The sequence below is a fragment of the Hevea brasiliensis genome, chromosome 16 (genome assembly GCF_030052815.1).
Source record: "Hevea brasiliensis isolate MT/VB/25A 57/8 chromosome 16, ASM3005281v1, whole genome shotgun sequence".
Lineage (NCBI taxonomy): Eukaryota > Viridiplantae > Streptophyta > Magnoliopsida > Malpighiales > Euphorbiaceae > Hevea > Hevea brasiliensis.
This window is the reverse complement of record NC_079508.1, coordinates 58226868-58371046: the sequence shown is the minus strand read 5'-3', so window position 1 is coordinate 58371046 and position 144179 is coordinate 58226868. Positions and strand designations below refer to the sequence as shown.

The 144179-nt window shown below is 34.4% G+C and overlaps 12 protein-coding genes, 2 non-coding genes and 1 pseudogene across 22 annotated transcripts; 5 read left to right on the top strand and 10 right to left on the bottom strand.

The window, feature by feature from the left end:
• Window positions 1-17600: 17600 nt before the first annotated feature.
• On the top strand, window positions 17601-17707 carry LOC131175099 (small nucleolar RNA R71). The gene has a single exon (XR_009145260.1). It is a non-coding gene; the product is annotated as a small nucleolar RNA R71 (small nucleolar RNA).
• Window positions 17708-27994: 10287 nt separating this feature from the next.
• On the top strand, window positions 27995-30058 carry LOC110632180 (thaumatin-like protein 1). Its single transcript, XM_058138318.1, has 3 exons — window positions 27995-28517; window positions 28621-29281; window positions 29605-30058. The coding sequence occupies exons 1-3, from the start codon at window positions 28442-28444 to the stop codon at window positions 29816-29818; spliced, it is 951 nt and encodes a 316-aa protein (XP_057994301.1). The 5' UTR covers window positions 27995-28441; the 3' UTR covers window positions 29819-30058.
• An 8103-nt stretch (window positions 30059-38161) lies between these two features.
• On the bottom strand, window positions 38162-43151 carry LOC110632132 (calmodulin-lysine N-methyltransferase). 7 transcript variants are annotated; one of them, XM_058138202.1, is made up of 6 exons: window positions 42945-43151; window positions 42450-42529; window positions 41021-41963; window positions 40659-40774; window positions 39029-39161; window positions 38162-38479 (listed from the first exon to the last, which is right to left on the bottom strand). In XM_058138202.1, exons 3-6 carry the CDS (start codon window positions 41026-41028, stop codon window positions 38266-38268), a joined length of 471 nt encoding a protein of 156 aa, XP_057994185.1. In that variant the 5' UTR covers window positions 41029-41963; window positions 42450-42529; window positions 42945-43151; the 3' UTR covers window positions 38162-38265. The 7 variants fall into 7 exon arrangements, with proteins under 7 accessions (XP_057994185.1, XP_057994184.1, XP_057994183.1 ...); XM_058138201.1 differs by lacking the exon at window positions 42945-43151 and adding an exon at window positions 42658-42726; XM_058138200.1 differs by having other exon boundaries at window positions 42450-43151.
• Window positions 43152-43651: 500 nt separating this feature from the next.
• Window positions 43652-47416, bottom strand: LOC110632166 (protein ALTERED PHOSPHATE STARVATION RESPONSE 1). Its single transcript, XM_021780287.2, has 4 exons — window positions 46298-47416; window positions 45964-46148; window positions 45627-45850; window positions 43652-44861 (listed from the first exon to the last, which is right to left on the bottom strand). Exons 1-4 carry the CDS (start codon window positions 47013-47015, stop codon window positions 44078-44080), a joined length of 1911 nt encoding a protein of 636 aa, XP_021635979.2. The 5' UTR covers window positions 47016-47416; the 3' UTR covers window positions 43652-44077.
• Window positions 47417-70544: 23128 nt separating this feature from the next.
• LOC110632133 (protein POLLENLESS 3-LIKE 2) lies at window positions 70545-72739 on the bottom strand. Its single transcript, XM_021780254.2, is given in 4 exon segments — window positions 70545-71562; window positions 71654-71833; window positions 71924-72136; window positions 72246-72739. Coding segments are annotated over 4 exon segments (1419 nt in total). The 5' UTR covers window positions 72414-72739; the 3' UTR covers window positions 70545-70704.
• Window positions 72740-74486: 1747 nt separating this feature from the next.
• Window positions 74487-76742, top strand: LOC110632181 (myb-related protein 308). The gene is made up of 2 exons (XM_021780302.2): window positions 74487-75112; window positions 76210-76742. Exons 1-2 carry the CDS (start codon window positions 74873-74875, stop codon window positions 76285-76287), a joined length of 318 nt encoding a protein of 105 aa, XP_021635994.2. The 5' UTR covers window positions 74487-74872; the 3' UTR covers window positions 76288-76742.
• A 2620-nt stretch (window positions 76743-79362) lies between these two features.
• On the bottom strand, window positions 79363-81311 carry LOC110632182 (uncharacterized). Its single transcript, XM_021780303.2, has 3 exons — window positions 81159-81311; window positions 80342-80455; window positions 79363-79726 (listed from the first exon to the last, which is right to left on the bottom strand). The coding sequence occupies exons 1-3, from the start codon at window positions 81174-81176 to the stop codon at window positions 79595-79597; spliced, it is 264 nt and encodes an 87-aa protein (XP_021635995.1). The 5' UTR covers window positions 81177-81311; the 3' UTR covers window positions 79363-79594.
• Window positions 81312-81319: 8 nt separating this feature from the next.
• TRNAI-AAU (transfer RNA isoleucine (anticodon AAU)) lies at window positions 81320-81393 on the top strand. The gene has a single exon. It is a non-coding gene; the product is annotated as a tRNA-Ile (tRNA).
• Window positions 81394-85432: 4039 nt separating this feature from the next.
• Window positions 85433-93399, bottom strand: LOC110632170 (histidine kinase 1). 2 transcript variants are annotated; one of them, XM_021780293.2, is made up of 14 exons: window positions 92976-93399; window positions 92485-92738; window positions 91890-92132; window positions 90991-91788; window positions 90576-90823; window positions 89854-90013; window positions 89258-89384; window positions 89077-89166; window positions 88379-88567; window positions 88211-88280; window positions 87957-87999; window positions 87598-87738; window positions 86050-87225; window positions 85433-85807 (listed from the first exon to the last, which is right to left on the bottom strand). In XM_021780293.2, the coding sequence occupies exons 2-14, from the start codon at window positions 92734-92736 to the stop codon at window positions 85592-85594; spliced, it is 3753 nt and encodes a 1250-aa protein (XP_021635985.2). In that variant the 5' UTR covers window positions 92737-92738; window positions 92976-93399; the 3' UTR covers window positions 85433-85591. The 2 variants fall into 2 exon arrangements, with proteins under 2 accessions (XP_021635985.2, XP_021635983.2); XM_021780291.2 differs by lacking the exon at window positions 92976-93399 and having other exon boundaries at window positions 92485-92930.
• A 3502-nt stretch (window positions 93400-96901) lies between these two features.
• On the bottom strand, window positions 96902-112067 carry LOC110632157 (protein EARLY-RESPONSIVE TO DEHYDRATION 7, chloroplastic). The gene is made up of 4 exons (XM_021780275.2): window positions 110975-112067; window positions 110543-110709; window positions 99558-99642; window positions 96902-97290 (listed from the first exon to the last, which is right to left on the bottom strand). Exons 1-4 carry the CDS (start codon window positions 111931-111933, stop codon window positions 97101-97103), a joined length of 1401 nt encoding a protein of 466 aa, XP_021635967.2. The 5' UTR covers window positions 111934-112067; the 3' UTR covers window positions 96902-97100.
• A 1231-nt stretch (window positions 112068-113298) lies between these two features.
• Window positions 113299-117290, bottom strand: LOC110632131 (uncharacterized). 2 transcript variants are annotated; one of them, XM_021780250.2, is made up of 7 exons: window positions 117030-117290; window positions 115769-115885; window positions 115111-115230; window positions 114945-115017; window positions 114583-114669; window positions 113903-113965; window positions 113299-113543 (listed from the first exon to the last, which is right to left on the bottom strand). In XM_021780250.2, the coding sequence occupies exons 2-7, from the start codon at window positions 115822-115824 to the stop codon at window positions 113466-113468; spliced, it is 477 nt and encodes a 158-aa protein (XP_021635942.1). In that variant the 5' UTR covers window positions 115825-115885; window positions 117030-117290; the 3' UTR covers window positions 113299-113465. The 2 variants fall into 2 exon arrangements, with proteins under 2 accessions (XP_021635942.1, XP_021635941.1); XM_021780249.2 differs by having other exon boundaries at window positions 114939-115017; window positions 117030-117289.
• Window positions 117291-117529: 239 nt separating this feature from the next.
• On the top strand, window positions 117530-120593 carry LOC110632163 (putative MO25-like protein At5g47540). The gene is made up of 11 exons (XM_058138179.1): window positions 117530-117901; window positions 118027-118188; window positions 118312-118430; window positions 118508-118582; window positions 118754-118847; window positions 119117-119176; window positions 119543-119611; window positions 119702-119800; window positions 119900-119944; window positions 120026-120128; window positions 120333-120593. The coding sequence occupies exons 1-11, from the start codon at window positions 117782-117784 to the stop codon at window positions 120440-120442; spliced, it is 1056 nt and encodes a 351-aa protein (XP_057994162.1). The 5' UTR covers window positions 117530-117781; the 3' UTR covers window positions 120443-120593.
• Window positions 120594-121192: 599 nt separating this feature from the next.
• On the bottom strand, window positions 121193-131904 carry LOC110632143 (MLO-like protein 4; annotated as a pseudogene).
• Window positions 131905-136519: 4615 nt separating this feature from the next.
• Window positions 136520-138242, bottom strand: LOC110632183 (uncharacterized). The gene is made up of 3 exons (XM_058138701.1): window positions 137399-138242; window positions 137197-137315; window positions 136520-137109 (listed from the first exon to the last, which is right to left on the bottom strand). The coding sequence occupies exons 1-3, from the start codon at window positions 138240-138242 to the stop codon at window positions 136642-136644; spliced, it is 1431 nt and encodes a 476-aa protein (XP_057994684.1). The 3' UTR covers window positions 136520-136641.
• A 67-nt stretch (window positions 138243-138309) lies between these two features.
• LOC110632144 (uncharacterized) lies at window positions 138310-139266 on the bottom strand. Its single transcript, XM_058138440.1, has one exon. It carries the CDS (start codon window positions 139264-139266, stop codon window positions 138310-138312), a length of 957 nt encoding a protein of 318 aa, XP_057994423.1.
• Between the last annotated feature and the right edge of the window lie 4913 nt (window positions 139267-144179).

Genomic DNA, 144179 nt, shown 5'->3' with positions numbered 1-144179 from the left:
TTTTGCCACGTGGTCTTTAAATTAATTTTTAAAAATCATCAAAGTTTTATATTTTCAGAAAATCGAACCCGATTTTTAAAATCCGAAAAATTTTAAATAATTTCTTAAAATTTAAATAAAATAAAATATTAATATATATCCATAAAATAATAAATTTAAAAATTAGGGGTGTTACACGATTCTTCATAATTTTCAAGACAAAAAATGCTCTTTTAATACTTGTAGTTGCAAATAGGTAATATTAATATCAATTTTACGAGTAAGTCAACTAATTAATATATATATATACGATTTTTGTTGTGATTTTTCCTTTACTTAAAACACATCATTAATATTTAAAACAATTATATTACATTTTCCTCAAAAATAAAAAAGAAAAAAAAAAGACAAAACCATTGGATATAAAATTTAAAAAAAAAAAGAATAGAGATGAGAGAGGAAAAAAAGTTGTAACTCCAGTAGAGAAAAAAAGACTAAAAGTAGCATTAAAGTAATATTAAAAAAAAAATATATATATATATATATATATATATATATTATTCTTTCAAATAATGTAATATAATAATTAATAATTATATTACATGTTGTAGGAAACTTAACTTAAAAATTAATGTAAACACACACAGAGATTGTTCAATGAACGTTGATATATCAAAGCAGGAGTACTGATCATATCATCAAGTAATAGTATTTAAATTGTAGAAAAATGACAATGAAGACAATTTTGGTACTTTAATCCAAATAAAAGAAGATAATTTAAAGGCACTTTAATTTCAGAAAATCCATATCTTGATGAGGCTAAACATAATAAAGGCTATATACTGATCTGTACACCACTTTTGTCGTCCCTTCCATTCAAATATATTTATATATATATATATAAACCACATTACCATTAATTTCTATCCCTTTGACCTCCTTTATTTTCATAATAATAATAGTTCTTATTATGTGAAAAATTAGTGAATACATTAAAAAATAAATATTACTTCTTAAACATAAATATTAACTACTTTTTTTTTTTATTTATAAAAGTGAGACCATAGTTTTTCACTGAGAGCATGTAATTCAGAAGCACTCAATAATGCCGTTTAGAATATTTCACAGCCTTGTCCATATTTTAATATCTTCTGATGTCCTTCATCCTCCTTCGCTGTCTAATATTGTCTGCTTAATAATGGCATCATTATATTCACATAATCCAATCATTTTTCCTGCTTTGAGAAACAAGTGAAACAAAGGATTCCGAAACCTTTCCAGAAAGAATGATTTTACTATGTAAATGGGCTGTAGTGGGATGGCGCAAAACTTTAATAAAGAAGGTTGGATTGCAGAGAGAAAAATGAGTAAAAGGATCATGAGATGATGCTAATAGAGCAAAGTAAAGAGAAAAAGGTTAAAAAAATCTTATCCAGATTTCCTTTACACGCATATGGAGAAGCCATGGGGGACGTTGCTCAGATGGATGTTGATGGAACTGTTATATATATTCAAATTCAAAAGGAAGAAAGCTCCAGTAGTCTTCTTAATTATTGATAAGACGCCATTAATTAATGCAATGCCAATTTGTGATAATTTCATCAAGTTATCATATGCATTAGGCATACATATATATGCTACTTTGCGCAAAGGAAAAAACATTCCCACCACTTGCTGATTTAATTTTGATTACATTCATATTTCATAAGAGTAATACCATCGATCAATGTGTCTTTATATGACTAAGTTATACACTCTACATCTCTATTATTAATTTTTTTTTTTTTTTTTTTATGAATTTGAAAGAAGATTGTCAAAATTTTGAATCTTAATTGGTCAGCTTTTACATATTACTAGACGGACACTTGATTATTAAAGAGGTTTTGAGAGCAAAACCATAATTAATTAAGTACAACAAACTCAATTGGTACCTTTATATCTTTTCTTATGTGAGTTGGACCTCATATAGAGATGTGATTAATTTAGATGGTTGCTCTTTAAATTAGCCATAAGAAATCACCATGGGCTACTCCTGCCACAGTCATTTTTTCTCTCACGTTGTTGCTTTCAACCATCATCAACTTTGGCATTTAGCCCAAACCAACCTAACTTCACATGGTCAATTGATGACTTTTAGGCTCAGTTTAGCTAGGATTTTGATTGAGTTTGCGATTGAGCAGAGTGAATTACTTAGTTAAGAAATGACCCAAGAGAAGATAAAAAATTAACTAAAGTAGATTGATTAAGCAATGGGTGAATATCCATTAAAAGGGTTTTACAAATCAAACTTTTCTGACATGTATATTAATTACTGCTTTTGAAGTAAAGTGATGTTAATTAATTATAGCAATTAAAGGCATTCTCGTCACTCGCCCGAGCTAAGACAAAGGTGACCCATTGAAAAGAGAACATAAAGAAGGATTTGAAACGACCAACGAACTTCAATAGAAGTTGCAAATGAAGTGTGAGGTACTGAACTTTAGTCTTTCTATAAAGTTTTTCTGCAAGTGAAATTGAGACATTTGCATTTTGTATATGTTTTATTATTTGGAGCTTTCACCGCAGAAATTGCCACCTTAATTTCTTCAATGTTCTTGTTTCTTGATCCTCGCAAAGTGTTCTTCAAGAAGATGAAAGGAGACAAAAGAATAAAAGAGAATAGGAAAATTAGGTTCCCATTGCTTTGGAAAAGAATTCTATTAAATCAAAATTTTAATTTACATGATTTTGCTTAAACTTCGCGATCCATAATGATTTAATTAAGTAGAAGCAAACACTGTTTTTTTTTCCATTATATTTATATATATAATTAATAACTATAATAAAATTGGTATACATACAATAATTATATTTTATAATTTCTCATCTCGATTTAATTTATCATATTACACGACATCAATGTTTTCACAATAAATTTCTGTAAATGTGACTCCATAATTTATTTAAAAACTTAAATTATTTAAAAAATAAAAACAAAAAAGGAAAATAACTTGTTGATTAACCAAAAAGAGTCTATTTTGATATATGTACCTTCAATTTGACAATTTTTCCTTAATTAAAATTGTATTTAAGCTGATGTATAAAAACAATATGGCTCAAACTTAAAATCCTTATCTAAACGACTAAACCCTTGCGTAGCTATTTTAATTTTAGTCATTACTATATATATATATATATATATATATATTATTCTTTTGGAAAAATTTACTGTTAATTTTCAAACTAGTAGAACTTACATATATAAGGAAAATTTTTCTGTGTCAGGTCTGTACAGTCAAAATCCTTCACTCATTCTTATCTTATTAGATGTGTTTAGGAAGTTTAAAAATAAAATAATTAAATTCAATTATTCTTCAATTCTTATGTTTGAAAGTTTAAAATTAGTAGAATTTAATTATTATAATTAAAAAAAATAAATTTGAAATAAATGGATTCATGTAAAAAATGATACGATTGTTTTGCAGGAATTCAATTCATTTAATGAAATAAATACTGAAACATCCTACTTAAGTTATATTTATTTATTTGTAAATAAAGACAACATATGAAAATAAATACATTCATCACACTTCCCAATTATTCTAAACAATAAAATTCACAAAAATTTTTATCATTTTAAAAAAGAATTCCAAACTCATTTGAATTAAATTCTTTTAATAGATTTAAATTAAATTTTACGATAAGAATCATTTAAAACAGAGCAATTAGACGGCTCAGAGAATGAGCTCTCTCCCTATATGCATGCGTTTATGAAGAACAATGAGTTAGAACTCTCAGTCTTTGATTGACTAACTAATTAAAACTTACAACGGAAGTAGCTATGCAATTTTTTTTTTTCATTTGAAAATATACAAGCAAGCATCCTCTCTCCGATCCGCATTAAATTAAACATCATTAATTAGGAGAGTTTTAATTAACCTCGCTAATTATTTGATGAGCGATTATTTAGAAACGACTTATTTTCACTTTCATATATGCATGTGATATGATACCCCACTTACATAATGCAAACATAGCACCAAGAAAATCAAATTAAATTCGGAAATTAGTTAAAAGAAAAAAAGAATAAGAAGGAGAAGAAGAGGAGCTTTTTTTATCACAATCACAAAGCACAAAATCTAAACATAAAATGTGAGTTGCCTCCTCTTTCCCTGCAATGTATGCATATGTTGATGCTTACATTTCAGTAGATACAATATATTTATGTCACGACTCAATCTATGAGCCGGACCGACACTAGGACTTGAGCTAGCTTAAAGCCCCCGAGGCCAGTAGTAAGCCTAACTATTCCTTAACCCAACTCTAAAGCCCATTTGGGCCCAATTTCAAGAATTCAACCGGACAGAGTTTGGCCATAAAGTGGACCTTTCAACGGGGAGTTTTTGACTCACCCGACTTGTAAACACAATATATAATCAATTGGGGAGCTCAACTCACCCTCCACATACTCAATGTAATAAAAATAAATGAGAGTTCAGCTCCCTCATTCAGTCCATCAAACATGCATATAATAATACGTTTACAGGTCCAACATGATAATTATATTACAGACCCAAATCAAATAAATACTTCTAACACATGCGAAAATTCTAAGAGTTAACAGGTTTATACAAATATTAATAAATGACCTGCGAGGGAGAAAAGCAGGTTAACCTCAAAAATATCCTCCTGTGGCCTGAAAAAATATTGAACAGGAGTGAGTGTTCGACTCAGATAGTAAAAATCAATTTTAACCATAATCTCTATAACTATCTAAAGCTAATGCACCCTGTAGAGTAAAATGTAACATCAGCAATATTTTCACATCATAATAGCAAAAATGTAATTTGGAGCACTCACACACCCAGTAATGTCAAATCATAAATATATGGGAGCTGATCCTCTATACAGCTCTCTTAAATCCAACTTGTGCCAGCGAAGAACTCAAGTCGAAATTTCGCTTAATAAACCAAATCGGGGTCCCAGCGAAGAACTCAAGCTGTGTCTACCTCGAAGGACTAGGTCCCAGCGAAGATCTCAAGCCGTGTCTACCCGTCCTGTCCATAGCCAACACTATACCACACGCATGCCAACGCATGCACACTGCTCCAAATTACCACAACAACATCCATGGCACTTTAACAGTTGTGAATGCAACATAAAACGTGCCTAGAGTTTAACGACATAGATATTTACATATAAGTGATGCATGGGCATGCTTGAACATATAATAATATCGAAATTACAATTAAAATTAATATTTTACTCACAGACTTGACAGCAGTCACTGTGGTGGCTAAGCGGAGGAAGAAGGCTGTCCTGGCTCACCTGACAATTTTATTATAATTGTTTAATACAATTGACTCAATACAACCAAAGAAAAGACCAAATACGTCCTAAGTCGTGCCGAAAATCCGGTAGAGTCTCCCCTATATCTAGGACCTACCCAACCTGCAAATGGGTTTAAAACACACTTCTATATCCACCAATGATGTGGCCCAACCGCAAGTGCACGGGTCGTACAAGTAATACAGTAAAGATATCGTTCCCACGAGGAGTTGAGTTAATGATTGAATTTTTGATATAAAAGTTGACTAAATCGAAGTATTTTTTGAAATTAAAGTAATGAATTGATGGGTATTGAGAATGTGATCTATATGAGCAAAATTAATAATCTATCCAACAATGTATTAATTAAACTAAAATTGCATCAAATTGAAAGAAGCAAGTTGAAATATGGCAAGATTTTAAAATGGCAAGCAATTAAATTCAATTGAAAATTAGCAATGATAAAAAGGTGATTCCGGAGTTCGGAATTTCATATTCGAGTTATTTTGGGATTTTAAATTGGTTATCCAATCTTATGAAACTTATGGGTTTTAAGGAGATTAATTCTTAAATCCTTTGAATTCCCTTTCGAGTGAGACAAAGAGTGCCTTAATCAATCTAATCCTACTTTCGTGGACTTAGAGTTAATTAAGACCCATTAAGTTCTTTAATTAATCTGTGAATCCTCTTAATCCTTAACCTATTTCTAGGTCTAAGTTAATTAAGTCCAATTTCTTGATTATCTATCACAGGGTCTTCTCCTTTCGGTGCTTCAACCATGGATTAAGAACATCACTTAATGGGATCCTACACTAAGCATGTCATTAAGCACACAAGAAATGAATAAAACTCATTAAGACCACAAAATATGGATTACCCAATCAAAATCCTCAAAATATCTCAAATATTACAACCCTACTCCAGAATCAAAAGTAAACTACTCACTATCCATAATGCTTTCAAGATATATTGAGTTTAAATGGAAATAAAGCTTTAATCTAAGCTAAGGAATAAGAAATTAAACACTAGAAATGTAGAAAAATATAAGGGAAGAAAGAAATCTGCAAATCTTGGTTGAAAATGGTGTGGAAGGTGAAAGTGACTCCTCAAATTCTGCCTCTCTTCTCCTTTTCCTTTTCTGCTCCTTGTCTCCCCCTTTTTAAAATGGGAAATGAGACTATTTATAGCATTTTCTGACATGGAGCCCTAAAATGGTGTGTTCTAGGAGGAATTTTCTGAGGGAATCTTCTGCCAGCTCATTAATAAAACCTTTATGGGACTGCATAAGTAGACTGCATAAGTTATGCAGTCCCTTATGCAGTTTTCGGCTGGTTCTGGTTCACTTATGCGAAACTGCATGACTTGGTGCATAGGTTATGCACAATTCCATGAGAGTGCATAAGGGAGGCGTGAATGTGCATAAGCTATGCAGTCTCCTTATGCACATTTCGGTTGGTTCTGGAACAGTGATTTTTCTCCTTATGCAGATATGCATAGCTTATGCGGCAAGTTATGCACAATTTGGTCAATGCATATTTCAGCTTGAAAACTTATTTTTGACATCTTTGGCTGTAGAAGTCACTCCTCAATGGCAAAATTTCTCTTCAGTCCTTCAAAAAACACCATTTTTCCTACAAAACAAAGTAAAAATTACAAATTAATCCAAAATTGACAATTATGAAAAACTAACTAAATAATTAATGAAATTAGCTAAAAGTGACTAATAATCAAATAAAATGGCTATGAAATTAAACTTAAATGACTATGCAAAATGTATGCATCAAATACCCCCAAACTCAAGCTTTTGCTTGTCCTCAAGCAAACTTTAAAATGTGGTGCAAAAATTTTAGGGGTGCCTTATCCAAAGAGCTATGAAAATCACCTATTAAAGTAACTTAACACCCCTTTAGCCATACCAGCAATCCATATACCCATCCTTCAAAATGCAAAGAATTTAATGCTTATCCAAGCTTTCACCGCTTAGCCATCAAGTCAATTATCATTCAAAATCCCCAAACCAACCAATCAAAAGAGAGAGTCATGCTCAAAAGGAATTCTAGGACCGTCAATAACCAAAGTGTCTCTATATGGAATGATGGAATTGAATGAATGAATGAATAATTTTCCAATCCCATAGGCAAATTCCCTACTCCCATCTCCACTAATGTAGCAAGTACTATCAAGAGATCAAAGGTCTTTTTAGGGATGTAATGAGGCCATGGGGTTCAAAATGAGGCTAAGAAGAAAGAGGGGTAAAAAAGGCTTCAAAGCATGAGAATATTTTCAATTTTGAAACATAAGGTACACTTTATTATATATTTTTTTCTTTTTCTCTCTTTTTTTTTTATATAGGAGAGAGAAATACACAATGAGGATTGTCAAGTGCTAGCATATTTTACAAAACACATAAAATGGAGGGACATTTTAATACTTTAAACTTGTATTTTGTATTTTTTTTTGATGCTTGTCCCTAAAATTTGCCACCCCCAAACTCATTTCTTTTAATACTTTGGGTGGATTTCTTTCATTTTGAATGACAATGGTGAAAAGAACATATACTAGCACTTTTACAAGATGACAAGCACTTCTTCTCCCTTTTATTGTATATTTTTTCTTTTTTTTTTAATTTTTATTTTTATTATTTTTTTAGAAAGTGTACCTAATATTCAATATTATTCTCATGAAAAGGGTTGGAGTGTTTGGTTCATTGGCTAGGTAACAATAAGGATTTCAAGAAAAATTAGGAATAAAAAGGCTCAAAGGGGTTTGCAAGGGTAAATTTTAATTAGGAAAAAGGGCCAAATGTTTAAAATGAGAAGGTTTTAAATCAAAGAATGCCTAATCATCTCTCTTTTCAAGTATAAGCTGGTATTTCGCCTTGAAAGGTTTAGAAAATTTGTTCTAGGATTGGTGAGACATCATTTGACTACCTTATATCCAATAACTCCCTCTAAACACTTCCTTCTCCAAATTACTAGTTGGGTGGCTTTTTGGCTAAGAAGATATAGGCAAGGGATAGACACTTCAAAACCTTGCACCTTTTAGGAAACTTTTAATCCACAAACCCAACTAAAAGGTGGGTCAAATCACTCTCATAGGCACATTTTCAATACTCAAGGGATTTGGCAAAAGATTTTAATGCATGGTGCATGATTCCTAAAATGAGTAATGTATTAACTAAATGGAGGAAGTCTATTTGTATGCAATGTGTACAATTTCTAAGTGATGTATAATGTGTGTGTAAATGTGTTATGTATATGTATGTATGGATGTGTATGTAAATATTTACAATATATGTAAATGGAATGGGATGAGATGCTCCTATACTCAAAATGTGAAAAATAAAGCCAAAAATCAAAATGTGCACCCCCAAACTCAAAATTGGACATTGTCCTCAATGTCTCAAGTAGTAGATAACCAAAACTCAAAGCAAATAATATTGACCAGGAATTGTAAAAATTAAGAGCAAAAAGAAAGAGTTACCTGGTATGGGGCAGAGGAGAATTCAAGATATAAAGGGATGCATAAGAAGCTGCACAGGTTATGCAGAGTTAAGTGCTGTCCAGAACATGTGCATAAGTAGGGTGCATAAGCCGTGCGGTTCTGCATGAGTGGCAATATGGGTTGCATAGGCTATGCAGGACATTTACATAAGGGGAATACAGCCTGTGCAGTTATGCATAAGTAGCAGAAAGGGTTGCACAGGCTGTGCAAAATATCTGCATAAGGAAATTCATAGCCTGTGCAGTGTATACAAAAGCTGCTGCATGATGATTAGCAAGGGGAAATGTACAACCAGCAGTAGAAGCATTGAAATATATACAGAGTATGGGCAAATATGTACAGAAGGGCAATAAGTGCAATGAAAATCAAAGAAAACTAATGTAATAGCTATCCAATGAAACTTCAAGAAAAACAGAATTTAAAACAAACTAATTCAAAACAAACTATAAATGTTTGAACATATTTACAAAGGAAAAGTCCTACAAGTTGGAACAAAAGTAAAACAAAAACTAATCTAGTTCTATTGTTTTGCCCTTGTCCAAGGATGTTGCTAAGGGGCTGGTGGCTGCTGCCTGCTGTCGAAATGATGGTGCTGGAGGAGGTGATGGAGGTGGGGGTGGCATGCCCAGAAAGATCATGAGTTGCTTCACCATCTCCTTCAATTCTTTCTGCTTGTCCCTGGTTTCCATGACAAGGTCAAATAGGTGATCATGACGATCCTTGAGTGTATCAAGACCAGTGTCAAGCTTCCTATCCACAAAGTATATATCATCACTAAGCCTTTCAAGATAGGTGAATAAGGCTTTAGTGTTGAATGCAGGAGGGGCTGTGGATGAGGAAGGTTCAGCTGTAGGAGGTATGGGCTGAGCAGAGGCTGCTGGGGTGTCCTGTGCAGGCTGAGGGGGTGGGATAGGTTCAGTGGAGTGCTGTGGGGGTGATGGAAAAGGTTGGGCTTCTGGTTGTGCAATGGGCTCAGTTTCTGCTGCAGGTTGTGCAATGTCAGAATGTGGCAAACTGAACCCTGTTTTGGATAGGTGTGCAGTATCAAAATATAAAGTGTCCACAAGTGCTGGTATTGGGTGCTCTTCAGGATTAAAACCAAAATGCTTAGCTATAACTGTTATAAGCCCACCCAGGACAATGTCACCTATGGATTTAGTGGCAATATGCAACACATGCTCACAAAAGAAATAACCAGGAGAAACCTTGACCTTGTGAAATGCACACCATAACATAAATAATTCAGATTTCCCCACAAAGACTGAACTAGTCCCTCTGCCCAATATGGTGCTAGTAATCAGCCTATGAATAAACCTAAGTGCAGGGTCAAGTATTTGGGAGGTTTTTGATCTTCCAGCAGAGAAAGTTTGAGGTTGGTTTGTGATAATTCTCCAAAATTGGGCAGCATTCCAAATACCCTTGTTGGCTACCTCTACTCCAGTATGTGGCACCCGAAATAACCCATCAATTGCAAAACCAAAAATGCTATGAAATTGGTCCAATGACAGCTCTCTATTTTGCCCCAAACATCTAAATTTCATAATTGGCTTATGGTCTACATCATGCAATTTGAGGGTAGCAGAGAATGAAGAAATAAACTCCAAAACTAGAGTTGGATAAACTATCTCCTGCTTATGCACAAATTCCATCCAACCCATACCATCAAGATATGCAACTACATTGTCAAATAAACCAAGAGATTGTAGAGAATCGGCAGAAATACACCTAGTGGGTTGTACCCTCCTATCCTTGAGTCTCTTAAAAGCTACTTTTTGAATTGTATCAGGAAGAGGCCAAGGTAGCTTTGATACCTGTGAAACTACTGAAATTGTCTTTTTGCTGGAAGAGGGTGTGGAGGCTGGAGTTTTTGGCTTTTTGGGTGGTGGTTCCGACAATGGGGTGGGTGGTTCTTTGCGTTTGGATAGAGGAGGGGCAGAGGACATGGGTCGCACAGATTTCGACCGGATTTTTCGTTTGTACGTGGTTATGGAAGGTGGTGGGGGTGTTGCTTGTGGAGGGGAATCGGGATTGGGAGGTATCGTTGACAATGGCGAGACCTCGAGAGGAGAAGCTGGACGGGAATGGGGAGGCGACTCCATTGTCGATGGAGAAGATGGGAGAGATGAGGGGAAAAGAAAATATGCACGAAGAGATTAGGGTTTAGGAGGTGGAAATACGAGTGGAGAAGAAGGGAAGGGGAAGGGTTATGCGGGAATGAGGATCGTGAGAGGAGAAAGACAGTGAACAGGGATATCGGGTGAAGGTGGGAAAGAAAAAAAAAATTGCCGAAAAGAAAAATTTGATTTAAACTGATTTTGTAAAAACTGCATAAGGGGAAAGTGAATGTGCATAGCTTATGCACTAGCTTATGCAAGTTTCACCCTATTTTGAAGTTCAGAAAAATATGTCATGCAGAAGTGCATAGGTCATGCACTCTGCTTATGCAGGTCGTGGCAACTTTTGAAATTTGAGGAGTGAAGTCATGCGGGAGTGCATAAGTCATGCACTCCCCTTATGCACCTCTCGGCAGATTTGATTTTTCAGAGAATCGGGTCATGCAGAAGTGCATAGGTCATGCACTCTGCTCATGCAGACTTCGGCAATTTTTGGAATTTGGGTTGGTGGTTATGCAGGTGTGCATAAGCTATGCACTCTGCTTATGCACTCTTCGGTGGGTTTTGAGATTCAGAGTGTGAGGTCATGCAGAAGTGCATAAGCTATGCACTCTGCTTATGCATGTCTCGGCAGCTTTTGGAATTCAGAGTCTTTGGTTATGCAGAAGTGCATAAGTCATGCACTCTGCTTATGCACCCCTCGGCAGGTTTTGAGTTTTGGAGTTTCTGGTCATGCAGAAGTGCATAAGTCATGCACTCTGCTTATGCACCCCTCGGCAAGTTTGGAGATTCAGAGTTTTTGGTCATGCGAAAGTGCATAAGTTATGCACCCTCCTTATGCAGACTTCGGCAGAGAGAGAAAATGAGGAATTTGAAGTTATGCAAATGTGCATAGGTCATGCACTCTGCTTATGCAAGTTTCTAAAGATATGAAATTTGACAAAATTAGGCTATGCAGAGTTGCATAAGCTATGCACTCTTCTCATGCACTTTGCAACAGGGATGAAAATGGCAAAAATTGTGGTTATGCAGGATTGCATAAGCTATGCAGTTGCTTATGCACAATTCAACAAGATTAAGATTGCAATGGAACATGATTTGCAAGTGTGAAAAATACCCTAAAATGAAGAAATGTAATTCTATAAAGCATAAACCATGAGAAATTTTCATCAAAAACACATCAATATATACAAAGTTCATCAAAAATGCATCACACAAGCTTGTAGAAGATGGATCCTGCATAAAAAAAAAAAAAAGCATTTATGACCCATGCCATTTTGACTTCAATTTCTGCAAATCAACATTTAGCACATTAAAACTCAATAAAATCTGCATAAAGTTGCATCTATCCACAAATGATGAAATGAACTCTCCAAGTTATGCCAAGAGAATGCAATATTGTCCACCTTGAATTCCACAACCCAAATAATTTCATAACTGCAAAAATGGCTCACTTACCAACATATTAACATTAAAAGCACATTTACTTAAAAGTCACACACCCAACCTCACCAAAAACACAAGCCATTTGCTGCAGACACCCTTTTTACTGCAGATTTCATTTTTCCTCTGCATAAACCAGATAGCAGCTCCTGCACAGGTTATGCAGTAAAAATCAATCAATTTTTGGGAGAGTTTAAAAGACAAAATTTTCAAGTTAAGAATCACTTCCCCAACAGTTCACCAGCCTTTCTTCATTGAAATACATCTACAAGGGACAAAATTTAACAATGTCAAAAATTGAATTTGGGGAGATTTAAGATAAAAACAAAATCAATGAAAATGAAAGTAAATCAGCAAAAGCAAAATAAAAGGACTTGGGATGCCTCCCAAGAGGGCTAATTTATAGTCCTTAGCTGGACTCTTCATGAATTTCAGTGAAAAAGAGGTGAGGGATTGGAGAGCTTATAACAGCTTGCTCCCTTTATTGGGTCTCCAGTTATGTAATGCTTCAATCTATGCCCATTGACCTTAAAATTCCCAGATTTTTCACTCCAAACTTCAATTGCTCCATAAGGGAAAACCTTAGAAACTCTATATGGACCAGTCCACCTTGACTTAAGTTTTCCAGGGAACAATTTCAATCTAGAGTTGAACAACAAAACTAAATCACCTTCTTTGAATTCCTTTTTCCTAAGATGCTTATCATGCCAAACTTTAGTTCTTTCTTTGTAAATACGGGCATTTTCATAAGCATCCATCCTCAGTTCTTCAAGCTCATTAAGTTGTAATAACCTTTTCTCACCAGCTTGCTTAAGATCAAAATTCAAGGTCTGAATGGCCCAATATGCTCTATGTTCTAGCTCCATAGGTAAATGACAAGACTTACCATACACCAACCTAAAGGGAGTAGTTCCTATAGGGGTTTTGTAGGCAGTCCTATATGCCCATAAAGCATCATCTAGTTTGATAGACCAATCTTTCCGAGAATTGTTCACTGTTTTCTCCAAAATATGCTTGAGCTCTCTCTTAGAAATTTCAACTTGTCCTGAAGTTTGAGGGTGGTATGGGGTAGCTATCTTGTGCACTACACCATACTTCCTCATTAAGCTCTCAAATTGCTTATTACAAAAATGGGAACCCCCATCACTAATTACAGCCCTAGGAGCTCCAAATCTGCTCAAGACAAATTTCTTCAAGAATTTCACTACCACTCTAGCATCATTAGTTGGAGTTGCAATAGCTTCCACCCATTTTGACACATAGTCAACTCCAACTAGGATGTATCTATTACCAAATGAAGGAGGAAATGGCCCCATAAAATCTATTCCCCAAACATCGAATAATTCCACTTCAAGAATATCATTTAGGGGCATTTGATCTCTTTTTGACAAATTTCCACTCCTTTGGCATTTATCACATTCCAACACAAATTTCCTCACATCCTTAAAAAGATTTGGCCAAAAGAAACCAGCTTGCAAAATTTTACTAGCTGTTTTAGAGATTTCAAAATTTTTTCCATAATCAGAAGCATGGCAATGATGCATAATACTCTGTATCTCCTCTTCAGGAATACATCTCCTTATTAAACCATCACAGCATCTCCTAAAGAGTAAAGGGTCATCCCATCTATAAAACTTCACCTCATGCAAAAACTTTTTCTTTTGTTGCCATGTCATACCTAGAGGTAAAACTCCACAAGATAGATAATTCACAAAGTCTGCATACCAAGGTAGTTTAGCAACAAGAGAGAAAAGTTGTTCATCCAAGAAAAACTCATCAATAGGGATTTCATCCAATTCTTCTTCATCCAATTTCAACCTACTAAGATTATCAGCAACTACATTTTCAGCCCCCTTCTTATCTCTAATCTCTAAATCAAACTCTTGTAGCATCAGAATCTACCTAATGAGCCTAGGTTTAGCCTCCTTTTTACGGAGCAAATACCTGATGGCTGCATGATCTGAAAATATAACCACCTTTGAGTCAATAATGTAAGGTCTGAATTTTTCCAATGCAAAGATAATTGCTAAAAATTCCTTTTCAGTTGTTACATAATTTGTTTGAGCCTCATCTAGTGTTCTACTAGCATAATAAATAGCATAAGCCTTTTTGTTCTTTCTTTGACCAAGAATAGCCCCAATTGCATAGTTGCTAGCATCACACATAATTTCAAAAGGTAGGCTCCAATCAGGTGGTTGCATGATTGGTGCAGTGATAAGAGCTTGCTTCAACTTGCAAAAGGCATCCAAACACTCTTGGTCAAATACAAATGGTGTGTCATTACTTAACAAATTAGACAAAGGTTTGGCTATTTTAGAAAAATCCTTGATAAAGCGTCTGTAGAACCCGGCATGTCCTAGGAAACTTCGAATTCCTTTGACATTGGTAGGAGGAGCCATCTTCTCTATCACTTCAACTTTGGCTTTATCAACCTCTATTCCTCTGTTAGACACCAAATGTCCAAGCACTATCCCTTCCTGAACCATGAAATGACACTTTTCCCAATTTAACACAAGGTCAGTATCTGCACATCGCTGCAAAATTTTAGAAAGGTTAGCCAAGCATATGTCAAATGAAGATCCATAAACAGAAAAATCGTCCATAAAAACCTCCATTATGTCTTCAATGAAATCTGAGAAGATTGCCATCATGCACCTTTGAAAAGTGGCTGGTGCATTACACAACCCAAATGGCATCCTCCTATAAGCAAAGGTTCCATATGGACAAGTAAAAGTGGTTTTCTCTTGATCATTTGGATGGATAGGGATTTGAAAAAAACCTGAATATCCATCTAAATAGCAAAAGTAAGAATGCCTAGCCAGTTTTTCTAACATCTGATCAATGAAGGGAAGTGGAAAATGATCTTTTCTAGTGGCAACATTTAATTTTCTGTAATCTATGGACATTCGCCAACTAGTCACCGTTCTAGTGGGAATTAATTCATTATTTTCATTTTTGACCACTGTCATTCCACCTTTTTTTGGAACAACATGTACTGGGCTCACCCAAGTACTGTCTGAGATAGGGTATATGATCCCTGCATCAAGCAACTTCAAAATTTCCTTTTTAACAACTTCTTTCATATTTGGGTTCAACCTCCTTTGATGTTCAATAGATGGCTTACAATTTTCTTCCAAAATGATTCTATGCATGCAAAAGTGTGGGCTTATTCCCTTAATCTCATCTATGGTGTATCCTAAGACTTTCCTAAATTGTCTCAACACTCTTAACAACTTATCAGCCTCTAAGGTACTCAAGTTTGCATTTACAATTACTGGATAAGTGTTATTAGTGCCAAGAAATTCATACCTGAGCTGAGAAGGAAGTTGCTTAAGTTCTACCTTAGGTGCATCTTCTTCCTTGAATGATGGTTGCTTAGATTCTGCTATTTCCTTTTGTGTGAGTTGAAAAACTGGAGCAGAAATGAATGGTGGACTACCCTCTAAGTGTTGAGCATATGCAGCCACATGAGGGTTGTCATAGTCTATGCCTCCTCCATGAACCAAGCAATTTTCAAGTGGATCTTCTGGATATTTCTTTCTGAAATGTTCTTCAACCAGCTCATCAATGATATCAACTCTCAAGCAAGTATCAGCTTCAGAATGATGCTTCTTCATAGTGTTATTAATATTGAAAACCAATTGCTCTTCACCAACTCTAAGAGTCAATTTTTCTCCTTTCACGTCAATCAAAGCACCAGCTGTAGCCAGGAAAGGCCTTCCCAAGATAATTGGAATATTAAAATCTTCCTCCATGTCCAAGATGACAAAGTCAACAGGTATATAGAACTTTCCAACCTTCAGAGGCACATTCTCCAAAATTCCTTCAGGATACTTGATTGATCTGTCAGCTAACTGAAGAGAAATATGGGTTGGCTTTAGATCTCCCATATTGAGCTTCTCATAAATTGAGAGGGGCATGAGGCTAACACTAGCCCCTAAATCACATAAGGCTTTTGTAGAACATGATTCCCCAATGTGGCATGGAATTGAAAAACTCCCTGGATCCTTGAGCTTTGGGGGAAGTTTCCTTTGGAGGATAGCACTACATTCTTCAGTTAAGGCTACAGTCTCATGGTCTTCAAGTTTCCTCTTGTTTGAGAGAATTTCTTTCAAGAATTTGGCATAAGAGGGCATTTGTGAAAGAGCATCAACAAACGGCACATTTATGTAAAGCTTCTTCAAAACCTCTAAGAACTTCCCAAATTGCTTATCAAGCTTGGCTTTTTGAAATCTTTGTGGGAAGGGAAGCTGTGGCTTGTAGGGTTCAGGAGGTATATACTTCTCTTCCTTCTCTTCAATTTTCTCCTTACATTTTTCTGCACTCTCTTGTTTTTCACTCTCATCAGTTTCTTTCTCATTTTCTCTCTTCTCACTGTTTTCACTCTTCTCATCATTTACAACTTTCCCACTTCTTAAAGTAATAGCTTGACACTGCTCTCTTGGGTTTTCTGGTTGACTTGGTAGTTTTCCAAAAGACTTGGCACTTGAGGAAGATGCTTGTTGTGCAATCTGATTTTCCAGCATTCTGTTATGTGTTTGCATCTGTTCTAGCCTTGCTTTCATCTCTCTCATCTCCTCATCATGCTTATTTTGGTTAGCAAGAATCTGTTGCAATAAAGCTTCAGTGGTGGAATTTTGTTCTTGCTGTTTTGGTGGAGGATTCATATTTTTCTGCTGAAAATTAGGCAATGGTTGCCTATTTTGCTGATATGGAACTCCTTGCTGCTGTTGTGGTTGAAAATTCTGATTTGGAACTTGACTTTGCTGATTTCCCCATGAAAAGTTGGGATGATTCCTCCAATTTGGATTATAAGTTTGAGAATAAGAATTCCCCATATGTTTGTTTCCATAATTACCAACATACGCTGCTTGTTCTCCATAATCTACTCCACAGCTGGTGGTTCCCTCTGCATAAGCCACTTGTTGTGAACTTCCAGATGATGATGATGAACTAACCAACATACTCAAATCTTCGATCTTCTTAGCAAGGACATTTGTAAGTGCATCAAATTTTGCATTAATCATGTTGAATGGATCAAGATCATACATTCCAGCAGCTTGCCTTTTTCGAGTTGGAGCTGGTCCTCTTGGACAACTCCAAAGATGAGTATTCTTTGCAATTTTCTCCAATAGCTCATAAGCTTCATCTTCATGCTTCATAATAAATTCTCCTCCTGTTTGAGCATTAATAATTCCTCTGATTACAGGAGTGACATTTGTGTAAAAATTCTTATTTATCATCCATTTCGAAATGGCATGATGTGGGCATTGTCTCTCTAATTCCTTCCATCTCATCCATGATTCATAAAGAGTTTCATCCTCTCTTGGTCTGAAAGCTGTCATTTGATTCCTCAGTTCTTGAGTTTTTCCAAGTGGAAAATATTGTGCAAGAAATGCATCAGTGAGTTGCTTCCAATTTGTAATGGAGTTGTGAGGTAAAGAATCAAGCCAATCCAATGCTCTATCTTTCAAAGAGAATGGGAATAGCTTCAATCTTGCTGCATCATCGGACACTCCAGGTTGTTTTTGCATGTCACAAATCATAGCAAACTTCTTCAGATGTGTGTGTGGATTTTCAGAAGGATGTCCTCCAAATTGAGAATTTTGAATCATTTGAAGAACTCCAAAATCCATCTTGTAACTATTTGCATCAATTCTTGGTCTTGCTATGCTCTCTCTCAAGTCATCAAAACGAGGAAAAGCATGATCCATCATACTTCCCCTAGGCACGTTTGCATTAACAACTTCTTCACCATGGGTTGCATCTTCATTGTTTTGACCATTTCCAACATTACCAACACCAATTCTAATTCTTTCATCAGCCATGTCTGCTTCAATTTCGGTTTCTCTCAAGGATTCTTTCCTTTTTCTGGTTTCTTTCTTGTTGGCTTTACAAAATTTCTCAATTTCAGGATTGAACAATAAGGATGTGTCACTTGTGCTTCTAGCTCTTCTCATAAAAGATTAAAAGTACCTGAAAAAGAACAAACAAACACAAAATGAAAAGATAACAAAATAAAACTAAAAACAACTAAAATAATCAAGAATTCAATATTAAACAAACAACTCCCCGACAATGGCGCCAAAAACTTGATGTGGCCCAACCGCAAGTGCACGGGTCGTACAAGTAATACAGTAAAGATATCGTTCCCACGAGGAGTTGAGTTAATGATTGAATTTTTGATATAAAAGTTGACTAAATCGAAGTATTTTTTGAAATTAAAGTAATGAATTGATGGGTATTGAGAATGTGATCTATATGAGCAAAATTAATAATCTATCCAACAATGTATTAATTAAACTAAAATTGCATCAAATTGAAAGAAGCAAGTTGAAATATAGCAAGATTTTAAAATGGCAAGCAATTAAATTCAATTGAAAATTAGCAATGATAAAAAGGTGATTCCGGAGTTCGGGATTTCATATTCGAGCTATTTTGGGATTTTAAATTGGTTATCCAATCTTATGAAACTTATGGGTTTTAAGGAGATTAATTCTTAAATCCTTTGAATTCCCTTTCGAGTGAGACAAAGAGTGCCTTAATCAATCTAATCCTACTTTCGTGGACTTAGAGTTAATTAAGACCCATTAAGTTCTTTAATTAATCTGTGAATCCTCTTAATCCTTAGCCTATTTCTAGGTCTAAGTTAATTAAGTCTAATTTCTTGATTATCTATCACAGGGTCTTCTCCTTTCGGTGCTTCAACCATGGATTAAGAACATCACTCAATGGGATCCTACACTAAGCATGTCATTAAGCACACAAGAAATGAATAAAACTCATTAAGACCACAAAATATGGATTACCCAATCAAAATCCTCAAAATATCTCAAATATTACAACCCTTACTCCAGAATCAAAAGTAAACTACTCACTATCCATAATGCTTTCAAGATATATTAAGTTTAAATGGAAATAAAGCTTTAATCTAAGCTAAGGAATAAGAAATTAAACACTAGAAATGTAGAAAAATATAAGGGAAGAAAGAAATCTGCAAATCTTGGTTGAAAATGGTGTGGAAGGTGAAAGTGACTCCTCAAATTCTGCCTCTCTTCTCCTTTTCCTTTTCTGCTCCTTGTCTCCCCCTTTCTAAAATGGGAAATGAGACTATTTATAGCAATTTCTGACATGGAGCCCTAAAATGGTGTGTTCTAGGAGGAATTTTCTGAGGGAATCTTCTGCCAGCTCATTAATGAAACCTTTATGGGACTGCATAAGTGGACTGCATAAGTTATGCAGTCCCTTATGCAGTTTTCGGCTGGTTCTGTGTAACATCCTCCCAGTAACAACTCCGTACATTCTACTGTTTCGGTGACCGGTGTCGGTCCGGACAGCTAGAACGTTCGGAAAAATATTTAAATTAAAGCGAAGAACCAAAATTAACTCAAATATTAATAAGAAAAATTTAGTAAAAATTTTAGAAATAAAATACAACCAAGTTAAACGAGCCGGTGCCCTAGCGATGGGTAACCAGAGGGAAGTTGTGGTTCTCGCAACTAGGAGCCCTAGACCCGGGGAAAAAATTATAAAATAATTTTTGAGACTCCAGAGAAGGGTCATTGAGGTTCCTATGGCATTAGAATTCCAAGAAAATATTTAGAAAAAATTTTCAATCGGTACAGACAATTTTGACCCGTTAAGCCAAACGGAGGGCATTTTGGTCATTTCGCCTTCAGAGACAATTTTTGGCCGACTTGTCCAGTTGAGTAAATAATTATTATGACATAAAATATGAATAAATATTGCTAAAAATTAAATTGAAATTTAGTAGAAAAGAAAAGAAAAGAAAGAAAAAGGAGCTAAATTGGGAATTATGATGTCATGCTTAGGTAATTAAAAATGCTATGGCCAATCACATTAAAGCAAGACAATTAAAATTCAATAAAAAGGGATAAATGAGGCAGAATTCCAGAAATTTCAGCAGCCCTTTCTCTCTTCAAAAAACGTCACCCATGCTCCTCCATTTTTGGTTCTTAAAAGCTTCAATTTCCATGCTTTCCTCACCCGAAAACCCTAAGTCATCTTCACTAAAACTTGTCCCCACATCCTAAGCAACCTCTAGGCAGCCAAAAGAAGAAGAAAGAAGGAGTTTGGGTAGCTTGAAAAATCTGCCACCTAAAGGTTAGTGCCTATTTACACTTAAATCTCTTTTAATTCATGTTAAAGACTTAAAGTGAGTAAGGTTTTGTGAATTAAATGAATGGAATCTATGTATATGGACCCTATGAATTTCGGCTGCCCTAAGGAAGGAACAAAGGTGGAGTGTTTTTGATGGTTTTAATGGACTTAGAATGAATTAGAGATTATGTTTAAGGTGTATATACACATATATAATGAATGGAAGTGCTTAATTAGGTGTATGTGAGAATTATAAGGGAAAACTAGGGTTTTGAGAAATGAAAATTTGATTTGGCTTATGAAATGGTTAAAGAACATTCTAATGGTCAATTAGTGACCATTTGAGGTATGTTGACCATAAATTGGACTGAAAAATGGCATGGCAAAGTGAATGAGTAGGCTGCCTTGTAAGTGCAGCAGGGTGACTGAAATTTCAGTCCACTTGGACTGCCATATCTTTGGCTGTGTAGGTCCAATTGGTGTTTGGCCAATTGGACATGAAACTAGGCTTATAATGGCACATTTTTTCTGAAGAAACCATGCCCAAAAGACTAAAGCAAGAGGACCAAAAGTTGGCCCCAATCCGGATACCCTGCAACAGCCCCTGCAGAAATGACCAAATGAACAGTAACTGTTCATTTGGCCATAACTCACTGTAGATATGATCAATTGACCTGAAATTTTTAAAGCAACAAGATATGATATAGACAAACAACTTTCATGAAGAACATCACCCCAAATTATGCTATTAACCCATTCAAATTATTGAACAAAGTTGAGTTATCAAACCTGCAACTCTGCAGATTTACATTTGAACAGTAATGTTTGGATGGCTATAACTCTCTCTAGAAAACTCGGATTTAGGCTATTCTTGAACCGATGAAAACCTAAGGCATGGTAGAACATTTCATATGAAGAAAGTTAGACCAAATTATGAATTTAACTTGGTCAAATTACTGACCAAAGTTGGACCAAAATCTGCCAAAACCCAAAATTTCAGCAGAATAAAGACAGTGAACAAGAAACTTATTTTGGCCATAACTTGAGCTACAAAACTCCAAATGGAGTGATTCAAAAAAAGAAATTCAACTAGACAAAATAAGGAACAACTTTCATGTTTACCATTTCCTCAAATTCCCACTGTAACAGTGCTTAATGGAATAGTAAAGTTAAGCTTCAAAAACTGAAAATTTTGTTTCCCTTGGTTTAAGCCTAGAAATGGTAATGGTGATTACTTCCAACAAGTTTTAAATGAAAAATGTGGTATGTTTGAAGTGCCAAAGCCAATGTACCTACTTTCTATGCAAAAGTCAACTTTTTGTTTGACTAATGAAGTGAATAGTGACACCAAAACTTGAAATTCAAAAATGTGAAACTTAAAAATGCAAAATGCCCTAGTAGGCCTAATGTGATTGGTTTGGATAGTTTGGCATGCCAATAGGGTATTGTTTTAGCAGTACTGCGAAAGGCTTTATGCCCGTATTCATGACTTTTATGCCCGTATTCATGGCTTTTATGCCCGTATTCATGGCTTTTATGCCCGATTATGTGATATCATGGCTTTTTAGCCATACTGACTGCATACATGGTTGACGTTTTGCATCCCATGGTATGACGGCCCGAGGCACCGCGGTGTCCAGTGCCAACGACCCGTTATCCAGTCCAGTCGTCCAGTATAGGTTACTTGGGCATGGAAAAGTATAACTGTGATTGCACTGATTATTAAAGAAAATACGAAAATTAAGTATCAGGAATGATTACAAAAATACAAAGAAGCTCAATATCATGAAGAAAATAATTAACGAAATGCATGAAGAAGTTAATATCATAAAACATGATTAGCCATTGACTAAACAATAAGTTAGTAATTATTCATTTCTTATGAACACAATAGCAAGGAAATTATTATTTTTATTTGCATATTATATTTTCTTGTATTATTGGCACCACTAAGCTTTATGCTTAGCGCGTCGCTTTTGCAATGCGTAGGTACTGAAGATTTGGACAGAGGGCCCAGTAGACCACAGATTCGGTAAGGCAGTTCACAGTTCTGCATAGCGTCCGTGTCACCTCACAGACTACAGTGCATTGGTAGGACACTAGGTCCCATTTTGTGTTTTGACATTTTTGTAAATTTGGTAATTAAACTCTTATTTTATCATATGTATTTGAACAAATGTAATATAATTTTGTATTAATGTAAGTACTTGTAAATTGTGATTATAAATCACATGTGAGAATTTATTTATGATTTGAGTCTAATGATGATGTGAAATGAATGAATGACAAATAGAGGAATTGTTAAGAAAATTGTGTTTGTGAAAGGAAAAGTGAATACATAACTGTGACTTGTACATGATTATCACATGAAATGAATGATTGAGAAATGAATGGTGAAAAATGTTGAGATTTTGATATTGAAGTTTGAGAGTGATGAGATGATTGAATATAATCATAGGAAGTGTTTTTCACAGTTCAAGAAGCTATTTTCCTATTTTTAGCCGGTACTCTGCCGGATTTTCTATAAAATTCTCGGAACCTCAAATAAATTATAATTTCGATAAATGGCTTAAATAAATTATATTTCACAAGTTATATTCAAAACTACGATAAAAATGAATTAAGATAAAATAGAGTGCTCGGCACACTGAGTGGCATAACTTGCTCGGCTACACTGTAGTCGGGTAAGGGGTGTCACATTCTGGTTCACTTATGCGAAACTGCATGACTCGGTGCATAGGTTATGCACAATTCCGTGAGAGTGCATAAGGGAGGCGTGAATGTGCATAAGCTATGCAGTCTCCTTATGCACATTTCGGTTGGTTCTGGAATAGTGATTTTTCTCCTTATGCAGATCTGCATAGCTTATGCGGCAAGTTATGCACAATTTGGTCAATGCATATTTCAGCTTGAAAACTTGTTTTTGACATCTTTGGCTGTAGAAGTCACTCCTCAATGGCAAAATTTCTCTTCAGTCCTTCAAAAAACACCATTTTTCCTACAAAATAAAGTAAAAATTACAAATTAATCCAAAATTGACAATTATGAAAAACTAACTAAATAACTAATAAAATTAGCTAAAAGTGACTAATAATCAAATAAAATGGCTATGAAATTAAACCTAAATGACTATGCAAAATGTATGCATCAACCAACCATACACTTACAACTCAATCATATCACACAACCCCTCCTGGGCCCATCCAAACAGTCATCAATCACAATATGTAAAATTACAGTTTAGTGCTTATAATTGACCCTTTTTGCAAAAACCACCCAAATAAACTCTAAAAATTCTAAAACTTTGTCCCGCTGGCCTTAGCAATATTTCTAAGCTAATGCAAAAAGAATCATAATTTTCTGAGCTAACACGAATATTTTATGAATTTTTAATCCCATTTAAGCACTATAAAATTACGAAAAAGCAAGGTTCGGGTTTATCTATGCCGATTCCAAATCTAAGGACGCGCTCGGGACATTTGACAATGGTAGGGTAGCCAAAATCTCTATCTGATTCCAAGACTTTTTCGGTAGCCGGTCTGTCTGGCCGGAAATTTACAAACTCGGACAACTGTCGAATTTCTGCGAATTGAAGATGCCTACACGAATCCCACAACATGGGGGTTAGTACATAAATTTTACGGAATTTTCTAAGCTCATTTAATGCTCGGAAAAACACTACGAAGTTCCGTGGGACCTACCAAAAAACGGTGTCGAAAAATTTCAAAATTTATATTGCCGCAAAGCTCTCGACAAGTGGAGCACTCTGGTACTCTCGGTTTTCTCGTGGGGTTCACGGTTTGCGAGAATTCCCGAATAAAAATTGGACAAACAGTTCGATGGATTTTGGTGTTCTTGGTGTCTATGGAAAGCTCTCGAGGTGTAGATGGTGTTTGACACAAGACCCAGCCCAATCGATGGCCGGATCGGCCAGATTTCATCGGAAGATTTGCTGGGCGCTGCCGCATCGCCACAAGCTTTCCTAGCGATGGGGGGAGGCTAAGGTGGCGCGCCGGCGAGGCGGGGAGGTCTGGGTGGCGGCTGGACGGCTAGGGGAGAAGGGAGGAGAGAGAAAATGGGAGAGAGAGAAAGAGAGGTCGGGACGCGCGCAAGGAGAAAGAAAAAGGAAGAAGAAGTCGGTCCGATTCGGCCGGTCTGATTCGATCGGTCCGGTCTGGTTCGATTCAGCCGGTTCGATTCAAGATACAAAATTTTAAATTTTTACTTTGCCTTGGGACTGAAAACGAGGCCCAAAAATTCCGAAAAAAATTCTAGAAAACTCAGAAAAATTCGTAGACTCTAAATATATTTTTAGTTTTGCCACGTGGTCTTTAAATTAATTTTTAAAAATCATCAAAGTTTATATTTTTGGAAAATCAAACCTGATTTCTAAAACCCGAAAAATTTTAAATAATTTCCTAAAATTTAAATAAAGTAAAATATTAATATTTATCTATAAAATAATAAATTTAAAAATTAGGAGTGTTACAATTTATTTAATTTATAATTAATATGTTATTTAAAATTATAGTAAATATTTTTTTGTAAATGTGATAAATTTTACTTAAAATTATTAATATATATTTAGCATTTTTTCAATATATACTGAAATAATTAATCATTTCATATAAAAAGATCGTACTTAATTATGAAAAAGAAAAATTAGAGCATATGTTAGTTATTGGATGACTTTCATTTTAAAGCTTTTTTTTAATTAATAATTAAATAATTTATTTAATTTATTTTATATTTGCATTAATTTTTTTCATAGAAAATTATTTATTGCATGATCATGATCCTTTATTTTGAATTAATTATTATATAATTTTTTTATGGTTATAAAAGTGATAAATATTTACTATAATCACTACAAGAAATTAAAAAAATAACTACAAAAATTACCGACCAAATATACTGAAATTTCGTAGGTAATCAGTGATTACCGACGAATTACCGACGAAATTTTTTCGTCCACAAATACTAGCGTAGGTAATTTTTACCGACGAAAAAAATGTTGTCACTAAATTTACCGACAAATTATTTAGTAGGTAAATTTAAATTTTTTTTAGGTAATTTCGTAGGTGATTTTGCTCTTATAAATTACCGACAATTTACCGACAAAATTTTTCGTTGCTAATTACCTACGAAAACAAATTTTCGTAGCTAATTTTTATTTAATATTTTTTAATTTAATCATTAATTTTTAATTTAATTTAATTTTTATTTTTTTTAATTTAAATTAACTTTTAAATTTAATTTAATTTAAAATGTAATTTAAATTTTAATTTAATTTAATTTAATTTAAAATTTTCAAATTAATTTTTTAATTTTTAAATTAAATATTAATTATTAATTATTTTAATTTATAATTTTTTAAGATTTAATTGACTTAAAAAAAATTACTAGTGGAGCCCAACATAGACCCCATATATGTGACTATGCCACAATTGCTCTATGTTGGAGGGTAGTTCTCCTTTTATAGACAAACTCACTACCCTCAAATCTATTCTCAAACGATGTGAGAATTTCACATTTTTTGTGATTTATCGACAAATTACCGACTAAATATATTTCGTAGGTATTTTTTTAAAATTTTATTTTCAATTTCTCCTTAATATTACCTACGAAAATCGTTTCGTTGGTAATTACCGACGAAAACAATTCGTAGCTAAAATTTTTTAAGTTTTTTAGAATTTTTTCCCTATTTTCTCCTTAATATTACCTACGAAAAGTATTTCGTTGGTAATTACCGACTAAATACTTTTCGTAGGTAAAATTTTTTTAGTTTTTTAGAATTTTTTTTCTCTATTTTCTCCTAAATATTACCTACGAAAAGCTTTTCGTTGGTAATTACCGACTAAAATTTTTTCGTAGGTAAAATTTTTTTAGTTTTTTAGAATTTTTTCCCTATTTTCTCCTTAATATTACCTACGAAAAGTATTTCGTTGGTAATTACCGACTAAATACTTTTCGTAGGTAAAATTTTTTTAGTTTTTTAGAATTTTTTTTCTCTATTTTCTCCTAAATATTACCTACGAAAAGCTTTTCGTTGGTAATTACCGACTAAAATTTTTTCGTAGGTAAATTTTTTTTAGTTTTTTAGATTTTTTTTTCCTATTTTCTCCTTAATATTACCTACGAAAAGCTTTTCGTTGGTAATTACCGACGAAAAATTTTTCGTAGGTATTTTTTTTAGTTTTTAAGAAATTTTCTTCTCTATTTTGTCTTAATATTACCTACGAAAAATTTTTCGTTGGTAATTACCGATGACAAATTTTTCGTAGGTATTTTTTTAAAAAAATTTATTTTCTATTTTCTCCTTAATATTACCTACGAAAAGCGTTTACCGACGAAAAAAATTCGTAGCTAAAATTTTTTCAAGCTTTTAGATTTTTTCTTCTCTATTTTCTCCTTAATATTACCTACGAAAAACATTTCGTTGGTAATTACCGACAAAAAAAATTCGTAGGTAAAATTTTTTAGCTTTTTAGAAAATTTCTTCTCTATTTTTTTCTTAATATTACCTACGAAAAACTTTTCGTTGGTAATTACCGACGAAAAATTTTTCGTTGGTATTTTTTTAAAAATTTTATTTTCTATTTTTTTCTTACTATTACCTACGAAAAGCATTTCGTTGGTAATTACCGACGAAACATTTGGTCGTTATTTTTATTATTTGGTCGCTACTTTTGCCGCTAATGTTAGGCACCACTTTTACCTATGAAATTACATCGTCGGTAAAGTTTTAGTCGGTAATTAGTCGGTAATTTCGTCGGTAAAAATTAATTTAAATTTTATTTCTCTTTTCATCGGTAAAGCGTCGGTAAATTACCCACGAAATTTTGTAGTCGGTAATTTTTGTAATTATTTTTAACTTTTCTTGTAGTGAATATTATAAATACTCTCATACAAGCAAAAGAAAATATTTATTACAAACATACACGCATAAAAATAATTTATAATTTTTAATTACTATTATTCTAATATTATTTGGTCTATTATTTTTTTTTTTTAGAATGATTGTTCGAGCACAGTGAATAAAAGATTAATATGAAATACATAATAATGTAGTAGCTTATATTTTGGTTAGCGACTATATTTTATGTTAGTTTCATGTTTTAGTCTGAGTCTCCAAGTTTTATTGTTTTTATTTTTTTATTTTAATATCTCGTGCACATATAGCTTGCCCATTTTTCTCTTCATCCCTGATGGTTCAAATAAAGAAACGATGTCGTCTAATCTAGGAGAAAGAAGGATCAGGTGCAGCCGAAAAACATCAATTTCTTACAACTGTAGCAGATTTTTATCCTTTCATCTTCGAAACTGTACTTTTTGGTGAACAAGTGAAACAACAAATTGGTGTAACGTAGCCCATTAAAGCAGATTCTAGTTACACTTGAAACAGAGGAAAATCTTTCCCAACTCCCAAGTGGATTTTTTTGTTTCCTTCTTTGGCCTCCATGGGGCGGTCTGTTCTTGGATGCTTCCTCGGCTTATAAAGAGTTCTTTTTCCTTATAAATAGAGGACCTCTCTAGCCGCTGGTTGAGATTCTTCATCACTCACTCTCTCAAGTCTTACACTCTCCTTTAATTCCATCCACTCCCTCTTTCACCAAAAAAATAAGGTAGATTGGTAGATACAGAGAGAGCGAGAGAGAGAGGAGTGCAATCTTGTGAAATTTTTTCGCCAGTTTATGGCTTTGGGTGGTAATTCTTTTGAGCAGATTTCTCATTCCTCTTCTTTTCCTGCCATCTTTCATAGCAAAAAACCCAGTCTTAGTTACTGTTCTTCTTCTTATTCTCCTTTCTATTTCTTTCATAACCCTTGCTTTAATTACCAATCATCATCATCATCAACAAAAATGTCTCACCATTAATTAATTACCATCTATACACACCCATCATCATTCTTATTCTTGCGCTAACCCAAAAAAGAAATAGATTTCTTAAACTTCTTGAACAATAACAAGAACATGGCTTCATTATTCTCCTGTATTTCTTGTTCTTACACTGTATTCCTCAGCCTGATTATTCTCTTCATTTTCGAAGGTGAATTGCAGATTTTTTTTTTCTTTTTAGTTTAACAATGCATGGTTCATGAATTATTAAGTAAAAAATCCAATAATTAATCCTGGGATATATTAATTTTCAGGTGCTTCAGGTGCTGTATTCACACTTGTTAACAAATGCGATTACAGTGTATGGCCTGGAATTCTTGGAAGCCCTAAACTAGACACTACAGGTTTTGAGCTCCCCAAGGGCAGCTCTCGCTCTTTTCAGGCCCCGACAGGTTGGTCCGGTCGTTTCTGGGGACGAACTGGCTGCAATTTTGATGCTTCGGGCCACGGCTCCTGCGCTACTGCCGACTGCGGCTCTTCCCAAATCGAATGCAACGGCAACAGTGCTACTCCGCCTGCCACCTTAGCTGAATTCACCCTCGGCACCGGCACACAAGATTTCTACGACGTCAGCCTCGTCGACGGCTATAATTTGCCAATGGTAGTTGAGGTGAATGGCGGCTCAGGTGCTTGTGCGACGACGGGTTGCGTGACGGACCTTAACAGGAAGTGTCCGAATGAACTGAAAGTTGAGGGCGGCGCAGCATGCCGGAGCGCTTGTGATGCGTTTGGGAACCCAGAGTACTGTTGCAGTGGCGCGTATAATACACCTTCAACTTGTAAACCTTCGACGTACTCAGAAATGTTCAAGAACGCGTGTCCGAAATCATACAGCTACGCTTTTGATGATGCTTCCAGTACTTTCACGTGTACTGGTGCTGATTACACGGTCACATTTTGCCCTCACTTGCCCAGGTAAACACTACTTGATTCATGGTAACATAATTAAGCTTCCTCTCATCAGTTACTTCATTTCTTCCTTAATTATTACTTTTGGCTTTAATTGAAAAAAATAAACTTAATTATTTGTGCTATAATTAAGATCATAGTTTAGAAATTGTCGCCATTTATATGTTATTTGGATCTAATCATTGTTTAATTAGCACCCAGTAATTATTGAATTCAAATATTGGATTACTTGATTATTAACAAAGATAACATATGGTGGTATAATTGTTATATATTTATTAGTGTTGGGAAGTAACTTTTTTGGATTGGAATCAATTCTTGTTGTGCAGTCTGAAATCTGCAAGAGATCCGTCTCCAATGGCAACAGGGACAGAAGGAGGAGGGTCGATGGCGTCAGGGGCAATACAGGAGGCAGAATTAGCAAGTTCATGGCTGGCAAGTTTGGCAACAGGAGATTCAACAAGAAGCTACCCTCTTTCACTTGTGCAATTGGCACTTGTTTTGGTCACATCTTTCATTCTTTGCTACAACATTCAATTGTAGCTAGTCTCTCTCATTATCATAGATGTCCCTACTTCTTCACTTTTTCGACTGGCAATCAAAACTTTGTGAGAAAAAAAGGAAGGAGGAGAAAGAGAGAAAGGAATCAATAACTTGCATATAGGGGACCAATCAATCCTAATTTCTAAGCAAACCCACTTCCAAAATGATGCATATTTAATGTTCTACACATGATATTAATTAGTTTAGAAATAGAATTAATGTATTTCTCTTTTCTGTCAATTCATTTGTTTGCATTTTCTCCTTTTTTTTCCTTGTTCTATGGTCCTGCGGTGACCTTCAAAGCTAATGCTTAAAGAAAGAATAATTCAAGAAAGTAATAAAGTTAAGGAAACAAACAAGTCTTTGAGTGGTGACTTGAGGTTATTTTCATTTTGACGATTAAAAAAAAAAAAAAAGTGTAAACATTAGACAGAGAGATAATTAATTATATAATTGATATGTGGAAGGGAACTTTGGTGGGAATCAATCCCCCAAGCTTTGCAATTTGTTTGCTATAAGAAAATTAGTGTATGATTTCACACTTCCTTTTTTGCTTTAATGCCTCATTTTGTAAGCAAATAAAGTATATCAAATGACGGTAAAGTAAAATAAACTATCTAACGTTCACAAATTGATTCTGATTAATTGTTTTGGTTTTCTATGTTCTTGAAAGAGAATAGGGGTCTCAATTCCATAATCTTGAGATGAGATACTGTAATCTGTAGTTAATTTAGACGATATTCTGTAAAATCTCGAGATACTGAGGTAATAGCAAATGGGCATTATTAATTAAGAACGATCATTACTTTCTTGGATTGTTATTGATCAAGTCGGCGGCATTTGAAAAGTGAAAAGAATAAGGGTTTGTGACTATTTTTCAGCAACTTTTAATATAGTATTTAATGTTTTGATTAGAGTTAAAAATATTATTTTTTTTATTTAAAATATTCAATGACATAATATTTATATTAATGTTTAGAAATCAATAAAGTAATTCATAAAAAATTATCTTTATAACTTTGAAGATTATGTAAGCATTTTGATTAAACTCAATAAAATTATATCACTATTTTTATATTTAATAATCATTTTTTTAAAATATTTTTATTTTAATAGTTATATAAAAAGATAACTACTAACAATTAATATCTAGCCGTTAATTATTAGTAAAATAATTAATATTTATTAATATAACTAACAACTAATAGAATAACTAATATTATAAAACAGAGTCTCAAAGCCTTGAAGATTAGGAAGATTTTTTTTTTCAGGTTTGGAGATAACAGTGAAGAAAAGGGTGCCAATAGGAATTCAATTCGTGGCAGATAAGATATATATGCTGTTTTTTTATACTCAACATCATATCTACCATTTCATTTTGAGACAACATATAAATATATATATATATATATATATATATATATATATATATATATATATATATATGCTCCTTGGAATGCAATTGATATGATACAAGCCACCCACTATTGTAATGGTGAAATACTTAATTTAACGGTAGACATTACAGATAGCTCTGTTTCTAATTTTGTCAAATCAACAACATCTATGCAATTTAGATAAGGATGTTAGGAAACAATCAGTTATTATCTAACTATAAATTCATAAACACAAAATGGTAGGTTACACTGTGATAATATCTCCTCAATTTTTTCATTTAAAAATTAATCCATCAATTAAATCAATAAATTAAAAATAAAAATAATTTAAACAACAGCATAAAATTCTCCTTTAATATATATTACAGATAAAAGAATTTTTTAAACAGATATCAGTAATGAATATTGAGATGCTATACCTTACATTTTACAATTTTTTTTTTATTTTTTTGTTTCTTGGTCTTTCTTACAATTTTCAATTGAAATCGTCACCTTTTAATCATTAAGGCTGTCACTTTAGAGATTAGGAGATGCGTTTAGGGGAAAGCATCAATATAATTGAGACTCTCTTATAGAAAAGTACAAAACTAATGAACTAAAACATGTCTTATCTTTTGATTAAAAATCCTAATCAGCTTTCCAAATCCTAAATGGATTAACCAAATCCCAACTAGTTGCTAATACATCCTTCTATTATGAATAGAAGCAATAGGTCGGTTGAATGTCAAACATATTGATTGAAAAAAAACAAGTGGGATGCCTCAGAATTGCACCATCAATCAACAAAATTAGTGATGATGAGGGAATGTTCAGATGGGCATATGTTGGAAAATTTAGGGGCAATCACCATTGTAAGAGAAGGAAATAAAGCTAAAGAAGCCAATATAAGAATGATCCAAATTGCCGGCCATAGGGGTCCTATTTGTAGGTTCCAGTCTCTGGTGGACATGAGGTGAGAGAGAGGTTATGCTTAACCAAATTGTATGGTGGTGGAACCAACTCAAATTGTAAAGAAGGAAACAAACCTACTTTTAATTCTCAAGATAAGAGAAGATTTCTATTTCATATTAAATGGATGATGGCGTGATTGCCTTTCAACTTTAATTTTTCAAACCCCTTCAACATGTCATAAAGTTTTTGAAGCAGTGAGGTGTAAATTTCTTTTCCACCTTGTAACAGGATAGTCTTATGAATTTCAATTCATAATTTTAAAAATTCTTTTGAAATAAATTATTTGCAAGAAAAGTTCTATTTCTTTTAAAATAAATTTTTTTTTAAATTAAAAGAATTGAATTTTTTACTTTAAAATATAAAATTGACAAAAAAAAATTAATTAAATTAAAATTGTGCAAAATTATCATTTTCAAAAACATGTAAATCTTTTAAACTTCAATTTAGTGTAAATGAAAATCACTCTTATTCAATATGGTATATTTATGGATTATAAGGCAGATAAATTTTGTCATAATTTTCAATTTTTACTGTTATTATTTCTAAAATTTTAATTTATAATATAAAATTTATTGATTTATGAATTTTAAATTATCATGTTAACGTGACAAGCATAAAGAAAAAAAAAAAAAAAAAAATTCTCTCTCCTCCTTATATCTCTCTCCCAGTGTTATTCTCTTCCTTCCCCTCTGCCATCTTTCATTCGATTCCTCTATCATATTCTTTACTTTCCATCATCAAACCCTCTATTTTCTATCTGACATCATCACCACTAATAAACAAGACAAAACCCATTGTGGGAAAAAATTGGCGATAGAGAAAGAGAGCTTTCGGTTTTTTCTTTTTTTTTTTCCTTAGCACAAACCCAAAGCCTTGGCTGACACCAAACCCAATCTCCTCCTCATCCATGGCCTAGGTGCTAATACATTGTGGCAGTGGGATGACGTCATTCGCCGCTTCACCCCTTGCTTCAATGTCTAAGTCCCTGACTTAGTCTTCTTTGGCAAGTCGTTCACCACCTGACCGAAGTGGACTGAGTCATTACTAAGCGCAGGGGGAGGAAGGTGAGAGGGCAAAGACACAGTGAACGGAATTGGGCGAGAGAGTGACATCATTTATTCAAGAATTTTTATATTATAAATTAAAGTTTCTACCTCCTTTGAATGATAGTATGTCACGGTGTTAGGTTGTAAAGTGACGGTCTCTTAAATATGATTTTATCACAAATTTCAAAATTATTAAGTTGATAATTTTAGATGGTTTAAAATTTTTACATTTTAATTTTATACTTACATAATTTATAAAATTTTAATTATACTTTATTTTTTTATTTAAAAATATTCTTTATCTCTCATACGCTAATCTTTTATTGTAATATTACTAGATTAATAAAAAAAAAATATATTTTAAATGAAATTTTCATCTAAATAATTTTTTTATTGATTTTGATAATGCCATTGTTTCTATTAATAATTTTAAATAAAGTTTTCCATCTACGTTAGGAGGTAAATTAAATGATAGACAAAAGATTAAGGATTTGTAGATTCATTTTTAATAATTTAAATCCTTTACAATAGAAATTGTACGTGTTGCAATGCAAACAAAGTTTAAAATAATTCTTTATATATTTAAAATAGCAAACAAGATATTTTAATAATTTTTATATTTATTGTACTATACAATATTATTTAACGAAATAAAAAAATGTTATTAAACCATCGTGTGCTGTATTATATTTTTAAATATGTTAATAATAAAAAATCATACAATATAATGTAATACAGTATAATATGATACATTAATAAATTATACTGCATTCAATCCAAACAAGCATGTTCACAAAATCAAAATTTAAAAGTTTTTATATTATAAATTAAAATTTAAAGGCAACAGGGTTAAAGGATAATAGGTAGAATTTATCCTACTAATGAAATGCATTATGGCAACAGTAAGAAAGAAAGAAAGGAGGGAGAATATATTGCTTCATCACCCAATAATCCCCAGCCAATAACCTTAAAATAGATGAGAGAGGAATGGACACAGAAAGCACTTCCAAGCCAAATAATGTGGCTGCTGAACCTTAGAAAGCACATCATCCATGGAGTTTCCAATAAATGCGAGACTATAAGAACCTCAAAAATTCGTAAACCTCTCAGTGTTGGATAAAACAACAATTTGACTTAATCGTAGCAGCAACCATTGGTATTTAACTGACAAACTTATCGTATTGCATTAGACAGTACAATAGAGCATCGGTTAATTTTTAACAACACTAGCATACTCTTTTTCCTTATTGACTTTCTGCTCAAAGTGCAGAGCATTACAACTCAAGCCTATTATCAATCCTTTTATTTTCACGGTTCTGAGGGAGCTAAACATAAATACTAAAAAGAAATTAAATGAAATTTTAATAAAAATATGAGAAGTAAAATAAAAATATAATTTATTAAGAGATTAAAATTAAATAATAAAAAAGTATGAATGAAACTTTTAAGGAAAAATATAAAACAATATCTTATGATTTCGCGTTTCGTATATAAGGGACCGTGATTTAATTTTTTTCAATTTAATATATTGTGCTTTCCTTCATTAATAAATATGGTATAAATTATTAGTTACTGTAAAATGATGTTGGCATGTCAAATACAGTAATGGTTTTAAAAAATTAATTAAAATTTATGGATAAATTTTTAATTTTAAAAACTCTTGGCCCCCCTCCCAAGCCACAAGGTAGTTCCGCCAATGCTGCTCATGTTACCTAAATCTGCACTCAATAACCAACAAAGACAAGCACAGCAGAATATCGTTTCCCAGAAAACCTGCAAAAACAGTTTCACTCCAACAAATAGCAAATACTTCAGGCCAAAGCATGTTTCTTCTTCACAGGACACAGCACGTTCATTGCTGCAACATCTAAAAAGCAAATAGTGAAATTTCCCTCCTCCAGTAAATATTAGTTTATTTGACCCACAGAGCATCAGATAGATCTTTTTGACTTCGTTTTCAATCGTCCTTTAGTTAGAGAATCTTTGCTTACTCATGGACAGCCATATCTAAATGCTTTTAACTTAGATGCTCAAATGAAGATGAGGAATCTCCTTTCAAAAGCTTCATGGACCTATTGTATTAATAAGTTCAAAAAGAAAAAAAAGAAAAAAAAAAAAAGAAAAAAAGCATCACAAAGCTCTTCTTTTCACTTCTAAACCCACAAACCAGCAAGGGGACCTACACATTGTATAGTGAGTGGTGAGGAATGCAATTTCAATGATAATGGAACCCACCAAGCGACTAGACTTAAATAGTGATAGTAACAAACGAATTGTTGCCTACCACTGATAATGGTTCGCCATCCAAGCTTTACTATTTGGTTCAACCAAAATATGATTCGGATCATCTATAATTATTTAATTAATTTATTTATATAATAATAAAAGATAAAATATATAAAATGTATTCCATAGTTACTTGCTTTAAAATAAATAAAATTATTTTGTTATGAACAATAAAGTAATTTAATAAAATTTTACAATTTATCTCATTAAATTTTTATAGAATGATACTTTTTTCCGTAAAATTGTCAACTATAAAATTTTTTATTAATTCAATAAAAAAATAAAATTTTTTCAGTATATTAAATTATCATATTTTCACAATATCTTAAATTTTAATTAAAATAATAGATACTATATATGAAATGCTAAATAAATATATATTATTTTATTTTATTTATAATATTTTTTAATGTTATTAAAAAATATTATATATGCGGTGAAGAAATTTTATTTTTTTCATTAAATTGATAAATTTTTTATAATTAATTATTTTATGAAAAAAATTATTTTATAAAAATTTAATAATAAATTATAAAATTTCATCAAACCACTTTATTTTTTTGTAATAAAATAATATCTACTTTGTTTTAAGTAACTATAGACATTTTATTAGAAGAAACTGACTACATAACCGTAGTAGTTACGTATATGAACCATTGCATTGGCAAAAAACCTGTTTAGTTTATTCAATTTAACTGTTGAATACAATTGATAGCTGTTAGCTGATAGCTAATAACTGATAATAGCTAATTTATATTAAGTGTTTGGTAAAACTATATTTAGCTGTTGCTGTTGATATGTGAAATGACTAATAAGGATATATATCATATAATTTATTTTATCATTTAAATAAATATAAAATTATAAATTTATTATATTATATTATTATTAAATTAAATATATAATTATTAAATTAATATATTATATCATTTATTATATTATTAAAATAAATATATAATTATTAATCTATCGTATAATATCATTTATTTTATTATTAAAATTAAAAAATAATTATTTAAAAAATTAAATAACTTTAAAAATATAGATAAAATAATAAAGTAATTATTATTGTTAATAAAAAACTTTATAATTAATTTTAAGTATTTAGATATAAATAAATATTTTATATTTTATGTTATTAATAAAAATTATTTTAATAAAATTGAAATACGTTAATTAAAAAGTTAAAATTATAAATAAATAAAAAAAGATAAAAGTATTAATAATATTAATTTTTAAGTTAAATAAAAAAGATAATATAATCAAAATAAAAAAAAAATAAAACTAAATCAGCTATCAGCTGATGAAAAACAGCTCTAAAAATAGAGCTGATACAAACTGCAGCTGATGGGTACATACCATATCAGTTGCCCATCAGCTATCAGCTTTATTTTTTTAAGCTTGCCAAACACTCAAGTTCACCTGTTTGGGTGTCCATCAGCTATCAATTGCACCACCCAACAGATGAACCAAACATTTACTAAGGCTCTTTTGGATAGTGTGAGGAAAGGGTAATTAATAGAATGATAAGGGAGGGTAAGGAAGGGGAAGGGTGAAGAGAGTTACAATAAAAAAAATCTCATGCTTGGAAAGAGATGAATTAATGGTAAGGTAAGGAAATGTAATGTATATTCTTCATATTAGGAAAGAGGTGAAAGAAGGATAAATAATTATTAGAAGTATAAAAATACCCTTTTTTATTAGATAATTTATTAAATGGTAAACTCACTATGATAAATATTAAATTTGCAAATAATAATAGTCCACTATAAATAAATCATAAAATTAATAGATCAAAACAATAATGCGCAAATCTAACAAAGATTGAATAAAAAATAGATTATTTAGAAAAAAAAATGATAATTGAAGTATAATAATTAAAGCAAACTATTAAAAGAAAAATAAAAAAATAATAATTGAAGTATAATAATTGCAGCAAATTATTTAAAAACAAATTATTGAAAGTAGAGAAACTATGTATGACTACTTAAGAGAGAATACATTTATTTGTAGCGGTACACTAAGTTTATTTTTAATGGGTATAATTAGATTTTTAATAAAAAATTAAGGATACAATAGAAAAATAAAAATGAAGTAATTTTCAGCTCTCCCCTCCCCCTGCTTACACCTCAATTTGGGGTGTAAGAAAAATTGAGATTTGAGGGGTAAAGGAGGATAAGCTTTACCCTTACTTACCCTTATCTTTTACTAACTCACCTCTTCCCAAACAGGGGTATAATAGTTACTTACCCCTTCTTACCCTTATTTACCATTTCCTCGCCTCGCCCCACCCAACCAGAGCATAAAAGATAACCAAATGCAAATATATATATATTTGAAAATAGAAAGCCCACCACTAATCTCCAATTCTGCATGCTTAAGTTCCACAAAGTGAAAGAAAACTGTCTTTTTGCTACATAAAATCACAGTAACAAAAGAAAGAGAAGTGTGCTTTACGGGTTGGATTTATAGGCTTTCTAAAGACTCAATTTAAAGTACTTGTATCAATTTATGCAAATCAAAGGTACATCTAGACTGTGATTTAATAATATTATCCATGTTAATTCATGTGATTATATTAGAGACTAGTCCTTAGGTTAATGCAAGTATATGGGTTATAACCTATGTCAATTTGTTTTTCTTCACTACCCATGCAAAAAAAATATAAAAATTATGAATGGAATAGAAGGCTTCAAAAGTTTATAATGTAACTCTGACCAGCAAAGGATAGCAGTGATCTTTTTCTTAGCTGGGCCATGAGTTACCACTATTCATGAACCCTTGATGACGCATCCAAAACTTCTGTATCATAGTTCTCTGTTACACAGAAATGCATGCCATTTTCTTCAATTTCCTCTAGAAACTTATCCAGTGAATTGCCTCTTCGAGGACTGAAGAATATTGCTTCTGATATCCCAGCGTTTCTCAGCAAGAGTTTGACAGCAAAAGCAAGGCCTTTGTGGAACTCCTTAAAAAAGGCGCTGTCAAAATTTACATGTCATGTTAATATAAAGAAGATAAGTTCGGCATAAAAAGGAAAAATAGCCATCAGTGTATGCTTGCGTGCGAACAGGTTGCCCCCAATTTATATTGGGTACAAGTGCCTTTTGTCAACTATTGTTGCAACCTTGGAGAATCTTCAGTGCACTAAGGAATTGTGAATGACATAAATTTTCCTTGCCTAATCAGATTGAGAACTCTTTTGTAAAATTTTTTTGATAGGATTGAAAAAGGCATAATCCAGATAGATTAGGGAATGTGGCATGTTGTTTACAGCTAAACACACAAAGATTAGATCTGTTATGATTAGCAACATAGCATGAGAAACTTTCCAAAACCTGTCTTTATCTGATAGTAAAAATAAGAGATTATTATTGATTATATGGCACTTGGAACAAATTTAATACTTTGTCAGGTTTAAATTCAATTGATCCAGTTTATATGATTCTTTTTCGCTTTCTTGCATAAACAAAAAAGTACAATGTGATGCAAATTTATTAAAATGGAAAGTTAAAAGAGGCAAAACTCACCAATCACTAGCAACAATGACATCAAAAGTGTTAGAGATATTTGAAGCTTCTGCCTGATCCCAATTCAATGTCATACTCCTCACTTTTGTACTACCAAATGCCCCAGAGTTAGTATCCATATTATGCTGAATATCTGGATGTTAAGAACACCCAATATGAATATAAGAAATAATCGAGAAAAAGGAATAGAGCCTGTCACCACTGCACACCCAGGCATGCAAGTGCATGCAACAAAAAGAAGAAGATAGAAAGGAAAAATAAGGAAAAAGAATTTGGCATAGCAAAACCAGCAAACGTTTAGCAATACAGTGATGCTTCACTTGGCATGAGTAAATTAACTGACCAGCACAACATAGAACTAAATCAATAGTATAACTGCCTTAGTGCATCATGAAGTTACATCTACAAGAATATGCACCAAAAACAATCATAGTTACTACAACCCAAAACCATGATAATTATTGTCAAAATAAATCTTTTCTTCTAATTTTAAAACAATCTAAGATCACACCGATGGGAGAAAGTCCTCAAATGAGAAAAATAACAACAAAATAAAGGGTGTTTTGCTACAACATGCAGCATAAAACAGGTTGAAAGCAAGCATTAATAAGACCAGGTTGGAGACACCTACATCTTGCTCATTCTCAAGCCAAACAACTTGAGATTACAGCTTGAGTAATTGAAACTCTGAATGCGCAATAAATGAGTCACAGACAATTTAACATTTCTATTTGAGATTGAAAAATGGCTGCAAATTTTTCAAGGAATAAAAATAGAAGGATCAATGACAATAAAACAATCAACTCTAAGAACTAGGTATGTTTTTTGCATTAAATGCATTGATAAAGCTTGAAGTCAAGCCACATTAAGAATATTTCTAAAATCTACTCATGGCTCTTCTTCCAATGTAACAAAACAATCAGACATCAGCAAGTGACAATGCCTTGCATGGAAAGCCAGTACCCACTTTTGAGAAACAAATTTGCCATCCAAACCTCTCATGCCATGTCCCACCAACTAAGCCTACCACTTATCACCCTATTTGCATTAATAACAATGAAAAAGCTGTCTCCAGAAATAGCCAAAGAGGGCAATAATATTTCATGTCATAATAGCCATTACACAAAACCCAATGTACCGCATTTCTAAATTCAATTTCTTACTTTAATAGTTTTAAGTCTGGTTCATTTCTCTACTTTGCACATATTTGAGAAGAAAATTTGCTGCAAAATTCCCTACTCAATTAGAAAGTGAAGAATTAAGGTTTACCTTCTTTCATACCAAGGCTCCATTTGTTTTGCATTAAATACTTCCCTAGAACAATTTGCTGGTATTTTGGAGTTGGGACACTTGGAAAAATTGGTCATTAAAAATGTTTTCTTAGTTAAAAAGAAGTCATATCACATTTAGGGAATGGTTCCTTCAAGAGGAAAAAGTTCTTCTGAATTTCAACAAATTAATTAAAAGGGAAGAAACTTATAAGGCAAATTACACATGCTCACTAATCTATCAACTACCTTCAGTCATCCTTGGAGCCTGACAGATTTCAATGAAAAAAAATGGGGCATAAAATTTAGCCATAAAGTTCTCATACATATTAACCATGAGAATATGCAAATCAAAAGGATACAATCAACCACTTGAGGATTTCCATCAGAGATTACAACTTCCACTGCCTCAGTAGTTGCAGCAATAACTAATCCAGCTAAACCATAGCCTGAACCAAGCTCAATAACTCTTTTTGACCTAGAAGATTGGATAAGGAATTAGGATGAATAAGTAGACTGGATATGTAGAAGAGTTGAAAAGCAGGAATCAGAAATACAGAACTGCAGCATAAGTTTTCCCTAGTGAACAGAATCTCCTACAGCACAGTTTTTTCTTTGGTAGACAATAGAAGAAGTTTTATTGAGATGGACTACAAACAAGAGCATGAAAACAAGTCAAAATACATGGAAACGTGAAAGCGTGGAGAAATGCTATTTTACACACCTGAACATGTCTGCATGTGATAAGCAAAAATAAGCAAGGACTTCTTCTGATGGCCAATGACCTGTATAACAAGATCATTTTAGAATCCTAAGCATAAACAAGATAAAGCAACACTAATTGATTATGTAGATGAACCATTTGAATTTTCTCCAGCTAACAAGATTTGAACTGAATCTTCCAGTTCATATATCTAACACCATATTAAGAAACTTTCAATGGTGATGCACACCAACCGCCATTATGATATTGTATTTAACTAGCTTGTAAAAACACACCCATTGCAGAAGTTAATCCAATAGCAGGAGCTTAAAGTAGAACTTCCCAAATAAAATAGATAGATATCTTATAATCAAAGCAATAAAATAAAAGAAGGCCCCCATGCATGAAATATTTCAAATTTCATCAAAATTCAGGTGCCACAGACAAAAACTTTCACTCTCAGGGGTATGCATCATTAAATTCAATCCACCAATCTGGTCTGAATTTGGCAGTTGGTTTAGTTTACCACTCAATAAAAAGTACAATACGGATTGTAGGAAATAAAACTTCACTTCATAAGAAACGAAACTAAAAACAGTAACTCAAACTTGTATAAAATAATAGTAATAATAAAAATTTATTTTTTTGATTTTTAAATCTTTTTATTACATATAAGGAAGTGAATATTTAAGCTAACTTGAGCTGGTTATGCAAAACTAAAAAAAAAAGTTTCGTTTGTCTCAAAACATTTCAAAAATTGGATCAAAGAATAATATTTTGATTTAATCTGATTTGGTAATTGGTTCTGTTTAGTTTGATTTCTATGTTCAAAACAGTCCAGTTTGATTTGATCATTTTAAAAATCGTAATTATCAGTGTGGTCAGAAGTCAGAATCCCCTCCAATTGTTCCAGCCTGAAACATGCATAGGACACCGCTATCTCCTTCCCTCAATACTCTGTTCTCTGCAAATAAAGCAAACTACCGCCTTCACACTTTTGTCAAGGTAGAATGAAGAGAAGTGAACAAAAAACAATACTTAGATAATTTAATTAAGCGTGAAATCATGTATGGGTTTAATCCTTTACAACTATCCACATCCCCTTTGCCCTTCTTGTTTTATTTAATTTTGTAATCAACAAGACAAAATTCATGCTCCACGAAATGAAAATATGGCTGGGAAATTATAAAGCATTATTATTACTTGTCATTTCCTCCAAAAAAGTTACCCCATATAAAAAAATATGGTATATAACCTTAATTCTCATTAGAAGATATGCAAGACTTAACTTCTCACTAGAAGCTTTCCTACAATAAGCCAGAGACATCTCACTTTTGCTTCAGTCAATAAATGATTAGGAACCATATAATTCTAAAAGATGTTTTCTATATGCTCAGAGTTCTTATCTTGGCTTTGGGATCAAACTCAATAAATGAGAAGGAGAACTTACAGACAAGCCCAGTGTTATCAACATTGTATCTATTAGATATCTCAAAATCACTGAGATTAGGGCGCCCGTCCATCCTTTGGCTGCAAAGAAATTTCATATATAGCAACAACAAAACTCAAATACTGTATTACTCTAAAAAAAACAGTCCTATTGTATTTGAATGCAATCACATTTCAATCTAAAGTTCAGAACGTGTTCGAAGAAATACCTGAGAGAACAAGATACAAGGTCCAGTACACCAAATGAAAGAAAATGAACTCACGTAAGGAAAAGTTTAGGGGACCCATTAGTGGGTAACGTGTAGCATATATAGGCTTCTCTAGAGTTTGGATTTTTATCAACTAGTAATCGGCTAGGAATTAAGTTGAAGCCATAACAGGCCTTCCTGGAAATGCGCTTGATGGCATTTAAAGATTTCTCATCTGCGAGATACATTAACAGCAATAGGCAGCCAATTAGATTTAAGGAATTCGATTGGTGTATAGAAGAAAGAACCTGAAATATGGGCAGGAGGGCTTGAAGAAGGATTCCCCATCTCAGAGAAGCAACTTTTGCATTTGCTGTTTCATTTTCATGCATGGTTTGTCAAGTTGAGAAATGGCTATTTGCTCTTTTTCTTTCAGTTTTCTTCGAGCTCCAGGTTCGTGAGTGAGACTATCGAGCCCATCGTCAACGCTAATTGTGCTGAAAGCCCTTTTTTTTTTTTTTAAATATATAATGATAGATTAAGTTTTAAATGAAAGTGGTTACAATAAATATGTAAAAAAAAAAATATTAAATATATAAATAAAAGAAAATTAATAAACCTTTTCATATAATTTTGTATTGTAAATAAAAAAAATATAATAAAATATAACTTAAAATTTAATCACAGTGTGTGTCGCAGCTGCCACTATAAATTCAAAGGTTTATTAATTTATTAATATGCACTTATAGTGTGTTTAGAAAATTAAATGGGTCAATTATCATTTAAAAAAAAAAAGAAATCTGAAAAAAAAGGTAGAAGTCACGTTGAAAAAATTAAACTTTTTTAAGGGGTTTATTTTTTTTTTATGCTCTTCTTTGCTTTTATACAGATTATATAGATAAATAAATTCATCAAAATATTAAAATAAATCATTTTATCTTTAATAAAAAGAATAAACAAAATCATCTTTATTATATATATATTTTTTTTCTCCACTTGATCAAAACCAAAATAATTCACATCCAAAAAGCAACTCATTCTTTTAAACTTCCAAAAGAAAAAAAAAAAAAAAGAAGACAGTAATTTGGTACTGTTAAAGCAAAACAGAAAATTCAAAACCATTCACAAACTTTCCTATGACAGAACAACACCAGTATAATAAAAACCCCAAATACAAAACTTCCAGCTCCATGGCACAAGGTCTCCACCAGCACACTGCCAGAATGCTATCAATTCTTCTATGTGCCCCCCACCATCACACTGCCAAAGTGCTATCAATTCTTCTATGTGCCCCCACTATTGTTGCTCCATACCGACATAATTTCCAAACTGAACCTAGGAGGTTCCTGCAACACTTCTGCATGATTCAATCCAGCTACAGAATGAGATGCTATCTATATATATACAGAAAACCCTCTTTCAGCCAAATCTAGATCTCCTCTTAGGGTAATATTCTCTTCACATCATCTCCCTGTTGCGTATTTTTCGCTTGGTTGTATACAGACTCGAATGCATGCATACATACACTTGAAAATCCCACTATCGCCTGAAAGACATGTGGGAATCCCATTTGCAGATTATTCAGGGTCATTGCTCTCGTTATGCTCACTGATTTTTCATGCTTACTTTTCTCCTCCTCTGCTTTTGCTCTCAAAATCTCAACCTTAGCTCGCTTCTCTGCTACTGGATCCTTGCTTCTTGTGTTGCCAGTTGTTTCAAGCATTGAGTATGGGCCATACTTGCTTTCCAGTGATCTAAGTTCAGCAGCCTTCTTCTCAAACTCCTTGAATGCTGATTCTGACCTCTTCTTTTGTTTATGCTCTTCTGCTTGTTGGACAACTATGGCATGAATAACTGTTAAAAAGCTCTTAATTCCTTCAGACGCTACTTTGTCTGGAATCCGATCAATCGCATGGTGCCATTCCTCACAAATAGTGTAAATTCGAGATTCTTGATTGGTTCTGGAAAGTGGGTTTGTGCTGAACTGGAAAAGACTAAGCCGGAGCCAGCCCGTTAGGGACTGGATGTAATCCTGCTGTGCCTTCACTAGGTTGCAGAAGGACTGGTGCCATTGCTGAACTTCAAGTTCCAGCTGGAGAGTGGATTGTCTGTGAATCTCAGATGTGGGTTCGGTAGACGGGATGGTGTTCAGGTATTTGAGCTGCTGAACTATGTGCGTTTGAACCTGATGAGCCTCGTACATGCTTCTCCACATGCACATCAATCTGCGAGGTGGAAGTAGAAGCAGCAAATAAGAAGCAACGACTGCACATATCGCTCAAGTCTTGCATGGAATAATTTCTCCCAATTTAGAAATAAACATGCTTTATAATTTCCTAAGTTAAATGATAGAAATAAAATTTTCCTGATATTGCAATCACCTTATAGCCAAGATTTGACTCTGGTGACCCCACTCAAAATATGGTACGTATAGCCACAAGATTGTCTCCTTGAGGAAGACAATGGACCAACAAAAGTTCAAGTATGAAGGCAAAGAAAGATTCACTGGACTAAACTGAAGCCATAGCCCTCAAATGATCGTACATAGAACAGTTGGGTCACTGTAATCTTTGAACTAAAAGCAAACAAAGGCAGTGAAAAACAAGCCAATAAAAAACTAAAAAGCAGTCAAAAGCAATCTTCTGTACAGTAACATATACACCAGGGCAAATCCTTCAGGTCCCAAAAAAAAATCCATATTTTAACGCTCTCTCTTTCTCTCTCTTCTCTCAAGAAATTTTCCTTTGGTCTCCACTCGGTACTCACTGCTGAAACAACAACTACCAAATGCCAATTGGCAATTGCAGAAAACACTGCTGTCCCTTAGAATCTTTGCAACGGCTAAAATGCACTACAAGGCAATCCAAGAGTGTGGCTTGGAGTGGTCCATATCAATTTGTCCACTAATTAATGTGTCCCTAAAATGCAAGTACCCAGTAGGATCAATTACAGAAAGCAAGTACAAGAAATTAAGAAGACTACCGACTAACCCTTTTACAAGCTCAAGAAGTTGAGGGTAGAGCTGTGTCTCCCTCAATTTGATGATTTCAGCAGACGTAGTCTCAATGGCCTGTGTAGCAACAATCATTAGTGACTCCAATTTTTCCACCTCTTTCTTTGTCTTCTCAGTCTTTACATAGTCAGCCCTCTTTACTTCTAGCTTCCTCAGCAATGCCACCTTCTTCTCATGCTCAACTTTTATGCTCTCAGCATTCTAATTAACACCACAAACAAAAAGAATAAAATAAATGAATACTAAATAAAATCACCATCTTCAAGATAGATAGAGACAGGCTAATGCCCACTGGAATGAAATGAAGATCTAACCTTGACCTCCTGGAATAATTTCTTCTCCCAGGCATACAGCCTCTCTACAATGGAACAGTGGCTAATTCCTAAAGAGTTTCCAACCATTTCCTCCCCCATCTTCCCAAACCCATTCATTTTTGGACTTGAACCCCATGTCCATAATGATGGATTTGTCAAATTGCATCCATGGTCATAAACTTTACCTGCAAAACAAAGGAAATATTTAAATATATATAATATATCAAAACAAATGTTTTCCCTAGTTTTCTCGGCAACCAAACAGAAGTGAAACAGTAAAATAAGGGCCTAATAAAACAAATGTACAGAACGGAAATCCAAGAAAACCACTCGCCTCCTTTGTTTTGAGCAGAGAAGTTAGGGTTTGGAACTTCTAAAAGCAAAGAGAGCTGACCACCAGCATCAGCAGCCTTGAGAAAATATTCATCAACTTCCTTCGCAATCTCCACCAGATCCTTGCTATTCCTCGAAACCACCATAGCAAGCTCACTCCCGCTCCCACTACCATTTTCCTTCGAGAACCCACTAATTACCGATGGCGGGGCCGTTAGGCTGGCTGCCGTCCCTGTCGCCGTGACCGCCACTTCAGACGCCGTCGTGGTTGTCACCTCTTCCCACTCCTCCTCAGTTACTGACCGTGACGTCATAGGAGGGGGCGGGACAAAAGGATCCCAGAAGTCCCAGCTTGAAGACTGAGGCGGTGGTGGCGGAGGAGGAGGGGGAAGACCTGGAGAGGCGGTTATGGACGTCCATGTGTCGGAGCTGGGGCTCCTTGGTGGAGGTGGCGGCGGTGTGGGTGGCAAAGGAGGTGGTGAGGGTAAGACAGGTGGGATATGATGTTGGTGGTGGCGGTGTTGATGGAGGTGGAGATTGGCTTCTGTGCTGGAGAACTGAAGAATCGCTGAACCAGTAGCACGCAGTGAACGAAGGTACATGGCGTGTGAAGCAGAGACCGCTTGCCTAGCATTAACCAACTGCTTCATGTACCTTTTTCTTGCCTTGCATCTGGAAACCATTTCTTCTCTCTCTAATCTTGAATAACAGCAACCCATTTTCCTGATCTTAGCTCTCCCTCTCTGGTAGATCAAGCGTTGCTCTTCTTGATTTGGAGACGAAAGGGAAAGTAAAATGCTTTTAGAAAGCAAAAGAAACTTTCTTTTCTTTTTAGGTTTTGGAAATCTTTGCTGTAGAAGATTTTAGTTTGGTGAAAGGACTGTTGCTTTGGTTTCATCATGAGCTTTGATTACTGGAGTGTCTTCCATACTTGCCCTGTCAATGTTGGGTCTAAAGTTTCTTTTTCTCTCTTGGGCTCTGCAACTCTCTTTCAAACCAAACACAAAGCTATATTGCTAGGAACTTCTGCGTTTTTCAACCAACACACTTGTTTTTCGTGTAAGGGCTCTATCTGGAGAGATGGAAGCTTCAGACACGGTGGTGGTGGTGGTGGTGGCGGTGGTGGTGGCGGTGGAAGAGAGGAACAGTGTTGAGAGGTATAGAAAATGGACAATGAGCATTGGACAGAGAGCCAAAGTAATTTTATATTTAAATTTCTGTGACGAAGATGCCCTTAAGCTTATTTTATTTACTGCAAAATACCCTCCAACATGCAGCGCATCGCACGAAGCCAAATGTTTGCGGCCAGGTTGATACTGCCAGCCAGCCAAGATGGCAAGATTTAGATGAGTTGTACGTTGAGCCAAATCTGGGAAAAGGAAGGAGCTTAAGGGGTTTTTTTTGGTAAATTGACACTTCAACGGCACAAATGGAGGGACGCGCGAAGAGGATCATTACAATAGGCTTCAAATGTTTGGGATTTTTTTCATGAAAAAAAAAAAAACAAAAACTTAAATATTTATTTTTTTATTAAAATGTATATAATATATATTTTATTAATATGTTAAATTTTAGATTTTAATTGTTGTTTTTATATCAAATTTTAAGTATTTTTTTATTAATGATTATAAAAAAATAAAATTTTTAAACTTTTACATAATATGAACAAAGTATCTTTTAGAAAATTTGGATTTTTTTTTTCAATATGTTGAAGTCATTTTCATAAAATATAATATGATAATGCATAAAATAATTTATATTTAATAGTGTTTAGTTGTTAACATATTTTATAAAATAACTTAAATTAAGAATAATATAATAATTTAAATAAAAAAAATAAGATAGTAATTAACACATTTATGTTTTTATAATTAAAAAAAATGATAAAGGTACGGCTACAATCGTAAAGGTATATTTAATAATCTTCAATATTTTAAAAAATGTAGCCATAAAAATGATGTAATTGAAGAATGGCAGACCTATTAGTTTGAAATTAGTAACCGATTAAGATGAATTTATTCTTTTCAAAATATAAAAATAATTTTTATTGTTTTAATTATGAGGATATTGAGTCATTGTTTTCGAAACAAGACTGGCCAAATGAATAGACTATATTTGCTTTTGTAGCAATAATGATTACTTTGATCAACTTCAATTTTCATTATCAGAAGACTCAGAGTCTGAGGCTCATTACTCTTTTTATTTGGCCCAAAACATCTAGTTCAAATGATATTTTTGATATTTTTTTTTAATAGAACATATACATATATGAGTTAGTCATTGAAATGAATCACTATTAAAATTATAATAATTTTAACAGAATTTCTGTTAAATAAGTCACATAACTCACTCATAAACATTCTACAATCAATATGAGATTTGAAAAGATTAAACAGATGAGTCTGCCTTGATCTTTTGGTGATAGTTTAATGAGTCATTATATGTCATCTCTTTTACAATCTTGTTAGTTATAAATGTGGCTTTATTCCTCATATGATTTATATTAAATAATATTAGTCGAATATTATTGTAACACTCCTAATTTTTAAATTTATTATTTTGTGAATAAATATTAATATTTTATTTTATTTAAATTTTAGAAAATTTTTTGAAATTTTTTAGATTTTAGAAATTGCATTTGATTTTTTGAAAATATAAAATTTTAATGATTTTTAAAAATTAATTTAAAGACCGTGATAAATTTAAAAATATATTTGGACTCTACGAATTTTTTGAATTTTCTAAAATTATTTTCAGAATTTTTGAGTCTTATTTTTGGTCTAAAGGCAGAGTAAAAATTTAAATTTTGTATCCTAAATCGGACCGGCCGAATCGAACATGATCAAATCGGACCGACCCTCTTTCCCTTCTCTTTTTCTTCCCTGCGCGCCCTGACACCCCCACTTCTTTTTCCTTTTTCTCTCTCCTCCCTCCACCCCTCGTCGGCTAGCCATCGCCCCAGCCTCCCCCACACGCTGGCGCACCTCCAGGCCACCTCCCCGCTGCCGGCAGAAGCTCCAAACTGCCAGAAAAGTCGCGCGAAGTCCCCCCTTCGAGCGTGCATCATTTCGTCTTCCTAGGCCAATTCTAGTAGATCCGGCCACCAATCTGATCGGGTCTTGTGCCAAAACTCATCTACACCTCGAGAGCTTTCCATAGACACCAAGAACACCAAAATTCATCGAGCTGTTTGTCCAATTTTTATTCAAGAAATTTTAGCCCATTTCGATTTTTGAGCTAAATTTCTCGTAAACTGTGAACTCCACAAGAAAATCGAGATTACCGGAGTACTCCACTCGTCGAGAGCTTCGCAGTAATACCAATTTCAAAATTTTTCGATACCGTGTTTCGGTGGGTCCCGCCAAACTTCATAGTGTTTTTTCGAGCACTAAATAAGCTTAGAAAATTATGTAAAAATTATGTACTAACCCCCATGTTGTGAGTTTCGTGTAGGTACCTTCAATTTGTGAAAATTTAACGGTTGCCTAGGTTTGTAATTTCATACTAGACAGACAGGCTATCGAAAAAGTCTCAGAATTGAGTCGAGATTTTAGCTATCTCACCATTGTCAGACATCTCGAACGCGTTTCTGGGGTCAGAATCGGCATAGGTAAACCCGAACCTTACTTTTTCTTAAAAATCCATAGAATATTCGTGGTAGCTTAGAAAATTAAAATTCCTTTTGCATTATCTTAGTAATATTGCTAAGGACCGCTGGGAAAAGTTTTAGAATTTTTATAGCTCATTTGGATAGTTTTTGCAAAAGAATTAATTATAAGGACTAAACTGTAATTTTTCATATTGTGATTGTTGACTGTTTGGATGGGCCCAGGAGGGGCTATGTGAAGTAATTGAGTTGTGGGTGTGTGGTTTGTGGATATAGAAGCGCGTTTTAATCCCTTTTACAGGTTGGGTAGATTCTAGGTATATTGGAGACTCTGCCAGATTTTAGGCACGACTTAGGACATCTTTAAATTTTTTTTAGTTTGTATTGAGTCAAATGTATTAAATAATTATAATAAAATTGTCAGGTGAGCTGGGATAGCCTTCCTCCTCCGCCCAGCCGCTACAGTGACTTCGGTTAAGTATGTGAGTAAAATATTAATTTTAATTGTAATTTTGATATTATTATATGTTCAAGAATGTCCATGCATCACTTATAAATACATATCTATGTAGTTAAACACTAGACATGTTTTATATTGCATTCATAATTGTTAAAGTGCCATGAATATTATTTGTAGTAATTTGGAGCAGTGTGTGTGCGTGGCGTGCATGTAATATGGTATTGGCTATGGACGGGCAGACACAGTTTGAGAGACACTCGCTAGAACCCGGTCGTTCGGGGTAGACACGGCTTGAGAGACACTCACTGGGACCCTGCACTTGGTTTATTAAGCAAAAGTTCGGCTTGAGAGATACTCGCTGGCAGAGGTTAGATTAAGAGGGCTGTATAGGGGATCAGCTCCCATATATGTATTGCTTGACAGTGTTGGGTGCGTGAGTGCTCCAAATTACCTTTTTGCTGTTATGATATGAATTGTATGAAAATTATGAGGATGTTGCATATCACTCCGCATGGTGCATTAGCTTTAGATAGCTCTAAAGATTATGATTAAAATTGGTATTTTACTCTCTGAGTCGAATGCTCACTCCTATTTATCTATTTTTTTAGGCTACACGGGGATTATTTGTTGTGGCTAACCTACTCTTCTTATTCACAGGTCCATTAATAGTATTTAATATATTTTGTATAATTGATTTAAATTTTAGACTCCGCATGTGTTAGAAGTACTTATTTTTATTTTGGGCCTATAATATAAAAGTTATATTGGACCTGTAAAATTATTAACTGTATGCATGAGGGGATTGAATGAGGGAGCTGAGTTCCCATTTGAGTTATGACATTTTTATTATGTGGAGGTGAGCTGAGCTCCCCAAATTATTGTATATTATGTTTACAGGTTGGGCGAGTTAAAAACTCTCCGTTGTTTGGTCTATTTTATAGCCGGACTCTCCAGTTGAATTCTTGAAATTAGGCCCAAATGGGCCTTAGGATTGGGTTGAGGAATAGTTAAGCTTACTACGGGCCTCGGGGGCTTTAGGCTGGCCCAAGTCCTAGTGCCGGTCCTACCCATAGGTTGAGTCGTGACAAATATGGTATCAAAGCTTAGGCTCCAGATTCATAGGGAATATATCTCTAAAGTATTGGGAAGAGTCTAATAGGAGTCACATGCGGATAATAGGGTCCATATTCGTCATTGCATTGTCATCTTTGCTTCTAGTTTCTACTTTGTATAATTGTGTGTAAATATGAGTCTATAGATCTGTGTAATACTCCATTTTGAATTTTTGTGAGCTAATGCTGTTGAATTTCAGGAAAATGTATAGAAGCAGAAGAGCTGCCACTACACCAGAACTGGATGTGCCTGACGATGTGTCGGTACAGGATGAGGCATCTACCCCAAGGAGACGGGGTAGGAGGCCTAGAGCTGCTAAAGTAGAAGAGCAGCCACCACAGTTCAAGAACAGTCTTTTATGGACCAGGGTCTCATAGACCCAATGGCAGCTACCCTAGCCAGGTTGCAGAGAACCATCGATATGATGGCACAGTATATGGTCCACCCTCCCCAACAGCAGCAGTCCACCGCACCAAGAGGGAAACCTTATAAACAAATAATTAATTTCAAGAAGTTTGTGCCTGATACTTATGATGTGTTAGATGATGCCTATCGGTTTTTGGATTCCTGCAAACAGGCAGGGATGGAGTTGCAGTTGACTGATAGGAGGCTTATAGAGTGTGCGCAGCATGTCATAGGGCCTATGCCTAGGCGATGGATGAATGACTACATATTACCTCAAATTGAAGGTTTGTCTTGGACTCAGTTTGTGAAACTGTTTATCAACAGGTTTGTGCCAGAAAGTTTCAGAGATCAAAAGCAGTGGGCCTTTGATGAATATGCTATAGAATTTCTGGAACTGAGTAGGTATGCCCCTACAGCAGTGGCTACAGAAAGTATGAAGGTAAAGAGGTTCCTAAAGGGGCTGGACAGGAGGTATGCAAACTTAGCCATGATATCTGATCAGTCTTTTGATATGGTAGTTGATTGAGCCCGACAAATTGAGATTAGCTATACAGGAGATGACAGTGGAAGGCCAAAGTGAAGGAACGGAAGCGTGAAAAACACAAGTTTATACCATTGAATTCAAAAATTTTCACCTAGGGTCACATGCATCATGCAAGATTTATTTTTATCTATTTGATTTCAATGATAAACAACATATTAAAACTCTTTTAATATGTTTTTGGATCTGTATTTGCCATTTAAGATTTTAAAATTAATCAGATTAATTTTAGAACCCTAGATTAAATCAAGAACGATTACACTAACCTCTTGATGCAATCGCAATGTCTGCGCCTTTGAGATTTGTCTTCAGGACACCAAATGTTGTCCCTCTAGCTTGTCCACACCAAGAACACCTATGGCAGCCCTTGAAGAGCTTCTAAAGCTTTTTCTATTAATTAGAAAATCAAGTTTTTCCTTTTAAGAGATTAAAGATGTAAACAGGACACTAGAAACAATTTCTAGTGTTCTTAATTCAAGAGATTGATGGCTAATCTCTTTGAATTGATGAGAGATGAAGAAGAATAGAGGGAGGGCTGCAAAATGGCGTGACAAAGGAGAGGAGTGGCTGCTGGTTGCTTTTTCTTTTCATAACAACACTTAAATAGCTAGGTTAACACATTAAACCCTTGTAACATGTCACCCTTTGATTAGCTCTAGGTTTAAGTGACCCAATCACATTGTGCCAAGTGTCAAACCTATATTTAATCTTAATTTTAATCATCTTACATGATTAAAAAACATTTGGCAAGCTTATGTGTTATGCCATGTGTCACCATCTCATGGTGCCACGTGTCACACTGCAAAATGACCAAAATGCCCATGTGTCTTAATTTTGAGTTCTTAACCCAAAATAATTATTTTTCTTCTTCTAATTAATTTATATCAAATATAAATTAATTAATTAATCTCTATTAATTAATTTCTCATTAATTAAATTCATATTTAAATACTTTAAATATAAATTTAATTTATACTACACATCCAATAATCTAGATTTGGTTTCAAGTCATGCTAGGGACTTTGCAATCTAATTGCAAACCAAACCTATTTAATTAATTAATTAAACTCTTTAATTAATTAATTAAATCATATTTAAATAGGTGATAACTTGTGTATGTGTGTGACTTACTAGGCTCATCACTAATTGGCAATGAGACATGATATCAACTCTTAATATCATCAGAACTCTTTCTTACCATAAATGATTTCTCTAAATCATTTTATGAACCTCATAGACCATGGTTAACACCTAGCATAGCATGCCATAGCCACCCAATTAGTAATAAGGTTTACCTTAAATGAACCTATAATCATATGTTACCATGCACTAGAATCTCTCTGTTACAAAATCCCAACTCAAGCTGGAGTCATGGTTTATGTCAAACTCCATTTGCTATGAATATTATGTTCTCTTTTAATTCCAGTTCTTGATTAAAAAGATTTTATCACCAGAAACTCTTTTCTGAATAAATCTATCTGTCATGGCCAGGAACTTGAAACATCAAGAACAATTAAATGAACATAGGATTTTATCTCTATTTACTTAGAGGAACAGATTCCATCTTGATCAACACCTACCTCCATATATAACTAGTAGGAGCCAACACATGCCCATATACCCATACACAGTATAAGTATGAAAGCAGTATCAAACTCAAACTACCTATATACAAGCTAACTGTGCTATCTCAGTCCAAGATTATATGCACTGATATGATTTATGACAAAACATTGACAAGAGTAAACTCCATGTGCTTGTCATAAGTGTCACTGGTTCGGCCTACTTATCATTTATAAGTGCCTATCATGTTTGTTATATGGCATGAGACTCACCATTCCATCTTATTTATATCTCATATAAATAACTTGGGAACAAACATGAATACAATCTTTCTAGATAAGTCATGTCCATATTATGAAGTATCCTCGATTGTGAACCTATTTATGATACTTTGTGCAAGAAATATTGTCACTCATATTCTTAACAACTTAAGAATAATATTTCTAACAAAATATCAATGGACCTTTTCTATTACACATAAATATATTATGTAAACGGAAAAGTAGAAATGCATTTTTATTAATAAAAATATGTACAAGATACATACTAAATGATATGCTCTAGGGCATACTACTAACAATCTCCCACTAGCACTAGAGCCATTCATTACAATATCTTAGACCTATCTTCTCAAGATGTCGGTCTAACTGAGTCTGTGACATAAGCTTAGTGAATGGATCAGCTGGATTTTCAGCTGATGCTATTTTCTGCATGGCTACATTGCCTTGCCCAACTATATCTCTGATAATGTGGTAGTGCCTTTCTATGTGTTTGGATTTTGGGTGAGACCTTAGTTCCTTAGCCTGTATGACTACTTCATTGTTGTCACAGTGTAATGGTACTGCTGACTCAATGGAAGGAACTACTGTAAGTTCTGTTACGAACTTCTTTATCCAAACAGCTTCCTTTGCGAAGATCCGATGCAAAGAATATACTCAGCCTCTGTAGTGGAATCTGCAGTCGTGCTCTGTTTGGAACTCTTCCAACTGACTGCACCTCCATTACAAATGAACACATATCCAGAGGTAGACTTTCTATCATCGATATCTGATTGGAAATCAGAATCAGTATAACCATCCAATTGCAACTCTCCACCTCCATAAATCAAGAATAAATCCTTAGTTCTTCTTAAGTACTTAAGGATATTCTTGACAGCTATCCAGTGTTCCAAACCTAGATTGGATTTATACCTGCTAGTCAAACTAACAGCATATGCGATATCCGGCCTAGTACACAACATTGCATACATTAAACTTCCAATAGCCGAAGCATATGAAATCCTGGCCATCTTATCTCTTTCTTCAGATGTCTTTGAAGACATCTCTTTAGAAAGATGGATACCATGTCTCACTGGTAACAATCCTCTCTTGGAATCAAGCATGTTAAACCTCTTTAACACCTTTTCCAAGTATAGACTTTGGGATAAACCAATTATTCTTTTCGCTCTATCTCTATAGATGCGAATCCCAAGAATATAGGTTGCCTCCCCTAAGTCTTTCATGGAGAATGTATTTGACAACCATACCTTTATAGTCGTCAACATACCTGTGTCATTACCCATCAATAGTATGTCATCCACATATAAGACAAGGAAAGTGATAGCACTGTCACTAACCTTCTTATATACACATGGCTCATCCTCATTTTTCATAAAACCAAAGGATTTAATGGCTTCATCAAAACGAATGTTCCAACTCCTCGAAGCTTGTTTCAACCCATAAATGGATCGCTTTAGCTTGCATACCTTGGAATCATCTTGGGATTCAAATCCCTTAGGTTGTTCCATGAAAATGTTTTCTTCAATGTATCCATTGAGAAAAGCTATTATGACATACATCTGCCAAATCTCATAATCATAGTACGCAGCTATTGCTAATAAAATCCTAATTGATTTAAGCATGGCAACAGGCGAGAAAGTCTCCTCATAGTCGATTCCTTGCCTTTGGCGAAACCCTTTCGCTACTAGCCTTGCCTTATAGGTCTCTACCTTTCCATCAGAACCAATTTTCTTCTTGAAAACCCATTTGTTCCCTATAGGTATAATACCTTCAGGTGGGTCAACAAGATCCCAAACTTGATTATTATACATGGAATCAATCTCGGATTTCATAGCATCAATCCATTTTGAAGAGTCTATATCTGATATAGCTTCTTCATAGGTAAGTGGATCATCTCCATGATCTACTTCTTCATGAGTAGACAACTCTTGTTCTTCTTCATGAAGAAAACCATATCTCACTGGTGGGTGAGATACCCTGGTTGTTCTACGAGGAACAGCTGTAGATGTTTCATCAATGGGTATTGGTTGACTAGATGGATCTATATCCATCTGATTTGTTGGTTGGTCAGAATTCTCCAATTCTAACTCTATTTGCCTTCCTTTGCCTCCTTCTTGAACAAACTGTTGTTCAAGAAATATGGCATCTCTACTTATCACAACCTTTTGTGAAGTAGGCAAATAAAAATAATATCCAAAACTATCTTTTGGATATCCAACAAATCGACCTTTTTACGATCCGGTCTCCAATTTATCGGTGTTGACTTTTGATATAAGTCGGACAACCCCAAATCTTAACATGCTTAAGACTTGGTTTTCTTCCATGCCATATCTCATAAGGTGTGGAAGAAACGATTTTGATGGAATCCTATTCAGAATATACAAAGTCGATTCTAATGCAAATCCCCAAAAGGAGATTGGCATATCAAGATAGCTCATCATACTAATGCACCATATCCAATAGGGTACGATTTCTCCTTTCAGATACACCATTCGTGTGGCGTTCTGGAGGAGTCACCGAGAAACAATGCCATGCTCTCTCAAGTATTCATCAAATTCAAGACTCAAATATTCACCTCCACGATCCGATCGAAGAGCTTTAATATTCTTTCTGTTTGATTTTCTACTTGATTTAAATTCTTTGAACTTTTCAAAAGATTCATGTTTGTATTTCATCAAATACAAATACCCAAACCTTGATTTATCATCAAGAAAGGTAATAAAATAATGAAAACCCCTCTAGCCATTTCTTTAAATGGACCACATACATCACTATGTATTAGCTCCAAAATATTTTCACTCTTAGCCCTGTCCCAACAAAGGGTGATCTAGTCATTTTGCCACAAGGCAAAATTCATAAGTTGTAGTAGGCTCAGAGCCCAATGAGGATAGAATCCCCATTTTCTCTAGTTTTGCAATCCTATCTTCTGCAACATGACATAACCTTAAGTGCCAAATATATTTTGAACTTGAGTTGGTTTTCACCATGGCATTGCATTCTTTTAGATCACTTGCATTCAATTTGTGTTTGTCATTATTATCCAAATAATAAAGACCATCATTCATATAACCCGAACCAATATATTTATTTTCAAAATAAATATTGCAAACATCATCAGTGAACTGAAATTCATAGCCATTTCTAGTCAAACTAGATATAGAAATGATGTTCTTAAAAGCATCAGGTACATATAAAATATTATCCAAACACAAAACATGTCCAAACATGTAAAAAGATTTAGATCCTATGGCTAAAGCTTCAACAGTTGAGCCATTGCTAATCCGGACTCTAACATCTTGAGAACGCAAGCTGCTACTATTTGCTAGTTCCTGCATATCATTAGAAATGTGAGAACTGGCACCAGTATCTAAAACCCAAGCTGTAGATGAACTATGAGTATCATCAGAATCTAAATAACAAGATATGGACATACCTTCCGAAGGTGTATCCTTCTTGTCCTTCAAAGAAGCAAGATACTCTGGGCAGTTCCTTTTCCAGTGCCCATCCTTTTGGCAGTGGAAACACTTTCCTTTGCCACCATCAGCTTTAGTCTTCCTTTTCTGTTTAGCTATTTTCTTGGAAGGACCAGGAATCTGAGGTTTCTTTTTCTTATTGCCCTTCTTCTTGTTGGACTTTCCAGTAGAAGAAGATGCAACCAAAGCTATCTCTTTTCCTTTATTGCCTGGCATATTCTTTTGGGCAATAACCAGCATGTTGAGTAAACCAGCTAAGGTGCATTCCTATTTAGTCATATGGAAATTTGTCATAAAATTCCCAAAAGACTCAGGAAGGGACTGAATGATCAAATCCGTTTGTAGTTGGAAATCCATGTTAAAGTCAAGATGTTCCAACTACTCAATAAGCCAAATCATCTTGTGGACATGATCCCCAAAATTTTGTCTCTCAGACATCCTCATACGGAATAGCTGTCTAGATATCTCATACCTAGCATTCCTACTGTGCTCACCATACAACTCTTGTAGGTGAAGGAGGATCTCACTCGCACTCTGCATGTTCTCATGTTGCTTCTGTAACTCATTACTCATGGAAGCAAGCATGCAACACTTAGCTCTCATATCATGCTCCTTCCACTTGCCAAAAGGTTCATGTTCCTCTTGAGTGGCCTCTGGAGGTAAGGGACCAGGAACATTTGAATCTAGAACATATCCTATATGTTCAAGGTTCAAGACAAGTTTCAAATTTCTTAGCCAATCAGACAGATTAGGTCTTGTCAACCTATTGCGATCAAGTATGCTTGCAAGGATATTGGATGGTGGTGGTTGTTCTGTGCTCATTATTATCAGAAAATTAATTGCAGAAATAACCAGATTAATTAGTAAATGTATCATGTAATTAACCAAATATGATTATGGTCTTTTAATCAAATTGGTCCTCCCACTAACTTAGCGGATCCTACACTTCCAAAGTAGAAAACGGAAATCCTAGTTGGATGGATTTCTAGTGGGTGATTGAATTCTTATAATTCTATTGATCATCCTCAGGTACATCCATTATTGGAATTACAATAAACTATAAGTGAGCAACTCCTTGCCCATCACATCTCATGTGAGGTTCAATCCTTTACCTAGCCCCTAATGCTCAAAATCTCAGGTACATCCATTATTGACTTATCTTGCATTAGTTAAGTTGATCCCATTGAGCCAGTAATTATGCAAATAATTTTAATGTCCTCAGGTACATCCAATATTGGCCACTAAACCATTTACATATTTACAACATCTCATACTTTAACAATTATTCTTAAGAAAATCTCTTAAATAAATTGCATCTTATGCAACTATTTAAACTTTCTTAAAATAATTGCCCCAATGGAGGGACTATGTTATAATTACTTTAATTATAGCATTTTCAACTTAATAATTTGTTTGGAAGATTTTATGGTCATTCTAATTACTATTAAGGTCTCACTTTGCACATTATCCATTTAGCATGCATATATCATATAATTGCATACATTCCCATACATCTCATGCATTCATGGATAAGCAGTAAATATGATATGATCATGGACTTTCTAAGGGATTCAATTCTGAGCCACCAAGAATTGAATCAGGGCATTCCTAGGTGCATTTCATTCATTCATTTTACAAGAGTTGCTGAAGGAGTACATAATCAACACTTGATCTTGAATTCCTCCCACTGGTCCCACCAATGCTCTTGACCTCCTTGAACTTCTTGCAATCCAATACTACATGGTAATCCTTGGCATACCAAGGCGAATTTACAAGAACTTAAATAAATGAAATTACAACCCAAAATTATTACAAACTTAATAATACATGTCCAAAATAAATTAAAATAAATTAATTAATTTACAATCCCAAAGAAACATAAAAAGAAATAAATCCAATCACATTGGTCTTTTATAGTCCATGATCATCCATCATGCATATCACTATTTAACAATTAAATAAAACATACATACTTAAATTAAATTGAATATCTCATATTCAACTTAAAAATCCAGATTTGAATATGATTCAAATAAATTTAAAAATTCAGATTTGAATCTTATTCAAACAAATTTAAAAATTCAGATTTGAATCACATTCAAACAACTTCAAAAAATTCAGATTTGAATCATATTCAAACATTTTTAAAAAAATCATATTTGAATCACATTCAAACATTTTTTAAAAAATCAGATCTGAATTTTATTCAATCAATTTTAAAAAATCAGATTTAAATATGATTCAAACAACTTTAAAAATTCAGATTTGAATCACATTCAAATAACTTTTAAAATTCAGATTTGAATCACATTCAAACAATTTTTAAAATTCTGATTTGAATCATAATTTAATTGTGTGATAAAAACTACTAATTAAACACTTTAATTAGTCAAAGAATAGGCCTTAGATCATACAACAATTGCAGAATTAAAAGCCAAACCTTAAACCACCCATGGAAGCCAAACCATGCGCACCATTGATGGTGTTTTTTCAAGTATGTCGCCAACTTGCTTTGCAACCAGCAATAAACTTTTGATCTCATGATCAAACACACAATTAAATCATATAATCAACAATCTAAATGGAAAATATAGTGGCTCTGATACCAATTGAAGGAACGGAAGTGTGAAAAACACAAGTTTATACCATTGAATTCAAAAATTTTCACCTAGGGTTACATGCATCATGCAAGATTTATTTTTATCTATTTGATTTCAATGATAAACAACATATTAAAACTCTTTTAATATATTTTTGGATCTGTATTTGCCATTTAAGATTTTAAAATTAATCAGATTAATTTTAGAACCCTAGATTAAATCAAGAACGATTACACTAACCTCTTGATGCACTGCAGCGTGTCTGCGCCTTTGAGATTTGTCTTCAGGACACCAAATGTTGTCCCTCTAGCTTGTCCACACCAAGAACACTTATGGCAGCCCTTGAAGAGCTTCTAAAGCTTTTTCTATTAATTAGAAAATCAAGTTCTGCCTTTTAAGAGATTAAAGATGTAAACAGGACACTAGAAACAATTTCTAGTGTTCTTAATTCAAGAGATTGATGGCTAATCTCTTTGAATTGATGAGAGATGAAGAAGAATAGAGGGAGGGCTGCAAAATGGCGTGACAAAGGAGAGGAGTGGCTGCTGGTTGCTTTTTCTTTTCATAACAACACTTAAATAGCTAGGTTAACACATTAAACCCTTGCCACATGTCACCCTTTGATTAGCTCTAGGTTTAAGTGACCCAATCACATTGTGCCAAGTGTCAAACCTATATTTAATCTTGATTTTAATCATCTTACATGATTAAAAAACATTTGGCAAGCTTATGTGTTATGCCATGTGTCACCATCTCATGGTGCTACGTGTCACACTGCAAAATGACCAAAATGCCCATGTGTCTTAATTTTGAGTTCTTAACCCAAAATAATTATTTTTCTTCTTCTAATTAATTTATATCAAATATAAATTAATTAATTAATCTCTATTAATTAATTTCTCATTAATTAAATTCATATTTAAACACTTTAAATATAAATTTAATTTATACTACACATCCAATAATCTAGATTTGGTTTCAAGTCATGCTAGGGACTTTGCAATCTAATTGCAAACCAAACCTATTTAATTAATTAATTAAACTCTTTAATTAATTAATTAAATCATATTTAAATAGGTGATAACTTGTGTATGTGTGTGACTTACTAGGCTCATCACTAATTGGCAATGAGACATGATATCAACTCTTAATATCATCAGAACTCTTTCTTACCATAAATGATTTCTCTAAATCATTTTATGAACCTCATAGACCATGGTTAACACCTAGCATAGCATGCCATAGCCACCCAATTAGTAATAAGGTTTACCTTAAATGAACCTATAATCATATGTTACCATGCACTAGAATCTCTCTGTTACAAAATCCCAACTCAAGCTGGAGTCATGGTTTATGTCAAACTCCATTTGCTATGAATATTATGTTCTCTTTTAATTCCAGTTCTTGATTAAAAAGATTTTCTCATCAGAAACTCTTTTCTGAATAAATCTATCTGTCCTGGCCAGGAACTTGAAACATCAAGAATAATTAAATGAACATAGGATTTTATCTCTATTTACTTAGAGGAACAGATTTCATCTTGATCAACACCTACCTCCATATATAACTAGTAGGAGCCAACACATGCCCATATACCCATACACAGTATAAGTATGAAAGCAGTATCAAACTCAAACTACCTATATACAAGATAACTGTGCTATCTCAGGTCTAAAGATTATATGCAATGATATGATTTATGACAAAATATTGACAAGAGTAAACTCCATGTGCTTGTCATAAGTGTCACTGGTTCGGCCTACTTATCATTTATAAGTGCCTATCATGTTTGTTATATGGCATGAGACTCACCATTCCATCTTATTTATATCTCATATAAATAACTTGGGAACAAATATGAATACAATCTTTCTAGATAAGTCATGTCCATATTATAAAGTATCCTCGATTGTGAACCTATTTATGATACTTTGTGCAAGAAATATTGTCACTCATATTCTTAACAACTTAAGAATAATATTTCTAACAAAATATCAATGGACCTTTTCTATTACGCATAAATATATTATGTAAACGGAAAAGTAGAAATGCCTTTTTATTAATAAAAATATGTACAAGATACATACTAAATGATATGCTCTAGGGCATACTACTAACACAAAGAAGAATAGAGCAGAAGATTCTTTTGGTGTTCCCTATATGGGTACCATGGATAGTGGCGGCCAAAGTCACTACAGAGGAAGAGGTAGAAGCAACAAGAATGGTGGTTTAAACACAAATCTCAAGGATTTAAACCAAGGTACGGATCCAGCAGTGGTCACAATTCGGGTTACAACAGTTCTGGGTCTAGTTCAGGATCCTCCTTGGCACCTTGCACATGGTATGGAAGAGGACATTCAGGACCTTGTATGATGGATTCAGGAGTATGTTTCCAGTGTGGCCAGCAGGGTCACTTTGCTAGAGAATGTCCAATGTTTAGCGAGCCGCAGATAGGGTCACAGGGTTCTGTTGCAAATGTTCCTCGTCAGTTGTATCCTGGTGCTTCCAGCATGGCAGATAGTCAGTTCAGTGGCCAACAGGGCCAAGGACATGGAGGATATGGATTTGGAGGCAGGTCAGGAGGTAGAAGTCAATATTAGGATTCTGTAATGCAGGGTAGGGGTCAAGCTCGGGTTTTTACCTTGACCCACCAGGATGCTCAAGCGTCCAATGCAGTTGTGGCAGGTATTCTTCTAGTCTGTTTCTATGAGACTCGTGTTTTGATAAATCTGAGTGCTACGCACTCATTTGTCTCCCCTGTTTTTGCCATGAGATTGGGTAGGAACCCTACAACTTTAGAATGCCATTTGTCTGTAGCTACCTGGCTTAGTGACAATATAGATGTGGATATGGTTTTTCTGGGTAGCCCAGTAGTAGTGGATAGAAGGATCCTTCCAGCAGACTTGGTTCCTCTACCAGTGATGAATTTCGATGTAATTTTGGGAATGGATTGGTTGGCAACTCATTATGTCACTTTAGACTGTAGGAACAAAAATGTGTATTTCCACTTACTTGGTGTAGAATAGTTTAACTTTGATGATGACAGGAACGTGGCTCCATATAATTTAGTGTCAACAATTAGTGCTAGAAAAATATTAAGGCGTAGATATCAAGGGTATTTAGCATTGGTGAGATATACATCTGTAGAAGGTGTTAACATTGAAAATATTCCTGTTGTCAGAGAATTTATGGATGTCTGCCCTGAGGAGCTTCCAAGATTGCCACCAGGAAGGGAAATAGAGTTCTGCATTGATGTTGTGTCAGGTACAAACCCCATATCAATGCCGCCTTACAATATGGCACCAGCATAATTGAAAGAGCTAAAGGAGCAACTGTAGGAGCTTTTGGACAAGGGTTTTATACGTCCGAGCACTTCACCCTAGAGTGCTCCTGTTCCATTTGTGAGAAAGAAAGATGGGTCCTTGAGGTTGTGTATTGATTATAGACAGCTGAACAAGGTGACTGTGAAGAACAAGTATCCACTTCCTCGGATCGATGATCTGTTTGATTAGCTCCAAGGGGCTAGATTCTTTTCTAAAATAGACCTACAATCAGGCTACCATTAGTTAAAGATCAAGGAGGGGGATGTACCAAAGACAGCGTTCAGGACTAAATATAGTCATTATGAGTTCCTAGTGATGTCTTTTGGACTCACTAATGCACCAGCGGCCTTCATGGACTTGATGAATAGGGTGTTCAGACCGTTCCTGGACCGTTTTGTCATCGTATTCATAGATGAAATTTTGGTATACTCTCGGACCGAGGAAGAACATGTGTGGCATCTGAGAATGGTGTTGCAGACTTTGAGGGAGCACCAGCTATATTTCAAATTTTCAAAATGTGAATTTTGGCTAGGAAGCATCTCATTCTTGGAACACGTGGTTTCTAGTGAAGGCATTCAAGTGGATCCTAAGAAAATTGATGCTGTAACTAATTAGCTTAGGCCTACAACAGTCACTGAGATGCAAAGTTTTCTGGGTCTAGCCGGCTACTATAGGCGTTTTATGCAGAATTTCTCCAGGATAGTAGCTCCCCTAAATAAGTTAACTCAGAAGAATGTTCCGTTCATTTGGACAGATGATTGTGAGGAGAGCTTCCAGAAGCTTAAGGAGTGTCTAACCACCGCTCTTGTGTTGACATAACCGATGAGTGGTGAAGGATATACTGTGTACTGTGATACCTCCAGAGTTGGCTTAGGGTGTGTTTTGATGCAGAATGGAAAAGTAGCAGCTTATGCTTCAAGGTAGCTAAAGAGCCATGAGCAGAACTACCCCACCCATGATTTGGAAATAGTGGCTATAGTCTTTGCACTGAAGATTTGGAGACACTACCTGTATGGTGAAGTATGTGAGATATACACCGACCACAAGAGTTTGAAGTATATCTTACAACAGAGAGATTTTAATTTGAGACAGAGGAGATGGATGGAGCTTCTGAAGGACTATGATTGTACCATCCAGTACCACCCTGGGAAGGCCAATGTAGTAAGAGATGCTTTGAGCAGAAAATCTTCTGGCAGCTTGACGCACATATCAGCAGAGAAGAGACTGTTGGTTCAGGAAGTACATGAGTTGATGGATCAAGGTCTGATCTTAGATCTTTCAGATGAGGGGGTATTGTTGGTCCATTTTTCAGTGAGACCAGACCTGCAAGACAGAGTCAGAGTTTCCTAGCACAGAGACCAACAATTAATGAAGATCATAAAAAGAGTACAGCAGGGTGAAGGTGGTGAGTTTGGGTTTGCCAATAATGGTGCCCTTATGCAAGGTTTTAGGATATGTGTGCCCGACATGGATAATCTCATAAATGAAATCATGCGAGAGGCACATTATACACTATACAATGTCCACCCAGGCTCCACCAAGATGTACAATGATGTGAAAGATAGCTACTGGTAGAATAGCATGAAGAAAGACATAGCAGACTTTGTGTCCAAGTGCTTGACTTGTCAAAAGGTGAAGTTTGAACACCAGAGGCCGTCAGGGAAGCTGCAAGAACTCCCTATCCCAGAGTGGAAGTAGCAAATGATCACTATGGATTTTGTGACTGGATTGCCTCGTACCACATGGGGATATGATTCGATATGGGTAATTGTAGATTGTCTGACCAAATCAGCTCATTTCTTACCTGTGAAAATCACATATTCTATTGCACAGTACGCCTGACTCTATGTTCGAGAAATAGTCAGATTGCATGGAATTCTTGCTTCCATAATATCTAACAGAGGGCCCCAGTTCACTTCTAGGTTTTGGAGGAAGTTATAGGAGGCACTTGGCACACAGTTGAACTTTAGTACTGCCTTCCACCTTCAGACATACGGGCAGTTTGAAAGGACAATCCAAACACTAGAAGACATGCTTCGCATGTATGTTTTGGATTTTGGAGGTCAATGGGATGACCAGCTACCCTTGGTGGAGTTTGCCTATAACAACAGTTATCATTCCAGTATAGGGATGACACCCTATGAGGTGCTATATGGCAAAAAGTATAGGTCTCCTCTGTGTTGGACAGAAATGGGAGAAGCGAAGATGCATGATGTAGATTTAGTGCAGTACACTTCAGAGATAGTTCCTTTAATCAGGGAACGATTGAAAACAGCTTTCAGTAGGCAGAAGAGTTATGCAGATCCCAGACGGAGGGATGTAGAGTTTGCAGTAGGCGATTACGTATTCCTGAAGGTTTCTCCGATGAAGGGGGTCATGAGATTTGGGAAGAAGGGCAAGTTGGCACCTCGGTATATTAGACCTTTTGAGGTTACTGATAGAGTTGGAGCAGTTGCCTATCCGTTGGAGTTACCATCCAACCTTTCTCATGTTCATTCTGTATTTCACATCTCCATACTCAGGAAATATATACCTCATCCTTCTCATGTGTTGCAGTCAGATGTAGTAGAGTTGAAAGAAGACTTGACGCTTAAAGAGCAACCTGTAGCCATAGTGGACTACCAAGTGAGGCAGCTAAGATCAAAACAGATCCCTATGGTTAAGGTTTTATGGAGGAGCCAGTCAGTGGAAGAGTGCACCTGGGAGTCAGAGCGGGACATGCATAGTAAGTATCCTTATCTATTCAATGTGTAATTCTGTACTTTATTATGTCTTGTGTAAAATTTGAGGATGAATTTTCTGTAAGGGAGGAAGAATGTAATACCCCTAATTTTTAAATTTATTAATTTGTGGGTAAATATCAATATTTTATTTTATTTAAATTTTAGGAAGTGATTTGAAATTTTTCAGATTTTAGAAATCGGGTTCGATTTTTCGAAAATATAAAATTTTGATGATTTTTAAAAATTAATTTAAAGACCACGTGACAAAACTAAAAATATATTTGGATTCTACGAATTTTTTTAAGTTTTCTGAAAATTTTTCAAAATTTTTGGACCTCATTTTCGGTCCCAAGGCAGAGTAAAAAATTTAAAATTTTGTATTCTGAATCGGACCGACCGAATCGAACAGGACCAAGTCGGACCGGCCCTCTTTCCCTTCTCTTTTTCTTCCCCGTGCACCCCAATACCCCCACTTCTTTTCCCTTTTTCTCTCTCCTTCCTCCACCCCTTACTGGCCAGCCATTGCCCCAACCTTCCCCACACGCCAGCGCACATCTAGGCCACCTCCCTGCCGCTGGCGGACACTCTAGGAGGCCAGAAAAAGTTGTACGAAGTCCCCCCTATGTGCGTGCGTTGTTTCATTTTCCCGGGCCGATTCTGGCCAATCCGACCACCAATTGGACTGGGTCTTGTGCCAAAACCCATCTACACCTCAAGAGCTTTTCATAGACACTAAGAACACCAAAATCCATCGAGCGGTTTGCCCAATTTTTATTCGGCAAGTTTAAGCCCATTTCGACCTTTGGGCTAAATTTCTCGTAAACTGTGAACTCCACGAGAAAACCGAGAGTACCAGAGTGCTCCACTCGTCGAGAGTTTTGCGGCAATACCAATTTTAAAATTTTCTGACACCGTTTTTTAGTGGGTCTCGTGAAACTTCATAGTATTTTTTCGATCACTAAATGAGCTTAGAAAATTCCTTAAAAATTATGTACTAACTCCTGTATTGTGGGTTTTGTGTAGGTACCTTCAATTCGTCGAAATTCAACGGTTGCCCGGGTTTATAAATTTCGGACTAGGCAGATAGGCTACCAAAAAAGTCTCAAAATTTGGTCGAGATTTTAGCTATCCCACCATTGTCAGATGTCCCAAACACGTTTCCTGAGTCGGAATCGGCATAGGTAAACCCGAACCTTACTTTTTCTTAATTATCTAGCACTTGAATTGGATTAAAAATTCATAGAATATTCGTGATAGCTTAGAAAATTAAAATTCCTTTTGCATTAGCTTAGTAATATTGCTAAGGACCGCGGAGCAAAGTTTTAGAATTTTTAGAGCTCATTTGGATAGTTTTTGTAAAAGGGTTAATTATAAAGACTAAACTTTAATTTTTCATATTGTGATTGTTAATTGTTTGGATGGGTCCAGGAGGGGCTATGTGATGTGATTGAGTTGTGGGTGTGTGGTTTGTGGATATAGAAGTGCGTTTTAAGCCCTCTTGCAGGTTGGGTAGGTCCTAAGTATAGGGGAGACTCTACCAGATTTTCGGCACGACTTAGGATATCCTTGGATTTTTCTTAGTTTGTATTGAGTCAAATGTATTAAATAATTATAATAAAATTGTCAGGTGAGCCGGTACAGCCTTACTCCTTCGCCCAGCCGCCACAGTGACTTCGGTTAAGTCTGTGAGTACAATATTAATTTTAATTGTAATTTCGATATTATTATATGTTCAAGCATGCCCATGCATCACTTATAAATATGTATTTATGTAGTTAAACACTAGGCACGTTTTATATTGCATTTCATAATTGTTGAAGTGCCATGGATGTTGTTTGTGGTAATTTGGAGCAGTGGGTGTGCGTGGCGTGCTTGTGGTATGGTATTGGATATGGACAGGACGGGTAGACAAGGCTTGAGAGACACTCTCTAGGACCCGGTCCTTCAGGATAGACACGGCTTGAGAGACACTCACTGGGACCCCGCACTTGGTTTATTAAGCGAAAGTTCGGCTTGAGAGACACTCGCTGGTAGAGGTTGGATTAAGAGGGTTGTATAGGGGATCAGCTCCTATATATGTATTGCTCGACAGTGTTGGGTGTGTGAGTACTCCAAATTGCCTTTTTATTGTTATGATATGAATTGTATGAAAATTATGAGAATGTTGCATATCACTCCACAGGGTGCATTAGCTTTAGATAGCTATAGAGATTATGATTAAAATTGATATTTTACTCTCTGAGTCAAACGCTCACTCCTGTTGTTCTATTTTTCTAAGCTACAGGGAGATTATTTATTGTGGCTAACCTGCTCTTCTTCTTCGCAGGTCCATTAATAGTGTTTAATATATTTTGTACAATTGAGTTAAATTTTAGACTCCGCATGTGTTAGAAGTACTTATTTTTATTTTGGGCCTGTAATATAAAAGTTATGTTAGACTTGTAAAATTATTAACTATATGCATGATGGGATTGAATGAGGGAGCTGAGCTCCCATTTGAGTTATGACATTTTTATTATGTGGAGGGTGAGCTGAGCTCCCCAAATTATTGTATATTGTGTTTACAGGTCGGGCGAGTCAAAAACTCTCAATTATTTGGTCCATTTTATGGACGGACTCTGTATGATTGAATTCTTGAAATTGGGCCAAAATAGGTCTTAGGATTTGGTTGAGAAATAGTTAGGCTTACTACGGGCCTCGGGGGTTTTAGGCTGGCTCAGGTCCTAGTGCTGGTCCGGCCTATAGATTAAGTCGTGACAATTACAATATTCACTACTCAGAGTTATGACTTTGACCCATTATGTGAGGGTATAGGTTTGAAGTATAGGTGTACAAAGAAATCAATAAACTGATCAACTTACCAATCCAAATAAATTCAAATTGAAATTAGTAGTTTTATATATTTAAATATTAATTATGGATTGAAAATAATTATAAATTGAATTTTCGATTTGAGTTTCGAATTCACACATAATAAAAATTAAACCCAAACCGAATATATATATATATATATATATGAGAAGAAATATGTAAATTATTTTATTTTATTTTATTTTATTTTTTTATTTTTATTTTTCTTACTAAATAATACATCTTAAATTAATATTTTATTTTTCAATTAACATATGATAATTTAACAAGAGTTGAATTATAAAAACTAAAAAAATATTAAAACAAGTAAAAACGCTCAAACTGAATTCAACTTACTTATTATAAAAATCGAATATGTGTGGTTTTATACTTTAATTTATTAATTTTGGTTTAGTATTATCAAAACTGACTTTTTCAATTTAATTTGATAAGATATATTGAACATGTCCAAACCAACCATTGTACACCCCTAATCTGAAATATAAGGTGCCAGCTATGATTGATGAGGATATTGATTGTCCTAACATGAAATAATGTTAGGAAACTGCATTATTTAATAATAATCTTATAAGAGTTTAATAAGTCACTATACATTTTTTTCTCTTGCAAGTTGATTTTCAAAAAGGAGTTTTATATAAGTGATTTTTCATATCAAATGATTTATAAATTGTTAAATTATGAATTGTATTTTATTTATTATTAGTAGGAAATAAAAAATTTCTTATAGCATTCTATTTATAAGATCTTATAAGAAATTAATTAAAATAAATAAAACTCTATTTTTTTAATTATGAAATTCATTCTTTTAAAAGGCAACCATCTCAAAATCAAAGAAATCAAAAGTCAAAACAAAGTTTATTAGGATTTAAACTTGGCAAAGCCTAAGATGTTGAAAAACAAAAATTATTAAAAAAGATTTTATTAATATCGTCAAATACATCATCATTATTAATATTATTAAATATATATTTATTATTTATAGTTAACTAAAAAATTATTTATCAATTGATAATACTTGTAGTTATGAATTTTATTTTAAGTGTGAATTTTATTTTAAGCAACATTATTAATGAAAAACAATTCATTCGACTATTACAATAATTAAACTTTATATTTCACGCAAGCGCTCTCCAGCAGCAGCTGCAGCAGTTTCTTGAAACTAATATTAGTATCACCATAAATGATCTCATGAAAAGCATGCCTTTCCTCCTCCCTGCGCTCTTACTCTGCTCATTCAATACCTTCGCTTCGATTATATTCTATTCTCATTCCTCCAAAGCTTGCAAATATATTGTGAAATTAGAAATTGAATTATATTCCCAAGAATTCATGCTTATTAAGAGCTCACCAACCAAAAAAATTACAGGAACTAGGGTCAAGGAGAACAAGTAAATCTCCATTCTAGGATTTCATAAGATTAAATTAGTTAGTGAACTAGGCAGTTAGTCGGGCTAGGCTTGGAAAACCTTTAGCCTCGTCGTCGTCTGAAAGATACTGTTATTGCCAATTTCAACTGGCTTCCCAGATTCACTTGTTGGGCCCAAAACTGCTGCAACAATTGCCTCCTCGAAGTCCTTGTTGTCGGGCAGCAGCTCAGACAATCTTTCCTCTGTTTCATCGGATAGCCTTCTTGACTTGGTTTCTGGGTTGTCAGGCTCCACTGATGGCACATTGAACACCCCCATTTCATTCCCTTTGTTTGAATTAGCAGCATTTCCTGACCTTGTTCTCTTAAGGGTCTCATGGAATTGATTTCCCATTGGCTCTTCTGCCATTTTCCTGGCATAGAACGGGGCCGCATCTACATTCAGTGAATTCCCAAAAAGAGCAAACTCTTTGATACTTTTTTGCTGTGAAAGCAACGTCTGATAGGCTACTATATTCGAATCTATGTTCTCATCGGCAAAATCATCATGCAATTTGCTTGAATTTGCAATTGGCAAGCTGCTATGATCCTTGCAGGGCTGAGGCTGCCAAATCGACTAAGAACCAAGAAAGGCATCGAAGAGCCTACTCTGTTCAACCCGGTCTCCTGCCTTGTTCATCATCTCCGATTCAAGATCCTTAAGCATCTGCTGTACTCTTTCATAGGCTTTGAGATGCGAATCCACACCTCTTGGGCCATCAGCAACTGCTGGCTTCACTCGTCGCAATGTATCCTTAGCCTCTGCAATTCTCCCTTGCTTCATCAAGCATATACCAAGATTGCACATCTTATTGTTATCAGCTGCAATTGAAAGTGCCCGCCGATAGGCATCTTCTGCTTCAACGTAGTTATTTTGTTGCATCAATGCCCATCCCAAGTTCCCCTGAAACAAGGAATTAACAGAACTTCAACTAGTGCCCAAAACAGAATGTTTCAGAGTTTGAAGTGCAGGGATAACATTTCTTACCAGTAACGAGTTGCTTCTTGTTCCACAGATACCTGAAATTTCTTGCTTCTTGTTCCACAGATACCTGAAATTTCTTCCCTTGAGACCTGGCTGTCTTTGTGTGTTTCCTGTTGAAATCAAGCCCTTGTTGGATCAAGTATATTTTGTGCTTCAACAATTCTATTTGGTCATCCAATCTCCCACATCTCTACAAGATCATTTAGCACATAAAAACAACAAAACGAGACAAATGACCAGAGAATAATTAAACATTACATATTGGGATTTAGTCGGAAACCTTGTAAAGATCTAAAAGAATATTGTCAAGGGACTCTTGGGCTTGATCTGAACATCGACTCCTCGGTGACTTGATAGCTTCAATGGCTTCCTCAGCCCGATTCTATTGCTTCATGACAATGGCCATATCTTTCAAAGCACTATCCACTCTATCCCCAGCATTTATAGCTGCCCAAAACAGAGGAATTGCCTTTTCTGGATCTTTATCTACCAACTATCAATCAGAACAACAAAACAAAGAAAACTCATCAAGAGAAACGTTAACTAAAAACAAGAGAACACCTATCTGAACCCATTTCAAATTAAACCAGAAGAAGGCTTACTTGAACATTTTTGGCTCTCACATAGGGAGTGTCACCCACAGGTACTTTATAGATGGCATGAAAGGACTCAGAGCGAGTTCTGGAGACCCCAATAGGCTTGGCGGGTGAAGTGGGAGCAGATTTGGTGGATCTGAAACCAGGAGGAGCATTCCACATATGTTGCAGCATTTTGAAAGCAAAAATTAAGAATTTTGCCTGTGGATAGATAACAGTGAAGAAGGAGGTGAGAGGTGGGAGAAGAGGAGGGAAGGTTCAGACAGCTTAAAGAGAGACGCAGAGCACACAGAGAAATACAAAGGAAGATTGTGATTTAGAGAAGTTGTATAAGGAGAATGAAATTTGAAAATTTTCGACCGTTGAGGCTTTAACGTTTTACTTGAACGCAGTAGCCGTTGCGTGGACTCCCTGTTATTTTACGGAGTCGGTGGGGTTGTTAGAGAATATGTATTTGCATTTTAACCCTGAGGTTTCCGTTAAATGGTATTTTATCCTCAATCCATAAAGTTTCTTTTCATTTATATTCGTTTTCTCCTAATATTTTTAAAGAAATATTTATTAAATTTATTACTCGTAATATATCATATTACCACTAATTAAAAGTAAATTAAACACTGAAGAAGGATAAAAGAAATATTGCTAAATATGACAATCATTTTTCAAGGCTTGTTTATATAAAAAAATTGAGAGTTTAAATTCTCATATTTGCATTGTTTAAATAAATAAAAATAAAAATTCATAATCACTTGTCATAGAGAGCAAAATGAAAGTGAATACATCAAATTATTAGTACACTCACATTAACTTATCTCATGAACCGAAGCAAATTGACATTGATTCTCTACTGGACCAGATGGAGTTACAGGGCTTTGAATTTGGGTGAAGTGAACCCAGATGAGATAAAGGCTTGTTTCTTTATTTACGAGCAGGGCATGTAATTTTTTAACTATTTGCTCTCATTCGAGATTCTTAGAAAAGAAACCATTTTATTTTCTAAACCAAAATAAATCATATTCTAAATTTATAATTTGTAAAACGATTTCAACCTTTTATTTCTTCATTGAAGTTGATTATAGGAGTCTATCCCCATGCAATATTTTATAAAATTTATTTTTAACAATATGACTTATGCTTGAATTTTACTTTCTTCAAACTCATTATTTTTTATTAAATGAAAAAAAATGTTCATATCATTTAACAATGCTTTATGATCGATGTGTCCTATGAAGAGGCTGATCGAGATGAGATGGCAGCACCTAGCGAGGCAACAGGTAGGGTACCGCAAAAATCACCCTATCCAAATCTAAACCCGATTAATATTTTTAAAATTTGAATTCGTCTTAAATTCGATTAAAATTTATTTTTAATTATTTGAACCCGTCCCAAACTCGATTATTAATATCTGAAAAGTACTCGAATTCGTTTAATTTTATATATTTAATTAATAATCTATATAAAAAATTATTTTTATTAATAATTTATATTTTAAAAATTTAATAATTTCAAAAAATATTTTAATTTTATTTTATATAAAATAAAATTTATAAATATTATTAAAAAAATATATATTTTATATTTAATTAAATATTTATATAAACGGGTTCGATAAATGGATACCCAACAAATAAAACCCGAACTCGTCATGGGTATTAAATTTCAAACCTGAATCTGTTTCAAACTCGATCATATACTACCTAAACTCGTCATATTAGGATTCGATCGGATCGGGTACCCGTAAAAACTCAACTTGTTGCCATCGCTAGCAACACTTGCCAGACGGCCTTAGACCAAGAGAGGGTGACTAACACACTCAATTACCCTTTTTTTTTTTTCCCTTTCAAAAAAAAAAATCCAAATTTATTAATATTTTGTTTTTAATTTGAATTTTGATTCAATCAAAGGGAAATGGGATGAATTTCAAAATAAGAAAATAAAATTTAAATTGCATATCTCTTGTATTGCAAAATAGATGATCAACAAATGGACTATTAGCCCCAATACCAATTTCAAGTTGGTATAGAGTTTAGATGAAATAGAAAAAAACCCTCATCTCCAGTATATTAGTTAATCGACAATTCCACGCATGAATGCCATTCAAATTTAACCTGACCATGCAGAAAACAAGATCACTAACCAAATGAAGTTGCTGTAGATCATTTTCAAAGGTCCTTTTCCACAGCAACTTGCTTTTCAATTGTTCGACCCTAACCCGGCATAGAATAGCATGAACCATATTTATAGCAGCTTATCTTAAACACTCAGGACCCAACTCATTCATCTTTCCATCCACTTGTGGCTTACTGGAAAGTAACTTGTTTGTGTTTGATCAATATTCCAATTATCACAGATCCTGGCATCCATAAAATATCTTCCAGCCACTACACAGACTCAAAGATAGGAGATGGAAAGCTAATAAAGTCACCAGGGGGACCCTCTAAGCACTTTTTCTTCCACCAACCAAAACCTACAAACAGTTAGTGCTAGGAATTATTATCCATACTCAGAACAACTATAAAACTCCATCCCAAGCCTCATGGACTCAGTTTCAGTGCTGTAAACCCACCCCATCCCCAAGCACTGCTGCCAGCAGCAACACCCATAATCTAACTTCCAAGCAGCAGCAGAGAGACATGGGCAGGTCCCCATGGAGACCGCTCACACCAACAAAGGCGCATGGACCAGAGAACTGCATGCAAGCTCATGGTGAGGGTTGCTGGAGATCCCTACCTACAGCCGCTGGCCTCCTTCGTTGTGGAAAAAGTTGTCGTCTTCGATGGATTAACCATCCACGCCCAGATCTCAAGGGCGGAAATTTTACTGTTGAAGAAGATGAACTCATTGTTGAACTGCACAGCCATCCTTGGCAACAAGTAAGGCCCTAAACTTTGAGACTTTTGTACTTTTATGCTAGTTTTGGAAGAAAAACTGATGAGGCTTTCTGTGTGCATGTGTTAAGGTGGTCTCTTATAGCTGGTAGGATACCAGGAAGAACTGATAATGAGATCAAGAAGTGCTGGAATACCCATATAAGAAGAAAGCCTTTGAGCAGCATACTTATGCATTTTATAAATAAATATTTATTTATGCATATAATTATGTTAAAAGCATTCATATTGCTACATATTTAATTATTGTTAATTACTTACATTTGCCGCCCTAAGGATAATATAGAACTATGTATATATTATACATATATGGTATATGATGAATATAGATTAGACGGACAATCATTGCTTGAGCTAATCTCACTGAAACCTTTTGTAATTTTGTAATTATATACTTTGATAATAGTATCAAAAGATAATCTTTTAATAACAATTGTGTTGTAAGTCAACGGACTTGAGGCTTATTGGTGTTGACCTTCCTGCACAACGCCTGGAGATTTTTCAAAATGCTGCTTTAAAAAACCAGGCAAGGGATGGGGACTTGGAAGGATGATGAAAGTATTGCTATCATGTAGTCTTAATCATAGATTCATAAAGTATGCTATCTATCATTTTAGGGTATCAAAGCAGCTTTTTCTTTCCGTTACTATCTTCTTTGATGGACGATGTGGATTCTTCATCAAGTGATGTGCCTTTGTCCTGGAGCCTGCTAAAATTTTGACGAACTGTGAACTAAAGCTGTTTTGTCAAATAGCAATCCTTTAATTTTCTGCTGCATTAAACAGTAATGCCTGAAAAACAAAACAACGTATTGTCATATTCTGGGCTTGTTTTACTTTGTCAACAGCTTTAAAGTGTGCCCATCATAAAGTTTTTGCTCCATAAATGTCAAAGATCTAGAACTGTATAGGAAAAATATTTGGCTTCTTTTTTACCATGCAAAAAAAAATGTTCAGATGGAATATTTCTTCTGAAATTTGTTTTTATATAAAACATTTGGTTTATGCTGGGTTCTTTTCTTTTTCATCCTATTTCTTAATCTTTTGGGATTCTAATTTGTTCGTTCATTTGTTGATCTGTAGGTTGTGATCTGTACCATGGAATTTGGTTCTTTGATTCACGGGGACCATCATATACAAACAACACATGCCCTGTACTGACACAGATGCAGAACTGCCAGGGGAATGGGAGACCTGACAAGGAGTATGAGAATTCGCGTTGGAAACCCTCTCAATGTCAACTTCCACGATTTGATGCCAAGAAGTTTTTGGAATTGATGAGAGGAAAGACCCTAACTTTCATTGGCGACTCTGTTGCCCCAAACCAGATGGAATCAATGTTGTGCCTTCTCTGGCTGGCAAATATACTTGTTTCCTGTGATACTGCTCCATTGGAAATGTTTTGCCTTGAAATGTGGGTGTGGGTGTATCTTGATTTAGGGATATTTTTATTTATTTGAACTGATTTTTGGTGGTATGACTGAAAATATTTCTCTTAGTTTTCATGGTAAATGTGGTGTGTATGGTGGGAATTTCAACAATTTCGCACCATGCCATTCAGAGATGTTCCCATTTGATAATCTTTATGTCCTTTAACATTAAAATGCCCTTTTTAAAAAAAAATTTGATAAGTTTGTTTAATTGTCATTTCCATGAAATGAAGTGCTTCTTACATTTCAAGAAATTAAAAAAAAAAAAAAGAACAAAACATTTAATATGCATGATTGTTTGCTCTTACCAGTGTGGGATATGGAACTTATAAAGAGCTTTCTGAAATATATTCAGTTAGAAGTTCCCAAAAACAGTGGGAACAAAAGAATGCAACGATATCTCTTCAAGTCAACATCTACCATGATTGTACGCATATGGTCCTCTTGGCTTGTTCACAAAACGTCAGAACCTCTTGACTTTGCTCCAGGAGGCATCGTAAAACTCCACCTTGATGCTCCAGATGAGGATTTCACGGAGACAGCACAAGCACTTCCCTTGGTGCAGTTCCAAAAGAGAAGATTGCATGTGGGTGCAGGTGCAAACACCAGGAAAACCCATATGAAGGAAAGTATCAAGAATTGAATCTTGAGGTTAAAATATGCCCCCCATTTCAACACCAACCTGAACTACTGGGGGGAAGAGGTAGGGAAGTGTTCTGCTTCTACTGCAGCCTGGGATTGCAAAACAGTAAGGAATGCAGTTGCAGTGAAGGTGACAGTGATGATTTACTAGACACCAAGAACAGTGTTTTGGATTACACAAGCTAGAAGATGGATGTGAGACCAAAACTAGTGTTTTTGGTTCCTGTTTAAAAACGAGTATGTAAACGAAAAACATGGGATTATTATTTTGTTTAAATAATCTTCTTTCACAATAAAAGAACTAGTGGCGGGTGAAGTATTGATTTGCACAACTAAAAATTTGAGGATCATTTGTCGAAACATTGAAACAATTAATTGGATTGGTACCCTCTCAAATTAGAACAAACACGATCCATAATGATTGCGCTATTTCAAACACTGAATTCAAATCAATGGTGGAGATTAATTTTTAGTCCCGAATATATAACTGCACATTTTCTTTTTTGAAAAAAAAGTTAAAAGTCTCAACCACTCATTTTGAATTCAAGAGTTGATGAATTTCCCACTGTGATAGTTTTCCCTTTTTCTCCTTTTTTGTTAATTCAGAAAAGCTGTGCACACCACCATCCGATGAAAATTTTCACTCCCATTGCATGGTGATTAGTTCATGAATCATTTTCCTTGATCTTTCACTTTAGAGTTGTGGATAAGCTGTGAGATGAGGATGAAGAAGTAGATGGAGGAAGGTAATCTATCTTAGTCAAGCACAAATGGAGATATACATAAGAGAGAGAGAGAGAGAGACAGTTGATAGCTCAACACATAACATAATTTCTACAAACCAAACAAATAATTATTCCAACCAACACTGCATGTTAACAAAATTAGATTCTGTGACAAGTTTGCCCCATGCTCCCTCTCTCAACATCTCTCTCCCTTATTATTGTTATTATCATTATTATTATTATTATTATCTTTTTTCCATAAAACGATAACAATATAGCATAATTCTTTATTACTTGATTTACCTCCGTTAGTCCTTGTACATCTACCATCTTTTAAAAAAAAAAACACACATTAGCTAGTTTGACATTTATATATGCTACCCTACAAAAGGCTCAACTTTTATGAGTTAAATCAAGTGGAGTTATAGTTCATAATCATGCCTGAACTATTTCACGGTCCCAAGGAAAAATCAGACATAACTCAGATCAAGACTGCATGAGAATTAGAAAATAATAATGATAGTAAATATGCTGTTGTGCTCACCATGTTTGCAGGCAAATGTAGCCTCAGATCCTGACACAGGTGGCACTAACTACTAAGACTGTCCTGATCTAAGCAAACTATCTTCATGGGATTGAGCATACATGCACGATTTTCCTTTGCATACTTTTTTTTTTATCTAAGAAAGAAAGTGTTTACTGATCAAAGGACTATGATGATTCTAACAAATATCTAACCACCTCCTTTTTCCTTCTAAATGGTTTCTCACCTTACTGAATGAGACTTCCATGAAAAGATTGCTTACTAAACACTGATCATATGAAGACTTTTAACAGAAAGTTATTTCAAGAACAAATGTCATGCTCTGCTGACGTTGAATAGTTTAGGTCCTTTAGGATCAAGGGAAACATCAGGCAAGTAAAAAAGATGAAAAATAGTCAGCTAACATCTGAAGGCAGCTTAATTCAGTATCAAAATGGCAAGTTGAGAGAACTAAATCATGGCTGACACAAGTTACTTTTGGAAAAAGGTATAACATAGAAAAGCCATGCAATGCCAATAAATTCAGGATTCCAACCTCCAAAAAAAGCACTCATTAGTATAATAATATATTACTGTTTATTTTAGAAAATTCACCCCCCTTTCGCACACACAAACAAGTGTAAAAATTATTTGGCAAAGTTTCTCTTATTGGGATTTTCTGTCAAATAAATAATTTTCTCAGAATGATATCGTTGTTGCTTATACTAAAAAATGGATAAGAGAAGTTTGGCCTACGCCAAGCCCCTGAACTGGGGTCAGAAATATTTGACTGTGCCAAGTAAGTCCATAATCAACTAGGCTGGCCTCTCAATTCTCAATTCTAGGAAGACCAAAAAGAACAGGTGCTTGTTTAAAGCAAAAAATTTCTAAATATTACAATTAAACCATCATAATATGAAAAGGAAACAATCCATATGGAACTAAAATAAGATGCAACTGTACAGATATCCCAGTATTCTACACCTCAAAGGATAGGCAAATTTTTGGCATGTCATATTAACAATATCTTCCCATGACAGCACAAGGAAATTATAAATCAAAAGGTTAATGATAGAAATGAGGATTTACTAGTCTTAGCAGCATGCCAATGACTCTGAACGTCAAATTCTCCATAACACTAACTCAACTTACAGTGCTCGAAAACTGTCTGCTTTATCAAGTCTGGCCATGCCTGAGCTTGATGATTCACCCATTGCATCAGGTGAAGCTGCTGTCTGGGCCAATTCTCTCTTCAGAGAAGTTGGCAGTCCTGAAATCTCCTGAATAATAAAAAAAAGAACAAATCCATTAGCATGTTTAAATTTTGGGTCACGTCTTTTTGAACTTCACCTTTTAGATTCGCTCTCCACAAGGAGTAAGTATTTAGATTGTTCATGTCCTAACAATATGGATAAAATTAGGAATAAATACATCCACCAAACAATTCATGTAGCTCACAGTAGGGATAAAATGAGAGAGTTTCGATTAAGATGGTTTGGCTATGTCCAGCATAGAGAATCAAATGCTCCAGTAAGGAAATGCGATAAATTTGTAATGGAAGGAGTGAGGAGGGAAAACGAGAGACCTAAAATGACCTTTTTTTTTCGGGGGGGTGGGGTTGTGGGAGGAAAGGGAAAGTAGTATCAAAAGATTTATAATTTTTGAATATTCATGCAGAATTAGTCTCTAAGAGAGCTGAATGGAAAAAAAAGGATCCATATGGTTGATCTCAACTAGTTTGAGATTAAAGTTTAGTTATTGTTGTTGTGTTATTTCTATATGTGGGTAATGGAAAACTCATGTAGTCTCTATATCAAATTACTTAACATACATAGCTAAATGAACTAACGTTGTTATTATTGCTGATGGAAACCTAAACAAGAAACCCAGATCACCTTCATTAAATGCAATCTCAAGTCACAAGGCCGAACTTGATTACCGATACATGCCATCACAAATTTTGAATATTGAAACAATACATCTGCAGCAGCTTGTTTTTTCTCTTCAACCTGCAAACAAATCATACCCATGACAATTAGGATGAGAATAAAGAAAACCAAAAGCAGAAAAAAAAAATTCCAGAGGAAAAAGTTAGTAAGATGCAGGTACACTGAATTAATGAGTATTAGGGAATTTGCAAGAAATAGTATGCTATAAAAAAAGGGGCAACAAGCAATAAAAGAAAAATCAACAAACAAAAAGAACACGAAGCACATGCTTATCCATAAAGATGTTTATATGAATGTCCCATATGAAGATTTCTTAGATAAAAGTTATACCCGATAAAAAAAAGGGAATTTACTCCAAAAGAACATTCAAATTCAACTTGCTGGACGTTCATGATATGGTTTTCAAAAATGAGTTAGAGAATCTCCCACAATCTATTGCGTTAATCTTCATTTGAATGGTCATAAAAGCCATTATTGTTCTTAAGTAAAGAAAGGAAAACAAAATTTCAGAACAAGTTAGTCCACAAAGTTTCAGACTAAAGCATCGATTGATTTGAAGATAATCTATCAAGCAAACAAAATCAACCCAGCACAGTTCATTTCGTGTAATATGAAGCAGAAAAAGAAAATGCTAAACATCGATTGATTTCCTTGTGGCGTTTGCAATTTAGGAGACAAACTAAACCAATTGAAACCAAACAGAGAAGAATTTGAAAATAAATAAAATAGCTGAAAATTGAAATCGAAGAACATGCAGTTCTACCTCGTAGTCTTCTTTCATGGCCGGAGCTCGTCCAGGATTTCCTTTGCTGAACCTTTCTGGATCGATGCTTGTGCTGTTATGTGCTGCTACTGGATAGTGTTAGGTTCCGATTTAGAATATTTTACTGCAACAAAAATACTATGGGAAAATATTCCTCATGTGGCCTATTAGCTCAGTTGGTTAGAGCGTCGTGCTAATAACGCGAAGGTCGCAGGTTCGATACCTGCATGGGCCAATTTATGAATTTTTGTTTTCATTTTTCAAAATTCTTTTTCTTCTAAATTATTTTATTTGTGATAAAACATATCAATAATGCAAATATATAATCGAAAATTTAATAAAATTTTCTTTCACATGAAAGATGAACTTTTTTTTTTCCTTTAAAAATATTTTATTTGAGAGCAAATACATTCTTAAAACAATAAAAAAAGTATTTAAACTGGTAGGTTCCTTTGTTTTCTAGAAAATATATTTTGAAAAATATTTTTTATATTTTTTAGTGTTTAGAATATTTAGAAAAATAAGTCTATGGAAAAAAATTTTTAATTAAAGGAAAAATTAAATCATTTTAAAAAAATAATTTTCTCTTTTTAAAAGAAGAAATTATTTTTAAAATTTTAATAAATTTATTAAAATATAAAAATAATATAAATACATATATAATTAGTTTAAAATTACAATTAAATAATAAAAAATATTTTTTAAAAATTATTTTTTATGAAAAATATTTTTCACATATAAATTATTTTCTAAGAATCTAATGAAGTTTTATAATTTTGCCTCACATGAAAAATAATGAAAAGAAAAAATAAATTTATAATAAGCAAACAAATTTTCTATTTTTCATAAATAACTATTTGCACTTTAATTATTTTTTTATTTAACAAATTTTATCTTTGCTTAAGGGTCTTAATAGCCGTAGTTTGATGGAAACTCCTAAATTGACTGTTCTCAAAGAATATATAAGTCTAGTAAGCATCAGATATTCAACAACTGATGTGAGACTTTACATACTTCTTTCATCCTATATCACAGAAAGCCTTTCAGTCCAACCCAAAAACTAACTCTGAGTTGAAAGTGGATATATAAATTTAGTGGGTGTCAGATATTAATGCGATGTGAAAATTTTTACGGGTATTTATTATAAAAAAAAAGGGTAAATTAAACAAAAATGCATTTTCCCATAACCCTCCCAAATGAAATTAGGCTCAGTCTGATCTCAGCTCCAAACTTTTCTAACAGTTTTGGCAAAATCATTTCCATTGGCATACAGAGACCGAAATTTACTGCAAGCATTTTTAATTGTTTTTTAACATTATATGTTGCGAGAAATATAAATACCCATATAGTTTTATTTCCCGGATGTTTTTATGGAAAAGGAAAAGAAAAGAACTGCTCTTCATTGTATGGTGTATTTACCCTTTTTTTTTTCTGGTGCAATTGGCTAAAGTTCATTGGTAGTGTATTTATTTTTTTCATATAAAAAATATTTAAAAAAAAAAATCTTCCACATTCTTTTCCCCTTTTTTGTGAACTTTACCCAGACAATCTCCCCCTCAGAAAATCCTAACAGTTTTTCTCTACAGTGTCCAAGAAAAAAAAACCACTGACTTGCTCATGATAAAAAAGGAATCAATAAGAAAATTAAGTGCTTATTTGACATTAAGTTTAGAGATTTCAAACTTTTTTTTGAATAAAAGTATCATTTTAGGTGTTGTTGAAAAAAAACAATTTAAAAAAGTTGTTTTGTTATTTTAGTATTTTTATAACTATAACTTATCAAATTAAATTTTAAATTATTTTTTAATACTTTCTAACTAATATATTTAAAAAATATTTTTCTCTAATAGCTAAGAGTTTAGAGGAAGAAGAAAAAAATCTCACAAAATTATTCCTTTAATGATCAATTATAATAGGAGAGTGGACTGTCAATATACCATATTACAACTTCAAACTTCAATATGCTATGGCTTCAACAAACAGGTATCATGATTGGAATCAGAGCTTTTGGAACTGATAACATGTTTTCCTTGGATGGGGTAGCCCAATATTTCTAGATTACTATTAAATGGAAGTTGCTTTGGTCTAGACCTTTTGACCTGAATTTTCATCCTATGCTAAGCTGTGGAAACAGCTTCTGTTGCACAGAATGTTTATGTGAATCTGAATACAATTTCAAAAATTCAATCATTGTATAGATATGGAGTTTTTTACTTTTCACAAGGAAAAAATGTCCAAATTTTTGGGAACATACATCATAAGAAAGATACCTGAAAAGAAAAAAAAAAAACTCCATAACTTAAGAAAACTGTTGACCAGAAATTCAGATAAATAGCTCTAAATTGAATGTAAATTCTAATTCCATCTTTATTTTGAACTTTGAATCATACAGACCTTAAACTATGTTGGGTATTCTATTAGCAATTGTGCACTGCCTTTTGGGGCATGAATGCTGCCTTCCAAGAACTTCTGCTAAATTATAAATTATTCAGCTTCATCTTGTGCTGCCGTCATGCATCACATTTTTTTTTCCTACGTTGACTGCAATTTTCACGTCAAATGAGTTTCAAGTATCAAAGCATTTTATAATATGTTCCTCAAAAGATACAAGCAATAGAAAAACCAAGCAAGCAAATGAAATTCAAAGGAAAAATCCCTTAATCTGTGGCAGAACATGGAAAATTGGGATACTTGTAAGCACATACAACTTTTTGAGTGAAATGATCCAACTTTAAATACAAAAACCACTTGAGATAATATTTTGTTACAAGTGGCAAGAAAAGTTAGTTTGTTTTTAGTGAGTGATAGAATGGTGGACACCATCAACTTGTAGTCAACTGGCTTTGTTAGATAAGCATCCATGCCCAGCTCCAAGCACTTAGCTTCATCCGATGACATTGACGGACTGCCAATGCAACAATGGGAATGTGAAACCCTGTTCCAGCTTCTGACTTTCTAATTGCTATTGTTGCTTCATAGCCATCCATTTTCGGCATCTGGTTTTTCAATTAGACAATAAGTTAGAACCCTTAAACCACAAAAATAATATACTAAGGCACTTTTATAAATCAACACAATAAAAAGAGCATGTTCATATGAATGTCCTATATGGGGATTTATTAGATACAAGTATGACACAAAAAAAAAAAAGGAATTACTCCAAAAGAAAACTCAAAATCAACTTGCAGGACATTCATGATATGGTTTTCAAAAAGGGGTTTGGAGAATCCCCCACAATCTATTGCGTTAATCATCATTTGAATGGCCATAGAACCCTTTATTGTTCTCAAGTAAAGAAAGGAAAACCAAATTTCAGAACAAGTTAGTCCACAAAGTTACAAACTAAAAATAGCGTGAACAAAACAGCCTAGCTGAATTTATTTATTTATTTATTTATTATTTAGATAAGCCTAGCTGAAATTTACGACCCTATAAGGTGTTGCAATTATATAATTAATGTTTCCAACAATACCAACTATTGATTTTAAAATCTCCACCATCAAGAGAGAGACAACATCGATTGATTTGAAGGTGATCTATCGAGCAAACAAATTCAACCCAGCAAAGTTCAGTTCGTGTAAAATGAAACAGAAAAAGAAAATGCTAACATGGATTGAAAATAATAAAAGAGTTGGAAATTGAAAGCGAAGAACATGCAGATCTACCTCGTAAGGAATGTTTTACTCAAAATTATTACTGGAGAAAATTTTTCAAATGGCCTATTAGCTCAGTTGGTTAGAGCGTCATAATCGAGAAAATGGAATAATCGAGAATCCTGAGTAATTGGCCGAGCCGCTAAAGTAGCTAAAGTAGTGATAAATCCTGTCAGTCAAATAGGTCCTAAAGAAAATCCATCAATTCCCAATCTCTTGAAAATAATAAGAGAACACATAATTTATTAAAAGGAGTTCAAGGGCGCATATACATATAGTATACCACTTAATTACTTTATTCCCTCTACGAGGGAAAAGGAAAATTAAGGAACTCGCAGATATCAGTAAAACTACAAATATTGTTAACTAAGGAGATCTTAAACCATGTTGGGTATTTCTATCTGCAATTGTGCACTGCCTTTTGGGTTATGAATGCAGCTTTTCAATCACCTCTTGTAAACCATAAATTAATCAGCTTCATCTTGTGCTGCTATCATGCATCACATTCTTTTACCTTCGTTGGCTGCATTTTTTATGTAAAATGAGTTTCAAGTATCAAAGCAACCTCGTTATAATATGTTCCTCAAAAGATACAAACAATAGAAAAACCAAGCAAGCAAATGAACTTCCAAGGAAAAAATCCCTTATTCTGTGACAGGACACGGAAAATTGGGATTATTTCTAATCACATACATGTTATATTATATTTTGAGTGAAATGATCCAACTTTACATCCAAAAACCACTTGAGATAATATTTTGTTACAAGTGACAAGAAAAGTTAGGTTGTTCGTTTAGTGAGTGATAGAATGGTGGATACCATCAGCTTGTAGTCAATTGGCTTTGTTAGATACGCATCCATGCCCACCTCCAAGCACTTAGCTTCATCCGATGACATTGCATGGGCTGTCAATGCAACAATGGGAATGTGAAATCCTGTTCCAGCTTCTGACTTTCTAATCGCTTTTGTTGCTTCGTAGCCATCCATTTTTGGCATCTGGTTTTTCAATTAGACAATATATTAGAACTCTCAAACCACAAAAATAATATAGAAAGGCTTTAGTAGTAAATTGAATTGATATGTTCAATGAACAAATATACAAAGGCACTTTTATCAATTTATGGTAGCATTTGTAACAAATTATAAGCATATTCCAAATGCTAACTTACTATTGATTTAAGATTTACATTATATCCAAGATTAAATTGATTAAATGTGCATTGTATCTGATTTCTCACCTGACAATCCATGAGGATCAAGTCATATGGCAGGCAATCCTGAATCTCAGTTTGTGAACCTTTATTTCCATCTTGCTCGAGAGATTCTCTTCTACCCTCTTTTGCGTTAAGTAGGCAATTTAGAGCATCCACTGCTTGCAGTCCATCTCCCACAGCAGTAACTGTAGCTCCCATTTTTTCTAACATGATAGCTGCAACTCTTTGCAGAACTGGAGTATCTTCTGCTAGAAGGATCCTTAGTCCCTCCAGAGCTTTCCGTTCATTCACAGCTTTGCTGGAGCATGAATTAGCTTTCCCTTTAGGACAACTACTTTCTGAATGTTGTTCCCAGTGCTTTGAACTTTCACTTTCAGAGACTGTTGAAAAAGGTGCTTGTTTCTTGTTCATCAACATAGCTGTTTCCTCTTTGGCATCAGGCAAGTTGAGGTTGATTTGACATGTATCCTCCCTCCCCAAATTATTTTCTTCTGAATGCAGATCAGTCAATTCAACTAAACTCCCCTTAAATGTTTGATACTGTGATGGACATGTGATCCGTCCTCCATCTTTCTGTTTCTCCCCATGAAGAAATGCATTTAGAGCATTAGAATTACCCATTTCAGGCATATCAGAATCTTCAGAACTTGCATTGTCAAACTGAATGGAATCAATCTCGAGACATTCATGCATATCATCATCTTTTGCTATAGCTCTCACAGCATTCAAACTTTTCTTTTGTTGTTCCTTTATGACAGTTTCCAAAATCTGAATCATTTTTGCCTTGTATAGAGGTTTATTGACCATCAATATATGCCCCTTCCTTCGGAGCTCCATCTTTATTGCATTAGAAGTATCATGATTTAGCATCCAGGCAAATGTGGCTTTCCCAGAGAACTTATCAAGGAAGTTAAGTTGTTCCTTCCATATATTTGTACTCAAGTCAAGCAACCCTATATCCACAACTATTACAAATAAAGGGTCCCTAACATCTTGTATATTGAGAACTTCTGCTTTTAACGGTTCATTCAAAGAACACTGAACCTCAAAGGCACTATCGTGTCTTCTAGAGTAAAAGAGCTCCTGAAGAACTTGTGTCAACTCATTCCACTCAGATACTCCTAAAGAGGGCAGTCCAATTTTACGCAACCATTGGGACATGACAACTCTACCCATAGAGCCATATAATGCTAGCAGAGTCTGCATTCATAATTGCAAAATGTCAATGCTATTGGATATTTACTTTGATAAGTGGAATTGACGACAACCATTCACAAACTTTTGGCTATGTTTATTTTTATATTTAGACTAGAAATTGAAAGGGTTTGATTGTGTTTCGTGCATGTCTCAGGCATTTGTTCTCTAATTCTGCATTTTTTTTTTCGTAGGATTGGGAATGGACAAATTGAAAATAAAATCAGGGTTATCTTGAAACAAACTCAGTCAAATTTTACATTATGATTGGATGTTCTTCTCAATTCCTTTAGTGATATGAACAGTTATTGATATCTCTACCATCTGACTTGATAGCATGTTGAAGAAAGGCTTTATTTCCAAAGAGGGTAGTCTTACCACAACATTATGCCTGGCAAAATCTACTTGGCAATTCTGCTCTGCACCATCTACAGTTGTACTAAGCAGCAAGTAAAGCCGCATTAGAGTTCCTGGTCCATTCTTCTTTACAACTTTTATTTCTCCACCCATCTTGTGAACCTGCCATCACAACACAGTTGGAAAATGGAAAATATTTTCAAATCAGAGCATAAGATAAGACAACATTCTTTTAACAAATTTAGAATGAGATTTAAAATTCATTAAGATAGTCTCCCAAACCTGATAGTTTTAAAGGTCATAGAATTGCACATTAAAGAAATCAATGGTTTGTATGCTAAGGTGTGTTCAATTTTCTCTGTAATGTAGTAGAATCTTACCAAGGTTCGAACAATACAGAGTCCAAGACCAGTGCCACCATGCCTGAAATAGAGAAATGTTAAAACTATATTAGAATCTCTCAGAATTTCAATTATTGATTTCACTATTTATTTATTTTGGCAGTTCAACTATGAATTTGTATGCAATAAAGACTCCATGTGCATTGGTTAAAACCGTCATTCTATTAACTTATGCCAGGTGTTAGCAGTTTGATTCTTTCAATTGTTGAGAGATAAATTGTTTTGCTACTCACAATCTAGTTGTTGAGGGATCTGCCTGCTCAAAGCTTTCAAATACTGATTCCCATTTGCTTGGGTCAATTCCTGCAAATATGGGAAACAATCTAATATTAATTATCTGAATGGAATGTTTACTTTTCTAACTGTATATACAGATTTCTGGACATTTTCAAGGTTTATACCACAGCCTGTGTCATCAACTTCAAACCAAAGAATCACTTTATTTTCTTTCTTAGAGGTCTTCTTCATGTGGTTCCCCTGCTGCCTCAATTTTGTCTTAAGTGCACACCGTGCTTTCTTCTGATCAAGGGGAAGCTTTGTGGTCTCATTGAAAGCAATTTCACACCAACCACGGAGAACAATGTGACCCGCTGCAAGTTATTTGAAACGTTTATGCAAGAGAAACAAAGTACATAACTTTTTTGAATACAGAAGTTGCTTAAGGCCGTCCTTCAATTTTCATTTGACAAAAAATTGGAACTAAGTAATTTGTTAATCATGGATTTGTTTGGTTGTAAATACATTGATCAATTACTAACAACACTTGGTACTATAGATGCTAATCATAAGCTCTCATTCTTATGAAAGGTTCTGAAATCAGTTTCAGCCACCTACTCCATTATTCTAAATGAAACTTACTCGAAGAAATAAAACTCATTATTTTCTTCAACCTCAAGCTTTTCTAAAACCTAAAAGAGGCAAAAAATGGTTTTATAATTTAGTTGGAAAAGATATAAGGTCATTAAAATGTTATTTCTTTCTATGGTTAGGTGTTTTAACACTTTCTGTCTGCAAAATGGATAACTTTGTTCGCTTGTATCGTTATGGTAAACGTCTACTAAGAGCTAGCAAAGTTGGCAATACAAAATATTGTTCTTACATGTTGTAAACTTGATAGAATTGCTAATGAGATTTGCAAATATTTGCACAACTCTGGCTGAGTCTCCTCGAACAAATTTTGGCATATCATCTGTAAAATAAAAAGATATCAGTAGAAATGCACATGAGAAACAGAAACCAGAGGCTAATAATATATCAATTGATATCCAAAGTACTTCTACCAGAAAGATCTAAAACAGCCTCCACATTGTGGTTAATGCACTGCACAGAGAACATATCCATGAGTCCTTCAAGTTCTCGTCCCAGGTCAAACTCAGTATCTTCCAACACTAGCTTTCCAGATTCAACCTGTGAATTATTTTCAAAAGCAGAAGTGTATATATATATATATATATATATATATATATATATATATATATATATATATATATATATATATATTAGAAATGCAATATTACAGTTAAAGCTAAGTGATCTAAGGTCTGGCTGCTACTTGTGAACTCATAATAGCACTGAAATGAAACAAGCAAATATTGAAGTTGGTTTTTTTTTTTTTTTCTTTTTTCAAATGCCAGTATTAAGTTTGGGTTTTCACAATTCTGAATGAAACTGCAAATGGTTTAGTATTCTTTTTGTGGTGTGGAAAATGGCGGGAAGTGAGACTAATACTTCTACCCTCAACACTGCATAATGAACATTATTGCAGCATCAAATGTTATGGTGTGTTTATATTCAGAAACTGGTTTGATCAGTTTCATAATTGATAAACTGCTCACAAATCAAAAGACTTGGATCTTGCTGCTTGCTGATACCTCACCTTGCTCAAATCTAATATATTGTTAAGAAGCCGAAGTAGAGCTGTGGAGCATTTTCTAATCTGAGTGACGGTTGCATATTGTTCATTTGTCAAACAATCATCAGAGATAAGAATATCCAGCAACCCAATCACGGCAGCCATAGGAGTCCTCAATTCATGACTGTAAACAAAACATAAATAAATAGTTACTTTCCATTGTGTCTTTGGACAAGTAACAATAATGAAACCATGATACATGTTGATTTTACATCAAAACAGGATCAAAATCATTTGTTACCAACAAAATCCATCCGTTACCAGTATTCCAAGAAGGATCAATGCAGGCAACAGTTCTTTCTAGGAAATCACAGATGAATGCAATTTCTATGCTACATGCTACATCTCTGAAGAAGTCTGTGGAGCATAGATATGACTTGGATGCCTAAAACTATATATTATGCATTTATTGCCTTTCTACTAAAATCCAACTGTAGCCTATGGCTCGTCCTTTATGAATCAGCTACATTTATTTTTCAAGGATGGCAGCCCAGGGGGAAAAATGGATGAAAGAAATAAAAAAGTAAGACAGGTTACCATGTGCCATAGTTAATCAAGATACATCGGGGTCCAAAAATACCCAGTTTCTGAGATAATATGGGCTTTTTACTGATTTAGAACACTTGCATTGAATATTTAAGCTCCAAAAAAAAATTGCTAACTTTGTAGATTTTAAAGCCACTTACCTCATGTTTGCTAGAAATTGGCTTTTGTAATTATTGGATGCCTCCGCCCTTCTTCTTGCATCCAGATGGCTTATCAGCTCTGCTCTCAGCTTCATTTCCTTTGATACTCCATTTGTGAGAATTAATATGCAGACGCATCCAATGACTAGTATGCATACGGATGCAGAAATCAGTATAAGCAATGTTTTGAAAGCTCTCTCATCTACCTTCCCCATTATATATCTTCTAGGAATGATGATAACCCCCACCTGCACAAAGAGTACTTTTGCTAAATGCTACAAAATATGGTGAGTGTAACTCAATAACAATAAGTGAGAATCTTTCAGGTCTGCATTTTATACTCTTAAGGTTTAACAAGGAAGTAGATATATGCATGCCTCTATGACAATGCACAGAAAAATAGGTTAATGCTTACTATAGGCAGTCTCTTTAGATTTAGAAAAAATGAATCAATGTAATATTGTTGGTGGCCAAGCTTCGCATTCTCTACATGAACAATGTGCCCTGGAGGAAACTTGTTTCCATAGACTCTCTCTAACCACTGAGCTCCCATTTGTATTATTTGATCCTCAGAATCAACAGCCATCATAAGCTTGGGCCCTGTTGTTGAATTTCTTAAGAGAGGAGCATTTGTGGAAGTAGCCAGTAAATAACCCTCTTGAGAGGTCAGATAGATGTGTCCACCATGGACTTCAACAAGTTCTCTCATCAGCTGGCCTACGCTGGAGAGCGCAGTAGTAACTCCTACAACGGCCACTATGCTTTTGTTGGAAGCATCCCTTACAGGCAATGCTGCTGAAAGCAGTGGTGAATCAGTATACTTGCTTACTGCCACATGCCAGGAAGCAACCCCATCTGGTACTTGTGAAAAGCCTGCAATATTGATTAGATCATCTGGTGGAATTTGGCTTGCTTTTCCTTTCTTTTCACCTGTTAGAGGATCAAGTGGTTCACGGTACCAAATTGCTGAAAGGTTACCATGAATGGATTGTTCATTCCACTTTTGATGTGAGGACAACTTATTGACATCATAAGGCTCATTGCCACTGATTGAATAATTTACAAGATTAGAATAGATATAGAATGTACTGTTACTGCGATAATCTCTGTGGAAAGCCTGAACAAAGCCATTTCTGTAAGTTATAGTTATGGCATTGAGAGCTTTGCGACTCGCAAACAGTGCCCAAGTCACATCCCTCATTACTTCATACAGCTGAAAAAAAAAATTATAAATAGTGCTGCTAAAAAAGTTTCAAACATTAGCTTTATTCTTGCAGGTGCTACTGTAAGTACCAAAAGAACAGAATAACTAACCTCAACTTGTTCAGCTTGAGTAGCTGGCTTGCTATACCGTCTTATTACATACTCTGACAGCTTAACCTGGGCTGTAGTTATCTCAGAAGTAGAATTCAAAATGTTCCACATTCTTAATATGGGGCGTTGTAGAAGTTCATAACGAAGGCCAGAAGCTAAGGTGTCTAGTGACCTTTTTGTATAACTCCTTGTGAAATGCCATGTTAGAATGGTTAGCAGCCCAATCAAAATAGCTAGCATGACCTGCATAAAGCAATTAAGAGAAAATAATGTATTCATTAACCAAAATTGCTGTTTACCGTGTACAAAATCAAATTTTCTCACTTAGTGAATGGCAGGTTCTCACTATAAGACATAAAATAAACAGAAATTGCATATAAAGCAACTATAAGATTGAAATTTAACTTGAGGAAAAGGGTTTATCTATCAAGTTCACATTGGTCACATGACAACGATAAATATCCATGTACTCACATATCAATAGCCCAATAAGTTGTTGCCTTTGCTCATTTGAGTTGATTGAATTTTATAATTGTGTAACTGAATTTCCACTTAGTACAACAGTACATGGAGAAGAGAGAGAGACTGCACTAACCATGATAGCCAGACGAACCACGAAAACACTGTAGTATGATGAGAGACAATGAGTACTTGCATACTGGAAGTCATCTTGTTCGACATCCCTATGGAAAATTCTTCTACCAGTAGGAGGTGTGTTCCTTCTCCAAGAACTGAAAAAACCCAGAAATTTATCACACACCTTTCTTGAAGGACAACCCATTGGTGCATTTACAGTTGGTGAATCTTCAAGACTTGTGGAATAGCTGCTATCTGCTTTCTCTGCCATTTCTGAAAGCAGACGTATTATATCATTTAGAAGAACTTATGCTGCTTTTGTTTATGTATGATAGTCGATCAAAGAAAGATGCTGTGTCAGTGTGTGATTTGAGTGGGATGTGTATAAATATGCTGGTTCATGTGTCATTCCCCACTTTTTCATGGCAAGGCACAAGTTGCTGCAATTTCCAAAGTGGGGAAGAGTGGCATTTTACTCCTCAACCACAACAATACTGCCACATCTCTTACCCTTTATTCATTTGCCTTGGCTAAATTCAGCAATGTAAAAAAATTGAGGGGTGGACTGTGAAATTCAGCCGTGCCAAGGCTATTTTTATTGTACTGAAAATTCCTTGGCCAAGGGTGTTGCTGTTTGTTTTTGCGGACTCCTTGGAAATATATTGAGGTGGGTCAGATTGGACCCACACCTCTTGTGTCTTTAAGTAGTCTGAGAAGTGAGTACCTAAAAACTTTATGTTATTATTGAGGTGGGGAAATTTGCTTAAATTGGGGGGACTGTGAACAGTCAACTGCCTTAACTACAAACAGAACAAAATTTTGAATCTATTCAAAAAAACTATTTTCAATCTTGATTTTAGATATTTATCAACAAAACTTCAAATTTCTGAGTTCTGAATAAGCAATCAATGGTTTTGACAGTTGCTTTCTTGAGTTGATAAAGACACACAAATGAAAATTCATGGCTGGACTTCGCCCAAATTGTCCCAAGGTGGTGTAAATTCATTAGCCATTAATAAAATGGAAAAACAAGCTTTTGACAGAGAGAAAGAGAGAGAGCGTCCTCGTACTCCCTATCAAATATCAATTGGTGAACACTTGGAGGATTTTGGAATCAAGCATTCAGTGGAGTAGAGTGGACTGACCATCGTCAATTGAGGTGAATTGAAATAAAAAGAAGAGAAAAGAAAAGAAAGTAGCAGAGAAAGAGACAGTAGCTTTCAACTGGAAAATCCCAGTGGGTCGTTTTCATTTGTTATGATGTTCCATTGTTTAGTTGGTTGGGTGGAAATGATGTGGAATTGTGCTCGTGGCCGGACCTGGTGGAAATTCTGAACCTGAAACCCCAAAAAGAAATGTTTTTACTTTCTATAAACAAGAAAAGCAAATCAAATCCAAGACACTGTAGAAAGTAGGGAATCACACGGCAGGATTGTTGCTTTCTTTGCAAGCTACAGATGTGATATGGGGTAAAAATCATAGAAAATGATAAAAGATGGATTTAAATTACTATAATTTGCATCTACCAGTCTTCGAGAGATAAGGATAGATAATGTATTAGAGATAAAGATAGATAATGGATTTAAATTATCTTTGAGGGGACGGCTTATAATTAATAAAATCCATTGTTGATAAGACTAAACGAGAAGTGTGTAATTAAGATGATGGTTAATTAATTAAATTGCAAATTAAGCATAGGTGTGAAGTATGTGGATTGACTTTGTTTACTTCATCCTCTAGAGCAAAGCTTTTGTGACTCCACTTCACCAATCCATCATCTGTATACATGGCGCAAATGGCTTATTTCAAAAACCACCACCTTAGAAGAGGTGAGGTCATAGTTTACCACTAAATCAATATTTCTTAATGTCCAGAAGTCTCCACTCTATCCTCCTTCATCCTCTGTTGCCTTGCCAACATGAGAACACAATGACAAAGAACATATCATCAACTATATGTATGTTTTCTTTGTTTTTAGGCCGCTATATAATCAGCTAGTGGCATTTTTATTTTAACTTTTTAGAGTGGGAGAACCAACTCTTATCATCAATGTTTTAATCAAACTAAAGTTTGGAAGTTTTTTTTTTCATAATGGGTCAAAAGTTCTTTTGTTTTCTCCTTGAATTAATAAATATTTCATTAGTTTCCTAATTTTAAAATTAATTATTTGTTTTAATCATATTGAAAATTAAGTTTGATGTGATATAACTAAACTAACGTGAAGTATCACTTGTAGTAGAGCTGGCCATTTTGATAAACCTAATAACTCGACATGCAGTTAAATTGGTTTAGGTTTAGCATAAATAAATTTAGGCATGCTAAAAATAAGAGTTTAATTAGATTGACCTGTTTAACTCAGTTAAATACAAAATAATTTATTTATTTAATCATAATAATAAGTTAACAGGTTAATTTTGATACATTTAAACCTATTATAACTCGTATTATCTACATATTAAAATTACGCAATTTCATTTATATGCGCAAATATAAAAGCTAAACCTAAATCTAAACTACTTCATATTCAATAATCTAACTTTATCAACAATTTTATAGAAGACAATGATATTGTGAAGCTCATATTCATAACGTGAACATTTATTATGTCTGTATAATTTTATTTAATTTTGTTATTTGGATGATATTTAATGTTTGTATGATATTTGAATATTTAGTCGATCTTTGAATAATTGAATGTTTAGATGTTTGGATATTTAGATGATTTTTGAATACTTACGTGATGTTTAATATTTTGATTATGTTACTTAATATGTGTTTTAGCATAAACAGGTTAAATGTATCTCACGGATTAAAAGTATTGTGTCATGTGAGATTTATAATGACTTATTTATTTAAATGAATAATATGTTATATCATGTCATATAACACGTTAATGACCCATTTATTTAAACGGGTTATATGGGTTGTGTCACATAACCTGTTTCGTAAACATATCCATTTTAAGGTTGAATATTTGGACATGATTAATTAAATAGGTCATATTCGAATTAGGTTTTTTTTTTTTTTTTTTTTTCTTTTCATGTTATACATATAAGTTGTCCCACCACCCGTTTGTGTCCTGCGAACACGAATTGCCATCACATAAATAATGTTAATATGTATTCTGACAGCGAGATAAGTACACAAGTGTTAGTCAATCCTATTAATATAGATAAGAAATATGAATAAAATAACAATTCTTAAGCCCAAAGGGGACTTTCAAGCCACGATAGTTATCTTGAAAACAAAGGGATTAAAGAATGTGAACGCCCTATATAAAAATATAGAATAAAAAAAAGATTAAAAGCCATTATCAGGATCAGACAAAGAATCAAAGAGGGGATGCGATAACATATAAGATAATATGCAAGAACCAATGTGAGAATTGATAGGCTTTTCACACAAAAAGAGCATTTGATTCGTTGCTTCCACACTTGAAAAAGCAGTATGTGGTCATTGAGAGAGGTAGTGGTGAAGATTTAAAGTGAGAATATCAAACAGAAAATTACAACCATACGTTCCAAGTTGGTGCTCCAAATGCATATATTAATATGATAAATAAAGGACATACACGTAGTTGACATATTCTAAATGTGGGTTTGCGCGTGGCAACCTCCGAGGGCTATTATGGTCCACCATCCACTTCTAATTTGTTAATTGCTACAGGAAAAAAAAATGTTGCTTGCTATTTCATGGACTATTTTGATATGGACTGTGATAGACAAGGACTCCACCATAAGTGGCTGCCACCCAAAAAACAAAAAATTGTTGAGCTAGTTAGATATATGGCTGCCAAGCAAATGCCCATGAAGAAGGTGATAGTTGGAGGCCATAAGAAGCAGAAAAAGGACTCTTTAGATATTTTTTTGATGTTGATGCAAGAATCAGAATAAAGGCAGCAACAATCTTACTTACCTTCATTTTCTAAAGAAAATGAACATATATGATGCATGTGAGAGCAAATCAATGAACATGATATCGTTCCATGCATCACCAAACATATGCCTTTTTCTAGGCTATATATGAACATTTGGCAGATGTAGGGGGGAACTTCTTGGAAGAAAATGATTGTTAACTAATTCTATTGACACTCACTCGAAAAAGGAGAAGAAAACAAGAGATGATTGTGTTAATGGGTGGAACTTGTTGGTTTTTTAATGTTCAATAGTTATGGAAGTCCATGATTTGATGAAAATGACAATGGAAATTTAAAGTTGATGTTGCCAGCTGACGCAACTGATAATTTTTAAAGAAACCTAAATTAATTAGTAATGAATCACCCGAGATGGCCAAAACTTTCTCAATTATGCCGAAGGACCAATTCAAACTTTTGATTACCTTAAAAATGCCATACGGGAAACAACTCGCTAAAACTTTTCCTGGAAATATAGTAAGACATCCACTGAAGCAGAGAACACAATCTAGAAAACACCAACTTTGGAACAGGCAGCGTGGTAAATTAAGTTATAGTAATCTTGTCTCTGTAAAATATACAACAGTAATTACAAATTGATGAGGGAAAAAAATAAAATATAAAAGCTAGATTTACAAGCAACAAAGGATAAAAATGAAAGAATGAAAGCTCCAATTGCTACAACCGAAGTTCAGCAATGTTTTAAGAATATCCATCTGCAGTTATTTGGAATTCTTAGCTTTCATCTCAGCAGCAGCAGCTTTAACAGCAGATTTTGCCAGGCTGCTGGATTTTAATGCACTTTTTGGATTAAGTGCTTTTCGAATCTTAAATGCAGCCCATGCAGTCCCTATTGCATGCCCAGCTGCATCAAGACTCTCATTTGTAGCCTCAGCTGCTTGTTCACCATATCTGCAACAAAAACTTCCAATTTGATAACTTCACACTTGGATAGTTATAATATTGTTTTCCTTCATCTCCACAAACACATCATATATCCATTCCCCAACCGAAAGAGAAAGAAAGAGCATTCAAATTGAAGTGATCAGAATATATCCAGTGAAATTCATCCACTGAGGAATAGTTCAGTTGTCACAATGATGATGTTAACTATAACATCACAATCCTTCTAGATATTTTGCAAATTACACAAATAGGAAAAGGCTGAACACAAAATTGGATACGTTTAACCACTAATATAGTCCACAATAATAGTGCTGCACAAAGTTGTGGCCAAATAAATCATGGCATTCAAAATTCAAACCCAGTGAAGAGAAGAGGGAAAAATCATAACATTTGCGTGGGAGAAAAAATTGTCAATTAAGATGGGCATATTTGACTGCTGCTGAGAATATCAGAAGCCACACATCTGGAGATCAGACCGAAAATTCAAACAAAATAAACCTTCCTATGTAAATTGAACCGAAAAAAAAAAAGCAACTCTATTCCAATCCTGTATCTATTGATAATATTCGTCTCTAGTAACCCAGCATAACAAGCTCAAACAGTGTAGTCATAGTGTTTTTGGCCAATTAACATGTCCTAAGCTGGCAGTTAATCAACCAGCTTAGTTTCAGTAATGTCTCAAAAAGGGACAGAAAAGAAACTATTGCCCAAAAGCACTACTGTCTGAAGGAACATATCATGGTATTCTATGTGAAGATTACAAAATGGCATTACAACTTGATCATCTGGAAATTTAAACAAAAATCTGAACTGTGCTTCATCCACCTCAGATTCAAAATAAGCATTTTACACCATTATGCCCATGTCAAAAATCTAACAACTCAGCAGACAAGTTAAAAGATGGCAATGGTCTGCTAAATGCAGTTTTGTAAAGCTTTTGCAGTGACGCAAGCTGAATTCACACATGATAAAAGCTATATAACATTATAACTTTCTCTATTTATTATTATTTGGATGTACATCAATATGAAAAATAGATCTGCACTAAGCTTACTGGAAAAAAGTGTCTAAGGATATTTAATGCCAACTATTCCTATATCATGACCAGCTGTTAAGAAAAAGGATGTGAACCCATCAATTAGTACTAGCCAACTTTTAAAAATCAGGTAAAAAGGCCAGGGTTTAGTGGTTGTCAACGTCCTCTTAAAAGATAAAGAGCTAGGGCGACTAGGATCCCATCCCAATCTCCTGTAAGGCTCATATGCACATTGATTCATTCTCAGGTATTGGTTGGTATGATTGATTGCCACAACAAATATATTTTCACATTTTATGGATGCTACATTTTTTCCCCTTGCATTTGTTCCCTATGGCCTTGTTTAGTCATGGAAAACATTTTCTATTTGCAATTTTCTTCCCCATTTATTAGTCTTTCAACTTTTTATTTTCTAAGTGGAAAATTGAAGAACTAGAAAATATGAATATTTGTCAAAATTTTCAATTCTCCATTTTCTATTTTCCTTCTATAAGATATTTTGTTTGACCTTTTTTGGTTACGTAAGAACTATTTCATTGAAAATATTAATTAACTTTAAACATGAATAAATAAATAGTTTCACAATTGAATCACTTAAATATAATTTTTTACCAATCTAAAGATGCATGTTAAACCTAAAAACTGCAATGATTGTTGTTATCAAACAATTTAACTTAATTTTTCAAATTTAACATAGAATTTTTATATCAATAAGCAAGTTTTTTAAAAAATTGAAAGAAATAATTTAGTTAGTTCTGATCCTTACTTTTAATTTGAAATAAACTTAGCCAGTCTAACATCTTAATCTTAAAATTCATTATTGAAATAAATCAAAGGAAATTTAAAAGAACAACTTGCTATTGGGGTTCAAACCCCAGCAGCAATGTACAAAAATAAGAATGCATTGCAGCTAGTCTGGTATCTCAAGCTGAAAATAAGCAATATAAAAAATTCATGTTTCAAACCTTAATAGGAATACTAATTTGGCATGAGGTAAAACATGGAAAACAATTTAATGTAGTTTTCAAAGGTTAGCTTAAATTTGGAAAATGTCAATTTTCCAGTTTCTTGGAATACTTGAAAAACAAGCTCTGTTTTCCACAACTAAATAATGCCTTTGCTTTTTATTCCCTTTCAATTTTCCATTCTAAGAAGGAAGCACTGAAGTACATATTAACTGTTTCACTTTGTCAGTAAAAGTGCCGCTATGACTGAGTCAGTATGAAGGTCACTATACCTGTGGTTGACGAGTTCAGTTGTCACAGTGGATGATGTTGACATGACATTCCTTCCAGCTACTTCAACAGCATCACAAACCTTGCCTATTTACAAGAAAATGATAAATATAATGAAGAATATAGGAAGATTCAAAACAGTCAAATGAAGATCCAATAAAAGTCCAATCTAGGAAGCTTGAAAACAAAAACAATTGTACGTGATCTGAAAAATTAAACGCTGTAAGAACATTTGTGGCAAATTCAATATTTGAAAAGACAATGGGAAAAAGAAAAAGAAGATGAGCTCAAACAATATGCAAATGGCCACCATCGGAAACTAATAACAGCGTACACATATACAAGCCCACACAAGCATATACATTCAAGGGATTGAAATAATTCCACCATTACAAAGTAATACAAACGTGAAGCAACGTGAAGCTCAAATAGAACACTCTTATACAATGACAAAAGTATTTGAGAGAAAAATAACTCTATTGGAATTTTTATTGATCAAAATCTAACTCAATTACATGGAATTAATGGATATTTGTAGAGCTTTTTAATCTCCTAATCCTAATGGGGAAATAGATCTAATATTTAGGAATTTTGGATAGATAAAATAGGAAAAACTAAATCCTAGTTGAAATAGGGAAAACTAAATTAAAACCTAATTAGAATAGGATGATACACACAAGTTCTAAATAGAATAGGAAAATTAAAGCTAAATCAGAACAGGAAAATCAGAAACTAAATCTACCATTTTTCCCTAGTCCCAAAACAGTATGCTCCACATCATACTCCCCCACTTGAAAAAAAAAAGTCCTTGGAATAGCTGTCAGTGATCCAAAAATATCGTGCTGGCAGCTCCCATACCATTCTCCCACTTGGAATAAAACCTTCCTCGAAATTTTGAAGTGTCGAAGAATTAGGAAAGTCTCTAGAAGATTACACCATATAGTCTTCTTGGCTGATGTCAATAATGTGTAACTACACAAGATGGACCTGAGAAACTGCATTTTACCATCAGCATTCATAGAAAAACCTCTCCGTCATCTCCACGACTTGATGCTCTCCAATTTCCAATATTGTCTCCAAGTATTGTTTTTCTTCAATTTCCTTTGAAATTTTTTGGGCATGATATTCTTCATTTCCTAGGACACACTCCTTAAACTCTTCATCTTCAACCATAGCAAAAGGAAATACAATAAAAGTTTCTAGTTCAGAATTTTTGACATTATTCTCCTCAATGTCAAGTTGCTTTGCGAATCACAAAGCTCTCTTTGTCCTTCACTTTCATGTTCCACAACCAAGGCTTTGGTTGGACCTCCTGTTGACAATTGTTTCCATGAAATAAATTCTACTCATAATCTAGAGGCAGAAATTCTTATTCCAATAAATACTTCATCATGTACCACATACAAACAGGTACCTTTCCTTCTCTTGCTCTCTTGGATTGTAGCTGCTCCCACCATGTAGAGGCACCACCCTTCAATTGACAAGCCACCAATTTGACCCACCTTTCAGGTGTTTATGTTCATATAGTTGAAGAATCTGTCCACATTCACAATCCAATATAAGAATTCTTCTATGTTGAGATCTGTATAGAAATTAGGAATATTAATTTTTAATTGATAATCCTTGCTTTCCTTTTCGTTATACCCATTTGCACCTCTTCTCCTATCAACACCATACTGTTGATGCTATTGAGCCTAATTGGTTCATAGTCATTTTTCTCCCATGAATTTTCATCGTAGACAAATTGCTTACAAGCCAAAAAAGGTAAGTTAATAGGATCACTACGAGTTGCATCATCTTCTGGCTTTCTATCATCATTTTGATCCTTGTTTGTTTTAATTCCCAAAACATCAAGACGAACTGTAATTTCTCCAAAGCGTCTCTCTACACAGCAGAATTTGAGATTCATCTGCAGCTTTAGATGTCACTCCCATCATTGTAACATGTTGTCCCTAAGGTCAAAGTGCTTTAGCTTCCTAATAATTGTCTCAAAAACCACTGTAATTGCCAACTTCATCAAGGTTAGTGTTGAAACTAATGTACTAAGGAGAAATCTCTATGTTTTTCATAGATAAAATTCTTTGTACATGCTCCTATTTATATACAAGTGATTTATCCTAACAAGAAAACTAAGAAGAATAGGAAATAATAGTACAATAGGAAAGAATAATCAAATAAGATTTGAATAATCAAATAAAATTCAAATAATCTGCTACCACAACAAATTAAGGATTCCAACACTCTCCCTCAAATTGGTTCATGTATATTACACATGTACAACTTACAAACTAGAGTATGAAACAAATTACTGCTTAAGATATCAGTAAATACGTCGGCCAATTGTTCTTTGAAGACACATGAGAGACACTTAAAATTCCATCTACTATTTTCTCCTTTATGAAGTATCGATCAATCTCTATATGCTTGATCTGATCATGCTGGATTGGATTGTATACTATGTTGATGGCAGCCTTGTTATCACACAATAAGGATAAACTATTGATCTCTAATAACTTTATTTCTTCTATCAATTTCTGTAACCATAATAGCTCACAAATGCCCTGTGCCATGGCCTTGTATTCTTCTTCTGCACTGAATCTAGCTGTCACATTTTGCTTTTAACTTCTCCAAGTGACTAGGTTACCACCAACAAAGGTACAATAATCCATAGTAGACCTCCTATCATTAAGAGATCTAGCCAGATCTACATCTGTAAAAACTTTTATTTGGAGATCGCCATGACTTAAAAAAAGAAGTCATTTTCCAGATGCAGATTTAAGATATCTCAAAATACGAAAAACAACTTCTAAGTGAGGTTCTCTAGGATTACACACATACTAGCTTACCGGACTCACCGCATAAGCTATGTTAAGTCTAGTATGTAAGAGATAAATCAATCTTTCAACCAACCTCTTATATCTCCCTAAGTTAACTGATTCCCCAATTCTTGCTTGTAATCTGTGATTACTTTCAATAGGTGATTTTGCAGATTTACAGCCCAACATTCGTTTTGTAGACAAAACAAAAACATCCAAAAATTTTTGAAAGGACAGTATAAGAATTATGGCATTGTAAAACCTCTAAAAGGCTTTTAAAGTTCAGTGTTCTCAGAGACATTCTATTGATAAGATATGTTGCAGCAAGAATTGCATTCCCCCAATAAGGTGTAAGAAGATTGTTACATATCAGAGAAGAAGACTGAGGCAGAATAAGAGTTAGTTGTATGAGTTGTAAGTGGCAGAAGAATAGTTGTCAAGTAGCTGTCAATTAGCTAGTTGTATGAGCTGTAATTGGTGGGAGAATGGTTGTCAAATAGCTGTCAAGTAGTTATAAACTCTATTGCAGTTCATTATAAAGGCATTCTGATGCTTTCTTAAGAAATAACAATTCTCTCTCTTTTCTGATTCTATTTCTCTCTCTCTACTTCTTCTTCCTCCTTCCTAAATTCTTCTAATTCTTCTCTGTTAGGGTTTCAATCCTAACATTTGGCTTGCCGAGGGGAAATTGAGTGGGTAATTCATTGTTTTGGATCGCAACAATGACTTGATCTGTTGGCATAATTGGAGGAGAAGATGAGATGGTTAAGTTGGCAGAATTGAAGGAGAAGATGAGAAGTTTCTCAGATCAGATGGAGAAAATGCAGGAGGAAATTAATCAGTCAACTAGGGATAATGATGCATTGCGAGGGGATATGAGTGCCTTTATGAGCAAATTGAGCAAGGATAAAGGAATAGGAGATGTTGTTGGGAAAGTTGGTGCTAGATCTGGTATTAGAGAAGCTGAGAATAGGGGACTATTATCCATTCCTCCTAGTAATCAACAGTTGAAGGATCAAGAAAGTTATGGAAATAGCTATAACAATAAAGATATGAATCTTTTCTTGCCTAAAATTGAATTGGTTACTTTTGGGGGAAAGGAACCTAGGGTTTGGCTACAGAAATGTGTGAAATATTTTGAGGTTTACAAAGTACCTATGGATCAGAGAATTGGAATAGCTAGTTTGTTTTTGGTTGATAGGGCAGATGCTAGATTTCAAAACTAGAATAGAGGGGAAAACCATTCTTGGGAAGAGTTTGAAAAGGGAATTTGTCATAGATTTGGGGAACAAGGGCTGGAAGATATTGTGGAAGAATTTATGAAATTTAAGCAAGAAAATTACTTAGAAGAATATCAAAATATCTTTGAGGATTTGAGGATAAGGATGGAAAGGGTTATGCCAGATTTAAGAGAGGCTTATTTTCTTTCAGCCTTTATTGGAGGGCTTAAGGATGAAATTAGATTAATGGTAAGAATGATGAACCCAGCTACTTTATCTGCTACAATAGAGATTTCTAGGCTGCAAGAACAGTTATGGGATACAAAAAAGAATAGAACCTTCAATAAAACCTTCAATTTCAACCCTAGATCTATAACTTCCAATTTTACTCCATATAATTCCTACTCCAAACCTACTCAATTGTTTCCTTACCCCCCTAAACCACCAAATCCAGATTTGAACAGTAAAGACCTAAATTCTGCTCCTACTACCAGTAAACCAACTTCTACTGGAAATACTTCTTTTGTTAACCAAAATTCCAATGCTAACATTACCAAATCTACTGCCCAGAATAACCCAAATTCTAGATTCCAATCCAAACCCTATTATAAATGTGGAGACAAATACTTTCTAGGCCATCGATGTAAAACTAAGACATTAGCAGCTTTGCAAGTTGGAGAGCAGGAAGATGGGAATGGAGAGGAGGTTTGGCATGAGGTGGCAAAAGAAATGGAAGATGTGGGTGATCAAGGAGAACTTATGCTTTCTGTCCATGCAGTAGAAGGGAGTGAAGGGGCAAAAACTATTAGAATTTTAGGGATCCATAAAAATAGAGAAATTGTGATTTTAATTGATAGTGGCCGCAATAGTAGTTTTATTAACAAGAAAGTGGCTGAGGAACTTAAGTTAGAGTTGGTGGATATACCTACTACAATAATAGCAGTAGTTGATGGAAGAAAATTGAAGTGCAGTCATCAGTGTCAGCAGTTTATGTGGAAAATTCAGTCCTATTAAGTTTCAATTTGACTTTAGAATACTATCATTGGGGAGTTTTGATATGATTTTGGGAGTGGATTAGCTTAGGAGCTTTAACCCAGTACTATTTGATTTTTGAGCCTATAGCATTTCCTTTATGAAAAAAGGAAAGGAAGTGGTTTTACAAGGACTAAAATTGCAAAGGAGGGAAGGGAAGGCTGGTATGTTGTCATTCTAATGACTTATTTGGAAGAAATGGAGTGGATTTTCAATCTCCCTTACTATGTATAGTGTAGTCTCAAGTTGGATCGTCTTCAGCACCTCAAAAGGGGGCATTTGGTGAAGCTGCAGTAATAGATTTGGGACTGCGGTAATAGATTTTAAAGAACCTCAATAGCTGCCACCATTCAAAAGTCACAACCATGCTATCCCTTTGCAACCTAATACACAACCAATTAATATTGGGCCATATAGGTATCCCTATTATCAAAAGGCTGAAATCGAGAAGCTGGTTTCAGTGATGTTAGCTTCCTCAATAATCCAACTAAGTACAAGCCATTTTTCATTGCCGTTACTTTTAGTTAAAAAAAAATATAACACATGGAGGTTTTGTATAGACTATAGAAAGTTGAATGAGAAGACTGTTAAGGACAAATTTCCTATCCCCATTATAGATAACTTGTTGGATGAATTAAATGGGGCCAAGTATTTTTCAAAGATTGATTTGAGGGCTGGTTATCATCAGATCAGAATGGAGCCTCAAGATGTCCCTAAGACAACATTTAGAACTCATCTTGGTCACTTTGAATTCAATGTCATACCATTTGGACTGATAAATGCACCAGCCACATTCCAAGCCTTAATGAACCAGATCTTCCAACCTCATTTAAGGAAACTTGTGTTGGTGTTTTTTGATGATATTCTTATTTTCAGCAAGGATTGGGAATCTCATTTGCAACATTTAGAGGAGGTTTTTAAGATCTTGAAAGAGCAGCAGCTTTATGCTAAACAATCCAAGTGTTCCTTTGGGCAAACAGAAGTGGAGTATTTGGGGCACATTATAACTGCTGAGGGTGTCGCTACTGATCCTAAAAAAATTCAAGCTATGCTACAATAGCCAACTCCAATTTCTATTAAAGAATTGAGGAGTTTTTTGGGGTTGACGGGGTACTACAAGAAGTTTGTGAAAAACTATGGTATAATTAGCAAACCTCTTAATGATCTTATAAAAAAAGACTCATTTCAATGGTCTGAGAAAGCTTAAGAGGCATTTGATACTATTAAAAGAGCCATGACAGAAGCATCAGTACTTGCCTTGCCAGATTTTAATATTCCTTTCATTGTTGAAACTGATGCATGTAATTGGGGTATAGGGGCTGTTCTCCAACAAAATGGCCATCCACTAGCTTATATTTCCAAAACTTTTGGTCCTAGAAATCAGTCCCTATTTGTGTATGAAAAGGAATTATTGGCAATTACTTTTGCCATTTCTAAGTGAAGGCATTATCTTGAGCAAGGTCAGTTCTTTAATAAAACTGACCATGAGAGCATCAAATACTTGTTGGAGCAGAGGTTACATACTAATCTACAGCAGAGGGGGATTTCTAAGTTATTGGACCTTGATTATAAAATTTTATATAGAAGAGGGGTTGAAAATAAGGCAGCTAATGCCCTATCTAGGAGACCAACAAGGCAAGAGTCATTTTGTGGTGCTATAAACTCTTCTATTACCCCTCCATGGATGGATAATCTCATTCAAAGTTATGATAAAGATTGCAAAGCAACTCAATTAGTGCAATGGCTATCTTTAGACAGTAATGCTAATCCAGGATTTAAATTGAGGAATGGTGTTCTTTATTTCCAGGATAGATTGTAAGTGGGTTCTACTACAACTTTGAGGAAGCAGATTATTGAATTATACCATAATAGTGCTTTGGGGGGATACTCAGGAGTCAATGTGACCTATTTGAGGCTCAAAAAGCATTTTTTCTGGCCTGGGATGTTAAGGGATATCATGGTATGGATTCAACAATGTGACACATGTGCAAGGTGCAAAAGTGAATACTGTGCTGCCCCAGGATTATTGCAGTCATTGCCTATTCCTACTCAAGCATGGCAACACATTACAATGGACTTCATTGACTAGTTACCAAAGTCAAAAGGGAAAGACACCATACTGGTGGTAGTGTGTAGATTCACAAAGTATGGTCACTTCATACCTCTGGCTCATCCATATACTACTATTGCAGTAGCTAAATTGTTCTTGGATAATGTGTTTAAACTTCATGGAGCACCACTTACTATTGTCAGTGATAGGGACAAAGTTTTTACAAGCCTATTTTGGAAGGAGTTGTTCAAATGCACGGGCACCACTTTGTCTTATAGCTCTGCCTATCATCCTCAATCAGATGGGTAGACCAAGAGACTTAACCAGTGTCTAGAGGCTTATCTGCGATGCATGGTTCATCTCAAACCATCAACTTGGTGCAATTGGCTTTCACTTGCAGAGTGGTGGTATAATTCATCCTCCCATAGTGCCATTAAGATGTCACCTTTTGAGGCTTTGTATGAATATAAACCATCCTTCCTTCCAATCATTCCTACTGACTTGCCCTCTGTGGGAGCAGTGGGGGATTTTTTACAACAGAGGCAGTAGCTGGATTAATTGCTTAAGGAGAATTTGCAGATGGCTCAGAATAAAATGGTGCAACAAGCTAACAAGCATAGGTCTGAAAGGGAATTTATGGTGGGAGATTGGGTTTATTTGAAGTTACAGCTTTATAGGCAAACTTCTGTGGCATTAAGACACAATTTGAAGCTTTCTCCTAAGTATTATGGGCTTTTCCAAATCCTAGCTAAGATTGGGACAGTGGCCTATAAGCTTCAACTACCTCCTACTTCTTCAATGCACCCTATATTTCATGTGTCTATGTTAAAGAAAAAGTTGGGCAGCAATATTGTTCCCCTTTTTGAGTTACCTACAATACATGAAGATGCTGTGATAGTAGCTCCAGAAAAGGTTCTTCAAACTAGAACCATTACTAGGATCAGCACCATATTTTTCAAGGGTTAATCAAGTGGTTGACCCTTCCTGTAGAAGATGCAACTTGGGAAGACAATTCTTTTATTGTGAACCAGTTTCCAGGAGCTAAACTTTCTTTGGGACAAGAAAGTCCTAATGGGGGAGGTATTGTTACATATCAGAGAAGAAGATTGAGGCAAAATAAGAGTTAGTTGCATGAGTTGTAAGTGGCAGGAGAATAGTTGTCAAGTAGCTGTCAATTAGCTAGTTGTATGAGCTGTAATTGGCGAGAAAATGGTTGTCAAATAGCTGTCAAGTAGTTATAAAAACTATTGTAGTTCATTATAAAGGCATTCTAATGCTTTCTCAAGAAATAACAATTCTCTCTCTTTTCTGATTCTATTTCTCTCTCTCTACTTCTTCTTCCTCCTTCCTAAATTCTTCTAATTCTTCTTTGTTAGGGTTTCAATCCTAACAAAGACTTAGAGCAAATATAAGAGATCGAGCCGCCTCTAATAAATGTTTATTTTTTCTTTTAAACACTCCATTTTGTTCACTAGTATTGACATAACTAGTTTGATTCATTATACCAATTAAATTCGAATAAGCATGAAAGACACCATTAACATATTTTGTGCCATTATCAGTTCTTAAAATTTTAGCCTTAGCATCAAATTGTGTGCAAATCATTTTGTGAAACTGCTGAAAGTAAGTAAACACTTCACTTTTTGCTCCCACCAAATAAACCCATATCAACTTGGTGCAACAGTCAATAAAAGTGACAAACCATCTATACACAAATAAAGAAGTAGTTTAGGTAGGTCCCCATACATCAGAATGAATAATCTTAAAATGGACCAAACTTCTATTAACTGTTGAAAGATAAGATTGTCTTACATGTTTAGTAAATTCACAAGCATCACAAACTAATAAATCAGAGTTACAACTTCTAAATAAATTAGAATATAACCTTTCTAAAGCAGAAAAAGATGGATATCCTGATCTCCTATGCCACTGGATAACTCCTCATTAGCACTCATAGACTATCCTAATAAAGCCTAGTTTGCTTCGAGATTTGAGGAACTACAACCATCATCTAGAAAACACAGACTATCTCGCAATCTACCACTGCCAATTAATTTTCCTATCTTCAAATCTTGAAATATGCAATGAGTAGAAAAAAATTCAATTTTGCAATTAAAGGCTTGGGCAATAGAACTGACAGATAAAAGAATAATAGCACAGCTGAGAACATGAAGAACTAAAGTGAGATTTATATTGAGAGTGCACGTAACAGAACCTATACTAGAAATTGTGGTTAAGAAACCGTCAGCTATATGGACTTTTTTTTTTCCTTAGCATGGAGAATAGGTAGATAATTCATTTGAAGAGCCTGTTATATGTTTGTTCACTCTAGAATCTATAATCCAACAAGATTTGTTAAGATTAGCAAGGAAAGCATTACCTGATTTGGCAAAATTTGAAGAGCCAACTATAAAAGATTAAAATTCAAACCAAGACAGCAAACGCCTTAAGGATTGAACTTCTTTATTGGAAAAAAATTCCAATACCATCTGTTCTTTCAAAGTAATCCATTTTTTTGGACATATTCACTTGTGGTTAGGTCCAAGACAATGGCTGGGTAGAAGCGCAACACACAAGGAACTGTTAAAAAAGTCGGAAAAAAAGGTTCATGTGTTGTGCACAGTAATGTGAATAGTGTCAATGAACAGTAAGCGCAACAATGCACATGAACAGTACTAAAGCCCACCCTAATGAATCGAAAGCTCTAATAACATGTTAAAACTAATGTGTTTGAGAAAAATTTTCGTGTTTTCATATATAAAATTCTTTGTACGTGCTCCTATTTATATGCAAGTGATTTATCCTAACAAGAAAACTAAGATAAATAGGAAATAATAGTCCAATATGAAAGAATAATCAACTAAGATCCTAATAATCTGCTAATACAATAAATAAGAGATTCCAACAATTAGCCATCTTGATTGGGGTGGTTTCCCTACTTTGATACTATCTGACGCAACGTGAACTTAAATAGAACACACTCACACGATGCATAAAGTTATTTGAGAGAAAAATAACTCTACTGGAATTTTTATTGATCAAAATCTAACTCAATTACATGGAACTAAGGGATAATTATAGAACTTTTTAATTTCCTAATCCTAAAATAGATCTACTATTTAGAAATTTTAGATAAACTAAAATACAATAGGAAATCTAAATAAAATAAGAAAAACCAAATCCTAGTTGAAATAGGAAAGCTAAATTAAAACCTGATTATAATAGAAAAATACACAAGTCCGAAATAGAATAGGAAAATTAAAAACTAAATCTACAATTTTTCCTTATCCCAAAACAACATGCTCCGCATCAAACAGGAATAAATCTAATGCAGCAACATATCTAAATATGAACACTCTTCCTGGTTCCAACCTTATCTCAAGAACTCTGACTAGTTAGACCTCCCACTTTTGCAATCATTTAATGTGCGTTAACTCAATACCTAGCTCAACATCGTAAACATTTGAGTTCAACTTTTTTTTTAGAAAAAAGAAACGATTAGTGGCCAGGAGTACAACTATATATACAGAAATACAATTCTTTTGCATTAGGTACTAATCAATTACTTCAAAATTTACTATACAGAAGTCTCATATGCTACTAAACTTTACAAACATCCTTTGAACAAAGTTTGAGATGAGACTTTCAAATGAAACAAGGAGCCAAGGAAAAGGTCAAAGAAAGTTGGACAACCAAATATTAAGTACCAAAAGCAGTACATAGAGCCACATCCCACATAATTTTTTAACTTTTAAACTAAAAAAAAAAAAAGATGTAATGAGAATAAAGCATAGAGTGATAAATCTAATTCAATTCTATCCATTATTCAATGTGCAATATTAAATGATAGGTTTAGGATGGTAACATACTAAATCCATCCAGGGACGCAAGCACAATTTCCCCTGGCAGGAGGCCAAAGAATTTCTTGCCCACTTTTGAATTTGCAACTTTACTAGTGAAAATTCCAGATACTTTCACAACCCCAGAGAGAACTCCCTTGGCAACTTTCTCTGTCCTTTTTGTAATCTTCTTAACTCTACAAGATAATCAAATTAAAATATCACTATTCAATTGTTTCAAATAAAGCAAATATATAGGTGATGCCACAATTAAAAAGGTAGCATCTATTACTTTCCGATCTATGATGAACGCAATGAGCTTGGGCATTAAGGAAAATGGGTCCGGTGCTGAAACAGAACAGAACAAATAGACAGAGAGAAAAACTAAGCTAGTCCACAAACGACAACAAATAAAACAGAGCAAATGCAAAAGTCAACTCTAAATTACTCCTATTCTCACACCTTCTAATCCTTTTCATAGTGTCAGGACTAATCTCTGATTTCGACTTGAAACTCATCCTTCTCTTCATGACCTCATTCCCCCATTTCATCCTATCTACAGTCACATCCCCGCACCACAAAATGCCCTTAATCAGGTGCCCTGAACCCGTAGCAATCACCTTTGCAGTAGTGCTACTATAATCCTCCACATTGGGTGCCAATGTGGTCCAATACGCCGCACACCTCCCCTCCATCAATTCTTTCTTGTCCTCATTCTGCAAATCCGCCGGTGAAGTCTCCTTCACTGTCAACTCACTCAACAAAGCGTCTCCCTTAGCTTCAGCGTTCTCAGAAACTTTCTGGATTGTAAAACAGCTATAAGCCTGTAAAATGCCATCGAACTCCTTCAACAACGCCTCCTGCCCTTTGGATGCAATGGTCAAACCATAGTTCAATATATCATTCGAATCACTACTATTTTTGTTTATACTCTTCTTGTCCTCCTCATCACTGCTCGAATCCGAGTCCTGGTGCTCCTTGGGCAACCGGAGGGAGAAAAAATAATGCGAATCGTCTAGTTTTACTGCTGCCTCGTCCTTGGCTAAAGGCCATTGGATCTCGTCAGCGACTCGAGCGAGAACGGCGACGATATTATCACCCTGGCGGAGGCGGAAAATGGAGAGATCTCCACAAGCGAGCTCGACACTATAGTTCTTGTCGATTAGATTGAGAACGGCACCGGGGATTGTGATCAATACTTCCTCCATGGCCTCCGGTGGGGCAGAGGGGGTATGGTGATTGTATTCTTCGGGGTCAGGGAAGAGATTTTCGACGAGGTCGCGCATGTCGATGGTAGGGTAGAGGTTGGAAGATGGTGATTGAAGAGTAGGGTTTGAGTGGAGATGAGAAGGAGAATCGGGATTTGATAGGATCACTTCTGGATACAGGGATTTTTTTGGATTAGCGTTTTGGGAAGCCATTGTTTATGTTTGAAGGGAAAGGTGGGGAGAGAGATAGATCCTGGTTTTTTTTTTTTCGTGGGATGAGAGGAACAGTTATGGCGGTTGGGAGTTGAAACCGTATTGATGGAGATGGTAATGGGCGTGAAATAAACGCGCAAGGGGAAGTTCGGAAAATTCGGGGCGCGGGATACGAAAATTTTCTGGGGACTTCCCGCGCTCGTCCTGCATTTGAGTGTGGATTCACCCGATTATTTTTTTATGGAAAAACCTTTTCTTTAATGGAAAACGATTAATTTGTTTTTAACAAGGTAAAATTTACTACGTAGATAACTATAACTAGATGAATTAATAATAATTCATTAGTGGTAAAAACAACAAAGTACAATCAAATTGAATAAAATCTAACGTAAATATAGAAGACATCATTGATTTTTATCATGTTATTGCTTAAAACTTAAATTAATATTTATTAGATACTGTAAGTAAAATATTTATTAGGCATCCAAGCCATTTTAAAGATTTTTTTTTTAAGTATAATGATTATAACTTCTTATTTGGAATTTAAAATTTTATGATGATTTAATTCAATTAATTTTTTAATTAATTTTTATATTTAAAATGAAAAATTTTAATTTTTTAAATTTAAAAAATTATTTTAAAATTTATGTATGATTGTATAAAAAAAATTAATTTGTTTCTTGTAAATAATTTATTTTAAACAAAACCCATATTTTTTTTTAGATAAATTTTACATGTCATCTTATTATTTATAATTTCTAATTTATAATAAAAATATATCTAAATATTAATTTAATTAACAATGAAATCTTTTTAACCTATTTTCATTAATTTTGCGTTATTAGCATTACTAGGAAAAAAAGAATAAAAAATCTCATTACCTTCAATATGAAAATGACCGCAAGAAGAAAAGATGGTGACTTCTTTCCTCCCCTCCACAGGAACACTCACTCTCCCCTCCCCTTCCTCTTACCTAAGCTTAGAGTCTCCACTGCCGCCATTGCCCCCACAGCAACTGCCGTTGGCATCCCCTACTTCTTTCGCTTTCTTCTCCTCTCTCTAACCCTCGCTTTTGCTTTTCAAATCTGCTCCCCTCACTCATGCAAAGTCGATTTCATCAAGCATTTCGCAGATCAAGTTGCCAGCACCTATTGGAGAAATAGATTTGCTTTTGAATAGTCATGCATTTGTTACTTGCATTGAGTTCCAGATTTTTGAGCTGCTCAATACAATTTGGGTAAAGCTCCAATCTTTTTCCAATTGATTGTGCATGTCCATTTCTTAATAGTCTTCGTGGCTAAAATTACTACCATCACTGCTAACATTGTGCACATGCAATCTTCAGAAAATCCATGTTGTCAAGGGTAATAATAATAATAATAATAATAATAATAATAATAATTCTGGTTGAAACAAGACACAAGAAAAAAAACACAAGCAGCAGTACAAATTCTGCCATAGGCACATAAAGACATAAAGCTATGGTTCTTAGGCCATAGACACGTATACCAAATTTTTTCACCACAATGTCATTATTTTGCATCTGATGATTGTATATTGTGGCGCTTGAAAAATTCTCGAAATCCATAAGCACTGAGGTCATAGTTGAACTGCAAATATTAAAAAAATACGAACAGAATCAGACAGAATAAGAGAAAAGAAAATGAAAACATTTTGAAGAAATTTCAAATGTTACTATTTCAAGTTTCAGCTTGTCTTATTGCAAGACTAGGTTTTGGACTCTTAATTGAAATGCATATAATTCTGAAACATCAAATTTGAAGCAAAAGGACCTTTTAATTATAATTGTAATGACTGTCCAGATACCTCATTAATCAGCAGATCATCACAAACAATTAAATGATAAATTTTTCTAAACTTGCTGTCATTTTTGAAGAACAGTGCCAATGCTATGAGCACTAGTTAAACCTACAAGCGTTATAAAGGATAGAAAAGATTCAGAACTCACAGGTAGAACTTTTACAGAGTATCTTGTGATGCCTGGATCAACAACCCTTCCCTGAATGGCTGCCTGAATCAGAAACACAAGCAACACTAAGAGGAATAATATTACATTATTAATAATCTATATTTCTTTTATTTGTTCATTGGGAACAGTCGTTAATTGAACATGGGGAAAAGATGAAATATTTTTCTAAGATAATTTGATTCTTCACAAAGGACCACATAGTAAGGAAATGATTCAAGAAAACTTTTATACTATCTATTCTCACTTTGGTATCTGATTACTGAGAGCAAAACATAACAAAAAGAAGAAAATTTTCTGAATTGCATAATTGACTTCTGCTATCAATTTCACTTTTCCTACTCCACTTTCCTGCTTATCAAACATTTCTTATATACAAGGCTGCTAAGTAACCATTATCCATGGATGACCAATATCCTCCATTAGAAAAAATGATGGGCACTGCTGGGTGATAACATCAAACCAACATTAATTCTGTCAACATAATCTACCAATCATTTGCAAACCCAGGCCAAAAATAATTGGGCCAAAATTTGTAATATTAAAAGAAAAAAGGCTAACTTCCAGCAAGTTCTTGATTTATGCACTAACAAAGACATCCATCCACCATTACCAATCACATGAAGATGAGAACAGTAAATCTCTAAAGACGATCATCATACTTGTGCTGGACTGTGAAATATTTCGATGAATGGATATTCCTTCTTCTGCCGTGTTATACAAAATCCAGGATATTTTGGACATTCAACCTGGGAAAAAAAAAAACGTGATTAACAAATGATCAAGGATGCTAAATCACACTTCAAGTATTTTGAGAATTGTTCTTAAAGCATCACAAAATTAAGTCTAAGAGAAAGTTTGGTAACAGTTCTAAACCTTATAAAAATTTGGGAAAAAGATGGCCTCAACTACAAGCATGGCTTTACACAATTACGGCTCAACTACAAACATGGTAATTTCCAAAAATATAAAGAATAGCATATCATAAAGCATAATTCATTCACAAGATAAAACTTACACGCACAAATTTTACATGTGGATAAAACTCAGCAGCAGATTCCTCAAGTACCCGGTCAAGATGTTTTGTGTAATTACCCCTGCATTACCCAAAATAAAAAGTTAGACATAGAGTTAAAATGATGATGAGTGGAATGCAAAGAGGAAGGGTAAGAGCATTCAATTCATGTCACCTGATGGTAAAAGCAACAACAACAGGGCGTCCTTCATGAAGCAGCTGGACAAATTCACGCTCTGATGTAAAATGAACAACCCGTGAATGGCCCAAATCTTTAGGATACCCGGTATAATACCTTGAAATTCACATTAGCCACACCAAGAAATTAAAAAAAAAAAAAAAGGAGCTTAGCTTCAGTACAAAACCCAAGGCAATAAAAATGCATTACAAAGACCAAGAAAGTGAAGGAAATGTTCCCATGCAGTTTTATCATGAGATGGTTCTCTATTGACACCATAATATATGCATGGCAGTCCCAGGGGAGGGAGGGGAGGGAGAGAGGAGAAGGTGGGCGGCAAAGGAGGAGATGGGAGGAGATGAGAAAATCTTTACCTTATCTTGTTTGGGAAATTATAAATAAAATAAGAAAATGAGAAGGGAGGGAATTGTTTTTATTTTGTTTGTATAGGTGGAAGGAAAATGAATTTTAATCATAAAAAAGAGAACAAATACTTATCATTTCACTCAGTTTCATAAAGGAGAGAGAAAGGGGATTCCCCACCATTCTCCTTCCCTCCCCGCCATTAACATTCTTGCCATGCATAGAGTAAGTACCAACAATATAATGAGTAACATGTTGTGTGGGCAGGAAATGAAATATAGATGACACTCACTTGCATGAGGCACGTAGATGGTTGATCATTCTATCCAAAAATGATTGATCCTCCATTTTATGCAAGCATAAAGCAATGCAACAACTTTTATGTTATACTGAAAGATGTATTAATTCCCTGTGCATGATATCGAATCCAAATTAATTATTACATCAGTTCAACCATAAATTCCAAACATATTTGACAAGTAATCTATAAAACTAAAATCAAATTCAAAACCTTCGGATCAACAACATGCACTTAGCCCACAGAAAATTCAGTATTGAAAGAACAACAAAATGAGCAGAGAATCCAAAGATCAAAGGTTTCCCAACAAGAACTCTAATTGGAATTGAAATCGTTGAAAAAATGTGAGGAATGAAATTCCAAAATCAGGTAGTCCAACCTCACTGCTGCTGCCAGCCCATCTCTGGAATCTGGCAAGAAAGCTATGGAGGGTAGCCGGCAATAGCTAGAGAGATCAGATGGCAGTAGGGTACCCAATAATTTTATCCCAACCCGATAAAAGTTCACACCTTACATTATATCTACCCTAAGGCTACCCAAACACGCTCCAGAACTCATTTATTTTCTTTCGTTTTTTCAGACAATTTAATAGAGCATCCAAATCTAATATGAAAATCACTCGAATCTAGCATAATTAACATTCTAATAACCCATTAGCTCAACCCTTTGTTTGGAAACTAAAATTTTAAAAGAATTCAATGATTTGTTTTTGCTCAATAAGAGTTCATTTCTTTTGGAAACCAATTTTACGATAATTCAATTCAATTGATTTCATTTTTTTTTTCTCAATTTCTCGTGTTTGGAATGAATTTGTTTCTTCGTAACTTAAAAAGAATTTCACTTTAAAAGAGAGAAATCAAGCATGGTTGTGTTTGCAAAGCAAATGATTTATTACAAAGGAAGCCAATATAATTAGAAGCCAGAGAAAAACATCACTATAATAAGAAACTTGCCTTATATTTTGCAGAGAGGGTTCCTAAGATATATGCATCCAACAGAGCGAAGCACAAACTATAAATGGACTCTTCACTCTAATTGAGTGTTTTAAGGGTGATGATCATCATATCCAAAAAACCGAAACCATGACCACATTTCTAGTTTAAACTAATTATTAATTAATTAGAAGAGAAAGAAGTGAATTTAGCACTTGCAAAAGAAACGTTCCAAGCCGTTATGCGTTCTTGTGTTGGAGTCTGAGAATAGATGAATAACAGATGATATGAAAATACAATACAAAACTTCAAAGAAATCGGACCTATCTGAGAGAGCACGGGTAGGCTGAGTTCCACAGAGGCAGGCAGGAAGGGCGTGAGTGACTATTTGAGAGAGTACGGGTTGAGGCGTGAGTGCCTGTATCTGAGAGAGCACGCGTTGAGGCGGGAGTGACTGTATCTGAGAAAAGCACATCACCTGTTCGACAGAGTGTGGCTGTGAGAGAACGACGCTATCACTTACTGGAGAGAGTACCCAGCCTACATCTAAAACGGCATAGTCTCGGCAGAGTTTTGAAGGTTTCGAGAAAATTAAATTAAGAAATTGCAAAGGCCGCCGAATTCTCGGGGGCCCGGGAGCAACAAGACAGGCTCAAGTGTTGGAGCTGAGTTGAATTGGGCCTAAGCCATTTTAGTTTTCCTGCCTTGTATTTATATAGGCCTCAATTCTTTCTTAATTTGCCCATATGAGAATCCATTCACATTGCAAGGAGAAACTCTCCTTCGAATGTAATTGGTTAATAAAAGACAACCATAGAAAGAATGATGCATGTTTCGAAGTACAAAACAAAGGCATTGCATTGTTAACATGATTTGTCAACCTTTCTAAATTTAACCAGTAATCTCTTCGCCCAAAAAAATGCTTTCACATCGCAAATATAACATTCCTTCTTCATTTTGATCTCTTTTTTCTTCTTCTTTCCCTGCAAACGTAACCATGTTGATGTCCCCAAAATACATAGAACGAAGGTATATGAAAAATGAATAGATAAATTTTTGTATATCAACAAAGAAGATGAAGGGGTTATTCAAATCAAAACCAAGGACGCCGGTGGAGGTGGTCCATCAAACACGAGAACTTCTCATCTATGCCGATAAGAATATGGAAACTCGTGAACGCAAACGCGAGGAAAAGGTTCTTTTTTTTTCGTTATTTTTGTTTGTTTCTCTTGAATATCATGCAAACACAAAGAAAAGAAAATTTCCAACATTTATCCAATATATACAGGTTAATATTGTATGATGTACATTGTTTGGCAGATGTCAGAGCTGAGTAAATTAATCTTAGAGATGAGGACAGTTCTATTTGGAAATGGTCAAAATGAGCCAAATTCTGATGCTTGTGCACAACTAACACAGGAGTTCTTCAAAGAGAACACATTTCACCTTCTCATTATTTGTCTCCCAAAACTTGATTTAGGGGTAAGTTTCAATTTTCAATTAACGAGGATGCATTTGCATGGTACTTAAGCTCATAATCGTAATATGATTACATCGGATTGATAATTCATTTGAATGTATATCTTGTGATTATCTTCCGTATAGACGCGTCAAAACGCCACTCATGTGATAGCAAATTTGCAAAGACAACGTGTTAATGGCCGAATGACTGCTTCTGAGTTCATGGAAAATAATTTGGATTTCATGGATATTTTGTTGCCTGGGTAAGATTTTGTTTTATTTAACAAATGAAATGATTTTAGGCAAATTCAAAGGTTTAACTAACAGATAATGTTTGTAGTTATCTAGACGGTGACATTGCTCTAACCTATGGTGCAATTTCAAGGGAGTGCATACGCCATCAATCTGTGGCTAGGTAATTAAGTATTATGATCTTTGTGGGTTCATAAATTTTTTTCAACCAAGTAAAACCATTTCAAAATAATTTAGGGCTTAAATGTTTCTTGAATTTGAAATTGCTAGATCCATGTTAATTAACAAGATACATGTTAAGTGTTGTAATAATTTACATTGTTTGATTTCTCAGATATGTCTTGGAATCAGAGCACATGAAGAAATTTTTTAATTATATACAGATTCCTAATTTTGACATAGCATCTGATGCTCAAGCAACTTTTAAAGTTAAGTATATGTTTAAATGAAACAAATTTCTTCCTCCTCTTTTGCTTTGTTACTCATATCAACATTATGAACATGTGCATAAAACTATATTTATTAATTATTATGGGATTTCTCTTATTGATGGATATTTTTGTCAAAGGTTGAATCACCCACTTCTTTCTTTAGGTTTTGTACTTCATTCAAGTTCATTTTGTCACCCATGATCATGTTGTTATTATTTTCCATCCTTTGCTTGTGCATGCTTCTAATGATTGTTATTTTTGAACAGGAGCTTTTAACTAGGCACAAATCTACTGTAGCTGAATTTCTTTCTAAAAACTATGACTGGGTAAGTTTTCTTAATTAATATTTCTGCTACATGTATGTCATATCCAATTACTTCGATAAAAATAATGATTAAATTAAGGATAATCCAATATGAAAGTTTGTTTTCATCTTTGTTAGAATCAATAACACTTAGGAGCAAATAATGGAAATTATAAATCATGTGTTATTATTCGTCTCTTATATTTATTTTCTTACACTAAACAATTGTTACTTGGATATATTAGTGAAATTTAATTAGTGGGCATTATTTCAAATTTATTAATGAAATGCAATTATTATGTGAATTTCTTGATTTACTATTTAAGCTACTTAGGGTATTTAAATATGAGATGATTGAAATTACTTATCTCTAATGTTGATGCTTCAGTTTTTTCAAGAATACAATTCTCAGTTGTTGGAATCTACCAATTATATAACCAGAAGACATGCTGTCAAGGTATTGTTATTCACAAACAATTTATGGTTTTTATTATCTTAATTGGTTTTATGTTCATGGTTTATAACATTACAATCATTTCCAATTAAGTTGCTGGGAGATATGTTGCTTGAACGCTCAAATTCTGCTGTGATGATACGCTATGTGAGCTCACTGGATAACATGAGAATCTTGATGAACCTTTTCAGGGTACTCTCTCTTTCATATTAAAACAAGCATTATGCATCTTTCCAAAAGGCTTTTTGCATTTTTAACTGTCATTACAGGCTTTGGTTCATCCATTTACAGGACTCAAAGAAGACCATACAACTGGAAACCTTTCATGTTTTCAAGGTCCAATAAAAGATGCTTTTTTTGAGCTCCTTTTTGTTTGTATATTATTCAAATTTAACTTTTCTTTTTTGATATTGATAGTTATTTATTGCAAATCAAAGTAAGCCTCCTGAAATCATTAGTGTACTTGTTACAAATAAAAGCAAGCTTCTTCGATTTTTTGGTGACTTCAACATTGATAAAGGTAAGTGACAATATAATTTTTTCTTTTATATGGGTTTTCATTGCTCTTGTTAATAGTGCATATTCTCAGCTTAATTCTTGAGAAAATGATATGGGAGGCTCTTGATTTTTCTTGATGGGATCTAAAATGCTCAATCCTTTCTTGGTTTTACCTGTGTGTGTGTGAGAGAGAGAGAGGATATTATTGTGTTTGATTTTGATGCAGATGATGAACAATTTGAAGCAGACAAAGCTGAAGTCATAAGAGAAATTGCCACTCTTGAAATTAGAGATCATTCTTGCGCAGACTCAGAGGATTCTGAGATTGAACCTTAATTGCTTTGATGTTTTGTTTACTATACTCCTACACCAGTACATATTTATAACATTTAGCATTTAGTTTCTGTTTACCGATGTTGTTGTATCCACATGAAACTGTAAACTTATCTAAGTTTTACCAAAATGATGGTTTTGTATAGATAGAAAACTCTTGGTACATGATGATAAATGAAAACATTTTCCTTGAAATTCGAAAAAACTCACCGTTTTATCTTTCATCCTCCCTATGAAAATGAATACATTTTCAACAAATACACATCGCAGCGTCCTAGAATTGCAACTTATTGGCCCCTCTTCCATGTTCCCTTATATTTTATTCATGTTTGAAGGAGATTTTTGAACATTGGTTTTATCAAATGTTGGTAGTCCCAAAAAGAATTTTTATTTTTATTATTTTTTTTTTTAGAGAGAAGAAAAGAGAGCAGAGGGAAAGGAGTCTGAGCTCGTATCTTATTAAAGGTTTGATTTTAGTCTCTAATAGATATGAGATGGCAAAATCTTTAACGGAAAAGTTTGCCTTGTTGAGAACAAAAGTTTCATTGTGGTTTGTAAATAGAGTATTTTATAATTTAGTTTTTTATTTTTAATGAGAAAAAATTAATTTTTAAAATATATTTTTATTAATAAAATAGACATCCTGTTAGAACACAAGATTTGTTTAAAGCAAGTCAAAAACAATGTTTAATGACCAACATGATTATCTTCAACAATATGATCAAGAAAAAGAAATTGTACCAAAAAAAAAAAAAAAGAAGAAAAAGAAATTGGATTCCGTGTCTGACCTACAAAGTGAAGTAATTTGAATAAACATCTTCTATCAAAACCTCCCAACTGTCCAAATTAACCATCATTTCTGCATAACAAGTTCATCCCCGGAGAAACAGCCTATTGAAACGAAAGATCATTTCCTTCGTCCTAACTATACATGCTCGGCTGATCTCGTGCCAATGCGCTCCACAAAACTTTTAGCTATATCCATCTTTCTTTTTTAGAAAAAGTGGGAAAAGAATAAGAAACTTAAACCAGGAATTCAAGGCTGTCAAATGAGGCTTTTATCACCTTTTAACATCATTTCTGGGATCATTATCATTATTATTATCATCGTCACTACTAGTATAGTCATAGCGACTATAAGAACAAAGTGGAAGCTCAAGCATCTCATTCCCAGGAAAATTTTTACTACTATTAGCTTGTGGGGTAGAGGCCTCTTGACATGAGGTTGGTGTATCTGGAACTGACATGTTTCCTTGCTTGCTGCTCGAGGCAGAATCATTGTTTTTTCGATTATGCATCATAGGACTTGAGGACTTGAATAATAAACCTTTCAGGTGTGCAGAAGTGGAATTATGTGAGGGCCTAAAAAATATGCCTTTCAGGTTTGAAGAAGAGGAACTATGCTTGGTCTTCACTCTCCGTTTCCATCCATATAGAGATTGCCTTACATTTTCAGAGATTACAGTTTTCTTGAACCTAGCATCCATCTACAATGCCATAAACCCGTAATGAGAGACAGAAAGAGCAGAACAAGAACCTGAAACAGGAAGAACAAAAAAGCCCCACCTGTGTAATGATTAGTTAGAGTGGGAATGTGATGAAGCTGCACCAGAACTGCGTGACTACCCTGCATCATTATAAGAACAAAACAATATTTTTGCTCCCTTTTTGTAGTCAGAATAAGCAATATTGGATTCAGTTTGATCAGAGAATATGCAGAGAGAGACAATAGTATACCCGAATATCAAACGGATTATAGCAAACAGTTCATTACTCATGAAACAAGAAAAATCTCTGATCTCCCACTGCAAATGGAAACTATATTTAGCACCACAAAATCTGAAATGCAGGGTATATATCTATCAAATATGAAGGAAGAATGAACTTATGAAGCACAAATTAATAGCCTTCCAAGCAATTATAGTCACTTTACAAGTGCATATAATTTTAGGACATTCTGAAAATTAGGATGGTGAATTCAGCACGCAAATTGAAGGAATGACCAATTTAACACAGTGGACTGGTCAAAACCTCTCTTTCATGGACAAAGGCTTTGTAGCCTGGTGGAAGTGTATTTGAGGTTCAATTCCTCAAGGATTTTGCCTAATTCTTTGTTACATTTTACTTATTGATATTTAATATGCTGTTATGCTTTGACAAGCATCAAAACCTTACCAGGGACCACATGAATGCTGCCATCTCAAATGAATTTTGCAAAAACAAATGATCATTAAAGGATAAGATTTCAATTATATAATAAAATTTCAAGACAACAAAGAATGTTATGCGTCACTGACCTGAAATGATATTAACTGAATTAACCACAAAAGAAGTTTCGGCTTCCCAAACGAAAAAAGCTCATTCTTCAGGTTTAACTGATGATTTCCCGACCTTGGAGCTGCATCCAATATTTCAACAGCCAGCTTGACCACTACCCGGTGAAGTTTTGTACCAATTAGCAGTATTAACTTTTATATTTCCAACAAAAAGAAGCATATCAATATAGAATTATCAAGTACATGAAGAAATCAAAGGAAACATGTTTGAGGACTTACAATGGCTGGAAGAAAGGAAAGCCAAAAGTAAATTTCAGTTTCTGAACAAAATCCAGAAAATTCATTTTTTCAGAAGGAAAAATGCAATCAAATTCCATAATAGTAAGGTTAAGAAAATTAGTTTGAACGCAATCCAGAATGTCCTAAATATATTTGATGTATTTTATGAGCAATTTGCCATAAATTATAAAACCGACACCAAGAATGGTTCTAATATAGAAATGATAAAATTTCACGCCTGAGGCATTAAAATTTTGCAGCAAAATTATATAACAAAAGCCTGAAAAAGAAAAAAGAAAATTTGTTATCTCTAACACATACGTTAAACCCACTCTCTAACACATATGTTAAACCCACTTAGACATCCAATTTCAATTGGCATGGAACTTCATTAATGTGATTTTGGATTCAGCTGGAAATGAAAACTCGTGAACACAAAGGAATGCAACTAAGATCTAAGATGGTTTTTCCTTGCTTCAACAGAATTCAAACACCATAACAGACAGCAAGGCAAATCTAAGACAGCCATTCAATGTGGTTTCCTGAAAAAATGCAAATTACCATGGAAATCCAGAAAAATGCAACACATAGCATAGATCCAGAGAGGCAAGCTGCAAGAGAAACACAAATGAGAGTAATCAATTTATTTTATAGGAAAAATAATAGCAAAGATTTTGATGTCTTCCTTAAATACTAAATGATTTCTAGAAGGCAGTCTACAAACAGAAAATACAGGAGCTACCACAAACTTCAATTAGCCTGTAATTTCAAAACATTCATGACAAAGATGATCACCATCTAAATGCGAATATTTGGAGCATAATACAATCAACTAGTACCAGAAATGCAGGTATAATGTTCACATTCAACTTTGTTGGGCTGCATGGTCTTGAATGAGGCATTTGGACACTTAGAATGAGTTTAATTATGCTATTAGCATATAATTGTTATTACCATGATGCAAGTAAAGGTTACAATTAGGACTGTCAAGTGGATTAGTAGGTGAAACTTTTTAGTATATTAGCTCAATGACATGCTATTTGCAAGACTTAGGAGCCTAAGAGATATTACCTAATGCCAACGATATCACGAAATTCTTCCTCCATGTTTCGAAGCATATAATTATGGAAATCGTATGTCAAAGGAAGTTCATGTGTCTACAAATAGGAAAAGATAAATTAAAGACATATTTTAATTTAGGTACTAGAAAAGTGTGCTCAGCCATGAATATGTATATGTGCGTGTGTGTGTGTGTGTGTGTGTGTGTGTGTGTGTGTGTAGTGTGATCTTATTCTTTTGAAAGGTATGTCCATAAGATCTCAGAAGCAAAAACAAGCTTTTTCTTCTGCTACTAAGTACTATGAAATACTTCATTTGCACCCACAAGGTGTTAAGTTTGTCTTTGTCATATAAATGATTCCCAGCAATACCAGCCCTGCCATCTGCTTAGAGTTGAGTTGATGTGCAGATTGACTCTAGAACTACTATTTGTGGAAACCGGAAAGATAATATCATAAGCATAATTCCTTGATCAAAATATATAAGAAAGAAAAAGTCTAGTGGGTTTGTAAAATACATACAGTGATAAATCCATATCGCAAAGCCATGTAATCAGAATTGTTTATAGAGCTCCAGAATTGGCGGCTGAAACAGAGCTGCAAATTTACATCTTATCAGTCAAGTAATTGAATTGCTCCAAGTCAAAAGAGTTCCAGGAAACAATAAATGAAGGGGATAAAAAAGCCTGTCTAGCTACATGCATTTGTAATCTGAATATGATCTAAAGCACAGAAACCTTTCAAAAAAGTTTTCAAAGAAATATCAATACTCAGAGAAAATTCAATTAAATGAATTAAGTAATATTTCATGAATTAGAAACAAGAAGAAATCACATAAATTTTCAAGGCACCAACATATGGATTCTGAATCTCCTAAGTAGAATATTCACCAAAAGAAAGAAAAGGAGAAGGTAGAGATTGAATGATGCTATCTTTATCATCAAGGCATTTAAAAAATAAAAAGCAAAATGTTAAGGTGAATTTTAGTTACCAATCCTACTCTAGATAGTAACCATTTAATCATTAGCATTTCAACAGAGTATATGCTTATCATAGACACTCTTTCATGGTGCAGTTATTGATGTATTCATAAGCAGTCATTCTTTCTTTTAGCAAGAACCGGCTCCTATGGTTGAAATTGATTAAGTCACAGCATTGATTAAGTAAAATTTTTATATGATTTAGTCCATTTGTTATACAACCATGAGTAGATAATTAGAAATCACAACAAAGGGGCAAATACAAATGAGTTTGAGCAAGTGAAAATACCAGCCAAAGAAGAACTCTGTACTGACTCCATGGATGGGAAGTGCGGTGAGAAATGAAAGTAGTTAATCGTGTCAGTCTTATATTAAACAATGCAGCTTGAAAAGAACCTGGAATTCAAGAAATTTAGGCAATTTATTTATGAAGGCATTCAAGAAATGGTAGACCCAAAAAAGAAAAGAAAAAAGCTCAATCATTTTGGACTATAAAATTCTGCACCATGTGCACTCTGAGTAGCCATATACTTAGCTTCTTGTTCCCAAATTCTCCAGCTATAAATATGCAAGAATTAAAATGGGAAGTCAAAGCTCTCTTTGGAAATGTTAATTTTTAAAGGGACAGAAATTATATTGGTGAGAGTATGCAACAACCTTAATCATGGCCAGGGCAATGGCAATAAAGTTATACAAAACATGGATTACGCCCAGGACAAACATCAAACGGTGAAGCTTCTCCAGACTTTCTTGTGATGCAAAAGACTCATGACCCTTCAAAACATATAACACGTTGATAGAAGTTAAGAGCAAGGTACAATTCTTCTTGCAAACATGTTATACGAACTTCTGTCACATTCAATGATGGATCTCCTATGAAAAAACAGTACCCATCCATGAAAATGGCTTGAAACTCCTACGTTTCTTGGATTATAAGATATACATGAAAATAGTGTATCGAGTGCACTGAACAAAATGTTTGCAAGAAAAAGAGTTACCTCAGGACAATGATCATGTTCATGCACCAGGGTGTACATCTCCTCTCTATCAGAGGAATCATTTGCATAACTTGAAGCTGAATCAAACCCGCCTTCCTCTAATTTTAAATTATCATTTATTGCACATGGGGAAAATCTGCTTCTCACCGCAGATGTTTTGATACAAATCTTGGCCACCACGACAACCCAATGACCCATCAACAATGACAGAAACCCAAAAAGCGTCATCTCTGCTCACAGATTCACCAATGACACAAAATATTTCAGGTAACATATAGATTTATCGAAGAAAACACGCTATTGGGACGCCCAATGAAATCTTGTTGCTTACCATCTTTGATCTTTTCCAGAGCTGAAAGTAGTGCTTTCCTCTTTGTCCTATCCAACCACTACTGAAAACAAAAGAAATTAGAAATTGGAGAAAAAGCCGGATAGATACACATGAAATGAAATTTCTTTTCTATTTTTTACCTTTCCAAACTGATCGAAAGCTCATTTCAGGTTGGGTTTGATTGCCAGTTGCCACTTTGAATTGGGGACTGCATCCACAGGGCATTCAAGAGACCATGCCAAGGGTGTTATGAACCAAATGAGCATGATGGGTTCCACTATAACAACACCTCCAAGACCGAATCATGCACGTTGAGAAGGAACCAACATGCCTTTGTCTTCTGCTTTTCACCTTTTCAATGCGTGTTTAATTGGGGATCATATGAACACCACATAACTCCTGCATAAATTAGTATTGATTAGGAGTCTTCATTGCTTTATTAATAAATCATCAATTTTTATTGCTTTTTTTAGGAGATTATTATCTTGTCTTCTTAAATAAGAGAACATCATAATTAAAATAAAATTATATCAATTGCCGATTCTAGTATAAGATTATTTGTTATCATAGATTACATTACAAACCATTTATCAAATTTCAGGTCGATTAAGATAATATAGTTAGTTTATAATTATTGGATCATGTATGATTTGTTCTTTCATTTTCTTCAATTTTAGCAGGATGGATTTGGTCTACAACAACCTAAAAAAGATTTGCAAATGATAACATTTGGCATGACTAAGTTGCAGCTAACTTTAACTTTATATTTTTATTTTTTTTTTTTCTTTTTTTTTTTTTTGAAAAATAGCCTTAATTAATCATAAAACAGTTTTTGGCAGCATTAAATTATTAATTAACTTGATATCCATTCCTTAACGCTTTGATCCTATGGAGTTTTGGTTTTTTTTATTTTCATTTGGCTCACAGTCCAGAAATTCCAATATAACTGTGCTAATATATCATCTATAGTATGATTGTTAATTAACAAGGTGTTAAGCTTTCTATCATTGAAAGAATCCTGTCATGACCCAACCTATGGGTCGGATCGGAACTAGGACCTGGGCCAACATAAAACTTCCGAGGCCTGCAGTAAGTCTTATTGTTCTCAATCCATAACCAATGATCAAAAACTTAGACTCAACATGTAAATAAAATAAAATAAAATAAAATATTTTTATTCGGGTCAACCCAATTCGATAATCATAAAAAACTGAAGTCAGAGGAGCCCCACTCAACCCTAATAACATCACTTACAAATTATTTAAATACCATTCAAATCTTCATTTATTAATCTCAAGAATTTAAATTAACACGATTTCTAACAAGGTCCATACTACTACTAACACATGCGGAGTTCTAGATTTCAATTTTAGAAAAATAATAAAACAATTAAATAACCAATGTTAAACCTGCAAAGAAGAAAATAGGTTGCTCTGTCAAAGAACTCCTTCAGTAGTCTGGAAAAAATAGGTGAACAGGAGTAAGCGTTCGACACAGAGAGTAAAATACAAATTTTAACCATAATTTCTATAACTATCTAAAGTTAAAGCATCCTAAAGAGTGGAATGCAATACTTTCATAGTTTTCATACGAATTATATCATAACAACAAAATGGCAATTTGGAGCACTCACCCACTCAACACTGTTCAAACAGTACATATATGGGAGCTGATCCCCCTATACAGCTCTCTTAATCTAACCTCTGCTAGCGAGTGTCTCTCAAGCCGGACTTTCGCTTAATAAATCAAATGCGGGGTCCAAGCGAGTGTCTCTCAAGTCATGTCTACCCCGACTTATCCATAAAGGACCGGGCCCAGCGAGTGTCTCTCAAGCCGTGTCTACCCGTCCTGTCCGTATCCAATACCATATCACACGCACGCCAACGCACGCACACTGCTCCAAATTACCACAAATAACATCCATGGCACTTCATTAATTATGAATGCAATATAAAACGTGCCTAGTGTTTAACCACATAGATACATATTTATAAGAGATGCATGGGCATGCTTGAACATATAATAATATTGAAATTATAATTAAAATTAATATTTTACTCACTATACACTAAGGACTATTGTGGCTGCTGAATGGAGGAAAATAGCTGATATCGATCACCTAATTAATTATATTATAAATTTACTAGTAGTAAGTCAAAATAAAACTCTAAAGAGACAACAGCTATTGTGGCTGCTGAACGGAGGAAAATAGCTGACCTCGATCACCTAATTAATTATATTATAAATTTATTAGTACTAAGTCAAAATAAAACTCTAAAGAGACAACAGGCAGCCTAATTCATATCGAAAATCCGGCAGAGTTTTCCCTATACCTGGGACTTACCCAACCTATAAAAATGCTTCAAATAATACTTCTAAACTCAACCCATATCTCATCATCATTATATGGCATCTCCTGGGCCTTCCAAATTAGGCAATACTCACAATCTTAAAATTACGTTTTAGTTCTTATAATTGATATTTTGTAAAAATCCACTCAAACAAGCTCTAAAAATTCTAAAATTTTGCTCCGCGGTCCTTATCAATATTATAAAGCTATTGCAAAAAGAATCAAAACTTTCTGATCATCCACGAATATTTTATGAATTTTATTCTAACCCAGTACAAGACAAAAATTGAGTAATATAGAGTTCGGATTTACCTATGTCAAATCTGACATTTGGAATGTGTGCAGAATATCTGAAAACGCTTGGATTGACTATAATATCGACCACGTTCTGAGACCGGCCGCCAGGTAGCCGGATCTGACTGAAAATGCGGTTCCGATGCTGGTGAGCTATCCTCGATCCGATTGCACCTAAATTAATTCCAAATTTTATTAATAATTATCATAAAATTATTTTTAAATTTTGGAAATCGAAAAAGTTCAAAAATCTCACCAAGCGATCTGAACCGTCCGATTATCGCCTTTTTAAACGATGTCTGATTAGAGCGGGACCGGTCCTATCTTAAAGATTTCACCGTCCTGAGTCCATCGGTGGTCTCGAATTTTTGATCCGACTGTCGGATCGCCAGGAAATGATCCGTAACCGATGAAACTCACATGATTTTTTCTCAACTTTTCCTTGCCAGATCATCTCTCTCCAGCCACCAATGGAGGTGAGGCTAGTTGGGTCTTGAAACTTGCTGTGCCAGGAGTTGAACAAGCCCTCCCTTTCCAGAAACAACCATCGGACGACGCCAGAATGAAGCCAGAAAGTAGTTGCCTCGCACACGCATCTGTCTCCCTCTCCCTCCTTTCTTGCTGCTATGGTGGTCCTTGCCGGTGTCTATGGTTGCTGGAGGGTGGCTGGTCAGTGTTAGGGGTTGCTAGGGAAGGCGGCTGGAACCTTGGCTGGCGGTGATGGTGGTTGGCCGAAGCAAAGAATGGGAGAGAAGATGAGGGAACAGGAAAGAGAAAAGAAATGTAGGGGTTGTTGTTCCCGTTTCTGGTTCTTTCATTTTTCTTTTTCTTTTTTTTTTTGTGATTGACAAATGAGGGTGCACTGCAACTGAAATTGCAGCTGTCACGTCACCCTTATTATATATATATATATATATATATATAATATTTTATTTAAAACACTTTATCAAATCTCTAATCAAATCAATATTAAGATATTATTAATGTTTATAATAAACTCTTACTTCATAAATTAATTAAACATAATAATATTATTAATAATAATGAGAATAATTACATTAAATTTAAAAATATTTAAACATAAAATTACAATAAAAATTTAATATTTCTAAAGATTAAATCCAAAATAATTTTATAATGTATTAAAATGACTAAACAATTTTTAAGCAATTAAATACATAAATTATTTATTCTTTAGCTAATAATAAGATCAAGCACAACTTAATAAATTGTTTAAATCAATAAAATAATATTAAAATAATATTAATTTTATAATTTATATTTTTATATAAGAATTCGGATTGTTACATTCGTCCCCCTTAAGAAAAATTCGTCATCAAATTTTCAAATAAACAAGGGATAAGGAAAGAGGGCTATTGGGATAGGTGCGAGCATTTACTCCTTCAGCTAAGCAAAATAATTAAAACACTTTATTCTCCAAACTCTTCGAGCACTAGAGATCGCATTCCTCTACTCTCTGATTTTACTGTAGTGTCCTAGCTGTCATCATATTTTACTAGAGATGCTCTTATCTCTTAACTATTCATTGACTATTTTTCTGACATCTCAAGTATTCACTATACCTCTCTGTACTTGACTTGATGTCTCTTAACTTTAATCAACCTTGGCGCTTACCCCTCAGCCTTTTACTTTCTAAGGACACGACTTATGTTCCTTATCTTACAATATTCTATAAGATGTATTCTGTAGCACCTATTATAGGCATCTTTATTCTAAATCTTTACTTGTCCTTTGACCTTAACGGTTAGTACCTGTGCATCTTCTCACTTTCATGATACTTCAAATTTCCAATCTACTTATGTCATTACTAAGGTCCTCAGATTAACTTCTGTCCATCTTATGTAATTAGTTATGTAGAGTTCCATCTCAGTGTTGAACATCCATATTCTATCTATCAAACTAGAAAGTGGAATGGGTCTCTTCTTTGACCTATCAAAAGTCTACGTATTCCTAAGCCATCCAGTCAAAACAACTTATCATATCCTACTCCTTTTCTGAAAAGAGAGTTACTTGCCTTATGCTTGAAATTTCTTACTATCTGACGTGCTTCCTGACACATTGGTATTTAAATCGAGACTCCATCATTCTTTTAACTTACCATCTTACCATAATTTATTTTAAATATCCCCTAGTGTGTCCCTAGCATACTTATTCCTTCTTATTCTCATCATTGTAACTAAATCTATTGAGCTCTTCTCCTATCATTTGGATCTTATCCACTTCCTTTTTCTGTTTTTGCTATTGTTGATATCCTTTCAACCTACCGTACTTATTCTTTAACCTTTATCCTCTCTCATTCTTATACTTTTTTCCTTCAAGGATGTCCATCCCATCATCAATTTTAGCCTTCCTTTTATTTTTTAGTCCTATCTTGATTACTAGTTCCATTACTTCTAGAATTTTAATATTATGATTGACTCCTACTAGCACATCCTTCACATTATGTAACACTTGTAATTAACCATAGAAAATTCTTTTTGTATCCCCTTTCCCAACTTAACTATCAGAACATTATCATTCTCCACCTTCCTTAGTAGGAAATTGCTCATCCCGGATTGATAGGAGACCTAGAAACTATAAGTTCCATCTGTACTAACACAACTGTGGGAAATGTATGTCACGCCTTAATTCCAAACAAGATACTTCACATGTTCATTCTTCTTAATATAATCACATATACTGCCCACAGCTTTCCAAACTTCAGCCTCAACTTTTTCCATTAGCAACAATTTCATCTATTGAAACTCATCCACAATTAGTACTTCTTCTAGCTCATAGTTTAAAACGGTTGCAAGCCTTGGTAGCTAACTCAATTTAACTCTTGTCACTACTCTTATCATCCTTTCATACTTAACATTAGGTATGCACTTACCGTCATTCTCATATTAGGAGATTGTGTATGAATTAATGCTTACCAAACTCTCAAATAACTAGGTCTTCTTTACTCAGTCTTTGTTCCTTATATAACCCTCTAGAACCAAAAGCACGAGCTAAACTTGAAGAGAAAGAAAAATATCTTCTTACAGTCAATTATGCCCGATTGTCCATATAATAACGTTTAACCTATGTTTCTTGGTCTTTCTCTTCAAATTTCATCATCTCCTAGCATAATTGTGCTCTACCTATAAGGTATCATCTGCATGAACCATTTACCGTACCATTGTTCTTTTGACATAACATTTTATAATTCATTAACTTTACTTATACTCGATCTATGATTCATACCTATCATCATTTATATTGCACCCTTAACTTTTGTTGAATCCTGAAAGATTTATTGTAATGGCCCGGCCCACTAGTGATATTGTCCGCTCTGGACCGAAGCCCTCACGGTTTTAAAACGCGTCACTAGGGGTTACGAACCACCAACTTATAAACCCAGCATCTCTCCCGTGTTTTGTCAATGTGGGATTTGCCTAGGGTGTTACAATCCACCCCCCTTATGGGACTCAGCGTCCTCGCTGAGGTTTGCCCCACCATCGTTCAAGGTTGCACGCGGAGCGGCTCTGATACCATAAATGTAATGGCCCGGCCCACTAGTGATATTGTCCGCTCTGGACCGAAGCCCTCACGGTTTTAAAACGCGTCACTAGGGGTTACGAACCACCAACTTATAAACCCAGCATCTCTCAATTGTTTTGTCAATGTGGGATTTGCCTAGGGTGTTACATTTATCTCACTAATAGATTCTTTCAGCACTAATTCCACCATTACCTATGGTCATTAATTTGATCCTTGAACTTTTTAATGGTTTATAACCACCTATACTTTTCGCTTTTCTTTCTACCACTACTGTTGTTCTGTCATTATTGCTTCACTGCAAAGTGATTCCGTCGATCACACTGAAAATATCTGTCTAACTCCAATTTTATACTCTAGGTCTCACCATTCTAAATTTTAACATCAAGCCTCTGTGACATTATCCCTCATTCTTTTCCCTCATCTTGCATATTTAAATCCCTTTTTTTAACTAGGGGTTACGAACCACCAACTTATAAACCCAGCATCTCTCAATTGTTTTGTCGATGTGGGATTTGCCTAGGGTGTTACATTTATCTCACTAATAGATTCTTTCAGCACTAATTCCACCCTTACCTATGGTCATTAATTTGATCCTTGAACTTTTTAATGGTTTATAACCACCTATACTTTTCGCTTTTCTTTCTACCACTACTGTTGTTCTGTCATTATTGCTTCACTGCAAAGTGATTCCGTCGATCACACTGAAAATATCTGTCTAACTCCAATTTTATACTCTAGGTCTCACCATTCTAAATTTTAACATCAAGCCTCTGTGACATTATCCCTCATTCTTTTCCCTCATCTTGCATATTTAAATCCCTTTTTTTAACTTTTATCCAGCTTACTCCCACTGCTCTTGCTTCTTTATCTGATAATACAATTCAAGTTACCACAGCACGCTCAATAATTAAATTAGGTCGCACACCTCACCTAATTTTCATTATACTGTCAACAACCAAAAAGGTTCTTATATCATTGCCCCATTATCCTACCTTGGGGGTAGAAAACAAATAAGGTATAATCTAGATCCTGTAACTCTAAGCTCTAGGTTCAGTCTCCTAACACTACATCAATTATGACCTGCTCTAAGTCCTGTACTTCTGGGTTCCATAACTTGACAATGTCCTTCGTAATGCCATCCTTTTCTACGCTCTCTATCCTTACTTTTTTTGTTTATCTCGTTTACCCTTCTTAAAACCACATTCACCTCCTTGGTATCTTGGCTCTATTCTTCATAATCTTATCCTAATCTGTTTTTCCCGTTTATTCTTTAGCCAACTCTTTTATCTTACCCAAATATGAACTTTCACTCTTCCATTCTTTAGCTCTGTTTTCTTTTTGAACCTGATTGTCATGTCAGAAACTTATACCTTTCCACTATCCCTACCACGTCATTTATACCTCAATGTTACTTAGAATTGATCCTCTAACTACCCTAACTAGACTTTTACTAGCATTCAGGCTATCTCTCCTGTTGCATTTGAACTGCACTCCATCTATATATATATATATATATATATATACATATTCAATGATTTATCGATGCTAACTTTTGTCCTTTTTCTTTTACTTTATTTGGAGTATATTTTTGTCTTAAGCATTAAGAAGCTAAGGATGAACTTAGAGAATAACAGTCATACTTCTCCTGTGTGATCTCTGTTCTTACCCTTTTGGACTACATACTACCCCCTACTACCTTAGGGAGGGGATTTGTAGCAACTCTAATTTCTCATATCTATTTAATTAGCTGAAACTTAAAATACTAGGTATCCAAACCCATAATTCAATTTAAAGACTTACATACATCTTGATCTCACATCTTATGATTCCTATATGAAACTTGTACTCTCTCCAGAACACCTGGGCTAATAACTCTCTATCTCATGCAACAGTCCCATCTGGGACACTATTCCATAAGTCATCATTATCAGTAATAACCTTCCATCCCTTCTGAGAAGATAGGATTATACCCTAACTTACTGCAACAAAGGTACTACATCTACCACCTTGCCAAAATCATGTCAAATTAATGACTCTCTTATCATATCATAGCTCTGTAAGTCATCAATTCACAGTTCCGACCTTCTCTAAGTAGTAAGGTTGTACTTTACACCTTGCTGATACACACAAGGTATACTATTCTCACTAACCTCTAAGCAAAACGTCTATCGTACTGCAAAAACCATCCAAAATTCCATACCAAAGACCAGATGGTCTCACTCTATAGATGTCACCTTTACTTTGCAACTAATTCGCAACCTTTGGTCCGATGGCAACTCTTGATGTAACTCTAGCTTATGCTAAGGTAAACAAGTAGCTGGCTCTAGTTACCACCCAACTGTGACCTTTCGATATTCTAGCTCTAGATCCCTAACTAGGAGTTCCCAACTCCTCTACAGATATAGAACTTTATTCTGGCATAATTGTACCAAAACAGAGGCCATCTGCAAACACCCTCATTATGGAGCACCACGGGGATGGACACAGCTCTACACAATAATCCCATGTCTGTACTGTAATCTGCAGCTTACAGCACAAGCATCGAGAATATTACATAGTTACTACGGTACGTCTACGTCCTAACAGACTAGGTCTCCCAATCTCTTATCTCTCTTGAATCTACTGATATCATAAACTTACTCTGACTGGATCATCCACTGACGACTACTAGCAGTGGTATCCTCACCCTTATCTAGGCCAACTGTACCATCAAAACTCACTTTTATGTACTCGTGCCTAGCACTAGATAGGCACAACACTTAGACCCATACGGATAGGAACATAGCATTTCTTGAAGTACATATTTCCATGACAGACATAAACACATCTGCTAAATCTATTTCACGTCTCTATGTACTCCACAAAAATTAAGATACTAAATAAAGCACTCTTATATTACCCAGGGTATAACGCAGAAGCTAGAAACAAGGAGTTACAGAAAAAGACGAAACAGAATCCTATACTCCACATGTGACAACTCTGAGTGCACATTTTCCCATGAATCTAAAGCCTAAGCTCTGATACTAACTTTGTAATGACCTAACCTATAGGCCGGACCGGCACTAGGACCTGGGCCGGCATAAAGCCCTCGAGGCCCATAGTAAACCTTACTGTTCTCAATCCATAACCAAGGCCCAAAAACTTAGGCCCAACATGTAAATAAAATTAAATAAAATAAAATATTTTTATTCAGGTCAATCCAATCTAATAACCATAAAAAACTGAAATTAGGAGAGCCCCGCTCAACTCTGATACTATAACTTATAAATTGTTTAAATACCATATAAATTTTCATTTATTAATCTCAAGAATTTAAATTAACACGATTTCTAGGTCCATACTACTACTAACACATGCGGAGTTCTAGATTTCAAATTTAGAAAAATAATAAAACAATTAAATAACCGACGTTAAACCTGCAAGGAAGAAAACAGGTTGTTTTGTAAAAGAATTTCTCCTGTAGTCTGGAAAAAAATAGGTGAACAGGAGTGAGCGTTCGACTCAGAGAGTAAAATACCAATTTTAATCACAATTTCTATAGCTATCTAAAGTTAATATATCCTAAAGAGTGGAATGCAACACCTTCATAGTTTTCATACGAATCACATCACAACAGCAAAAAGGCAATTTGGAGCACTCACCCACCCAACACTGTTCAAATATGGGAGTTGATCCCCTATACAGCTCTCTTAATCCAACATCTGCCAGCGAGTGTCTCTCAAGCTAGACTTTTGCTTAATAAACCAAATGCGGGGTCCCAGCGAGTGTCTCTCAAGCCGTGTCTACTCCGACTTATCCATAAAGGACCGGGCATAGTTATCAAAGGCTCAAGGCGCACCGAGACGTCAAGGTGTCTTGGAGCCTAGGCGCAAAGCGCAAGGCGCAGGCGCGCGCTCAAGAGAGTCAAGACGCAAAAATAAAAAATATATATTAAAAATAAAAAAATTATAATTATGCTATCACACCTCAAGTAACATAAAACTATATAATAATAACTAACAAATATGCAAGAAATAATTAGTTTATAATCCAAAAGAGATAAAAATAAACTACTAAAAATTAAAGTTTAATAAACTAGTAAACTACTAAATGTTCAATCCACATCAATAGAAATATCAAAATCCTCTTCATCTTCTTCATCATCTTCATTATCCTCCTCATACTCATCTTCCAAATTAACATCTTCATCATCATCATTTTCTTCCTCGTCTTCAAGAAGTGAAGAAGTACGAGTGGATGATGCTTTTCTTTTTTGCTGTGATGTAGATGCAACATTTTTCCCTTTGCTTAATCTAGTGTTGTAAGCATTCTCTTCAGCTCCAGTAGTTGCAGCAACCACATTCCATGTCAAATCATCATCTTCAAAAACAAGTTTATCTCTGTCCATCTCTTCCTCCATTTGACCCATCAACCATTCATTACTATCATCAATGTCTTTCAATGAGATGGGGTCAATGCGGTCACGTGCATCATATCTACGCTTTAATGACCGAATGTACTTGACAAACACCAAATCATTCAAGCGATTTTGAGCTAGTCTATTTCTTTTTTTACTGTGAATCTGCAAAATATAACAATTTTAATAAGTATAATTTTTGAAAGAACAAATGAAAGGTATAATTCTTAAGGGAGATGTTTTGTCACTTACATGCTCAAAGATGCTCCAATTACGCTCACAACCAGATGCACTACAAGTGAGGCTAAGCACTTTAACAGCAAAATTTCTCAAATTTGGAGTTGTTGCTCCATAAGTTAGCCACCATGTAGCTAATGAAAAAATAATACATATTAATTATTATTCAAAAATATTGCAATATGAGATTACATGCTTATGGATAAAATTATATTACCTGGAGATACTTTCTTTCTATTCCTAATTGCCATATCCATCCCAAAGATATCTTCAGCATTTTGATAAAAAGGTAATTGTGCTATTATTTTGTCTTCCTCTTCTTTGCTTGGAATCAACCTTGCTACAACTTGGTATAAACCGGTAACAACCTCAACATCTTCATTAATTTTCTCATTTGAATAAAAAAATTCAGGATTCAAATAATATCCAGCTGCGTGCAAAGGTCGATGGAGTTGGCTTTCCCATCGTTTATCAATAATCTCAAAAATTGTCATATATTTTTCTTCATTTTCATCAAATGACTTTGCAATTGCTTCTTTAGCCCTATCCATCGCCTCATAAATATATCCCATTATAGGCATTTTCTCACCATCAACTAATCTAAGCACACGAACTAATGAACCAAATATCTTTAAGATATAAACAATATTAGTCCAAAAAGTAGGCATCATGACAATACTGTATACTTTTTTACCAGACAGTTCTTTTGCCCACTTACTTTTGGTCCATTCCTCTGAGGTAAACATCTTTCTCAAATTCGCCTTGTGCTTATGTATACGTTGAAGGGTGAGAAAAGCAGTTGCAAATCTTGTGACAACTGGCCTAATTAGCTCTCTTTCACCAGTAAAGTGCCACAACATGTTCACCACACCTGGACGAATGTAAATATATCCATTCAATGTCACTGCCCTTTTAATTGTGTTATGAATTTTGGGAATTTTTCCAATATCTTCTAGCATCAAATCTAGGCAATGAGCAGCACAAGGAGTCCAATACAAATGAGGACACTTTGTTTCTAACAACTTCCCTAAAAACAAAACAAATATGATAGCAAGTAGCATAAATATTAAATAAATTATTTACTTACAATTAAATTAAACTATCTAATTATAGTAAGAATAAAAACTCTTAATTACCTGCAAGCACATAATTGCTAACATTATCTATCACAACTTGAACCACATTAGCCTCTCCAACACGCTCTACAAATCTATTAAGCAGGTCATACATCTTATCACCAGTTTTTGAGTACTCTGAAGCATCAACAGATTCCATGAAAACAGTTCTCTTTGGCGAATTCACCAAGAAATTAATCAAAGTCTTTTGTTTTTTATTAGTCCAACCATCTGCCATTATAGAACAACCATACTTTGCCCATTCTTCTTCATAGGACTTTAATGAATTCTTCACCTCAGCAGCTTCTTCATTCAATAAGGTAACCCGCACCTCATGAAAACTAGGTGCTTTCATACCAATCCCAAATTGTCCAACAGACTCCACCATAACTTGAAAACTTGGATAATTGACAGAATTAAAAGGAATTTTCGCATCATACATCCATCGAGCTATATCCTTACATGCTTTTTTTCGCAATTCTTTTTTACATGCCTCATTAATAGTGGTTTGCTTCAGCTTTGAATTTTTTCTATCTTGTACTGCCTTTGCAGCACTTTTGGCAAAATATAAATCTATTGGACCCTTTGTCCTTGCCTTCTTTTGAACGTTACTATTTCCTTTTGAGCCTCTAAGAATTGTCCCAACATCATCTTCATCTTCATCATCTTCAAGAATTTCAACATCCTCATAATTAGGCAATTTATCTAAGGTCTTTGCTGAAGTCTTTTGCTGCATATACTCTTGTAGCTCTTCACGCACATGTGTTGGACACTTCTTACACATTGTAGCATTTCGAAATCCTCCAACTAAATGCTGTTTAGCTCGAAATATCCCTCCTTTTGTAACTTTGCTACAAAAGTTACAAGCAACATCATTTCTTTTGTTTGGATTCACCAAGTGGACATATTTCCATGCGGGATCTTTGTTGCTATTGTCAATTTTAGCAGCGGTAGATGCTTCCGATTCCATCTTTGCAAAAATAAAATAAAAAGATAAGAAAATTAATAATTTAACAAGTAACAACAAGCCAACAATAATATACATACCAATTTATAGTACCATAATCCAATTATAATAATAGAAATTAATAATTTATGATAACACAAACTCAATTACAATATTTCTAATAATTTCTAAGAAGACCTAATAACAATTAGCAATAAGAAAATAAGTCATAAAACATTTTTAATCCAATAATAAAACTAAAAGCTAATAAAAGTAATTGAATTAGCATATTAGCATAAAAGCATCTCAAGTGGTCAAGTCTCAACATATTTTCATATATTCATAATAAACAATATCTCAAAATCACAAATTTATACTAAAAGAAAAGGAAAAGAAAAACATTGCAGGGTAAGGACTAAGGAGAGAGCATGAAAAGAAGAAAATGAAAAATTGCAGCTGCTGTAACAGTGCAGAAACCAGAACAGAGAGAGCATGGCATTGGCAGCCAAAAAAAAAAAAGATGCAGAAGAAGAAAGTGTAGTGCAGAAACAGTGCAGGAACAGTGCAGGAAAGAGAGAGAGAGAGAGCATGGCAACCAAAAAAAAATACAGAAAAGAAAGTGCAGTGCAGAAACACTGCACAAGAGAGAGAGAGAGAGAGAGAGAGAGAGAGAGAGCATGACAGTCCAAAAAAAAAAAAAAGAGAAGCAGAAACAGAAAGTGTAGTACAGAAACACTACAGGAGAGAGAGAGAGAGAGCATGGCAGTCCACAAAAAAAAAAAGAGAAGCAGAAAAAGAATACCCAGCACAGGAAAGGGAGAGAGAGAGAGAGAGAGAGAGAGAGAGAGAGAGAAAGCATGGCATTGGCAGCAAAAAAAAAAAAAGGAAACACTGAAACAAAAAAGAAAAAAATGCAGCACAGGGGAAGAGAGCAGAGGAGAGTGAAAGGAGAAGAAGAAGAAGAATAAGAAGAAGAATAAAAAAAGAATAAGAAAAAATACATACCAGGTTTGTTTGATCTCTCCCTTCACTCCTCTTCTTGTTCTTGTTCTTGTTCTTATTCTTGTTCTTCTTCTTCTTTTTTCCTTTTTGCTGGCTGTTGGCTGCTGGAGAAGCTTAAAAAGAAAACCCTAGCAGCCTACCCTTTTATCATGCGCCTTGCCTCATTGGGGCGCGCCTTGGTGCACCTCACCTGTCTCGAGGCGCCTGGGGCTGCGCCTGAGGCGCGCCTTTGATAACAGTGGGACCGGGTCCCAACAAGTGTCTCTCAACCCGTGTCTACCCATCCTGTCCATATTCAATACCATACTACACGCACGCCAACGCACGCACACTGCTCCAAATTACCACAAACAATATACATGGCATTTCATCAATTATGAATGCAATATAAAACATACCTAGTGTTTAACCACATAGATACATATTTATAAGTGATGAATGGGCATGCTTGAACATATAATAATATCAAAATTATAATTAAAATTAATATTTTACTCACTGTACACTGAGGACTATTGTTGTTGTTGGATTGAGAAAAATAGCTGACCTCAATCACCTAATTAATTATATTATAAATTTATTAGTACTAAGTCAAAATAAAACTCTAAAGAGACAACAGACAGCCTAATTCATACCGGAAATCCGACAGAGTTTTCCCTATACCTAGGACTTACCCAACCTGCAAAAATAGCTCAAATAACACTTCTAAACTTAACCCATATCTCATCATCATTATATAGCCCCTCCTGGACCCTCCAAACTAGGCAATACTCACAATCTTAAAAATTACGTTTTAGTCCTTATAATTGATATTTTGTAAAAATCCACTCAAACAAGCTCTAAAAATTCTAAAATTTTGCTCCATAGTCCTTAGCAATATTATAAAGCTATTGCAAAAGGAATCAAAATTTTTTTATCCTTGGTAACTGTGTTGTGTATCCGCAAGTGCACGGGTCACAGTAGTATAATTTTAAAAAAATGATATCGATCCCACAGGGAATTGTGTTTAAATTGGAAATAAAAGTATAAGCTAATTAGAGTGATAAAATTTAAAGATGTAAAATAAAATTTGGAATTAAAATTGGTATTTGAGGAATTAAAACTAAATCAAACAATTAACTAAAATTAATTAAACTAGATTACCAAAAATTAATTTGAAATTTCTATTTATGAAATTTGAGAGGAATTAAATCTAAATTCAATAAAGAATAAAGTGATTCTAGAGATTGGATCTAAATTGTATTTAAATTTAAATTGGATTTAAATTGAAATTGCTATTTATGAGATTTGGAGGATTTAAATCTAAATTCAATGAAAATTAAATTGATTCTAGAGATTGGATTTTCAATATTGTTTGCATGTGGTTTATCATTAATTTAGCCAAACACATGAGAATTGCAATTTTGAGGGAAATCAATTCTTAAATTTTTGAAACCTTTTTCAAGCATCTCAAAATTGGTTTTCATTAAATCAAACCCTGTTTTCACGGTATTTCAAATCTAACAAAAACCCAATTAATGCATAAAATTGATTTTTGGAAAATTCCCCTTAATCTTCTTAGCTTATTTCTAACACCAAGAAAATAAAGTTTATTGCAATATTATCCATCTCCAATATTCACTTTTCAGTCCATCTATTAAGGATTAAAACTTAACTTAATGAGGGCCCATTCATCAAGCAAGGCAATAAGCACACAAGCAATAAATCAAAATATAACAAATCCCATTTAAATGGCTAAATCAGTTCAAAACCACAATACAAATCAATATTTACAAACCCATCTCTAGAATCTCAATCAACTACTCACAAATCATTGTTTAAAGACAAACCCAAATGAAGAAATGAAGAAATAATGGAAATGTAAGCTAAAGGGTAGAAAAACCCAGAAATATGCAGCAGATTCTGCTGCACAAAAGTGCAGAAACGTGATCTGCAGCTGCTGGAAAAAGAATGCAGAAAGTGCTCCCTCCTTCTCTTTCTAATCTTGCCAAAAATGCCTCTCTTGCTCTCTATATCCAGAAAGTGATAAAATGAGTCTTTATATAGGCTAAGGGTCTGCCCTAGAATGGGTAAAAGGGGGAAGGTTCCAGAGAAAGTGAGGTAAAAAGCTGGAGTAACGGAAATGCCACGTCAACAATTTCCAGTAAAAACGACATAAGCCGAGTCAGTTGTGTCATGGGTTGTGTTGCGGGTTGTGTCGCTCTCGGCGTGAATATCTGACGATTGACACAAGCTAATTCGGTTGTGCTGCAGGTTGTGTCGCTCTCGGCCATTTTTTTTCTCAACTTCAAAATTTTTGCAATTCGATTTTAATCTCCTCCAAATGGCTACTCTGATCAAAATACATCAAATTTCTCCAGATTTAACCTACAAAACAAATAAATTCCAAAAATTAAACTAAGAAATGTGAAAATTGTAAAATTGACTAAATATATACTAATATCTAAAATAATAGCTATGAATAAGGGTAAATTATGTGCAAAAATTACTCCTAAATGATGATATAAAATGCATGCATCAATCCTTCATGAATATTTTAAGAATTTTATTCTAACTCAGTACAAGACAAAAATTGAGTGATATAGAGTTCAGATTTACCTATGCCAAATCTGACATCTGGAACGCGTCCAGAACGTCTAAAAATACTAGGATTGACTATAATATCGATCACATTCTGAGACTAGCAGCCGGATCTGGCTGAAAATGCGGTCTCAGCGTCGATGAGCTATTCTCGATCCGATTGTACCTAAATTAATTCCAAATTTTGTTAATAATTATCATAAAATTATTTTTAAATTTTGAAAATCGAAAAAGTTCAAAAATCTCACCAAGCGATCTGAACAGTCCGATTATAGCATTTTTCAAACTGGGTCAGAGCGAAACCGGTCCTATCTCGAAGATTTCACAGTCCTGAGTCCATCGGTGGTCTCGGATTTTTGATGCGACAGTCGGATCGCCAGGAAAATGATCGAAAACTGATGAAACTCACATGATTTTTTCTCAACTTTTCCTCGCTGGATCGTCGCTCTCCGGCCACCATTGGAGGTGAGGCTAGTTGAGTTTTGAAGCTTGCTGTGCCAGGAGTTGAACAAGCCCTCCCTTGCCAAAAACAACCATCGAACGATGCCGAAATGAAGCCGGAAAGTAGCTGTCGCGCACACGCATTTGTCTCCCTCTCTCTCCTTTCTTCTTGCTATGGTGGTCCTTGCCGGCGTCCATGGTTGCTGGAGGGCGGCTGGTCAGTGCGACGGGTTGCTGGGGAAGGCGGCTGGAACCTTGGCCAGCAGTGATGGTGGTTGGCCGGAGCAAAAAATGAGAGAGAAAATGAGGGAACGAGAAAGAGAAAAGAAAGGTAAGAGGGAGGGGGGGGTGGTGGGGTGTTCCGTTTCTAGTTATTTCATTTTTTTTTTTTTTTGTGATTGTCAAATGAGGGTGCACTGCAACTAAAATTGTAGTTGTCACGTCACCCTCATTTTATATATATATATATATATATATATATATATATATATATATAATACTTTAACATTTAAATATAATATTTTATTTAAAACATTTTATCAAATCTCTAATCAAATCAATATTAAAATATTATTAAAGTTTATAATAAACTCTTGCTTGATAAATTAATTAAACATAATAATATTATTAATAATAAAAAAAATAATTACATTAAATTTAAAAATATTTAAACATAAAATTATAATAAAAATTCAATATTTCTAAAGATTAAATCTAAAATAATTTTATAATGTATTAAAATGACTAAACAATTTTTAAGCATTTAAATACATAAATTATTTATTCTTTAGCTAATAATAAGATCAAGCATAATTTAATAAATTATTTAAATCAATAAAATAATATTAAATTTATAATTTATACTTTTATATAAGAATTCGGATCGCTACAAATCCAGTCCTCCGTAGCAAACG

Excerpts from the sequence above, each read along its gene's own strand:
- LOC110632180 (XM_058138318.1), top strand. The coding sequence starts at position 28,442 with ATGGCTTCATTATTCTCCTGTATTTCTTGTTCTTACACTGTATTCCTC. Across the intron at positions 28,518-28,620 it reads TATTCTCTTCATTTTCGAAG|GTGCTTCAGGTGCTGTATTC; the intron begins GTGAATTGCAGA and ends ATTAATTTTCAG. Across the intron at positions 29,282-29,604 it reads TTTTGCCCTCACTTGCCCAG|TCTGAAATCTGCAAGAGATC; the intron begins GTAAACACTACT and ends CTTGTTGTGCAG.
- LOC110632132 (XM_058138198.1), bottom strand. The coding sequence starts at position 42,546 with ATGAAATTTCTTTGCAGCCAAAGGATGGACGGGCGCCCTAATCTCAGT. Across the intron at positions 40,775-41,020 it reads TCACATGCAGACATGTTCAG|GTCAAAAAGAGTTATTGAGC; the intron begins GTGTGTAAAATA and ends CCAATCTTCTAG. Across the intron at positions 39,162-40,658 it reads AAATCCTCAAGTGGTTGATT|ATATTCAGCATAATATGGAT; the intron begins GTATCCTTTTGA and ends CTTAACATCCAG.
- LOC110632166 (XM_021780287.2), bottom strand. The coding sequence starts at position 47,015 with ATGGGTTGCTGTTATTCAAGATTAGAGAGAGAAGAAATGGTTTCCAGA. Across the intron at positions 46,149-46,297 it reads CTCTGCTCAAAACAAAGGAG|GTAAAGTTTATGACCATGGA; the intron begins GCGAGTGGTTTT and ends TTTGTTTTGCAG. Across the intron at positions 45,851-45,963 it reads AATTATTCCAGGAGGTCAAG|AATGCTGAGAGCATAAAAGT; the intron begins GTTAGATCTTCA and ends GGTGTTAATTAG.
- LOC110632181 (XM_021780302.2), top strand. The coding sequence starts at position 74,873 with ATGGGCAGGTCCCCATGGAGACCGCTCACACCAACAAAGGCGCATGGA. Across the intron at positions 75,113-76,209 it reads ACAGCCATCCTTGGCAACAA|GTTGTGATCTGTACCATGGA; the intron begins GTAAGGCCCTAA and ends GTTGATCTGTAG.
- LOC110632182 (XM_021780303.2), bottom strand. Across the intron at positions 79,727-80,341 it reads TGAGATTGCATTTAATGAAG|GAGATTTCAGGACTGCCAAC; the intron begins GTGATCTGGGTT and ends TTTATTATTCAG.
- LOC110632170 (XM_021780293.2), bottom strand. The coding sequence starts at position 92,736 with ATGGCAGAGAAAGCAGATAGCAGCTATTCCACAAGTCTTGAAGATTCA. Across the intron at positions 88,568-89,076 it reads TTCTATCAAGTTTACAACAT|CGGGTCACATTGTTCTCCGT; the intron begins GTAAGAACAATA and ends AATAACTTGCAG. Across the intron at positions 87,739-87,956 it reads TCTGTATTGTTCGAACCTTG|GTTCACAAGATGGGTGGAGA; the intron begins GTAAGATTCTAC and ends TTGTGATGGCAG.
- LOC110632157 (XM_021780275.2), bottom strand. The coding sequence starts at position 111,933 with ATGGCTTCCCAAAACGCTAATCCAAAAAAATCCCTGTATCCAGAAGTG. Across the intron at positions 110,710-110,974 it reads ACTATGAAAAGGATTAGAAG|AGTTAAGAAGATTACAAAAA; the intron begins GTGTGAGAATAG and ends ATTATCTTGTAG. Across the intron at positions 99,643-110,542 it reads TGCGTCCCTGGATGGATTTA|GCAAGGTTTGTGATGCTGTT; the intron begins GTATGTTACCAT and ends TCTTGTAAATAG.
- LOC110632131 (XM_021780249.2), bottom strand. The coding sequence starts at position 115,824 with ATGGAGGATCAATCATTTTTGGATAGAATGATCAACCATCTACGTGCC. Across the intron at positions 115,231-115,768 it reads CATCTACGTGCCTCATGCAA|GTATTATACCGGGTATCCTA; the intron begins GTGAGTGTCATC and ends GTGAATTTCAAG. Across the intron at positions 115,018-115,110 it reads GTTGTTGCTTTTACCATCAG|GGGTAATTACACAAAACATC; the intron begins GTGACATGAATT and ends TGGGTAATGCAG.
- LOC110632163 (XM_058138179.1), top strand. The coding sequence starts at position 117,782 with ATGAAGGGGTTATTCAAATCAAAACCAAGGACGCCGGTGGAGGTGGTC. Across the intron at positions 118,583-118,753 it reads CGCCATCAATCTGTGGCTAG|ATATGTCTTGGAATCAGAGC; the intron begins GTAATTAAGTAT and ends TTGATTTCTCAG. Across the intron at positions 119,612-119,701 it reads CCAGAAGACATGCTGTCAAG|TTGCTGGGAGATATGTTGCT; the intron begins GTATTGTTATTC and ends TTTCCAATTAAG.
- LOC110632183 (XM_058138701.1), bottom strand. The coding sequence starts at position 138,242 with ATGCTACTTGCTATCATATTTGTTTTGTTTTTAGGGAAGTTGTTAGAA. Across the intron at positions 137,316-137,398 it reads TAGAAAGAAAGTATCTCCAG|CTACATGGTGGCTAACTTAT; the intron begins GTAATATAATTT and ends TTTTTTCATTAG. Across the intron at positions 137,110-137,196 it reads ATTGGAGCATCTTTGAGCAT|ATTCACAGTAAAAAAAGAAA; the intron begins GTAAGTGACAAA and ends TATATTTTGCAG.
- LOC110632144 (XM_058138440.1), bottom strand. The coding sequence starts at position 139,266 with ATGGAATCGGAAGCATCTACCGCTGCTAAAATTGACAATAGCAACAAA.